Source organism: Aythya fuligula, chromosome Z (genome assembly GCF_009819795.1).
Source record: "Aythya fuligula isolate bAytFul2 chromosome Z, bAytFul2.pri, whole genome shotgun sequence".
NCBI classification, from domain to species: Eukaryota; Metazoa; Chordata; class Aves; order Anseriformes; family Anatidae; genus Aythya; species Aythya fuligula.
The window spans coordinates 55,241,617-55,356,691 of record NC_045593.1 but is presented as its reverse complement, the minus strand read 5'-3'; the positions used below and the strand labels follow the sequence as shown (position 1 = coordinate 55,356,691).

Below are 115,075 nucleotides of genomic sequence, written 5' to 3'. Positions count from 1 at the left end.
CTGAACTGCTGATGTGAAGAGGAGCAGGCTGCTCCTCCACCTCAGGGTTTGTCATACCCTCGCAGCGTGCTGTAGAGGCGCTGTAGTACTGCTAACAGCAGAGACAGGTAGTTCACACAAATACTTAGCTTGCACCATCAGCTGTTTGTACTGCTTCTGCTAATATCACAGTTTGTCTTTAGAAAAAAAAAAAAAAAATTCTGGGCATGGGTGTATGCTGACCTAATTACCACCATAGCCGAAGTTATACTGTGATACACCTTTATTAAGGGTGCATAACTGAGCTATTGTTCACATTCAGTGCCTAGAAGAAAACTAGATTACTTGAGAGGTTTAGTGGGAATGGCACCCCAAAAGATGCTAGGCAAAACATTAACAAGCCGAAAGATCTCTTATAGTACTTTCTGCCTGGGTAAGTTTCCCTCATGTACACACTCTGAGATCCTATTTCAGGAGCTCTCAGATTTATTAACATGTGATGGACAGTACTGATATGATTTAGTTTGCTATAACATGTTCCTTTAATAAAAGAGATGATTTAATTGAGAGCATCCCCCCTGGAGAAAGGGCATAACACAGCACACCTGCAGGGAGAAATGATGGAAACTTCACTCTGCCTCACCCGGTCCATTCTGCCTTATCTCTGTTTTAAAGAGTGACCTGCTCTCATTTCTGTTCAGAAATAAAAATAAAATAAAATAAAATAAAATAAAATAAAATAAAATAAAATAAAATAAAATAAAATAAAATAAAATAAAATAAAATAAAAAAATAAAATAAAATAAAATAAAATAAAATAAAATAAAATAAAATAAAATAAAATAAAATAAAATAAAATAAAATATACAACCTCTCCCTGTTCCCTTCCCTAGCTCTTCTTCTGAGCTAAAACCCTCCTTGGTCCCTTTGGCATCGCTTCCTTCTAAGAAGAAGTCTGGGCAGATGCACTTCAAATCACCAAGCTCTATTTCAGCCTTCCTCTTGCCACTACCACCACTACTGTGTGACCCAAACTTTTAGGGTGCCTGTTGTTTGCAGATTGCAGATGGTGCCAAATGGATCTAACAGCTGACATACTACACGTCCTACCGTGGGTGTCTGGTTCACCATGCGTGTGAAGCTTTCTAGGGCATTTTTAGGTGGTTGGGGTCTGAGCCCTAAGGAGTGTCAGGAACAGAGAAGGCTTCCTCTCCCTGTCTGGGGACAGAGGCAATGGCATAAAAACGTCAGGCACGAGTGAAGAAATTTTGAAGAGAAAAAACAAGCCCATTAAAGTCCTGACCTCTCTTCTCAAAGAGCTTGAGTCTCATCAACCTCCTCTCTGTGACTAGGAGCCACCCAGGACCATAGCCAGCCATGCTGAAAAGATGGTATCGGCTATGTCATACTCATAAATCATCGAGCACAGTGTCAACAGGATGGGAAATGAAGAAAGAATAAAGAATATTGCATAGAAATTAATCACTAACAAGAAATGTGTTGTTAAGGAAAAGATACTCAGTTCCCCAGCTGACGGATGAATATGCATGTACTCAGGAGTAACGTTTGGTTTGGGTTCATTGACTGGCTCCTTCTTTCACAGATCTCCGTGCCTCTTCTGTTTGGAGGTGGCTGCACAACATGTGCTCCACAAAGAATGGGAAATCAGATGGCCTCTGCAGGAGAGCAGGAAACCCAGGCTGGACAGGGTTTGGACAGGATGAGAGAAAGGTGTTGGAGGATCTTGAGGTAGTTAAGGAACCAGTGAGAGTTTTGAAGAGATTTTATTGTTCTTTAGGGATGCTGAGATAGAACTGGGAGGTGTTTGGAAGTCCTGAAGCAAGTTTGGAGCTGTTTGAGCTTGAGTTTCAGGAGTGTTTTGGGGCCCTGGGGGTGGGCAGATGTCACTCAGCAGCCAAGAGCAGGTTTGGGCATCTCTGAAGGTACCTGTGCATGGTCTGGGACCTTTGCAGACCCTGGGTGATGGTTTTGGCAGGTCTGGGGAAGTTTTATGGGGCCGGGAGGATTTGCTTATGTGGGGCTTTAGCACAGGTGTGGGGTGTTTGGTGTCTCTCATTTTGCCAATGTTTGGGGACCCAGGGGCAGCGTTTGGCAGTAGGGGACCCTTGGGACAGATCACTGGGTGTTTGGGGACCTGTGGGGCAGGGTTTGGAGCTCTTTGGCGGCAGCTGAGCAAGGTATAAGGGCTGATGACTTTGAGGTCTTTGAGGGCTGAAGCAGATTATAAGGGTGCCTCAGGATCCTAGCAATTTTCTGACAGGTTTTAATGAAGCATTTTGGCATGATTTGGGAGTTTGGGGGGGGTACCAGAATATGATTAGGGGCTGGGAAACGTCCTTCAGAGACCTTTTGATCAGGATTTGTGGTCCTTAGCTGGCTATGGACATCCGCTTGGAGGGGTTGGTTGAAACTATTGGGTTCCCAGGGCACACTTTGGGTGTTTTGGGCAAAAAGCAGGTTTGGGGGCTTCAGGAGCACTTGGACAGGGTGTGTGGCTTTCCGTGTTTCTGGGAGCTTTTGTGGCAGGGTTCAGGGCCATGTGGTAGGATTCTGGGGAGGTCTCTAGGAATCCTGAAGTAAGTTGTTTGTGTGGGGAGGGGGAAAGGGGGGGGGGGGGGGGAGGCTGGAATGGATTTGGGGCTCTTTGAGGAAAACTGCTCAGGATACAGAGTCTCTCTGAGCCAGTAAGTATGGCACAGAGTTTGAGGATATTTAAAGTTTGTTGAAAGATTTGGGGAAGTGTATTTAGCCCCCATGGCATGGTCTGGGAGGTGTATGGGCCCCTGGGCAGGATTGGGGAACGCTAGAGATACTTCTGCTCTGTGTGTGGGGTAAATGGGGCCTTGCGGCAAGTTTTAGGGTTTTTTTGGCCCCTGGCATAGAGACTGATGTGTTTGGGGGCATTTATGCAGGGTATGGCTCAGTGTGCGGAAGCCACGGAGTGTCAGAGAACATTTCAGGTGCTCTGAAGTGAGGTTTGGGAGCGTTGAGGCCCACAAAGCAAGGGGGCACTGACAGCGGCACGGGGCCTGCGCTGCAGCCTGCGCCTGGTGCTGCGGGGTGAGGGGCACTGCGCATGCGCCTGGCGCTGCTTGGGGTGAGCGCTGAGGGCAGGGTGCATGCGCTTGCACTTGACATGAGTTAGCCTGAGGGCATGGAGCCAGTACACGTGAGTCTGGCTGAGCCCACAGGATGCGCAGAGAGGCCCATGCTGCTGCTCTTGCACAGAGCCAAGCCTTGCTGCGTCTCCTCTCTCATCTCCAGACCCCGTGGCGTAGCAGCATCCTCGTCAGGTCTTCCCCTGCATCCCGACCCCTAGCCCTCTAGCCCAGGGGTATCACACCGCCAGGCTCGTAGCGGAGAACAGCTTTGTACTGCCTCAGCTTTTTCTTGGCCTGCCTGGAGCTGCACTTTCACTTTTCTTGGTGCTTTTGCTGCAGATCAGGTGGCTGTGGCTCTTCTGTTTTGCTTATCCTGGTAGGGTACAGCCATAGCAGACAGCACAGAGGTGCATACAGATGGCTGTAAGCACTCATTATTCTGTATGGAGAAGATATTTAGGATGCTACCACAAAGCTGGTACAAAGAGCAAAGGGCAAGGCAGACCCTTTGAAGGGATCCAGCCCTTTCTCCTTGCTAAGATGTTAAGTGTGACTGTGGCCAAGAGTGCTGTGTGACACCCAGCCTCAGGTGCTGAGCTTCAGAGCATTGTGTGTGCTTCTCACAGGACCTCAGCCTGAAGAGTTTGGCTTTATTGTCTCTCAGACGTTTACAGTGGCAGCCCAGGAGAGAGTAGAAGCAATGAAAGGGAGGAGTAGCAGTGCAGGACAAGCTCCCTCCCTTTATTTCCTTCCTTGTTAGCAGCTTGTGAGCAGGGAACCCCTTATCCAGGCCCTGCTCTGATGACCAAGCCCCATGTGAGGAAGGAAGAGGAACCAGACTCTGTCTAAGAGGTGGAAGAAGACACCTGCACCTTGTAGCACCAGTGCCCTGCCTGGGTTTTGAAAGAGAAAGCAGGGTTGTGCTTTATCCTTAGTCCCTCGTGGCCTGGCCTGCCAGGATCCCTGTGCTGAAGCTGGTCATCACTGCCCACAGCTTGACTTGGTGGCATCAGGCCTGCTCACCAGATTGCCTCTCCCCACACACGTGATACAAAAATCCCTCATACATACCTGTCCACCATTGCCTCCCAGGACCACGATCCGAAACTGGGGTTTTCAGGATGGCTTCTAGCTCCAGGCTGTGTATGTGGTAACAAGACAATACTCACTTCTGCCACCTGATATTCACAGAATCATAGGACCATAGAGCTGCTTTGGGTTGGAGGGGATCTTAAAGATCCCCTGGTTCCAACCCCCTGCCATGGGCAGGGACACCTCCCACCAGACCAGGTTGCCCAAAGCCCCATCCAGCCTGGCCTTGAACACCTCCAGGGATGGGGCATCCACAGCTTCTCTGGGCAGCCTGTGCCAGGGCCTCACCACCCTCTGAATAAAGACTTTCTAACATCTAATCCAAATCTCCCTTCTTTTAGTTTAAAACCATTCCCCCTTAGAGTCATAGAAGGGACCCACCAGGATCATCAAGTCCATCTGCCTTTGTCCAGGCACTGCCTGCCTGAGCATAAAGTTGCTCTCAATCTTTTTTAAAAGCCCCCTTTAAGAACTGAAAAGCTGCAATAAAGTCACCCCTGAGCATTCTCTTCTCCGGGTTCAACATCCCCCGCTCCCTCAGCCTTTCTTTACAATAGAGGTGCTCCAGCTCTTTGATCATCCTCATGGCTCTTCTTTGGAGACGGTCTAACAGACCTGTGTCCTTCTTGTGCTGTGCGCTCCAGACCTGGATGCAGCACTCCCAGTGAGGCCTCACAAAGGCAGAGCAGAGGGGGGCAATCCCCTCCCTCCCCTGCTGACCACTATGCTTTTGATGTAGCCCAGGAGGCAGCTGGTCTTCTGGGCTGCAAGCATGCACTGCTGGCTCAGGTCGAGCTGCTCATCCAACAGAACCCCCAAATCCCTCTCCACAGGAGAGGAGTCTGTCAAGGAGTTCCTCTCGTGCCTGGTATTGCTCCGACACAGGTGCAGCACCTGGTGCTTGGACTTGTTGAACCCAGGCACCCCCTGGCACCAAACCTCCCGCTGGGAGCAGCTGCAGAGCTGCAGGCCTGCGGCTGGGCAGCACGCGCTGTCAGGGGGAGCACAGCAGTGGGGCCGGGCACCTGGGGAGGGGAGGGGAGGGGAGGGGAAGGGAGTGCCGAGACGAACACCCCAGCCCTCCTGGCCAAGGGCGGCATCGCCGTGCCCCAACCCCACCAGACCTCACAGCGGGAACGCAAGGAGGCGGTGGGCACAGCAGCAGGAAGAGGCCGAAATGGCAGGAGGGCTGGGGATGGCGACACCAAATAAATTGTTAGCTACACTGAGACTTTATATATATATGATTTATTTCCTACATTGTATAGTTTTATGTCCTGAGGGCCTTCCATGTGCCCCATCCGCTGGCCCGGCCCTGTTGTGGCCAGCTCCTGGGGCGCTGCCCTAGTGTTGCCGGCGGGGTGGCCTCTTCTTGGCTGCTGGAGAAGAGGCCTGGGACGTGGGGGCCCTCCTCTTCGGGGCTCGCCGGGGCCCCCTTTCGGGATGGTCCCTGCCCTGGTCTGCTGTGGAGGCTCCAGGCACAGCCTCCGGTGTCTCCTCCTGGGGCGCTTCTTGCGCCAGGCTGGAGGGGGGGAGGCCGGGACCCCCTTGAAGGGCAGCACTGGAGCTGCCCGCAAGTTCCTCTGCGCTGGCTCCAGCAGCGTTGTTGGAGGGCTCTGCACCAGGACCAGGAGGCCCCTCTCGGGAGGCAGAAGGCCTGGGGGCAGCTGCGGGGCTGCCTGCCTGTCCCATGGCAGCACGGGAGCCCTCCAGGCCCAGCAGGCGGTGGGCCACCCAGCTGCACCGCTGCACGGTGATGCTGATGAGCCGGTGCACAAAGGTGGCTGCGTGCTCCGGCATGGAAAGCTGCAGCAGCTGCACCAGGCGATCTTCATCCAGCCCCAGGAGGCCCATGGCGGAGGTGAGGAGCTCTTCCACCATTTGCGCCTCCGCGTGGTCAGCCCCATGGATGCGCCTCAGCTCCTGGCGAAGCCAGGGCAGCACGGGACGGATGAGAGTTGGGTGGTCTCGCAAAAGGGAGGCCCAAACTTCAGGCTGGAGGCCTCCCACAAGAGCCGGCCCTGCAGCTGATGGTGGAGATGCTGCAGGGTGGTGACGGGGGTCGGTGGTGGCTGCGCGGCCACGAGCTCTCCCAGCCGGCTGGGTGATGAGAGACGCTTCTGCCGGCGCTGGGATGATGAGCTCCTTAAATTTGTTGTCTGCTCGCACCGAGTGCACGATGGAGCTGACCCTCCTCTTGCAGAGGGGGCACTCGGGCTTGCTCTCCACCCACTGCTGGATGCATCGGAAGCAAAACCGGTGGAGACATGGCATCACGTAGCCCGCGTTGTCCCAGGTGTCAAGGCAAATGGGGCAGCGGCTCTCCAGCGCCGTGGCCATGCTCTCCAGCTGCTGCAGTGGGCTGCGTGGAGCAGGCGATGAGGGGCTGCTCCTCCTCACTGCTGCTGCACCAGCAGCTGTCACGCTGCAAAAGGCAGAGAAGAGGCCACGGTTATCGGCTGGTGTGGGGGCAGCCGGAAGAGCTGTGCAGGTCCCCAGAGGAGGAAACCCTTCCAGCTGCCCAGGGCCCAGGGGGAGGTGTCCCCACCGCGCTCACCTCTGCTGCTGCGAGCGCTCCTCCTGGGTCTCCCGACGGCCCGAACGAGGCAGGGCCGTGGAAGAAGCTCTGATGGCTCTGGGAAGGGCACTGAGAGCTGCTGCAGCAACTCCCAGGGCACGACACCAGCACCAAGGCCAACCTCGCTCCTCACTCCAGACCTCACGTAAACGCTCAGCCGGAGTGCGGGCACTAGCCGGCGCGGTGGGACTCTGCGCCCGCATATGAGCAGCGAGGGCCACGCAGTCACAATGCATTGCCCACAGACGTCACAGTCCATCGCTTGGAGACGCCACCAGCCACCCGTAGGAGATATGCCAAGGGCCCATCCTCACCTCGGCAGCTCTCTGGCCCCAGATTCTGAGGCCTCCCGCAATGCTTGTGTCCACTCCATGCCCCCCAACTTTTGTCTTGTCCTTGGCACTGGTGTTTCCCAGCAGTGCGGGGTCCCTGGCTGTGCCTTCCCAGGGCCCCGTCCAGGTCACCTTGGCTACGTCATGTGTCTTCAAGCACATACAGCGGGAGGGTCCGTTCGATCACAGCTCGGGCCTGCCTTTGAGGCTGCACCACACAGTCCCTCCAGTCCTGCCCATCTCCAGCACTGCTGGCTTGCTCTCTGGGCTCCCGTGCTTCCTCTCACGCTGGGTGGAAGTCAGCCCTCTGCTTGCTCCCAGGGACTTTCTCCCATCTGTCTTTACTCACTGGGGAGAGCGGGGCTGATGGTGCCCTCTGCTCAGCACCCATCAGGCCTCACCCAGGCACTGCGTCCTTTGTAGGGTGCTGGGCAGGAGACACACGGGGAAGCTGCAGGGGCCCTGCCAGGAAGGTCTGTGCAACCAGGGCTGGGTCAGCATGGCTCCGAAGAGGTTTAGGGGCACCTAACAGCACGCTCTGGTGCCTTTGGGGAAGGCATCAAGGAAAGGGGGCCTGGCTCCCCACAGCAGTGCCTGGTGAGAGAGGGAGGAGCAGTGGCATCAGATGGAACTGGTCAGGTTCAGGCTGGATACAAGGGAAACAAAAGCACAATCATTAATCATAAAAAAAGCACAAGGATCATTAATCATAGAATCATAGAATGGCTTGGGTTGGGAGGGACCTTAATGTTCATCTAGTTCCAACCCCCCTGACACAGGCAGGGATGCCACCCAGTAGATCCCATTTGCCAGAGCCCCATCCAGCCTGGTCTTGAACAGCTCCAGGGATGGGGCATCCACAGCTTCTCTGGGCAGCCTGTTCCAGTGCCTCACCACCTTCGGAGTGAAGAATTTCCTCCTAACATCTAATCTAAATCTCCCCTCTTTCAGTTTAAAACCAATACCCCTTGTCCTATCATTACACGAGTAAAGAGTCCCTCTCCATTCTTTTTAATAAGAAAATTATAATTTATATTGTCCTTTGTGAAGCTGTGCTGGCTGTCTCGGATCACCTCCATGTCCTGCATGTGTCTTAACATTGCTTCCAGGAGGATCTGTTCCATGATCTTACCAGGCACAGAGCTGAGGCTCACCGGTTTGTAGTTCCCCTGGTGCTCCTTTCTACCCTTGTTAACAATGGGAGTGGTGTTTCGCTTTTTTCATTCACTTCCAGGGACTTCACCTTACTGACAGGACTTCCCAAATACAATGGAGAGAGGCTTGGCAGCTCCATCTGCCTGTTCCCTCAGGCCCCTGGGGTGCATGGCACCAGGCCCCACAGACCCTGTACCTGTCCAGTTTCATCAGGAGGTCTCCAACCTGCTCTTTGCTTACAGCGGGAGGGAATTTGCTCCCCCAGCCCTTGCCTAGAGGGCACTGGAGAGATGTGGGAACTGCCTGGCAGTGAAGGCTGAGGCAGAGAAGTTGCTGAGTACCTCAGCCTTCTCCATGTCTGTCATTACCAGTCCTCCCTCGTCATCCGTCAGAGGGGGTATGCACTCTTTGTCCTTTCTTTTCTGGCCCATGTACCCATAAAATCCCTCCTTCTTGTTCTTGCCAGGCGCAGCTCCATCTGTGCCTTGGCTTTCCTGATCCCATCCCTGCACATCCAAGCAGCATCCCTGTCCTCTTCAGCCAGCCTGGTTCCCTGCCCTCCCTGCTTGCTTTCTTACGCAGGGGGAGGGAGAGCTCTAGTGCTCTAAGAAAAGCATCCTTAAGAGTTGCCATCCCTGTTCAGCTCCTTTGTCCCTAAGGACAGTGTTCCAGGGGATCTTATCCACTAAGTCTTTAAATAGTTCCAATTTTGAGTAGTGTTAAATGGCAGACCAGAAAAGCAATGTGAGTTGAGCACTGTTGCCCTGAGAGGAATCAGAATTAGGGACCAGCCCTGGGGAGGGGTGACAGCTTAGTTAGCATCTTCCCGTGGAGCAGCATGAGAGACTACAGTTACCCCAGGGAGCATATGTGCCTGTAACCATGATTCTGTGAATTTTGGCTTGGTTTAGGTAGCACTTTACCCTGTCACTGCTACACAGACAGCCCTGGTAAAGGAGGGGCTTTGAAGGGTTGTGTTTGTGACCAGGCATGTGCCAGTTTACAACATCTCCAAGTGGTCAACACTCAAGGACCAGGCTGGTATCTTTATGCACAAGGAAGACCTCTCATTTCACAGTGGTTGTCCCCAGAATGTGTATTGTCTAAGGCTGCTTGATAAATGCATGGTTTTCTGTCCTGGAATATAGAGTCACTGGAAAAAAGAATAGATGAAGAAACCCAGGATGAAAACGGGTGAAATCAATCATCTAAGAGTAGCTCATAGCACAGCTTTTTGCCAATGTATTGCTTGGCTTCAAGTGCTAAAATAAGCCACATATTCATGTCACCATCAGGAAACACCTCCCAGCCTCCTTGGGAGGCGATGTGCTGCACATTTGCACCATTCACCCCATTCAGTAATGCAAAGATCAGTTACAACCTTGTGAGGAAGGAAATTTGTCTTTTTCCAAAGTAATAGTTAGAAGCCAAATACTCTTCTGGAGTCCCAGCTAGATCAATAGTGCCGGTTGTCTCTATTTGAGTAGCAAAAATCCTTTTCTTCCACCTGCATGAGCAGAATTGGGATTGCTCAGTGTGTTGCATTGCAAAGGAATGCCTTCGCTCCAGTTGCTGATGCAGGGAAAAAATGTACTGTGATCTGTTCAGCATTCAGTCATTGGGCTAGCTATATATATATATATATATATATATATATATATATATATATATATCCCAATATATATATATATATAATGTCATGGTTCAAAAAACTGTCTTGTTACTCAGCAGTCTGATGGAAGTGGACTTGGTTTTCATCTCTCTCTGGATCTGACTCCTAGACATGCTGTTTTGTTCCCCTTTTGGGGGGTTGCTGTAAACAACCAGGCAAGAGCATTGTCCAGAGTGCATGGTTACTCCTGCTGTGGCACTATTGTGTAACTGGAGAGTCCGTGACATGCTGAAACTTGGTTTTAAATAGTCTTATGAAAAATCAAGGCTGCCCATCTGGTACATTTGCCTGCAGGCAGAGCGAATGTCCTCCTCTGTCATGACTCTTGCAGTTTATAGGCATTTTGAGTTCAGCTGGTGCTGGATGTACGTAGAAGTAGTGACTTAAACTGAACAGGGTCTGTCAAAGCAAGTGATTATTCTTCAAAGGAGGCAAGTAAACCACAGGCATCAGTCAAATTACAATCTTCTAATTAAGACTTTTGAGAATGTTTGTATGGAAAACTGCCTTTCAGTGGCTCCATCAGCCCTCCGTTTTTATTTGTCTTCCACCTTGCAGTTCACAGATGATCCAGGTTGGTACAGGTTCTTAGAACCAAGAAGTGGGACACTCTAAAATGTCTTGTAAAGGAAAAGGGGAAATGGCAGGATATCTCTGAACCAAATTCAGTGGAGGAGGAGGAAGTTTCTGAAGTTTCTGATCATAAGGTGTTTTACAACAAACAATATCCTCCCCGTGTTTGTATGAAAAATCTCCAGAGGAAGTAGAACCTGAATCTACAATGAGTAAAATACCTGAGGCTGAGCTAACAGGAGGCAATTCGTGACCCCCAGCTTTACTGATGTGGCTTCTTGGGTTTGCTTTACAATGGAATGTGAGAGGATCAGCAGTGACTTTAGTGTCAATGGGTATTGCCTTCACCTTTTATTTATTTTATTTTATTTTATTTTATTTTATTTTATTTTATTTTATTTTATTTTATTTTATTTTATTTTATTTTATTTTATTTTATTTTATTTTATTTTATTTTATTTTATTTTATTTATGACAATATTCTGTATGCATAGCACCAAACTGCTAATATTGCAGTTGGCCTACTGGATAAAACTAGATAAAGCTGCTTATTAACACATTGCATTTAGTTTCAAAGTAGGCATTATGAATATCCTTGTGGCAAGGTCTTCCTGTTCTAGGGGAGTTTACTAGTCAGTTTGGATGTGATTTGGATGCGAGCAGCACTCACGGCCTGCTCGCTGCTGGTGTGGCTGGCCCCGCTGTGGGAGCAGCACCCATGGGTGCGCAGCTGCCAGTGCACCACAGAAGTCACGGCTCTGAGCAGCAGCGGGTGGTGAAACACCGTGGTTTCTTCTTTCTCTGGGACTGTATTGCTACACAGTCACATTTAAAGCACCTCATACATGTACGTGGGGAAAGAGGTGGTGGTTTGCTTAGGCTGAAGACACACATACAGGCCTGGGGTCTCACATGGAGCAGTAGCAGCGCACCGTGTGCTCAGTTCAGCCCTGTGGCTGCTCCCGTGTGGGTCCTTTCCATGGAGAGCAGTCCTTCAGGAACGGACTGCTCCAGTGTGGGACCCCACGGGACACCGTTCCTGCCACGAGCCTGCTCCAGGGAGGGCTCTCTGTGGGCTGCAGCTTCCTTCAGGCCACATCCACCTGCCCCAGTGAGGGGTTCTTCGTGGGCTGCAGTGTGGAAATCTGCTCAAAGAGTGTCCTCCGCGGCCCACAAGGGGGAGATCTGCTCAAAGACAGTCCTCCATTGTCCACAAGGGGATAACCTGCTCAGCCATGGCCTTCTCCACAGGCTACAGGGGAGTCTTTGCTGTGATGCCTGGAGCGCTTCCTGCCCTCCTTCTTCTCTGACCTTGGTGTCTGCAAAGTTGTTTCTCTCACATTTTTCTCAGTCCTCTGCCACAGAAGCTGTACAGTGTTCTTTTCCCTCTCTTAACTGTTATCACATAGTTAATAATGTGATTAACTATGATATTAACTTATATTAACTATGTTATCACATATGCTATCACATAGTTAATATAAGGGACACGATTTAGTGGGTGATGGTGGTGGTAGGGCGATGGTTGGACCAGATGATCTTGGAGCTCTTTTCAAAGAAGAATGATTCTGTGAATCTGTGGTCACATAGGTGCCAGCAGTGTCGCTGATGCACTTGACTTTGGCCAGTGGCAGGTCCATTTTGGAGCTGGGTGGAACCGGCTCTTGTCCAACACAGGGGCAGACACATGTCTCTTGTCACAGAGGCCACCTCTTTAGCTCCCCATGCTATCAAAATTTTGCCACATAAACTCAGTACAGCATGCTGGCTTTGCTGCTCATGAAGAACCACTTGTGCCAACTCCAAATCTCATACCTCTAACGTAGCATCTTGTTAGCAGTCCTGATTCATCAGAGTCTCCTCCAGTCACTCGTAGTTGTCTGAAACAGGGACAATGACACTTTCAAATGTAAGAATATCCACTGCCGGGACCCTGGTGTCTCTGGGCTAAGAGGGACTAACATGTATGTGGATTAAGAAAACACAGGACCTTTGAGGAAATCTTACATGTCTTCAGGTAGGGCAGAAGTTTGTGTCAGAACAGAGATGGGGATGAGAGCAGTGGAGTGATGTGATGAACTGGAACAGCTAGAACTGAAGTGTCTACCCAGCTATTCTGGTTACTAATATATATATTTTAGATTTATGTTTCTAATATACATATAAGAAACCAGAATAGCTGGCTATATATATATTTATATATTTTCCCCTGCACAGTAGGAATCTCAAGTAATTTTGAAGTGCATAACTAAGTGCAGCCAGAGAAGAAACAGCAATGAGGTGTGTACCCCGATGGACATCCTGAGAAAGGATCAAGATCTTCCCTGACTGTGCACCCTTGAGGTTAAAAAGGAACAGAGCACATCTACATCTGCCCTTGTCTTGCTGACAGGGCCTGCCTGTAAGTTTTCCTCTCTTTTCCAAAGACACTTGCCCTCAGGCAAGCATTCAAAGATGCTTTCATTATTACCTGAAAGACTGCAGGGTGTACTTTGCCAAACCTGTGTCTCAGCAGCACTGCCAATGTAAGCAGCCCTTTGCCTTCATCCTACAACTACTCTGTCTTCCTCCGCAGAAACTTTCTGCTGCTAATCAATTTGAATAAATAAATAAATAAATACAAAGCAACTATGTGTGTTTCAGCCAGTCTCCCCACAAGGTGCAATGCCAGAGGTTCCACTTCTGGCACTGCCAAATGACATGACTGCTTCTCTCTTTACTGCTTTCCTCCTCCGCCATCACAAAGGTTCAGGCTTCTTTCCTACTTGTTTTCAATCCGACTCCTTGTTTGTGTCAAAAGTGTTTTTGTGAATCCTCACTTGCTGTTTAATCCAGCTAGTGGTCATCTGCCTCTTTATCACTGTCACTCTGGGGCCTCTCAGCACCTGGGGGGCTTCTCAGCACAGTTTTGCATGTCCCATTCACACACACATTATTCAAATTACAACCCTTTCTAATCAGGTTGGTTCCACACCATTTTGCAAAAAGATATGCGTATGCATCCTCACAGCTCTCTGTTCCTCTTGCAGAGCATCTAATCCTTAATGGCACCTTCTTCAGTACTGACATATGTTTCCTCCCCACACACTCCTCAAAGTGCATGCCATCAGCTTCCCCACTTGTAGCACTGAAAGTCTACAAGATCACACTTCATGCTGTTTCGTTACCAGCTGTAATCTGTTAGACTTTTTTGATTTGAAGTTTATCTCCTAACAGCAACAGCAACTTTTTTTTGCAGACTGCATTGCATTACTTGACATAATGCATTTGAAGACTCCTTGTCCATACCATTACAAAATTGTATTTACCTTTTCTTTACCCTATTTTAGTTCCCTAACTGGATTGCCTGTTTAATCCCTTCCTTAGAACAAAATGTGCTCTATCATTCCCCCTTTTTATTTTTTATTTTTAAATTATTATTATTTTATTATTATTATTTTTATTTATCATTTTAGTACAGTTTTGAGTCTGTAAAAAATGTCTGAGTTTCATCTTCTCTCTCTGGGAAAAGTGTACTCTGTTCTGGGAAAGCATGCTTTGATTCATTTCAGAAGAATTTCTCAGCAATTTTTGTGGGTTATTATTAGGAACATATCAGATTATTTTGTTTAATCTATTTTGTCTCTTTTTCAGAGCACAGTTCATTATTTTTGAACTATCAACTGTTTGTCCCCTCAATTTTCTGTCCATATTAAAATGTGAAGGTTGCAATTTTTGTACTTCTCTGCATCAAATTTCCTCCTGCAAAACTTCCTTCGTACAACACCAGTCAGCATTATGGCATTACCAGCTCAACCATCCCCATATATGACCTTTAGGTTCAGCCTTATCTATGGCATTACAAAAAGGACTGGAATGACCAAAAAGCAGCTGTTTTGATTCCTGAGGCCTGACAGGAGCTTTCCTATCCCCTGCAAAATTCTGCCTTTAGTCTGGGTCTAGCCAGGTCACACATGGTGCCAGTTGCATTAGGATTCACCAGTGGGGACATCTCAGAGGCTCAGATTTTAAGTACAGTTCACATGATGAACTCAAATCAAGTTAAAGCCAATATACTTTGGATTCTCTAAAATGTGGTGGAGGCAACAGCCTGTCTTCCTTATCTGTGAAGCTGTTCAGAAGAAAAGGATCTCAGAACCAATTGTGCTGAGAAAGAAGAACATTTCATCTTCAGAATTTCCTCCCCTTTAGTTGAACAACAGCTTTGGTTCTTGTTCCACAAGACTGTTTACAATGCCACTTCCAAAAATGCAACCTCTTTCATACTGATCCAGCATTAATGTTGGGCTCTTAGACAAGCACTGCCAAGGATGAGACATCCTTCCCAGGGCTTTCTACAGATGCTCAACAATTTTTTCTAGATGTAGGAGACAATCCCACATGTTAGCTTTATCTATGCATGCAAATGGCCTGGATTTACAGGCTGAGATCTTTTGCTGATTGCAAACTCCATCGAAGTAAGAGTGTATGACTGCACATTAAACCATCTGACATTGGTCCATTTTTCCTCTTGGGAAACACAAAGACAACTGTCCACGGAGAGAAGACACCCTTTCAAGCACAAGGAAGCTGTTTACATCCTCGGGCTTTTCACTGCCCTTTCTCTTCCTCTTCATTTCTCATCCCTGGCTACATGAGAGCTTTTTCCAGGGAGGACGCAGTCATACCTTTCCATTGACATTGTAGTATCAAAAGTTGCTGCCAGAAACATCACTGTGAGGCCTGAATATGTTTTGAACACAATCTTTAGTCCCACCCTCAGGAGACCTCTTGCCTGGGAGTGTTGTTCTCAGGATATTTTCCTGCTACAGGTGTCTGTTTGCACACTTACTTGCAGGCTCAGGAAAGGCTGGTCTGGCTAGCTTTGGGCCTCACTAGTGGACAGGCGTGATCAGACAGCCTGTTCTTCACTCTGACATTTGTCAAGCCCCAGGGCATTAGACAATAACAGCGAGAGGAATTTTTGTAAATAAAGAGCTAAAGTCTGACTTTAAGGAGAAATTGCATGACCTGGAGAGCAGTCTGGTGACAGCCAATGAGATACCTCTGTGGTTGGTGCAGGCCGCACACAGACGTACAGGCACTGACAGAATGAGAGCAGGATGCAGACATCGCCCTGGCCATACAGTCACAGCATCCTGCTGGCTGGTAGGGACCTCTGAAGGTCAACAAACCCAATGCTTTGCTCAGAGTGCCCACAGAACTGTTGAGCTGTGGAGAATGACCTCTTTTCAAAACTATTTCTCAGAGCAGTACAAAGTCCTACATCAGGGGGGGAAAAAACACATGAACTAGTATTTGTCAGGGCCACCCAGCTAAAAGATGTCTTTGCAGAAAAGGAGGCAGGTATCCTGCTGGATAAGAAGTTGTACATGATCCAGCGATGCGACCTTGCTCTAATGAAGTCTGGTGGTATTCTGGGCTGCACTAGTAAGCATGTTGCCAGCAGGTTGAAGGAGGTGATGCTTCCCCTCTCCTCAGCACTGCTGAAGCCATACCTGGAGTACTGTGTCCAGTTCTGGAGTGCCCAGTACAAGAGAGACCTAAACATCCTGGAGAGAGTCCAATGTGGAGCCATCAAGATGGTCAAGGGACTTCTTCAAGAGCACCTCTTCTGCGAAGAGAGGCTGAGAGCTGGGACTGTTCAGCCCGGAGGAGGCTCAAGGGGCATCATATCAATGGCAATAAATGCCACAGAAGGTGAGGAGGTGAAACTGGTGCTGCTGTCCAGGGAACGTGAAGCATGGGCACTGCTCAGCCTGGGGTCTGTATTTCTGTGGGCTGACACTGTTGGAGGAATTGGGCAATAGGGTGCATCCTCTTTCCTGTCCCAAAAAGGCACTGCCTTGGTCTCCCAAATCAAACAGGCTGGACAGGGAAAAGGCTGCACTTTCTTCCCAAGTGCTGCTCTGATTGCTGAGGGCAGGCAGAGACCCCGGGGCTGAGCAGAACTGTGTGACCCCATCACCCTGCAGACATCGACCAGGGGGTGCTGAGCCCCGCTCAGCCCCACAGCTGAGCTGGGACCCAAGCACTACATCCATCCCAGTCCAAGGGGCCACAGGAACTGAACACAAAAAGTTCCTAGGAAAAGTGACTGTGTCCTGTGGTGTCTCCATGGTGGCATCTGGGTGCAACCCCTTTCACCAAATGGAGACCCAAAACTTGGGGCTGCCCCCAACTCCCTCAGCCTGTCTTTGCAGAAAAGGTACTCCGGATCCTTCATCATCTCTGTGGCCTCCTCTGGACTCATTTGAATGCGTCCATGTCCTTCTTTTCCTGGGGGGCCCCAGAGCTGAACGCAGTGCTCCAGGTGGGGTCTCAGGAGAGCAGAGCAGAGGGGGACAATCACCTCCCCAGCCCTGCTGGCCACGCTGCTTTTGGTGCAGCCAGGATACGGTTGGCTTTCTGGGCTGCAAGCACACAGTGCTGCCTCATGGTGAGCTTCTCGTCAACCACCACCCCCAGGTCCTTCTCCTCTGGGCTGCTCCCAATCCATTCTCTGCCCAAGCTCTCTTTATCCTTGGCATTGCCCCAGCTCGGATGCAGGACCTCGCACTTAGCCTTGTGGAACCCCATGATGTTCACACAGGCCCACCCCTCCTGCCTGTCCAGCTCCCTCTGGATGGCATGCTTTTTCCTACAGCGTGTCATCCCTTCCCACACAGCTCGGTGGCATTGGCAAACTAGCCGAGGGTGCACTCGATCCCACTGTCCGTGTCACCAACACAGATGTTAAACAGCGCCGGTGCCATATTTGCAAGCAGCACAAAGTGTATTTCCTCCTGGTCTGGACGGTATCACACAGGAGGCCTAAGCTTTGGAGGTCACTTCAGATCTCCTGGATTGGCCTTAGGTGGAAGACTCTGAGCTGGTTGACAGATGTGCCTTTTCTACACTTGGCAACCTGCCTGTGCTTGTGGTCATCAGACAATATTTCTGCTTCACTGGCAGTTTTTCCATCTCCTTGGCTGGGTCACCGGTTGCTCCAGCATGTGGCTTCTAGTCAGCAACAGGCCTCAGTTTTCCTTTTTTTGTTGTCTTTTAGACTTTTTGTTGATCCTTGTGCTTTTGTTTCCCTTGTATCCAGCCTGAACCTGACCAGTTCCATCTGATGCCACTGCTCCTCCCTCTCTCACCAGGCACTGCTGTGGGGAGCCAGGCCCCCTTTCCTTGATGCCTTCCCCAAAGGCACCAGAGCGTGCTGTTAGGTGCCCCTAAACCTCTTCGGAGCCATGCTGACCCAGCCCTGGTTGCACAGACCTTCCTGGCAGGGCCCCTGCAGCTTCCCCGTGTGTCTCCTGCCCAGCACCCTACAAAGGATGCAGTGCCTGGGTGAGGCCTGATGGGTGCTGAGCAGAGGGCACCATCAGCCCCGCTCTCCCCAGTGAGTAAAGACAGATGGGAGAAAGTCCCTGGGAGCAAGCAGAGGGCTGACTTCCACCCAGCATGGGAGGAAGCACAGGAGCCCAGAGGGCAGGCCAGCAGTGCTGGAGATGGGCAGGACTGGAGGGACTGTGTGGTGCAGCCTCAGAGGCAGGCCCGAGCTGTGATTGAACGGACCCTCCCGCTGTATGTGCTTGAAGACACATGACGTAGCCAAGGTGACCTGGATGGAGCCCTGGGAAGGCACAGCCAGGGACCCCGCACTGCTGGGAAACACCAGTGCCACGGACAAGACAAAAGTTGGGGGGCATGGAGTGGACACGAGCACTGCGGGAGGCCTCAGAATCTGGGGCCAGAGAGCTGCCGAGGTGAGGATGGGCCCTTGGCATATCTCCTACGGGTGGCTGGTGGCGTCTCCAAGTGATGGACTGTGACGTCTGTGAGCAATGCATTGTGACTGCGTGGCCCTCGCTGCTCATATGCGGGCGCAGAGTCCCACCGCGCCGGCTAGTGCCCGCACTCCGGCTGAGCGTTTACGTGAGGTCTGGAGTGAGGAGCAAGGTTGGCCTCGGTGCTGGTGTTGTGCCCTGGGAGTTGCTGCAGCAGCTCTCAGTGCCCTTCCCAGAGCCATCAGAGCTTCTTCCACGGCCCTGCCTCGTTCGGGCCGTCGGGAGACCCAGGAGGAGCGCTCGCAGCAGCAGAGGTGAGCGCGGTGGGGACACCTCCCCCTGGGCCCTGGGCAGCTGGAAGGGTTTCCTCCTCTGGGGACCTGCACAGCTCTTCCAGCTGCCCCCACACCAGCCGATAACCGTGGCCTCTTCTCTGCCTTTTGCAGCGTGACAGCTGCTGGTGCAGCAGCAGTGAGGAGGAGCAGCCCCTCATCGCCTGCTCCACGCAGCCCACTGCAGCAGCTGGAGAGCATGGCCACGGCGCTGGAGAGCCGCTGCCCCATTTGCCTTGACACCTGGGACAACGCGGGCTACGTGATGCCATGTCTCCACCAGTTTTGCTTCCGATGCATCCAGCAGTGGGTGGAGAGCAAGCCCGAGTGCCCCCTCTGCAAGAGGAGGGTCAGCTCCATCGTGCACTCGGTGCGAGCAGACAACAAATTTAAGGAGCTCATCATCCCAGCGCCGGCAGAAGCGTCTCTCATCACCCAGCCGGCTGGGAGAGCTCGTGGCCGCGCAGCCACCACCGACCCCCGTCACCACCCTGCAGCATCTCCACCATCAGCTGCAGGGCCGGCTCTTGTGGGAGGCCTCCAGCCTGAAGTTTGGGCCTCCCTTTTGCGAGACCACCCAACTCTCATCCGTCCTGTGCTGCCCTGGCTTCGCCAGGAGCTGAGGCGCATCCATGGGGCTGACCACGCGGAGGCGCAAATGGTGGAAGAGCTCCTCACCTCCGCCATGGGCCTCCTGGGGCTGGATGAAGATCGCCTGGTGCAGCTGCTGCAGCTTTCCATGCCGGAGCACGCAGCCACCTTTGTGCACCGGCTCATCAGCATCACCGTGCAGCGGTGCAGCTGGGTGGCCCACCGCCTGCTGGGCCTGGAGGGCTCCCGTGCTGCCATGGGACAGGCAGGCAGCCCCGCAGCTGCCCCCAGGCCTTCTGCCTCCCGAGAGGGGCCTCCTGGTCCTGGTGCAGAGCCCTCCAACAACGCTGCTGGAGCCAGCGCAGAGGAACTTGCGGGCAGCTCCAGTGCTGCCCTTCAAGGGGGTCCCGGCCTCCCCCCCTCCAGCCTGGCGCAAGAAGCACCCCAGGAGGAGACACCGGAGGCTGTGCCTGGAGCCTCCACAGCAGACCAGGGCAGGGACCATCCCGAAAGGGGGCCCCGGCGAGCCCCGAAGAGGAGGGCCCCCACGTCCCAGGCCTCTTCTCCAGCAGCCAAGAAGAGGCCACCCCGCCGGCAACACTAGGGCAGCGCCCCAGGAGCTGGCCACAACAGGGCCGGGCCAGCGGATGGGGCACATGGAAGGCCCTCAGGACATAAAACTATACAATGTAGGAAATAAATCATATATATATCAAGTCTCAGTGTAGCTAACAATTTATTTGGTGTCGCCATCCCCAGCCCTCCTGCCATTTCGGCCTCTTCCTGCTGCTGTGCCCACCGCCTCCTTGCGTTCCCGCTGTGAGGTCTGGTGGGGTTGGGGCACGGCGATGCCGCCCTTGGCCAGGAGGGCTGGGGTGTTCGTCTCGGCGCTCCCCTCCCCTCCCCTCCCCAGGTGCCCGGCCCCACTGCTGTGCTCCCCCTGACAGCGCGTGCTGCCCAGCCGCAGGCCTGCAGCTCTGCAGCTGCTCCCAGCGGGAGGTTTGGTGCCAGGGAATGCCTGGGGCCAGCCTGTGCCCATCCCCATCGCCCCAGGCCTCCCTCCTGCTCACTGCAACTGTGGTACTCAGCGACATGGTCTAGGTGGCCCTGATTGGGCAGGGAGCTTTTACCTGATGACTTCCAGAGATCCCTTCCAACCTCAATCATTCTTTGATCCTTTGATTCTCTGACAAATCCCATCTTAGCTACAGGTGCAGCACTAAGGGGTAGCCTGTGTTTTGTATAAGTCATTCAGTACCAGCATAGAGCTTAGTGAGTAGGTGAGGCATGCCCTGGAGGCTCCTGTTATCTGTCTTTATGGGTGAGTAGTCCAAATCTGCCCAATGGAAATCTCTACATCTACATGTCCCTGCCATGTCTTTCTCTAGGATACGAGAGAACTGTATTGCTTTGAGGTGTCAGTGTGGGGTTTTCTTAGGAGGTTTGCTTGACAGAATAAAAGGGGATGGAGTGCTAACAGACAGCTACATGCATGGAAGATGTAACCCTCTTCCTTTCCATCTGCATCCCAAACCTAACACAATTCAGGTGTGGGCAGAGACAAGCAGGGTCTGGGTGTGCATTCAGGAGAGACTCGTCATCCCAGTTCAGAACTGAGGACAGGGGGAGGGTGCACAAATTTCAATCCCAGCCACAATGTCCAGCTGGTACTGGTTAAAATGGACAGAAAAGTGCAAGACATCCTTCCTACCCCCAAGCAAGCCAGGATGAAGACAGTGACTGTTGAAATCCAGCACAGACCACAGGCTGGCAAAATTGCCCAAGAACTACAAGATTTTTCTGCGTCTTGACCAAGTGAATTGGAGAAGCAGAGGAACTGTCCTGGGGGAGCCACGGTGTGTGTAAAACTCCTCAGCGCAGAGCCAGGAGCAGTGGGCAGCTCGGGAAGGGGCACAGAGAGCAGCTGCCTGCCTTCAATGGATGTGAAGATAGGAAAGGGGAAAATTGAAGAGGGCGTGAGACTGTCCAGGGTCACTATCCCCACCTTCTGCACCTGGACCATTTCTCCCGTGAGAAAGGGCAGGTGGATCGCAGGGAGACCATGCCACAGGTGCATGCTGCAAGTCACACTGGCAGCTGAGAGAGAGCAGAGAGGGACACAAACTCATTTTTCTGGGAAGCAGCTCTAGAGGCACTCGAGTGCAAGCACTGGAAGCGCTGCAGACGTGCTGTCTCGAGTAAGGTACAATCTGGGGATGTGGAAAGCATCTCCCAGGCAGCACAGCTCCCCCTCCTTGCAACACACACACAGCTGTGTGCGGGGATTGCTGGCATTTGCTTCTGACCAAGGAAAGGCTCAGAGTGCCTGGGATTGTGAGTCCCAAGCAAAGTAGCCAGCTCCTTTGTTTTTGGATTGACTGACCCAGCACTGAGCTGATTTGGCTCCTGGGGACTGGAGAAGCACACAGGCAGGTGCTCTTCTCTCTCCTGGTAGGAAGCTTTTTGTTTGGTGCCTTTTTACTGTAATTGCCAAATCCATCAGTCGTTGCAGGCTCTCTCCAAGACTTGATCCTATTTCACCTTCTGCTCAGGAGGGATAGCCAGCCAGTTTCGACAATGCTCACAGAAAAGTGCTTGGGATTTTTTTATTCTGGACTATGTCTCTGGGCATCCTTGTTCCTGTCTTTCTTTAAAGGTAAGTTCATCTGTGGTTGTCTGTTTTTTGTTTTTTGTTTTTTAATAATTTCTTTCATAAACACCAGTCACACTCACCCCAGCTCTTTTTCAGGACTTTTTTTCTGCATGTAGTTTAAACTTCATCAGGGTGCAGTACTGAAGTTAGGAAAAGTTTTGTAATAAGTTTGATTAAGTCTGTATATCTTACACTACTGTGCACCTTTTCTTAAGAAAGGAAAAGGTGTGCTTTTTAAATGAAACCTGAGCCATTTTCACTTTCAGAAATTAAATGATTGCATTTGGAGTGGAAAATGTTCTTGCTCTCCTTTATAATTTTATTCTATCAGTGTTTATTTTGGGAATGAGAAGTTATAACTCCAGACTGGACAGGATGGCTGTGAGAACCCTGTAGGTGTGATGCTGAAATTATGTTGTTCTACAAAGAAAATATAACCAGAAGAAAATTAGTAACTGTTTACTTTCTGTGCATTATTTGGTAAGATACGCAGCTGCATAAACGTATGACTTCGCTATTTGTGGTTTAACGTTTTTCTCTTCTACCTTTGAGTTCGTTTAAAAAGAGTCCTTTCAGGCAGTGACGGGTGTAAGTTGGAAATACCTAATAAAAATAATAATGGGTTGCTGTAGTCTAAGCTGTCTAACCTGTGATCAGGCTATCATCTGAAGTTTTGTCATGTTACAAACAAAAGTAGTATCTGTGTGACTCTTTCTAAGCATAGAGGAATGCAACGCTAATGACAAAGATTTTTTAAATGGGAGGGGAGATTGAAATAGCCATAGTCCTGAAAGATGTTCTGGGTTTTACACAAAACACACTTTTATTGCTCTCTGACAGCTTTTTTGGTGAAACATTCCTGCCTGCAGCAAATACAAATTTTAAAATTGAGCATTGCAGGTGTGCTGGACCGTGTTTTGTTACCCATGGTTTCTACATAGAGAAAGGAGGATTGCCTTTTAAAACAGGGAAGGTAGTCCACATACTTCAGACAGGCAGGTGCACTGGAAAGTTACATATTCGTGTTGTTGCACTGGACTATACAAGTCACCCTAATTCCTCATTAGTTTATCTGAACCCTCAGAACAACTATGCATGTCATTATTATAGCTCCACATTTCAGTTGCCTGATGTAGCAGTGGTATTGCAGAAAATGTTGCCCCCCCCTTGCTTGATTAAGAACCTTGTTATCTTTGTTGGTAAGACATTTCCATGCTACTTCAGAGCTGAACTAACATCGAAGTGATGGCTGCTGGTTATTGATATAACTCAGCTTACGTGCAGTCCTATTTCAAACACTTAAAATATGGCCTTTTGAATACTGAGTAATCACTAATTCACCAAGGAGGATGTTCAGTTTCTCTGAGCAGCACATGAAGACTCAAACAGCTTTTATAAATAATTCAGGGGATTTTTTGTTAGGTGCTTTTACCAGAAGTTTACAAGTATATGCTTTTACAGACAACTGCTAATACAGAATAAAATGAACCTGTAATGAAGGTGCTCCCTATTTACCCTCTGCTCTATGGGTATTTATATATTTTATTTCTAGAAAAGAGAAAATCCACAGAAATTGGACAGTTGGGGCAGAACAGAAGAAAAATCAAGATGCTATTAACATGTTGTCAATAGTGGAGCCTTCTTAGTAGTAAGCTTCAAATGAACTCCCACAAGACTACTCGTGGAATTCACAGCAAGCCTGTCATAACTAACATCACTCGCAGGTAGTGCTGGGTTGTTTCAACAGAATTCGTAGCAGTTCCTCAACTACTGAAAATTCCTGCAGGGCTGATTGACAGGGAAGTGGTTAAAAGGACTAGGAAAACAAAAAACGAACAAACAAACAAACAAAAAACACAAGATTTATTTTATTTTATTTTATTTTCCCCATGAATTTTCATTTCAGCAACCTCATCCCAGCTCTGCTTGTGCTACTGCTGGGAGCTGTGCCCTTCTTCTTAGGTCACTGCATCTGTCCTTCCCAAAGCACCTGGAGCTAGTAATGCTTTCTTGGGATATATGCCTTAGTGAAATTAGGCAAACTCGTCATCAGCTTCCTGAAGGAGCATCCAGAGGATGGAAGTCCCCTGTGAGTCCATCAGATTCATAGTAACCTCAAGCAGAGGCATGGCACAGCTGCAAATGACTTTGTAAGGGAGTTCTCCTCCCAAGAAATATACCTCACTGACCATACAGGCACCTAGCCTCCCCAAGGAGCATTACCTTTAGCCCAGTGCTTGGGCACCTGCTGGGTTTGAACAACCCAGGAGTTAGACACTCTGCTAAATATTGAGCTGAACAGCTAACCGATGTATTTTAATTACTGTACTTTTATGTCCTTTTTTTTTTTTTTTTTCTTTTTTTTTAAGTGAAGTCATAAAAGTGCCATACACACCACACAGAGCAGAGTCAGACCTCTTAGTTTCTTTGCTCCTTGTAGGCTGACATCAGGGCCCTACTCCGGCTGTGTGTTTTGAAAAGCTCAGCCAAGGCAAAGGCAAAGTAAGGATCGAGCTCATACCCTGCAATCCTGTGGGAATGGAGGGCTAAGCTGGGTTGGACAAAACCCATGGCAGAGGATGCTGCAAACAAGACTACCACCTAGAAGATGTAAATGATGAAGTAATTTAACCTGACTTGGCTTACTGAGCTGGTGCAAAAAAAAAAAAAAAGATCTTTTCTTTGTCTCACAGTACAGAGTTGAATTCTTGTGCTGTACCCCTCTTTTGGTTTCTCATGGCTCTGCTGGTTTAGATGAGCTCTGGTGATCACATCAGAAAACAGCTGGTGATCTCTAGGAGCAAATCCTCACTAGGATACTGGCTTTGGTTCACTTCCATGTAAGCAGGTGCTCTTTCTGCAGCAGCAAAATCATTGGCAAGACAGTCTCAAAAGGCCAGATTCTGCTGCCAAGCTACAATTTTGTTAATGTGAACTAGTTAAAATGGAAGTGAAGGGAGTTTAGAGATCTCTGTAGTAGGAGGAATGAAGGATGGTATTTAAATGTCTATATCTGAAGTCTAAACTTTGGGCCTCAGTTGCATAGGACTGACAGAACCACAGTGAGCTGTGAATATCAGACTGGTTTAGTCCAAGGAGACATTGCTGAATAGATGCTAGAATTCCTGTGCCTTAACAGAATATAGTGTGTTTTCATGGTAGCTTGGGTGGTCAATGGAAGAGCTTCAACTTTAGATCTCATAATTTCCCTGACTAGAACCAGATATGAAAGTCATATTATTTAGAGCTTTTCATGCTCTTAATTTGAAGTCTGAAGGTCACATTCAGCCCAGTTCCCCACATCTTCTGAGCTGATCCTCTCTTGGTTGCATCATTCCAGCAGCTGGTACAGTGCACAGGAAGGTATCTTCCAAGTCGTCTTTGGGAGAATGGCCGATGGTGCCTCAGGAGCATTCAGCCTTGCTCCAGCACAGGAGGCCATCTGACAACCTCAGAGCAGAAATTCCCATTTCAGGCACAAGATTCAGGTTCTAAAGAGAGCTCCAGACCTTTTTGCTCCCTCTGGTTTGTTCTCCAAAGAGAGGTGGAGGAGAGGATGAGTTAGTGATGGCAGTAACCTATTGGATGTTGTAGGTGGTAATTAAGCAGGGAGAAAGAAAGTTTCTCCAGCTCTAAGAAGTGATTAAAGTAGATCAAAACCTTTGCATCACTCCTGGCATGGTTGTTCAAGGATACCTACTGCCTGCATAATCTAATAAAAGAAGAGAGCAGAGCCACCCTAGACAGGTAGAGCTAGCAGTGGCAATCAGCAGCACCCAAGGGAGTGAGCCAGGTAGGCAGGAGTTTATTGCTGAGCAAATATAGCTTGAAGAAAATGTGTTGCTTATCAAGTACTTTCTGTGTTGAGCAAAGCAGCTGGTAACAAGGCAGAGACCCGAACCAGATGATGTAAGTGGAAATAACAGTCTTTCTGCCTACGGCTCACAATTAAGTCAGTGAATTGCAATAGAAAAATAAGATAATGAGCATGAGTACTTATGCTCATCAAACACAAGATGCAGGTGACCCTGCCCTGCCCTGCTATCTACTGGCCTTTCCCAGCTAAGAGAAACTGTGGTTACCAGAGAACTAAAATGGATGTCTGCAGTACTTACTGACTTCCAGAATTAGATGTCTACAGGCCTTGTTGTCTTCCAGGATGTTGCATGAGGACAGATCAGTTAACAGAAAGCCAAAGTCCCTATTTATCTCTTTGATGTGGCATAGATTTGGACAAAGGACTTAGGGGAAAGGTACAGGCTTGAGATCTCATTTCACATTGAGGATAGGGAGGAGTTCATCCTTCCTCCTTCCTTCTTTGAGACACATTAAGCCTTCTGTCTTATGCCACCACTTAGGACAAGAGGGACTGTGTTCCCCTCCCTTTGACCAAAGACAGGGCACCATGATATTCTTATTAGCAGGTGATTTGAAGACCACATAATAGTAGGTGGGAAGTCTGTTGCTGCTTAAACAACCTAAAGCCATAATTTGCAGGTTGGTTTGACAAAACCACGTCCTGTGTTCCCATAACTTCAACTGTGATTATGTAAAAAAGAGTGTCTAGGGCACTTTGATCTCCACAATGGCAAGGGAAAAAATATAAGATAATGTAGACTTGTAGATTATAGACTTATAGAATAATTCAGCTGAAATGGACCTCCAAATGTTGCCCAGTCCAATACCCTTTCTCAGAGGAGCTCGATTAAGTTGACCCTAGTGCAGTCAGTCTGGGAAGATCCTCAGGAGTGGTGGTCTCCTTTATGCTGAACATCCTTCAGAGAAAGTAGGTTGCACTGATCTCCTGGAAAAGCCCCAAGATGTGACTTTTGTCTAATTGGTGCTGTGCCTGAGCACCTCTCAGGACTGTCTGACTTCATCACCATCAGCCCTCCCTTGCGAGAGATGAGGCAGCCAGAAGAGCTCCCCTTTGATTTCTCATCACCAAGCCAATTTCACTCCACCTCTCACTAGATGTGCTGTGCTCCAGCAGCCCTTCCTCTCAGGGACACCCACTGGACTCACTCCATAGGGTCAGTGTCCTCAGTTGCTCTAGGGAGGCTTCATTAGGCACAAAGCTAATTGTGTGTCATGCAGCGGGCCTTGCTGATGCTGAATATATGCTGGCTGTGGAGTAGGATGCTACTTATTGTTTTAATCTCTGAGTCAGTAGGTTTAGGGGGAAAAAAAGCAAATTGTTGTTGTTTTTATATAATGATGTGGAAAATACATTTAACATTTCTTAGCCATCCTTCTCTCTTTTTGAAGAACTTTTTTTGCCCTGAGCCTGAAGAGTGGCAGAGCAGGTCAAGACAAATGAAGTATATGCCCTGAATATTGTTCCACTTTAGAAAAGACATCAGCACACTAGCTTGAGAAGGAGCAGCTGTAAGAATAGGAATAGAGAAAAAATAATAATAATAAAAAACGTTTGTTATATGGTTTTCTGTTGTCAGTGCTTCAGCTGTCACCCAGGCAGTGACTTTGAATTGTATCCATTCTTGTTTAGGCTTTATCCTCAAGTTATAGAGGAGACCAAGAATTTAGGAGGTCAGAGACTTCACAGGCAACCCTCCATGCTGGAGAGGAAGGATCCCCTCACACATGCATTGCTAAGACAGACATGAATGATATGGGGCAAATTACTGGATGTCTGTTTTTGTAATAATTGTAATGATAATTTGTTACAATGGCTTATTTCCACAGCTGTCAGCTAGAAAGCTAATTAAAAAACACTCTCCGAAGTCAACCTACTTATGGATTCCCAACAAAACAAACACCTGGTTTGCTCACGGATTCCAGTAAACAGGGATAGTCAAACCACAGAGCTAAAATAATCTCTCAGAGCTACAGATTCACTCCACCTCAGCAGGCACTGGGTTGAAGGAACAGTACATTGAGGTTACCAAGGCTTTAAAATCAGCAGATAAAAACATGTCAAAATCAGGCTCCCATGCCATCGTTGCCTGGGAGTACCTCATTTTCACTGCAGTTCATTTCTCTTAGTTAGGGTTAGTCAGCTGATACAGTTTTGGTTGGCAGAAGGCAGCAATGAAAACAACATATTTCATCTCCCTGTTGATCCCCTAAAAAACAGGACAGGAGAGAAAGACAAAAGCATTTACCATCCCAGAAATGGAGACAGAACAAAGCTAATAAACACACGTGTGCCACTGAGACCTTGTGACATTCAGCGTGTGGAAGAAAACAGCTGTATCCTTCATGATACAGCCTGAGTTCAGCCACTTGATATAAGCAAAGGCAAATCTGTGCTGAAATGAGCCAAATCAAAGCACATCTTACATTTCAAGTGTCCTGGGTCAGATCTCCACAGACCCTTGTTTGATTGGTCACAAGTCTAATTTGCTAAGAATCAGCCATTTCCCTCATCATCTTGAGACGCTCCTAGAAGCAGCTTTTGTCTTCAGTGCAAAATAGATTCAGACTCCCTGCTAGGAATATTCATGCCTGTATTTACAGTTCCCTTTGCCTTTGAAGACCTGGACCACCAAAGACTAAGACTTCTTTCCCTCAGCAAAGCTGCTTGATAGCAGCCTCTTTGGCTGCCAAAACTTCCGAACTATCACCAGCTATCTATCAATGCAGCATCTTTCACATAGATGGGCTGCAAGTGTAGCCTGGCCTAGTGAAACCTGAGCACTGCAGCTTCAAACAGGGGTGATTCTCATCCATAGATGTTTTATGTAAGTTTTGGTTCCCTCGCAGTAACCTATTTTGGATCTTGAGAAGATGTATATTCATATTTCCCGGTTCAGGTGTGCAGCACAGAAAAGGATGAGAAATGAGCAGCTGTTCAAGGTGCTGTCAAAATTCCCAGCAGGGAAGCTCACACCCCCTTCATGGGGCCCTGACACCCACCATTTCTTGCCATTCACCATTTGAGTTTCTAACACAGAATCCTTGCAACTTTCTCTACATTCCCAGGTCCATGTTGACTGCCCTTGCCCATGCCTTGCAGGCAGTGCAGCCCTCCCACTTTGCTCCAAGGCCACAGCAGAGTCTTGAACAATGCAGGACGAAGGCAGAAGAAGCCATCACTGAATTTGGCTTTTGAATCCTCAGTGCCTTTGCTGGTTATAATTGCTGTGCAAGTACGGTTTACAGGCTGGAAGGGCAAAAGTTCATCATTTGTTGCTCAGATCTGGGAAAACCTAGGTGGACAGGCAGGCGTAATATGATTTCAGAAAAGGAAACAAATAGGTAAATCTGCTGGGGGCTGAGGAGATGATAGGAAGAGATTTTTTTATCTCTCTATATATAAACCCATTGTAGATAATAATAGTGGTGGCGGCCGGAATGACATATACAGTTTATTGTGCAAACCAGTTGTTCAGTCTCCACTTTCTACCCTGAAAATATCACAATATAAATAGAAAAAAAATAGAAATAAAAATAAAAATAAAAAAATCCAGGATCAGCAGGACCCTGGAAGAAGAAGAGAAAAATAGTTGATCTCCCAGGATGATAAAAAGTTCCCAAGATGTGAAGAAAGCAAAGATGAAAATCAGACATCGCTCTCCCAGGTGCTCTTGCTTAGTCACAAACTTGCCTCTGCTAGGCAGAGAAAGCTGTTCTTTTTTTCACAGCTCAGGGGTGATGGAGGGACCTTGCCTCAAAACAACTGCCTTGATGTGATGTTGCTGAAGCTACACTGGCAGTCGAACTGCTCTGGATGACGCAGAGGACAGGTCAGAGTGAAAATGTTGCACACAACCATCTTGTTGTGGAAATGAAGCACGATGCAGTGTGACCAAACATGTCGCAGAGGTTATGGTCAGTAGCAATGGTATTTCGTGGGCTTGAGTGGGCTCCTTTTTAGAGACATCTGTGAATGTGGTGCAGATCACCATGGCTGCCTAATTAGCAGCACTCGATTAGTGAGGTTCATAGTGCTCTTTTGATGAGGGCTTTCCCTTCATTTACTGGCTTGGGTACTGAACTGTGTAGAGGTGAAAGGATGTGGAAGGATGCTGCTCTGCGAGCCAGTGTGAGTGGGGAATTCAGCACCCTGCTCCAGCATGCTGATGGCCGTGTCCCCAGTGCCTCACTTTTACCGTGTAGTTTTATTTGTTTCCACTGGTGTCCATCACTGCTCGTCCCCAGTGATCTCTGGAAGGCCAGCAGGAGTCACCTCTGCACAACCACAGCTCCCTGTAATATGTCTTGGCAAGGAGAGTCCCAGTCTTCACCCCTGCTCCGACTCCCTCCTCCTGCGCTCCTCCACCTCTATGATTGCATTAACTACACTTATGTTGCATGGAGATGATGTAAACTAGCATAATACAAAAAAAAATACAGTTTTTTTTTTCCCCTTTGTTTTTTTTTTTTTTTTTTTTTTCTCCTAACTGCCATGAATTTGAGAGGTATCCCACTGTTAATATCCTAATGCATGTCTCTTCACCTTACACACATATCTCAGCCTTTAAAACATCTGCACCAAGCCATCAGGACCACTGAAAAAAAAAAATAATCCTGTCCTTTCATTATATAATGGCCTATATACTCTTTTTAGCATGTTGTCATGTGCCTAAAGTCTTTGAGTTGAAACCTTTCCTCACATACCCTTTAATACCCATCTCTGCTGGGAGCTCTTTATCTGGTATAAAAGAGCAGAGATGACCAATATCAGGAAGATTAGGTCCTTTTTTTTTTTTTTTTTTTTTTTTTTTTGAGTAGGAAAAGCAGGCATTTCTCACATTCCTCTGGGTAACTAATGAGTTTTGAGTGTAAGATGCAAAAACAATCTGCGTAGTGAGAGCTGAAGATAAGAGTCAAATATTACCCAGAAGGAAAGCAGATTAAAAAGAGATTTTAAATGACAGACGTATTCAAATACACAGTACTCACACACACACAAATACACAGGCTTGAGGCAGCTGATATGATTCCATTGTCTTGTATGTGAGTACTCTTCCCCGAAGGTGCGATGGTGTGCATTTTAAACCAAAGGGCAAAGAAAGAAATAATGCCTTTGCAGACACAGACAAAAGTGAAAATGCTGCACATAAGAACAAAAGCAGATGGGACACATCTGTGTCTCTGGGGATTAAGTGACATATGGCAGTGGCATGCTTTACATTCTCAGAAATCTGCAAAATATACAAAATTAGGCAGATGCTTTTTTATAGCTACCAAAGCAGTAGAACATACCACATTTTAGCAAGTGCTGTTGTCATTCCAATTATTTATTTCAGTTACGTTGCATGTGAAACAACTTGTTTTTTCTCTGATATTACTTCTGTTACTTGTCCCACAATTCATAATCGTGTACGGTATGCATCTGCCTGTGATCATTATATTTGTGTTCACTCAGAGATAGCTAAAACCCCTATAACCCTGCAATGATAAACTAAAGAGAAAATAACTAGTAGAATATAAGGTACTCCAGAACAGTTTGCAGGTTGTTAGGAAAGTACGTGAAAGTTCTGGGAGTTAGGTTTGCTGCACAAATGTTTTCCTAATGTCTTTTGCTGTGTAAATGTTTCAGTCACACCGAGATTGTAGGCAATTGTGATATAATGAAATGTAAGAATACCTATCAGTATAATGACACTGATTTTCAAAAAAGACCAGAACTCCACGCAATTTCTTTTGCAAAATAGTACAAACCAAACCAAACAAACATAAACACCCAAAAAAGAAACAAGGAATGTGGGGGGAAAACAAACAAACAAACAAAAAACAACAACAAAAAAAAAAAACACACCACAGTATACAAAGAAACAAAGAGGAAAAAAAAGGCAAAAATTCGGGTTAAATACCTGCAGAAAGTGCAAGGAGATTGAATAAACACCACAACCACAATATTGTTGCAGTTTTGGACGCTTTCTGAAAGTAGCAGGGAACAAAACACATGAAAGAAATAAAGTGATGAATGAGAAATATGCTGTTGACAATACGCTGTTGACTTTAACCTACTGTGCTGTTTGTATGCAAATAGTTCTATGAACTGTTTTTGAAGAAGGAAGAAAAAAAGGCATGTTTTAATTCAGAGGCATATTAGCATGCGTATGTGTCAAGAAAAGTGATGGAAAAATATTTCCGTATAGGAAAAATACGACATTTGAACTGAAATTATTTAGGTACAAATAACTACTATAAACTTCTATGAATAAAGTAATAGCTTGTGTGTAAGACTCATGCCTGTGCCAAAAGAAATTAGCAACAACTAGAAAGCATTCAGCTAGAAGCTGGCACAATATAGACAAAAAAAGTCAAGAGATTATCAAAATAAATCCAGGGAACAACATTAAGAATAGGAAGAGTGATCACTAAACACGAAAAATATGTCTCAGACCAGCTTTGAAATCTCCGTTAGTCCACTTACTCTCTTGTTTATATTTACGATTTAATATTTATTCTTTACTGTACATAGCAAGCCAACCTATCACCCACACTGGGGTTGCTTGGTCAAGAAGCTGGCCGCTTTTGGAGCAAACCTGGGAAGCTGGCAAGGCTGGGCTCTTGCCTTGGAGCTCAGGGAGCTCTGCATGCAAAACAGAGCAGTGGGATCTATCAGCCAAGATATGACAGCACTACTCTTAGGAAAGGAAGGAGCATCTGGCCTTCCTGGGGATAGCATATGGACAGTCTGGCCAGAGATAGCTGCAATTTTGACAGCCATACTTACCAGACAACACTGAACAGCCTCCAGACCCAACAAACTCTTAACCAGATCTGAACCCAAACCCACAGAAGGTGCAAGGAGAATTACGGTGACACGCTGGGGGACTTCAGGCTGCCACTCAAGCACAGAAGAGGCAAGTCAAGCCCAGAGGAACCCAGACAGACAGAAAGTAGAAGAGGTCTGTGGTCAGCCCACAGCCACATGTCAGGACACACATCTCTGTTTCTTCAGCAGGCCAAGCAAAACATGAAAGGAGGAAACCAGTGCAATGCCACAAACCACATGCAGCACACAGGTCAGGGGAAATGGCTTCACTAGTTTTAGTCAGGTTTATGTCTTTTTCTTTCTTTATTTATTTTTAAATATATTTTTCCTCTCTTTGCAGTGCTTTGGGGTTGTTTAAACATTTATCATTAGTTTTGCAGCATGCACAGATATCTGAGTCACAGTAAGATCAGCACGTCTGAAGTCACCATCACACACGCATGCCTACTGAGGCAGCTCTCTTTGCCATCATTGGCAAGAAGACACGAGGAGTTCATTCTGAGCTTGAGCTTAAGCATGCAGAGTTGCTGGCTTGGAGCTGACATCATCCAGCACCAGCATGATCTAATTTAATTGCAACGTCTCAGAGAATTCGAAACCCTTTATATATGATACCTTACAGTCAGTATGAGACACCATCTGTGCTAGCCCCATCAAACGTGCCTCTCCCCCTGTAGCTGTTAAGCCACGTGTTATCCAAATACCTGGATGTTCTTGCTTCTAGATTTGCCCTGAAGAGATCTCTGCTGTTTAGCTACTAAAGCTCTGCAGATGTTTATTTGATATCCAATTATCCCACGTTTCACCCTTAGTGTCTCTGCCTAGCCTATTTGGGCATTACAACATGTCTGCACTTAACAATGATGAAATCTTACACACAGACTCTGTGTGTGCAAAGAAAGACAGAGCCCAGACTGTGAAATAACACCAAGGCGTCTTGCTTTATCTCCAGCAGAAATAATTCAAGGCGAGCATGTTGTAAGGGAATGAAGGAGGAGAATGGCAGCTGTTCAGAGGCATTTCAGAAATGAGCCCATAGGGAGGCTTCCATCTTCTGTTTCCTTGGTACAGGCTCTTCCTTCACATCACAGGACCCACTGATCCAGCAGAGAGGACACCATACCTCCACGGGGGCTTTACCAGATCTCTTGGTAATGCATTACAAGAGACCTATATATTCTCACACCTCCTGCTGGAGGAGATGGTAGCATACTGTAATAGAGAAATAGTTCCTGGGCAAGTTACCTTGCAGTGCAGTTCTCAGCAACTCCGTCCTAGAAAGAAAGATGCAGTCCCATTATAACATGTATTCCCAAGAGGTTTGGTTGCAGTTTATAGATCATGTTGATCAATCAGTGGGTATCACAATAAGGGCTTTTTGCAGACTTCTTTCCACATGCAGCTGTATAGGAGGAGATTCAGAGAGGTACTGAAGAGATGAATATAGTCCATGAATACCCCTGCTATCCATAAAGCTTTTCAGAAAACCATAAAGGGACTCTATCTCTTCCATGGGTTAATTGTCTTCTGCTTTTCCAGATGCAAACAAACAAACAAACAAACAAAAACAAACAAACAAACAAACAAAAAAACCACAACAGTTTAGAGAACCAATTTAGGTTACTCAGAGAGTAAAACTTAGGCAATAACAATCTCCAAAACTCTGCCTACCTCAAACATTGCATTTCACTTCACAACCCCAAACCCATGCTTTTTGGTTTAAGCATATTTTGAAGAGAGACATCCAGCATATTTTGAAGACAGATATTCAGCAGTCCTGATTAGGATACTGAGGCGTAGTAGCTTTTGTTCTAGAGGCTTACTACATTCCATACTGAAAATCATGTTCCCTTACCCTTGCCCTAAGCCTTCCTCTTCCCTTTCCCTGATTCCCTTTTCTTTACTTCTGCCCATCAGGTAGCCACTGGTAAGACCCCACCTCAATCTTCTTTTCTCTGGGCTGAACAGAAGAATACTCTCTCAGCTTTTCCTCATTGGAGAGGCGTTCCAGTCTTTTCATCACCTTTATAGCCTGTTGGTGGACTTGTTCTAGTAAGCCCATGTCTCCTTTGTCCTGGGAAGGCCAGAACCAGAACCACCACTCCAGGTTTGTCTCACCGGTGCTGAATAGAGAGTAAGAATAACCTCCTCTGACCTGCTGGTGAGGCTTTGCTTGATGCAGCTCAGGGTGCTGGTGGCCTTCTTCACTGCAAGGGTGGATTTCTGGCTCATCTGGGTCACTTGGTGTCCACAAAGCCCCCCAAGGCTTTTCTGCCAACCTGCTCTCCAGCCAGTGGGCTTCCAGCCTGAGGTTGTTCATCTGCAGATGCAGAACTTTGCATCTCCTTTAACTGAACTTCATGAAGTCTCTGAAGTTTCTGTCAGCCAATTCTCCAATCTGTCCCTGTGAAAGGCAGCACAAATATGTGGTGCATCAGCTATTCTGTTTTGTGTCACCTGGAAACTTGCTGAGTGTGCAGACATTAACATAAACAATGTTAATTAGCTAGTATCCCTAGCATCCACCCCTGGGGTACTCCGATGCTGACTGGCCTTCAGCTGGACCTCATGTTGCTGATTACAGCCCTCTGAACCTGACAGTCCACCTCACCGTTCACTTATCTAGCATCTGATTGTCTCTGAGGATGTTGTGAGAAATAGTGCCAGAAGCCTTGCTGAACTCAAGATAAACATCATCCACTGGGCATGCTTCCCTCAAATTTTAGTGAAGACAGTGTGTTTTGCTACTACTTCAGAGATAATTGAGCAGCACAGGGGACACTGGCTGAGGCAGTGTGACACACGAATCTCTCTTTTATTTAAAGATGCTGCATCTAGCAAGCATCTTCCTTAATGACCATTGCTTGTACTTTCCCTGTAACATATGTGTATGGCATTGCTTTTGGGAGACTGACCTGGTAAGCTGAAGTTTTGACGCTCAGCTTCCAGCCTAGTTTAAAAGATGAAACTTTGTATTAGGGACCAGTGAGCTCACAGTGACACTGCTTTTGGTGAGATTTCTGCAGCTGAGGGGTAGGCAATGGTAAAGCTTATTCTACCATTATTCCTGAGAGATGCAGATTTCCCCATCTCCAGCAAACACTCCATTTAGCACTCAGAGTTGTAGTGTCACAATGCATTAGCACAAGCATCAGAGGGGAAAAAAGCAGCAATCTCTCTGGAGTAGGAAACATTAAGTATTTGAAAATTACAATTTAAAGAAAAAGCCTATGAAAACACAACCCTGACTTCTCAGCCTACTCAGTTTCTTCTCCAAAATACAGCAGAGAGACAGTGGTTTGATTAGATGTACCAGGTCTTTGTGATACCGATAGCTGCCAAGGCTACATGCCAGGAGAACCCAGAAGCTCTGCTGCTTCTGAATCTGTGTAATTTTGTAAACACAACCAGGCAGCACACAAACGTGGCTACTCTTGTTGACTCAGCAGGCTAAGTATAGATCAGCGAAGGTTATGTTAACAACTTTGGATACAAGAGGTTGCAAAGCAATAGGACCCCATTGCAGAGGGGAGAATTGAAGACAGGGTGGAAAACCAGGTACAAAAAGTGCACTGGTGGGTTAATTGAGCTGATGGTGCAAAGACATTTTCATGGAGCGCACTGCAAAGGGTTGTGCTGAGATTTCTCCAATCCAGGCCTCCCTCAGTGAGCTGTTTTAATGCACCATGACAGTGACGGTACCGGGGCACTCCTGCAGCCCAGCCAACTTCCCAAGCCTGGTGAAGGGCACTTCTCTGCTGCAAAAAGCTGAGGTAGACAGTTTAAAAGGGATGTTAAAGGCAAAAATTACATAATGCCTCTCAGAATGAGGGCAATAGTGCTGGCAGTCATTCCTTCCCTAAAGCACAGGGACAGGAGAGGGGAGCAGGGGGAGTGTGTTAGGTGAGTCAAAGGACAGCAGATTTGCTCAAAACACAGAGCCTCTTTGCATAGGATGATGTCTTGTGGTTTTCACTGGTTTCCTTCCCATGGAAGAATCTTAAAAGGTAATTGGAGCCTGCTGAGGCACTGGAAATTAATATATTAGGAGGACCTTAATCACTGCCTTGCAAGGAAGCTTGCTTAAGCTGCTGAAGTGAGAAACTGGCCAGAGCTTGTCAATGCAGATGGTAATGCACAGTGTCCAGTGTGTCAGCAAGGGCTACTGGAGCAGCCCTACAGCATCTGCTTCCCTGGGCCCCCATGAACATGCTATGTATTATTCAAGAGAAGAGAGGGTCCACGAAGATGATGCATCAGTGTAACTCACCAAAATAAACAAAAACACTCTTTCTCCTTGTTCACGAGACACTGCCATACTGGTAAGCCACAAAACTCCCCTCAGTATCAGGAAAATGGGAACAAATCTGAATTAAACATATTTTTTAACTGAGCAACATCATCAGCTTTAAAAGGCATGGCTGCTGTGTTGGAGATACCTGTTCCAGGCTTGCAGGGCTTGCTGAGCACAGCAAAATGTTGGGGAAAGAAGAATTAGTTGTTAGAGTTTGCCTGGACTGTCAAAAAGGTGTTCATCACAGCCACTGTGAGAGGATTCCTGGTCTCAGTGTGAAGACCTCTGCTCAAGAGTTGAAAAGAGTCACAGTGTATTAAAAATGCCTCAGCCCCAAGTGTGTAGATTCACTGCCAGAGGTTGCATTTCTACAGTGTAAGGGATGTACAGTCGAGCAGACAGGACTGGTTTGGCCTGAGAGAACCTGCAGCCCATGGCCCACACTCTGTTTGATGATCTCTGAGTTGAGCTCAGGCTGCCACCAGGCAGAGCACCAAAACCTGCATGGTCCTATGGGACCCAAGCTCCTGGAAAGCAAACCCCAGTGAGCTGCTGGTGTTCCCACAGGAAGAAACTGGAGCAATCACTGCTACATGGCCTCATCCATGCTTGCTATGGCCTGAAAACACTGCAACACCAGGTACATGACCATGCTCCTTGCCCATCACAAAAGCAGGGTGACAGGACACAGAAGAATGGTGCAATTTAAGCACAGACTGAAATCCCACTAGTCTCTCACAGGCTTTTTTTTGTCTGCATGACAGCGGCTGTGTTGAGACCATTCCCACAGGAAACCCAGTTAAGCATCTAACAGCATGAGCTCAATACCACTGTTACACATACCTGCCGCACATGCTGGCCTCCAAACCACTGCCTCATTTGGTGCCAGCAAAGTGTGCTGCCATCTGAAGGAAAAATGTCAACCCAAAGCCTGTAGAGGCTTCCACACAAAACCAAAGAGGGTATTTAGAAGGCTTTTTCCTGCTTCCTGAGCACACTCAGAGAAGGGCTGATACATCAGCCCTGAGTTACAAGCATACCTGTTATACATGCTGAGTAAACATGCTGTTTGTCCAGGTAATACCAGCACTGGCACACAGCAGCCCATCTCTATAAAATAAGCACAAGGAAATGAAAGTGCTCTCACTGCCTTCCAGAAAGCTGTCAGGCAGTTCTGGAGTCCTGATCATCATCAGGAGGGGGCCGAGCAGTGGGGGACTTTTACTCTGAGTCCAAAAGGATGTTTGGTAGTTTTTGAGTGTTAGTAACCAGTTAAAGTGTTAATAGTTTTTGTTGTTGTTGTTGTTGTAGTTGTTGTTGTTTGTTTGTTTTCTGTTTTCTTTTTATTTTCTTTTTATTTAGGAGCTCACCAGTCACCTATGTAGAAAAACCGTGTCTGTCACACCTACGCACAGAGTTTGGGGGAAGTTAGTTTTTGGAAAACAGCTTTCAAATTACCAACATATTAAGAGGGATTTTTCAGCTAAATAGCCAAGCGATGGGGACAATGGGACCAGCCTCAGTGACAGCTGCCTTCTTTCTTTTCCCCTAGTCTCTCTGCAGGGTGAAAGCCAGAGGCGCTTGTACAGAGAGCTGCTGAGAAACTACAATCGTCTTGAGCGACCGGTCATGAACGACTCCCAGCCCCTTGTAGTCGAGCTTCAGCTTTCTTTGCTGCAGATAATTGACGTGGTAAGTCACTGGCTGCTCCGTTCTCCATGGCACCCGTCCAGCATAACTAATCTTATCTCTCATGTAGGTACTACACCTTTCCTCTTAATCAGGCTATCAGAGATGAAAGCGTACTGTCTTTGGCTCAGCACCCTCAAAAAATTGTTGGAGTACATGCTTTTACACTTTAAAAGAGTGAATATCATCCTAGAATCACAGTCATCTCTGATACAACATGAGCTGCAAGACTATGCAGTTTTTCTATTTGTTTTAGAGAGAGAAAATAATTCTGTTTTAAACAGAAAAAATAATTAAATAGTTCAGAAGCCATGTGTCACTACAAATTATTAATGACATCTTCTTCTCAGCACCATGCAGGATGCAATAACTGAAGACAATGTGAAGCATTAGGAGCTAGCATCACTGCATTTACACTTTTTCTTTAGACATTATAATGGTGTCGACCTCTTCTCCAACCACATCTTTAGCAGACAGTTGAAAGAGCCTGTCTTGCAACTAGGTTAGGAATACATAAAAATAATAAAATACATAAAAACTTGGAGGCATAGCCCTCTAATTGTCTTTACCAATCTCTCTGAAACATACTTTTCCAGAACTGGAGATTTGAGCCATGGAAAAATTTTAATATAATAATCTAAACCCGAATCTCTTTTTCACCCCAACGATGATTCTCTACAGTAAGCCATGCTGTATGGGGAGAATTTCCTTCATGTGCATGGAAAAACAAAACAAAACAAAACAAAAAACAGACAACAAAGAATTTTTGACCACCATCACTTAGGCCAGTGCAACAAACAGCTGAATACATCAGTGCTTCTCCCTTCATCCTGCCATTTCCATAAGCAGTAGTATGGGCTGGTTTCCCACATGCGGTCATTGTTGTGGAGAGAATGAGGAGGAGAGGGAGAAACTTGCAAATATTGGTGCAATTGCAGAGCAATTTGACAGAGGTCTCAAATATTTAAAATTCTTACAGTACCCATAATTTTTATGGAAATGCATGGTGCACCACGTGCCCCTTCTGAAGGGACAAGCGAGCCCCTGGAGGCCTAGCCCCCCAGCACAGTGCAGCACCAGCGGCAGGACCAGCCAGTTGTGGTTCCCCCGGGGCAGGCAGCAGCCACTCAGGCAGGATAAGCAGCTTTCTCCTTTGACACATTAGTGACTGCACTGAGCTGGAAGAGAGAGGAGATCAGTACCCTTAGCTGAAGTCACTCGTTCACAGCAGGGGCTCACAGTCCTCTTCATGAACGAAAGAGCAGAGAAATCCTCCAGCTACTTTCAAGTAAATTTCAGCGAGCAATTCCAGGTTTAGCAGAGGAATCTTAGCTCCAAAGATCTTGCTTCAAACCTTCCTTTTCCGCTGGTATTTCATGCAGTAATTTGAAGGTTGAGGGTAGAAGAGAGGACTTTTTAGCCTTCCGGCTGTGACTGTACATTTTCAAAGTCACTCAGTCAGGAGGAGGGAAGAGTTACATAAAACCTTTTTTTCAGCTGGGTTTCACATTTGCATGTGAAATATATCCTTTCAGCAGACCTTTCTTTAAGTGCTCTGTCTACCTTATGTGTATGTCCATTGCAACACATTTAATTCCTCTTTCTTTTGGGTTTTCAGCAATAAGAAAGAGGTCATTTAAATGGTCATGCCTACATAGAATCACAGCTTTGCTTCCCTCTGCCTCAGCACACACTACAGATGCTAGAAGCTAAGCTCAGAGCATTATTGACTTATCCCGGGCTCATGGTATTGCAACCTTTGATTATGGTGTTTTTAAAAAAATATCTGTACTAACCTGAAATGTATATCTTACACAATGTAAAATAGGTGCCTGTCTCCTCCAGGGAAGAACAGAAAATCAAGTCTAAACTCAAAAAAAAAAAATAAAAAAATAAAAAAAATCTAAATTAATCTTCTGCAGCCAGGCTTCTAATAGCAGCATTGATGACAATTTGCTGCACAGAGAGGAAAGACAGCTCTGAGATCCCTATAGTTTGCCAAATAATAATGACTTAAAGTATCACCTCCTCTTCTCTCATCCATTCAAAGAAAACTTTATAGCATGACTTCCATAGACTGTATTTTCTGTAGCCACCAACTTTTGTTTGCCTTTATTTTGTTTATTTATTTTTTTTTTAGCACTCAAAGCCCAAAGCCAGCTGCCATACTCAAAGCCTTGAAGAACATGTTCTTTGTTTTTCACAGTTGTACAAATAGACAACAAATAGACCAGTAGACAAATGCATGATGTGAAGAACAGCTTATCATTAGCATTAGGATTTTTCCAAAATGGTCTTAATTCACATCTACAGCCGAGCCAGACCTCTCACACCCAGGAAACAAAGGAGTAGGAAGGGGACCTGTTTAGCATCAGGACTTAGTTTAGATTGCCATGTCCTAAACATGTGAGGACAACATCTTGGGGTCACTTTTTTCCTGGGGCCTGTCCCCCACCCTTCCCTGGAGGAAGTGGGCACTTCCCTGGCACAGCCAGTGGGGATTTGGGTGCTGAACTTCCCCAGGAGCACAGGGAGCACTGACACACCCTGACAGCTCAACAAGCATACAGCATAGCCAAGAGTACCTGTAGTGAGATTCCTCTTTTTAATTTGCCTGAAAGCCCAGCTTGTTAGTCAGGCTAGACAAATTAAAAAATAAGGCATTTTTCACAGCAAGGAAGTGCAGGCATTTTCCCTTTGGCTCACTGTGATGGTAGCCTGCTAAGTAGAAAATATTTGTCATCATGAATGGTGATTTTGATTGCTCCTGCTGGCATCTGCAGGAGACCTTATCTGAGGGGGTCTACATCCTTTATGATGAAGAAATGGTGAGACATTTTTAAAAAATACAGTATTTTTTTAAGCTTTCCTTCTGTTAGTGATGCTATTTATCGTTATCTTTGGGTCAGTGCATCAATGCCACTGCAACAATAGACACTGCTTTTGGTGCAAGAAAAGCTTGTTTGATTAGCTTTCTAGGCCACGTTTCTCCAAACTGCAAGTTTAGATGTTGTGGTGGTTTTACTCAGGTGGGCAGCCGAGCTCCACCACAACCGCTCTCTCACTCCCCCTCTCCTCAAAGAGGAAGGGGGAGAAAAATACAACACAGAGAACTCGAGGTTTGAGATAAGAAAGGTTTAATTAAAGGGAAAGGGAATGGGAGGAAAAAAAACAGAGACAAAAGAAGCAATCAGTCCGCGCGGAAGCACAGAGAGGGGAAAAATTATTCTCTACTTCCCATCAGCGGGCGGTGTTCGGCCACGTCCTGGGAAGCAGGGCCCCAAACGCGTAGTGGTTGTTCAGGAGGAACAGCCCCCTCCCCCATGAGAGCCCCCCCTTTTATTGCTGAGTGTGACATCAGGTGTTATGGAATATCCCTTTGGTTGGTTTAGGTCAGCTGCCCCAGCAATGTCCCCTCCCCATCACTTGCCCACCCCCAGCCTGCTGGCTCTTGGGGGCTTGGAAGGAGTCCTGATGCTGTGCCAGCACCACGCAGCAATAGACACAACACTGGAGTGATATCAGTGCTGTTCCAGCCACGAGTGCAGAGTACAGCACTGTGTAGGCTGCTGTAGGGAAAAGGTGACTCCAGCTCAGACAGACCCAACACAACTTCCACCCCTTATTCCATAACATTTGTGTCACAATCAGGTACAGTTTAGTATATAGATGTTCTCATCACCATTGTTTTCTGTCCATTGAAGCATTTTTATGTCTGTACTTCTCTTTATTCTATAGGTCTTTTCCCAAAATGCTCATAAAAACTGTTGATGGTTTCGCCTTCATCTGTCAAAGTGGTCACTCAGGGCAGGCGAAGTTGGTTTTCTTGACACCAGCACCAGCTTAGCTCACATCAGTGTTGCACTTGCCCGGTGCAACAAAGAGAAAAAGAAACCAGCCAGACAAATAATAGAAGTGTATCATGACTAAAACTGCAGCAATTCTCACAGATTTAATAAAAAAAAATATTTAAAGAGCCACATTCTACGAAGAGTGCTGCAAGGTGGCACAAAGCTGCAGAGGTAATAAATGACTCAAAAGTCCTTTCTAAAAGCAAACACAGCTCTGAGGTTTCCAGTAAGTGCATTGTTTCCTTTCAGAGGCTACACAATGCCAAGCACACTCATTAGCCTCATGCAAGAAAGGGGGAGGGCCTGTCCATCACTCTGACATTGTCGTCTTCTGCAGAGCCACCCTGAAGGTCTGGTTGTTGATCCAGAAAACCATGCCAGGAGTAGCAAGGTTGCCCAAGTTTGTAGCACCACACTCTTGTTAGTGCTTCAGTGGCAACAGCCCCCCTGTTTCAGAGGAAATGCAATAAGAAAAATTATAAGAAAAAGGGATGGCAAACCCCCAATAGGAAGGCATAAAAATATTAAAACAAAACCAATCTTGCCACCCAAGAGCAACTTGGCACTTCTGGAAGTGAAAAAATCCATCATTTTGCTGTAGCTATAAACCCCAAACAAATATTATATATGGAAAATTTACTGTACGCTGTTTTGATTTGATTGAACAGCGTGTAGAGTGATTGTCCATTCCACAGATTGCAGGATCATCCCAAACCGGATCATATGCTTGCAAACAGTCCCACTTAAACCGCAGATTTAGGTGCTTCTCGAAGCTCTGGATTGGTGTGCAAAGTAGCAAGACAAGGTCACAGACAAGTTTAATGGAGCAATAAAGAGCCAATATGCAGTTTGTCTCTTGAAAACTGGAACTGTGCATATTGTGCTTTTCCGGGCAGGGAAATTATGGTGAAAATATGCGCATGCTTTCCCTGAGTACTCAGATGCAGTTATTACTGCTATAAGCAGTGTGCTAGCTTGGCAACACAGAAGTTTTAACTTTATCTACCAGAAACTCATCAGAATTCCAGATTCAAGCTTTAGTTCATGTCATTTTTCCTCTAAATCGGATTGCAGCCCCGAAAAGTGTTTTTTTTTTTTTTTTTTTTTTTTTTTTTTTGTTTGTTTGTTTGTTTGTTTGTTTGTTTTTTAAGGAAGTGTTTGGTGAGATAACAATTTTTCCTTGCAGGCAGCTTTTATAGTAGGGATATCCTCATCTGCCAGCTCAGTTCCTGGGTGATCTGCTCCTCAGTTAGCAGGGCCCTTGAATTCAGCCAACAAGAGCTGGTATAGAAAAAGCATTTTGCTGGCTCTTACTCCATTTGCCTAAAAATTGCCGAAGCACAAGGTTGCCTGTAAGTAGACTGTGCCACAAGGTGAAGGTAAAGGGCAGGAGGAAGGTGATGTAGGCCAGCTGTGTGGCACCTGCCATCTGATGCAGACTTCCTAGTGTCAGTGTACTTGCAAAATCTCTGTCAGATCTAAACATCTTTAGCAGTCATCCCCTTGTTTTCAAGTGCTTCATAAGCTGTAAACTCAGATGATTTATGAAACAAGCTCTGCTTTCTAATCTGAAAATTTCCTTCCAGAAAATATTAACATGGTGAAGGTACTACTTTCCCCTTTTGCAAAGCTGGCTAAGGACAAGAGGTGCTGGTGGTGGTGCTGGTGGTGGTGCTGGTCCTGCCAGAGGTGCTGAGGAGGGTGGCAGCCAGGCACACTGGTTTTGCAAGTGAACCAAACAATCAGAAAATTCAAATATTGTCTTTCTAGCTCTAATTCTCCTCTCCATTCCTAAATTGACTTTACAGTGGCTAAGTCGTCCCCTCCCACCCTACATCCTGACACTGCCACGTGTCCAAATATCTGCACAGCAAACCTGGGTCAATTCACAAATGATTCAAGGAAATAAATATAAATACGTCAAACACATAAGCACCCATTCACATATTATTCCCAATATAGCATCAGTATTCACTGATTAAACTATTCATAGATTAAACCGTAATCCTGATAGTACATCCTGTACAAATCTTTTCAGAGTAGATAACTTAAAAAGTGTAAGCTTGACCACTCAAGACTGAAACACAGAGCATATAAAAGAAAGAGATACCATAAGGAAATATTTATTAAGCAGACATTCTGTATTTTATTTATTCACAAAACATTGACAAAAGGTAGGAAGAAAAACTCTTTCAGCCCTTCAGTTCTTCTGCATTTATATATCCTTTTTTGTTTTTGTTACTGTTCCCTATTCAAGCCTTTGCATTTATAGATGTAGAGCTTAGGGATATGGTTTAGTGGGGACTGTTAGTGTTAGGTCAGAGGTTGGACTCGATGATCTTGAGGTCTCTTCCAACCTAGAAATTCTGTGATTCTGTGATTATTTATCAGCAGGCTTCCAACATAGTCGTTGTGAGCTACATCTGCTCTGTTTCTCCTTCTACAGCCCTACTTTCCAAAACCCCATCTCCTTCCTGAAAGGTTTTTCTCCACCAGAAACTGTATTCTCATCTTGCAACAGCAAATTCATGGAGACCAGTGCAGTGAGACTGATTCAGAACTGTGTAACTGAGAAGCAAATCAGACTGGACATCATTATAAAAGCTGAAAATCAGTAATTAGTGATCATGAAAAGTATTCATTAAAATTCCAAGCAGAAAATTATGGAACGGTTGATAGACCAATAGATTCATTAAAGTTAAATCCCAACAACTCTCTCCTGGTCATAAAGCTCACTTACTGTGACCAATTTTGAACTCTGGGAAGAAAAATTAAATAAATTGGCCTCTTCATTAGTGTGGTTGAAGCTTCAACAGTGGGAATGCCAGGGCTAATTGAGTCATGAATTAGTAGTTTGGCTTCCTCTTAAGTGTCAGGCATTATCAAAATGTCAGTCTTACTAAGCCAATTAAACATGCAACACTTGAGTTTGCTAGCACAATGAAGTTGGGCATCATGGGAATTATGGCTTCCTGGCTGATACATCTTTGCCCACACACTTACATTAACCATTGTCATGAAGTCTTAATTACCCGCCTCTTAACCTAAAACCTAAAGCTTTTCTTCACTGGCTTCTGCCTGGCTCAGGGTAAGGAGTGGATGGGGTTCACCTAGTAAGCACCAATCCAACAGCTTGTTTGCTCTGTTATTTGGCATGGGTCTCCAAGCTGTGCTTGGTGGCTGTGGTTCTAACAAGAAATACACTGATTTTCCTTTTTTTTTAGTTCACAATAACTACCCAGTCTTCTGTCTATGTGGCAAAAAGGCCTGTACTATCCCATTTGAAGAAGGGGAATTTAGATTCTGAACCCATGGATAGTCCCTAATCTTGTGTAACTAATTTGAGGCACCTAGGATTTTTAAGAGTCCCTAGCACTTGTTACTTCAGCTAGACAAGGTACAAAGGAGCAAAAATTATTTAAGGTGAGATCTGCCCGATTATCACTCAAGAGCCTGGTAGCAGTGACAGGGAAAGAAACTTGTCCTTTGGAGAAGCACTCACCTGCTTGAAATGCATGACACTTTCCACATCCCCCTCCAGTAAAGGCAGTAGAGTCCCCACAAACCAGACTTCTGGCCATTGCCCAGGGGAAAATGTGGAAAATGGCATGAGACAGGAGTACTGCAAATGGTCATGTTTCTAAATCCACAAGCTGCAATAAAGCATTTAAACCAAAGCTGTCAGTGTGTCCTTGTCCATTTCTTAGTTTGTCAGTGTTTAGAAGATTTATATCTTAGTGCTGCTGTATTCTCTGAGTGTACCTCCTGAGAGTCACTTCAGTTCTTAAGTAAAATCCTCTTCCCCCATTTCCCATCCCTCACAAAAGACTCTAAGTGCTTGCTTGTGTTTCAGAACAGACTCATGTCCTGTCATGGTAGCGTGTAGATACAGGAGGAAATGCAGAGGCACCCTTGCAGGTGTCCTGGGAGTGAGACTTTGGTGAGTGCTTGGGGTTGGCCTGTTTGTGACCTTTCTCTGCCCCTCTCCCACTGCTTTTCCTGTGATTTCAAATGCTGAAAAAGGCAATGAATAATGAATGCGCTGGAATAACATTATTTTTTGTCGAGTCCTGTTTATCAGAACACCTGCCAACTGTGCACAAAACACACAGAGGGCTATTTCGGGATGAGGAACCCACCCTGGAGAATACACAAACCACCTACATGCTCCATGTGGATGGCTTGGTATTTCAGCGGAGGGCTGGCTGATTTTAGGCTGTGACATAACATCCTTTCCCTCAGGAACTGGGCAGGCATGTCAGTTCATCCAAGCAGTCATCAGAGAGCAGCCCTGTGCTGGAAAGCCATGTGAGGCCTGTTGTCCCAGCTCCTGGGGCTGCCCAGGGAAATGTATGTGAAGTGGCAGGACAAAGCAGGCACCCTCACTCCTCCCAGCACCCTGCCACAGTGTGGGGATGGGGTCCCTTGAATGTGCAGGTCTCTGCTGAAGGGATTGAGTCTAAATAGCCATCAAACCAGCTCTAGAGTCTCTAATGTGGCACTCTTTCCAGCAGTCCAAGTCTTCAGGCTCTGGTGAGTGGCTGCATTTTAGCAAAAATTTGAAGAGTTTAAGCAGTAATGCACCTACAGCCACAGTCTGTAGTTGAATGCCATGCACTATGAAAGGTGTGAGACTAAGTCTGCATCCCATGGATGTTAAAGAAAACACCTTTAACATAGGAGTAAAGGCCTGAGGTGGTAAAATGAGACAAGCAAGAGGGAGAGGATATTCATCTATGAGCTCTTAACTATATCTTGGCTTGACAAACTTTACCATGTCTCCATCCTGATGTGCACAGAAATGCTTAGCAGACATCAGTAGATGTTTGGTCCTCTTTGTTGTTCCAGTGTATATTGGTGTCCTTCGTCATCCCTTCCTCTTGACCCCAGGCCATCTCCCCAGTTCCCATTTCCTCCTGAAAGTGCCTTCTTGAAAGTACGGAGATGAAGTACTTAAACATCAGTTATCTTCTCAATTTTGACGTTTCTATGGCAACGTTCATTCCAACATTTTAAACGCTCTTTCAGAAGGCAAATTGTAGATGTACAAGTACTTATGGTTAACAAACACTGGAAAAAAGTATAAAGGCTGTCCAGCTATGCTTAATGACTGTTGCCAGGGCAACCCAGGCTTTCCCCAAGCCGTCTGGTTTTGTGGGGCTTCATTCATACAGTGCATTAAAGCTGTTTTACTTAATCATTGCAAGGTAGTGGGTAGAAGGGTGTTTCAGCAGTGGAAAGGACTGCCTGCTGCAGACATAGACGGAGCCTAAGAGCATTTGAAAGCCTTTCCATTTCCTTTTGATTCTCTTGAAAAATTCAGTGTGGAGAATGATGCCTCCGCTAACAAAGCTGAGTCTCAAGGTCAATGGTGTTCTCTCTTGGCCATACCCCTCCTACACATTCAGGCATGAAAGCAGCATAAAAAAAAAAAAGAAAAGAAATCAACCAAAGTAGCCCCATATGGCCTTTAGTCACTGCTGAGAGTTACCTGTGCAATTTAGGACTTTTTAGCTTTGTATCTTGTGATAAATCAATGGCAGAATTAACTCCCTCTGCAAAAGGACAAAGATTAATGAGGTCAGTCAGTCACCAGGTAGCAAATGCCTTGTTAGAGAGATGACACATCACCATAGGATGTGGCTACTAAACCAGGAAGACCTTTGCATTTGTTCTTCCATGACCCAGATAATTGCGTGGCATAGTTTGCCTGGCAAGGGAGAGTCTACTGATAGGCATTGGTGCAAAAGAAAGGCATATTGTGAGCTTTGAGTTGGCAGTGGGGAAAAATAAATAAATAAAAATAAAACTCACATATGTCCTAGCACATGCACTGGAGGAAACATCCATGGGTCAAAGGCTAAAGGAATAATCAGATGTCCAAGAGAGAGGATTAACTGGGGTGAGTCTGAAGATAGAAAGGGGAGAATGTGACCCAGATAAAGAAAGAAAGGATTTCGAGGGCAACTGTTGCACTGGCTACTGACCACAGAAATAGCTTTCCCAGCATTTTTAAATAACCAGAAGCAAACCGATTTGTTTGAGCTGAACATTTTCAGCCCAGGGGAACAGCCTGAGGAATGTTGAAAAAGCATCTCTGGGGGCTTGTCTTCTCCATTCTCACCTGGGATTTTGGCTAGGCTGCTTTGGTTGCTTTGCTGTAGGGAGAGCTGAGAGAGTGAAAAGCAGAGGGAAGGTCATCCCCAGGGCTGACAGTGCTAAGTGAGGAATAGACCTTGCAAATTGACCAAAAAAAAATAGAAGTGCTGGGTTATTCAAGTTTTCTCCTATCTTTCCAGAGCTCTGGAAAGGCCAGAAAACCAGACCACTCCAAAGGCTATTTAGTCCACTATTTCCTTACAGGTTACAAAGCTACACAGCCCAGTAAAACAACAAACTTTCAAAGATGGAAAGCTCCATAAACATCTCAGGCCTTAAAAGCCCCTTGCACAAACATGGTATGATAGACTCAGACTTCCAGACTTCTACCACCCTCACCTCCTGGGCAGCCTCAGGATGCACTCTTGGAAGGCCTGGCTCCTCAGGGTCCTTCTGAGGAGGGGTCTTCTGAGGGATGCCATCCAAAGGGACCTGAGGCTGGAGAAGTGGGCCCATGTGAACCTAATGAGGTTCAACAAGTCCAAGTGCAAGGTGCTGCACCCAGGTCAGGGCAATCCCAGACATGAGGACAGACTGGGAGAAGAATTCATTGAGAGCAGCCCTGCCGAGAAGGATTTGGGGGTGCTGGTGGATGAGAAGCTCAACCTGAGCCAGCAGTGTGTGTTTCCAGCCCAGAAGGTCAACTGAGGCCTGGGCTGCATCAACAGAGGGGTGGCCAGCAGGGGAGGAAGGGGATTGTGCCCCTCTGCTTCCCCAGAACAGCCTTTTATTTTTTCTTCCCAAACTCAGATCCTTGTTTAGGAAACTTTCTGTTCCATCCTGTGATAAGAAGGACCCGTCAGGTTGCATCTTTTGATCAGTGCTGAATACGGAAATAGCATTTGCTGTCTATAAAGCCTTTGAAAGCTCGGCAGCCTGGAGGCGAGGATGAGAATAGACAGACTCTGAATGGCCATGAAAAGAGCCTGAAGTGACATTTTTTCCCCCAAGGCTAAAAGAGTCATAAGCAGCCCAAAGCTCTGGTTAGACTTTGTGCTCTTTCTGACTGTGCTTATCAAAAAGCAAGGCAGGAAGACCATGCAGGGTGTGCTTATGTTCCAGGTGAATGTGTGACAACTCGAATAGAAAAGTCCAACCTTGACTGCAAAACAAAACTGAGGAGCAGAACAAACACAGTGAACACTGTGGCCTTGTGACAAGAAGTCAAATTGTACCCAAGGTAATGTGTTTAGTGCTACATGAAATATCCACATGCTGTGCGGTGGCTGATGAATTTTTTGAAGACAAAGCTGATTGCCAAGGTCATTAGCACCTGACTCTGAATAAGGACCTCATAAAGATATGATGGGTGAGCAGCTAAGCACAACAGGCAGTTCTGTGAAGTACAGAGGTCTGCCCTAGGTGATTTTCTTTGCAATCATGGAGTTTATTGAGAATAAACTTACTACATCAAGTTAAAGGAAGTTTGTTTGTAAATCAGAGTCAAGAGTTAAAGGCCCCTGAACAGAGACATCTCCACATGGAGTAAACTTACAGGCCTTCCAGATCCGTGCTACCCTTTACTGCATCCCACTCTGGCTTTAGGGTAGCCAACAGAAAGGGGAAGCTACCCTCCCCACTTTCGCCATGAGGTAAAATGTATGCTTGGAAAACCTTCGTTTTGCACAGGCTGGGGAAAGGAGCAGGCTAGCTGTTACAGCCCCTCTTTAGATCACTCTGTTCAGCTGTCTTCAGCAGTACACAGAAAGTCTTTGCACTGAGGATGTATGCAGCTTAGAAGTATAAAGCACTTATTGTTTGCCAAGCAGCACAAAACGTAGCCAAGATTTAATGAGTAACTCAGACAAGCATTATGCCCACCATGCCAGATGCCACCTGGGGAATCATGGCAGGCCAGACAGGCATCAGTCAGGTAGGGAAGGCCTGTGAGAACTCCTGGGACACTTCCTTGGTATTGTAGGGTTGCTGTTTTTCCAGATCTATTGGCACAAATAACTCTAATGACTCTATCAATTACCAGTATAGCAGGATCTAAAATCTCGTCTGATTTCTGTGTAGTACCTTCCAGCAGCATAAGTCATTTAGGCTGATCCCAAGGGGATGCAAGGTGAGAAAGACGAGGTGGTGTGATAGACAAATTTGCATAGAGGACTATGGCAAAGACCTGTGTCATGCTTTTCCTGGAGAAAGGTGCCTGGCAACAGAGAATATCTCTGCCACATTGCCAAAGCAATCATGAATCCTCCAGATCAATGATTTCCTCCTCTCTATAATGGGATGTTTCTGCAGCTCCAACAAGCCAAGTGGGAGAGGAGAGGGAAGCACGACACAAACAAGTTTTATGCTAGGGGTAAAGCAGTGCCAGTGATTCAGTATCTTCTGTGCCAGAGAGGCTTAGAGGAGGCTTCCTGAGGCAGCTCTTCCTCAGGCATTAGCCTGGGAGTCTGCAGTTGTGCAGTGGTTTCTGCATGGGACACAAAAGAGGTAAACTCAAGAGGCCTCATTGAAGAAACCATCCAGTAGTATGTAATTGCAGTGTCTCCCACCCCAAACACCAGAAAGGAACAGATGCTTCGTAGGGCATCCACACACACACAGACTCATTAATTGGTAGCTTGGGAGTCCAGAGCACTGGCACCACGTGACTGTCACCATGAGCCTGGGAAGTAACTTGATTAGGTGACAGCCAGGACCAACTGGCAAATTTCTACTCAGAAACTTGGTAGGACAACACATCATCTTGCATCTTGGTGAAGTTCTCTGTCTGTCTGCTCTTACTGCACACTCTCCATGAGTATTTGTTGCTTTGTTGGGCCCTGAGGTTTTATCACTGCAGTGCAGTCACAGGGTTTTCTGCAGAGTTTTACAGTGGCTTTGTCTGATGATAAAACATCTGTCTCTCCTTCAGAGATCTCCACATCTTCCTTGTAATGTCACTAATCACTCTGGTCTCTGCATGAGTTCTGTATCTGATGTTTCTCTTTGGCTATGGAAGAATAGGAAAGAACACAATCATAAAATCTGTTAAAGAAGAGTAATGTCTCCGGAGCCCAAATTGTACTTTATATTAACTTACCTGGAGTAAGGGTAGGCAAGTCAATGCATGATGGGGTGTGATGGTCTGGGAGAACACTGGTTGAAAGCATTCCCAGTTTGCTGTGGGCAAGTGAGTCACATTGTCCAGGCCATGGCTTTTCCTTCCAAGAGATCTGAGCTGAAGCAGAGAAGACAACTGCTGCTTTCTGGCATGCCTTTTGGCCAAGAGTGTGATTTTCTTGGAAAGTGGCTACATTGGTCAGACCTACCCTCAGGCACAACATCAAACCCAAGCCTAAGTATCCATCTCAGTTCAAGCTGGACAGGACTGTGCATACAGTGAGCCAGCACCATGGAGTACCCAGCCTTAGTTCCCTGTAAGTGCAGGGCACACATATGGTGGTATCTGAAGCTATGCAAAGCATGGGTGTGGATCTGGGGTTCTGCAGACTCGAAAAGAAGAGTGCTTCCAGTGCCATTTCCCTACTGTTTTGCAGTGGCAGCAGAGATGACATAAACCTGCTCCAATTATCACATACTTCATGGTATTAGAAATAACTTGTTTTGCCCAACTAGATGAAAGGAAAAGCTTGTGCATTTGGTAAGCTCTTCAATTGTCTCCAGCAAAATAACAGCTGTTGTCTATTATTTTCGCTTCTGATAGTGATTTGTTATGATAAATTCAGGAGGTCTGTAGTTTTAAAGGATAGAAAGAGCCAGTATTGTCTGAGCCATGCAAAGCAGCTGGGTGGCACTGTGCTGAACTCACAGTCTACGCCGTAGCATTTGTGTTTGCTTACTCCAAAAGCATGGGTTTTCAAAGAAACAGAAAAGGAACTCTTCCACCTGTAATTTATTTGTACTTTGAGGCTCATCCCTTTTTCTCTTCCCTTTTCCCTTATCTCTTATCCCTTATCCCTTTCCCTTTCCCTTGTCCCTTTTGTTTAAAGGATGAGAAGAACCAGGTGTTGATCACAAATGCTTGGCTACAGATGGTGAGTAACCCATGTCAATAAACAACCCGCCTCTTCCTAATACCAAACTGCTGTTGGATGCATTTTCTTACCTGGAAAGCAAGATCGCTGCCTTTTAACTTGTCTGCAGTGTGAAACTAGTGCATGTTCTGAGTCCTTTGATTTTTTTCCAATGTTCCTTTCAGCATTTGAAACAAAGCAAAGGAGATTGAGTTAATCCATTGGGCAGACCTGGTGGCTTCAGGAGGTGATACCAGCCTATACTGTTAGGCCACTGGGCATAGGGATCTTGCAATGGAGAGCCCAAAGGTAGACTCCCACCACAAGTGAAGGACTCTTCAAGGGGCTCAGGGCCCCTCCAAGGGCAGAGATGAGGACCTGTGGTGAAGTAAGTCACAGTAAGACCTGGGTGCCCTGCTCTCATGGCTTGTACAAAACCCCCCCAGCATGCACTCCTAAATGCAGAGAACCACGTGGAGCCCTGTGCTACACTGCTGTCAGCAGTGCCCAGGCTCATTGGTGGCACAGCTTCCTAGGAGCTTCCCTCCCAGTTTAAAAACCTCACCCATAAATGCTCCTCCTCCCTTTCCTGCAAACCTCTCCAGCTGAGCAGTGACCAGTGCTGGCCATGCAGGATAAGCAAAACTGATCTTCGCTTAGGGCTGTGGTGGAGGGAGCTTCCCACCATGTCTGCTGCTGGTGGCGTATGGTGAGAGATATGATCTATTCTTATGGAGCATAAACCGATCTCCTTAATGGTTTGTGCTCAGCAAAGATGCAGCTCTGCAGGGAAAAGCCTGTGGGAGACTTGAATGATTGAGCTAATTCTGCTTTGACTTAAGCAGCCGAACACTATGTCAAGTTAATGGGTGCAACTGAACAGGCTGCTTCTTCTGCAGCTACCTGCTGCTGTTTGCAGAAAGAATGGGTTTAGCTCTATTGGAAAAACTAAAGCAGACCAACTCATGGGACTACGGGACTGTCAGGGCACAGCCTACATGTATCCTGTCCTTTGCAGAGGGTGTCTTCAGCTATAGCACGCGTAACACCCTTTTAGCCATACTGTCAGACTACTGCTATTGCTATTGGCAACACCCATTCTGTTCCTTAAATATTCCAGGTACCTTAAAAGATTTTTGCTAGCTTGTATAACGTAATGTATGTATTTTCCAACAGTACTGGGTTGATATTTACTTGTCTTGGGATCAGTACGAATACCCAGGGGTGCAGAACTTACGATTTCCCGCTGACCAGATTTGGGTACCAGACATTCTTCTGTATAACAGGTAAGCAAGGTGCACAATATCCAGCGAGAGCCTAACACTAGAACACTAGGTGCTGGAAAACAGCATTGCTGCATTTATATTCCAGGGCTTTTGCCATCCAGGACTTTGTCTCCTACACTTGAAAAAAAAAAATAAAAAAAAAAAAAAAATTAAATGAGCACCAGCTAACATATTTAAATATTAAATCTTGCTATTGTTTTGCAGGTGTCTTATTTCCCTTATCCTAATGAATGTGCAGAGCAAACAATCCGTACTCTCCTTATAATTACCACACCTGTGCTAGAAAATTGCTGCTGCCACAGTCTTCCTGCCTGAACTGAACAATCTGTTTCTTTGCACATTACCCATCACCAACATTTTCTAAATTTCTTTTCATCATTCCTTGTCTCCTCTTAACACTCCAGATTATTTTTTTCTTTTCCGTGAGAGTCCAGTACTCTGGACAGTACTTCTGCCATTTTGGTTGCAGTGAAAGTGCTCTTGACACTTCTCTTTAATTCTTTCCAGGAGGGGGGAATTTGACACTGATTTGTCTTTTTTTTTTTTTTTTTTTGTCTTTTTTTTTTTTTTCTATCAGTTTTATGCATAATATTTTCTAATTATCTGGGATGAGTTTCATTCTGCTGGTTTCTACTGTCTACCAAGATCCATTTTTCATTCCAAGTCCCCGCAATATCTGAAGGAAGCTTGGAGTGACCTGGAAATTTTTAAAGTATAATTCTTTACTCTAGCTTTACTACTTTGCAGTCTCTTTACTCATTTTCTGTCACCAAAAATGAGTAATACAGTATGGTCCATATTACTCTAGTTTATTTATAAGAAAGGAATGGAAAATGCTTTCTGAAGTTCAGATATATCTTCTACCTCCTCTTATTCAGTAAGTCAGTAAGAAAATTAGATTGATTTGATCCAGTTGGCCCTTGACAAATCTGTGCCAGCTGTTTTCACCTCATTATCTTTGAAGTTAGACTGATGTGTCTGTAATTTCACCTTATTTAAAAAAAAAAAAAAAAAAAAAAAGTCAGAATTCTGTTTGATCTTCTCTAATTCACTGAGCCCTTCCCTGTTCTCCCCGAGCTCTCACAGATAATTGTTAATGCTTCAGAGGGCATTTCGGCCAGTCCCTTCAGTACTCGAGAGTAAATTTCATCAGCGCTGCCAACTGGAAAGTCTCTTATCTACACTTCTTTAACCTATTCCTCCCCTCTCCTGCCCTGGGCTCCTGTCACTGTGTGAGAATTAATTAGGGTGAGCCACAATTTGTGAAGAGTGAGGTGCAGAGGGTACAAGATACTGCATCTCCTTGTACCATGGCAAGCAGTGGGTCTATCCTGTCTGACTTTTCCAGTTTGACTTTTTCTTGTTTTCTTCTATTAATGAAAGCCTTTCTTGCTGCCTTTTATGTCATCACTCGTCCTGCACCTTAGTCTTTTCAATTTCATCCCCATTGGTTTGTTCTGTTTCATTAATCTTATCCTGAGGCATATGGTCTTGCTCCCACGTTTTCAATGCTCAGCCCTTGATTTCCAGGCCCTGATGCAGAGGATCCTGAAGCAGTGGACACTGTGATTTACTTTTTCCCATCAGAGTAGGCTGTCTGTGTGTCCTGTATGGAGTCTCCTTCTCCAGCATGTTTTGCCCGAGGACTCCTCAGACAGGAACAGAGAGCAGGTCATAAGAGGAACAGGGGACCTGAATTTTACTTGTTTGGTTGTAAGACAGGGTGTGTAAGACGGTGGAGGCCTGCAACAAAGACCTGCACATAGCTATGACAGGCAAGGGTCTGTAGCACCATTGTGAGGAACCTTCTTTATTAAACCTGGAGCAGGTCCCCATGCCTGCTCCCTTGAAGAATGCTTGCCCTTGCTTGGCACACCATTCCCTTTGTATTCTCAGAACCTCTGGAACCTTAAATAAATTTACTTTTCCTGGTCCCTTTTGCTTGGTTTCTGCTCTTACAGCCTCAATCACTAATGTCCTATGATTCCCAGATCTGAAACAGGTTCTCTCCAGTGTCGTCTTCCATTGTCTGAAGCAAACCTTTGACCCCCATGTATCCTAAGAGACTGCAGAACTGTAGCCTCAGGAAACCTTTGCTCTCATAACAAATATCTAGGTAAAAAATAACTTGATTTACACTGTGAGCTGCCTGATTCTGACAGCAGCCCCTGAAAAAAAACTCTTCCTACAGTCCAATCTTTGAAAACCACTCAGAAACTTCAAAAACTATGATACTTCTGCTCCTTTCTCTTCTGCCTTTGCCCTGAGACATCTGATGTTGAGACTGAAGAAGAGAAGGCTTTGGGAAGACCTCACTTCAGCTTTTCAATACTTGAAGGAGGTTTATTAAAAAAGATGGAAATCAAATTTTGCTTGGGTAGATAATGCTAGGACAAGGGGGAATGGTTTTATACTGAAAGAGGGGAGATCTGGATTCGATGTTAGGAGGAAATTCTTTAGGAGGGTGGTGAGGCACTGCCGCAGGCTGCCCAGAGAAGCTGTGGATGCCCCATCCCTGGAGGTGTTCAAGGCCAGGCTGGATGGGACTTTGGGCAACCTGGTCTGGTAGAAAGTGTCCCTGCCCATAGCAGGGGGTTTGGAATTAGATGGTTTTAAGGCCCCTTCCAACTCAAGTCATTCTATAATATGATTCCCAGACTCTCCAAGGACATTAAGAAAGTCACCAGCATGTCTGGGTGCAGGCCAATGGTGTCTGTCAGAAGACCAGCTACTACTGAAGGGTGTGCTCTTTGCTGAGGTGTAAGCCAGACCTTGATTCTGTGCATTGAACTCTCACAAAAGATTGTTTTTATTCTCTTGGAAGTTGCTTCATCTTAACTCAAAATCAGCCTACATTTTCTTTCTTTTCTTTTGTTTTCTTTATATCGTGTTATAGCGCGGATGAAAGATTTGATGCAACATTTCACACAAATGTGCTGGTGAACTACTCTGGATCCTGCCAATATATTCCTCCAGGTAGGATGCAGTGTGTTTGTTTGCTTTAAGTGAATGCGTAGCTTTGAATAACTACAAGCAGTTTTCCTTCATAAATGAATTCAAAGTGTTTAGAAGCAGTCTGCAGAAATTTTGCAATCTGTGTAATTTAATTATTAGACAGACCCACTGAAGTAATTTAGGTCCATCATTACTAACATATTTCCACTTCATAAATCAGTAAATCTCTCTTCTGAGCAGTTTGATCATTCAGAGGCCCAGCTGAGGTATTGCCCAAAGCAAGGTGATACGCACCACAGGTCACATTATCACAGAGGGAAGTTTCTCATGTAAACCAACTAGCTCTTTCCTGAGAGTGAGAAGAGCTGTGTACCAGAGGAGGCACCCACAAGCAGCAGTCCCTCTGCAGCCAAATCCACCTCATGAGGCTGAGCCTGCAGATCCAGGAGAAAAGATGAACTGAGTCCAGTGCTGGCCAGCCAGACCCAAAACACATCCTGCTTTCTGTCTGTATTCATGATTCAGTGCCCAGAGGGCCCAGCAGCCAGCACCTGCCAGAAAACACATGGGCTATCTCCACAGCCCCTCCATTTGGTGGGCAAGAAATGTCCAAACCTTGTGTCAAATCTGCTGGCATACTGATGCCAGGACATCCACAGGGACACCAGGAAACAAATTGGTCTTCCCTGGTGGCTGGTCCACAACAGATCCTTACCTCTGAGACTTCTTTAAAAACATACAAAACAAAACAAACAGGCAAATGGAGAAGAAAAAAAAAAAGTTTTTGTTTTGTTTTGTTTTTCCTGAGGCAGACCACGGGAACGGTTGCTCTCCAGGGAGAAACAGGTGACAGGAATAAAATCAGGATGCACCAGAGCAGAGCCTTCTTCATTCCTCTGGGGTCTGTACGAGTAGGTGATGGAAAAGGTGCCTGGGTGGGCAGATCTGATGCTCTGCTAGTCTCTTTTCACCTAACAGAGGAGAAGGCATACCACACAAGCAGAGTACATCTATGGTGAGCTACAAACACTGTGGTTACTTAAGACCGCAAGGAAATAGAAAAGAGAGAATAAGGAGTAATAGAAATGTCTCATGAAAAGCACAGGAAATAATTTCTTAAATGAGTTTAACTGCTGCTAAACTGCTTTGCCCAATCCAATTTAGAAGGTAAATGTTGATAATCAGCCTACTTAATGCAGCAAGTGCTCACAGAAGCAGCTAGATTAATCAAGAGACTGGAAAACATGGAAAGGAGGAAAAGATGTTGTTTCCAAGGCTTCATGAAAGTTTTATTTCCCATGACTGAGAGCAGACTGTACTCACCACTGCTCTCCATTAGAGAAACAAGCTCTGGTACATATGGCTTGGTGGAGGAGTGGAGAGAGAGGACAAGCAGGAGACAGCTGTCTGTTGAGAAGGAAGGGAGCAGAGCCAAAATTTGGGAAAACTAGGAGAAAACACCCATGAAACCAACCCCACAGTGGCTGTGGCAGTGGGAGGCAGACCTACCAGAAGGTGATGGAGCAAAAGGAGGGAATCTAGCCTCTGAAGAACATCAGTGTTTGTGCAGGGAAATAAATAATCCTGCACATAATATACAGTTATGCCAGAATGCCCTGAGCCTCTGCAGCAGCAGGCAGAAACAGCAACACAGTAACTCTATTTTGGGGATTTTATCTTCAAAATCACAGCCTGAGTACTTACAGCAAAGCATCAGACTCTGTTCAGGTGATTCACGTCTAGAGTTCATATTAGCTGGTGTCATAGGGAGCACACAGAAACAACTACTGCAAACAGGTCACCTCGGCACAGCATTGGAGATAACTATCTAATGAAGCAGGAGCTGCTTCTCCATCGCACAGCACCTCTGAGATGGCTGCTGGCCCGGGGAGGTGGGGAGATAAGGTGAAGGCTGCAGAGCTACAAGCCTGCAGGAGTGAGGGTTTGCAGGGATGGCATCTGTGCTTTGCCACCAGCTGCTGGTGGCACGGGCTGCACCGGTCATCTTCTCTGCTCTTCCTTGGTGCCCAGGAAGGGATGATATTCCACACAGACCAACATCTTCCACCTGTGATAGTTGTTTGATTAACCCACGACTACATCACACAGGCTTTTGCAGAGGAAAGTTGCTCACACTCAACTGGACAGATAAGGGTGGAGGAGAACTGCTCCCTGCATGCTATTGACTCTGGTTTATGTCTATCCACAGGCATCTTGAAGAGCACCTGCTACATTGATGTCCGCTGGTTCCCCTTTGATGTGCAGAAGTGTGATTTGAAGTTTGGCTCCTGGACTCACAGTGGCTGGCTGATTGACCTGCAGATGCTTGATGCTGATATTTCCAACTACATCTCAAATGGAGAGTGGGATTTAGTGGGTAAATTATCTGGCTTAAATTATTTTTCAGTAGTTTAATTTTCAAAGGCAAAACCCAAATATATAGAAATGATCAATCTTATTGAGACATTTGAAATACAGATACTAAGATTTTCCATGAAAACAACAGCATGAAAAAAAAAAAGTTCAGAAAAAACTTTTCAAATACATTCTTTGAAATGTGTCTGAAAACACTGTGTTCTGAAGCAATTGCCTAAAACTAAGTGCATAGATGAAATCTACTGGTGCTGATGCATCTGAGCAGTGTGCCAGTACTATACTTAGATGTGCCTCATGTAGACACACTGAACACTACTGTCACATCTACTCTAACACATCAGCCAAAAAATGATTGGTGCAAAAACCACTATTTCAGCAAAACTGGAAAGAGCTTTTGCAAAGAATCCCTCTCAGCCAGAAAACCATCAAAGTGTCCTCCAGTCTGTAAAATCTGCAAATAACTGCACCTCACTATGTCTCTCTTCTCTTCTGTGCTTCAGAAGATACCTGCATTTTTAAAAGAGGAACCCATGTCCAGAATTGGTTATTCATAGCTTGATCTCAGTGAGATATTCTGAACTCATTTAAGAAGTTGTAAATCAGAAGTAATGCTGTAGAAATGGACAGGTTTTAGACCACTTTAATGAGAACTTGCAACAAGGATGTTTCATCTTCTAATCCAGATATGTAGCCAAGGAAAAACTGACCCAGAACAACTGATTACAGTATTTCTACCAGCCAGGGCATCTGAGAAACAATAAAATAAGAAACATGAAATAAGAAACATTTCGTTCATAAGAATATGAAATAAGAAAGCTGGATCTGCTTGTGGCTGTGGGACAGACTAGAGGGTCTCTGGAGATCCTTTTGGTAACAGTGAGAGGCCCTTACGAGCCAGACATTGGCTCATAAGCCATTGGTGCTTGGCTCCTTCCAAGGGGATGGATGCTGGGCAGTCCTGCACCTCTCCCTGCTGCTCTGACCTCCCTTTCTGTAGGTGTCCCAGGAAAGAGGAACGAGATGTACTATGAGTGCTGTAAAGAACCCTACCCAGATGTGACGTACACCATCACCATGCGCCGACGCACCCTCTACTATGGCTTGAACTTACTGATTCCCTGTGTCCTCATATCTGGCTTGGCTCTGCTTGTTTTCCTTTTGCCAGCTGATTCAGGAGAGAAGATTTCTTTAGGTAAGTGGTCAAGAATTCATTTATTTCATTAGGGATTCCCATAAAATGGCAAATAATGCCTCATGGTGCTTGATGAATAAAGATTTCCCTGGAGGAACAATAGAAGCATTTGTTTGGTTGCAGAAACTGGGGTAACAGCTTTCTGTATAGCATTCACACATGCTGTACTAAGTACTTCCACTTACATCATCCTTGGGATTTTACCCTGGGATGAGGCAGAACTCATCTCTGGCAGAGGCAGCAGTGATAGCACTCTGTCTTCCCTGTCGTCCTGTTCCTTAGCATGTCTCACTGGATTTCACAGCTGATTAACTCTCTTTCAGATAGGACTTGCTGAGATATAGAGAGTGAAGGGTCATGAGCAGCAGCAGCTGGGTACTTTATTTTTGCCTTCCAAGTACAGCTCCCAAACCTCCAAACCATGAGTTCCCAAGGAATGCAAAGTAGCAACAGCAAAGGAATAGCTAAACAAGCTTTACTGTCATGCATACCAATACAGACAGGATGGTGATTCTAAGAAAAGACAGGGGAAGCTGTAAATATGTAAGAGTGACCCAGCTGAGACCTTTAGAGTCAATTGTGCACAAATACAATCAGGATAGAGACCTTTAAATCATACAAATGCACTTGGTTGTTAAAACCATCGGGGATCTACTGAGCAGCCGGTCTTACAAGAAGCAAAACACGGGCTGTGAGGGATAAGACTGCTGCCTGTGAAAAACAGTGTGCAGGCAGGGAAAAGGACTATCTGAGCTAAAGTACAATATTGTCATAAAAATGGGATATAATGTTCATACATTAAACATGCGAAATAAAAAGCAATTTCTCAGCTTAGGGCAGTTAGGATTTGCAAACAGCCTTTCCAGAGAGAACAAGATGACAATGAGCTCCTTTTGAAACAGGCATGCATCTCTGTGGAGGGTGTTATATAACGTGCAATAGCCAAAACTCTTTAAGTGTCTCCTAGCCCTTAATAAGTGTCTGTTTTTTTTATGAGCTCTGTTTTGCAAGAACGGTGTATTTCATGAGCTCTGCAAGCTCCATTTTAGTGACCTGCAAAGATTTATCTATTATTTTGAGAGCAGCAAAGGTTTGGGTGCAATTGAGAAGTGGAAAGGGAGCAGATAAATGTATATCGAAAGATGTTCTCACTTGGTAGAAGCTCTCACCTGCCCTAAGAAGCCCTAAGTCATGGTTTTGGCTTAGCCATAGATCAAGACAAAGTTGTTTTTAACAGCAAAGACATCAGAGGAGGAGCTGCATCGATCATGTTCCTCATCTTTCCCCTACATGTTCACTCCCTGCAGGTATCACTGTTCTGCTTTCCCTGACTGTGTTCATGCTGCTTGTGGCTGAGATCATGCCTGCAACTTCTGACTCAGTCCCACTAATAGGTAGGTTGATTTTCTCTTCTCTGTGCATAAAGCACAACACTTTCCAAGAGTTCTTCAATGCCCGTTGGAGGTTTGACTCTTTGTCTTACCAGAGTTTCACATTTCAGCGACACCAGGAGTAAATCTCTGTCTGGGTTTAACTGTTTGAGTAGATGCAGAGAGAGCCTGTATGAGGGATAGAGGGCTCTGGAAGTATCATATAAGCTGGTAATTGGAGTGATTCATGGGACAAAGACTCAATACACAATGTGGAGGTTTGGGTAGGCAAAGTACAATGGACAGCACCACCAGTACATGAGTGTGTGTGGGATACAGGAATATTGCTCATCCCTGGTGCTAGGATCATTGGGTCTGCTGGTACAGTTACTCTGACAGCTCTCTGGATGAAGCTGGGCCCATTTGAAGATGTCAGTGCTGCTGGCTGAAGAAAATTCTTTCCTCTTCCACATCACCTGCAATCCATCCTGTTGTGCACTGTTGGGAACTACCTGATGAAAATTAAACTCATCTTTTTGCTTAAATATAAAAAAAGACTAATGAACATTGGACAGAGTCCTGCCACCATATGCAGATCTACAGGGAGTCTGCAAAGGTGTGTCATGAGCCTTTAAACCTCACTGAAGTCTCAGTTTCTCTTTGTGGTCATCCCCCCAAGCTAGACACAGAACTCCCCATAGGTGTACCATGAGTTGCTCTTTTGAAATAACCAGTGTGGGTTAAATTGCTATGCTGTTGCAGGGGAGCTTGTCCTTACCAAGGAATTAAGGTAAGAACAGAGTGGTGAGGCTTGCACAAATGACTCAAGAAATTACCACCACCATCCGAACAGCAAGACTCAACCTACAGATAGAGAAGTTAACACAGACACAAAATGGATAAGAGATCACCCTCTGGGGGAAATACTTGTAGGACTGCACAGCCTACACTGAGAGCAAAAAACCCACAATCATAACTGGCTTAAAATCTCTAAGGCTAGATATAGCCCTGTAAAATCCAAACCAGGAACCTTCTAGTCAATTCTCTTTCTGGCATTGACCAATGTCAAATACCTCTGAAGACAATACAAGAAATAGAAACTTATACTAGATATACATTCTTATTATGAGCTAGAAAATAGCTATGGAAACCTCTAAAAAAAATCTTATGTGGAGTTAGCATAGATTTTTACTCACATTGTCACTGTAGTGGTATCAGAAGGCTCCATATCAGTAGGTTGAGCACACAGAGCACACAATGGATGGGAATTAAAAAGAAACAGCTGGAAGGAATGACATTTTCCCATTTTTTTCAGACAAGGAGTGAAAACACTATGAAGGACTAAATGATTTGCCCAAAGTCATATAAGAAAGACAGAGGGTTGTAATTATTTTTATTTATTTATTATTTTTTATTTCTGGAGTGTCAAATAACAAGTCAGGTGAGGGATTCACTTTTGTTCTCCAAGGTAAATTGGTGTGGGAGGAGAGATGGCTTGTTTGTTACAGGGCTGTCATATCAAGGTACTAGCACACAAAGACAATGACTGGATATTATGAATCTTAACAGAAAAAGTGAGAAAGACAGACTTGATGGCATCTTGTTTCTGAGGCTGCACGTGACATAAACTACAGGAAGGGAAAATCACCTCCGTGTGCTGCACATTCCTCAGCCAGCTGCATTGTCACTGGCAGCAGCATGAGAGGGAGATGCAGCAAGAAGCTCCCTTCTGCCTTCAGAGAAGCAGAGGCAGAAGGGACTGCCTTGAGGCTGGTCAGACAGCCAGCAGATTCAGGTGCCTCTCCATCTTTCTTGGGCTGAGGAGGAAGAAACCCAGCAGAGCTGTGATGGCTAAACTGGATGGCAGAGGTAGAAGGATGGGTGGCAAGTAGTGATCAATGAAGGCACAGGTTTTCATGTTGTCTTTCTGTTGGATGCACGTGTATCTGGCTGCAGAGCCTGAGTTACTACCAGCACCTGCTGAAGGAGAAGCTGATGACAGTCATCCTGTGGGCACAGGCAAAGCAGCCAGTAGTTGCTTTTTTCACTGGGACTAAGAGTGCAGTGAAGTCCTTTATCTCCTTATCCTCCTTTTGCTTAATTTGGACCTGGCTTTAAAAAGGAGAAAATGAGGCTGGAACTCTGCTGTTCTGCAGGACCCAGCTAACAACACCTGCTGTATGGCTATTTGAGTCATTTCCATCCTGAAGTTGATTTGAGTGATCCAGACAGGTATTATTACTTTTATTTCCATAGGATCATCACTCTATCTTGATCTCACGAGGACTCAGTTTCTCTCCGATAAACTGGGTAAAGCATAGCTTCCTGACCTCATAGCAGGGTAGGAAAAATAAAACTGTTCTGGTTTGCAAAAGAAAGAAGTATGAACATGTCAGAAAAACTCAGAAATTGTTAAATTATCCTCTCCTGTGAGCTAAGGTCAATATTTGCATATAAATCATGACTAAGGTACACATTCCAGGCAGTTGAAATAAACAAAACATTCAACAATATATCTAAGTGCTGACAGAAGGTGCACTTCATCATTGTAAAATTAAAGCCTAGTATGAATTGTATCATAAAAATACCAAAATAACATTTACTCAGACATCTCATTATCTAACTTCAAGGAGAAAAAAATTAGATCTACCTGTGGAGAAGGAGGGTGACTATGCAACAGTCTGTTTCTCCAGGTAAATGTTGTCTCAGTTATATTAGGACCTCCCACACCTTTTCATCCTTTTTAGATCACAAAGACAGGGAGGTGATAAAGAGGTCTCTTCTCACAACTAGTATACTAAATTTGCCTCATTGGCTGCGCATATTGTTACAAGTTTTTCCTAATGCCTAAATAATTAGAGCATATTAAATATATTGGAATCTCAAAGTTGTCATGTAGGTCAAATGCAGTCTGTTTCTTTCATCTGTTCATTAGACAAATGTTGCATTGTGAAACATTATAATATAATTATGCTAACAAACAAATACTTTGTAAGGTACTGGAGACTGACTTTGGGTATCCAGATGAGGGGTGCCTAAAACAATCCCATGGCTACTCTCATCTGATGCTCCCCTGTAACAGCCTAAAAGCAAACCAACCCTCCACATGGTGGGGTCCACTCAGGCATCATTGTCTGAAAGTCTGCCGTCATCCGCCCTGTCCAGGGCCCCAGAAAGGAGCACCTAGATGAGGACTGGCTGCTGCTGAAGGGAGGGATCCCCCCCAGGCCTCCTGGATCCTCATCCCATGCCCACTCTGCCCCAGCACATGGCTGGCCCCTGTGTAGCCCCATGCAGCCTGTGCCATCTCCCAGAGCTGCCCTCTGGACCCCTGATGGGCTCTGCGTGCCTAGGGCCAGAGCTGCCAATATCTCTGGCCTGAATTGCCTGCTGGCTCAGTCAGCCCTTCCTCCAAATAGTTCAGCCTTGTAGGTATTCACTTGTTTCCCCAGTCTGGGAGACCTCATCAGTCCCTACAACTACCCAAAAGGAGGTTGTAGCGAGGTGGGTGTTGGTCTCCTTTCTCGGGTGACAAGTGGTAGGACTCAAAGAAACAGCATCAAGTTGTGCCAGGGGAGGTTTAGTTTGGATGTCTGGAAGAATTTCTTCATGAAGGGGTGTTGAAGCATTGGAAAAGGGTGCCCAGTGAAGTGGTGGAGTCACCATCCCTGGAGATGTTTAAGAGATATGAGCACAAGGCACTTGGGGACATGGTTTAGTAGTGGCAGTGTTAGGTTGATGTTATCAACCTAACTTGATCATCTTAAGGGTCTTGTCCAACCTAAATGACTCCATAAAGAGCACACCTTCTATCCTCTTCTCAAGGTCACTGACAGCTGAAAAAATCCATTGCTAGTCTACAGAAAAGCCACTGTTGCTGGTCTTTATGTGGGAAACCCCACGTGCTTTGGAAAATCTGCATTATATTCCTAGGATTTTTTTTTTATTTTTATTTTTTAAACAGCCATTCATTCACTGCTACCTGGACATGGCCGAACACTTCTGGCCTTCCCTAGCGTAAAAACACTAAACCCAAACATGCTGTACATCTTACTTTTCCCCACCATCTGACCACAGCTTTAACTACTTAAATAATAGTAGGTAATAATGCTGGAAATTATCATGGCTGCTGTTCAGAGTGTCTGTGTTGAGGAGACAAAGGAATGCTGCTCTAATACAACACTTAGAATAGTACTAGCTTCTTAGGGTTGTTCTATTTGAAAGGAAATGTGGAAATTACAGCCTGATTCTTCTTAGCTGAGGCCACTTCCCTTGTGTCCTCAACTTATATTTACAGTGAATAAAGCACTAAATAGACACAGCGAGACAGGCAGGGCAAGACATTTGCTTTTTCCTACCTCTGCACGAAGCTGCTCCCTGGTTCCTTGGTGTGTGTGCCCTTTCTTTCTCTGCTTATAAAGCTGCTCTTACTTCGTCATGTTCAACTTCCCCTCACAATGGACGCCCTCTATACAGCCCTCTAAATGCTGTGTTAATACACATTAAAAACAAGAAAATTTATTTTCTGCAAAGAGGAAGCAGCAAATCTTGGCCTAGGGATAAGCAGCAGGCTGTTCAGCACTTCCCAACACCAGAATCCTGATGCTCCATGGCACTGCAGGGTTGTGTTTACTGGAACTTTCTTTCCCACAATGATTCAGTCTATTTCCCTGCCAAATGTTCTATCTGGGTAGTCTGGATGATGACATTTGGTCCCTGCTCTCTCCCAGCCTTCCTGGGGGTTTGCATTCATATCAGAAGCTAGTTACTCCTTGAATAGAAACACATCTGCTCCCATCCTTCTCCAGGAGAGCATCCATGTTTGGGGGAAAAAAAGTACTTCCAAAACCCAATTTTCAGCAGCATGAGTATGTGCCAAGCAAGGCACAGAAACCATTCAAAAGTTGAATGCTGCCCTTCTGCAAAGTCATCTGTGATGCCAAAGAAAGAAGCCTGGGAACCAGAGCAAGGATGCCTCTGTTTCTGTTTAAAAAATTAACTACCCCTAGCAACAGAAACCAGCTCAGCCATTTGGATGAAGAACATTTTAGTCCCAGGACATCTACAAACACAATGGTTTGGCCAGAGCCCAACACAAGTCAACTCTATACACAAGGCTTGTTTCGCTTCTGGGTCCTGGAGGTCCCTCCTGGCACTCAAAGCTCTGGAGTGTAGCTCCTTAAAAGACTTTCAGACCGCGTCCACACAGCAGCAGCTGTGTCCTAAACTTACCCTCCCTGGTGTAGCTTAATCATTCCTCATGGGCACTGCGTCTGGCTGCACACATGGTTTGACTTTTGATTTCTCTCTTTGGAAATATTTATGAAGAATCTGTGTAAGTAGAGAGACGGATGCCATTACTTCAGGAAGGAACATAAAGAAATGCAAAGTACTCCAGATGTGTTGCACGTCTGAAATGGCTGGTCTGAGTGTACTGATCCCTGGCTAAAATCCTAAAGCCTGTGTGGTACAGCTCACGTATACAACTGTTCTTTCTGCTTCTCAAAACCTATGCAGTTATGCATAGATTTGTCTCACACAATAAAAGCTGGTAATTTCAAAGGGATTTCATGCCCCTACCATCGCACCCAGCCTACTGCATTATATAAGAAGGGATATCTACATGGATGTGCATCCCACTGTGCTGATTTCCCAGTTCACTGACCACACTGAAATTAAGCAAATACGCTTATTTAAATTAGAGCTTTTGTACTAGCTTAGGTCCTATCCACTGAAAGTAAAGGCTTAGGTAATTCATCTGAGAACTACATTTGAGTCGTTCAGATGTAAACTGGGAGTGTTTTTTTTTTTTTTTTTATCTCTACAAAGTTATTCAGGTAAACAGGGCTGGATAATCAAGTCCATTTTTGATAATATTTTATGACTATCTCTGAAGATAGGATCAGTTCCTTCCTCTGGCAATAGACATATGCCTGAATTCTCTTTTTTAAAGAGCTCTTTGCCTCCCTGCTTACGGTCTCTATATCTCTGTTCTGTTTCATTAGGCTGTGTTTCCCATTTGGAAGCAACCTTGTAATTAATACTAGTAAATCATGCATTAAGAAGTCACTGAGGAACAAGTCCCCCTGTGTCAAGACTTATGGCAAGTTAGATTCCTGACTGTAACTGTGTCCCTTCATGACTCTCCTTTGAGTAGAGCCTCCTTAAGATGTCACAGCTGTTGACCATGCCTACACACATCCAGCAGTACCTGGTAAAGCTGTGACCAGAATCTCATTAATCTTGTGCTGCTGTAGGCATGTCTTCAAAAATCAGTGTCTCAGTTTAAGCTTCTGGTTTGGACTTGTAAACTAAACACCATAGAAATTTTTAGCTTCTAATGTAATGTTTAGTTACCACGAATACTAACCAGTCTTTCAGAAAGACAGATGTCTGCAATGTAGTGGAGAAACATACCCTAAAATGATCACTTTGCAATTAATCTGGCAGTTTACTCTCCTGTTGGTCCACAGCTCACAGCAGACCAAGAGTCCCTGAGGTCAGGTCCTGGGTGGCAGAGCAGGACAGTTATGCAGAGCACTCACAGCACTAGAGGCACTCACAGTAGGACAGCTTTAGCTTGAGTCCAAATCTGCAAGAAACTGTGAGACTGCTGCTCTTCCTCCAGCCTAGCCACTGCTCTGAGGATGTCAGATCAGGTTGCCCAAAAGCGAAATCCTCAGGTGAAATGTTCTGAAACCAGTCAGAGAACATCCTGTTGTGGAGAAGTCCTCGATCATGTCAGATTTTTTTCCCCCACAGCCAAATGTCTCCAAAACACTGCAAATCACTATTTCTACCTCCAGAATAACACAACCAAATTTGTGTTTTCTCTACAAGGATTCTTACACATGAAACACCTGAAAGATAACATGTGCAGAGCGCATTTGGAAGTGGACAGTGGGGCTTGTAAATGTAAGGAACTGTCACTTCCTACGATCAACCTTGTGGTGGTTTTACCGTGCTGGGCAGCTAAACCCCACAACCGCTCTCTCACTCCCCCTCCTTTAGATGAGGAGGGGGAGAAGTAAAGCAAAGAACAACTCACGGGTTGAGATAAGGATAATTTAATTAAAGGGAAATAATTATAATAATTAAATAAAGACTACCATGAACTAAACAATTTAACTAAGGGGAAGTAAAAGGGAAAAGGGGAAAAAGGGAGGAAAACAAACAAACAAAATAAATGAAAGCTATATGGAAGTGCAGAGGAAAGAAATTACTCTCTACTTCCCACAAATGAGCGATGATTGACCACGTCCTTGAAGCAAGGCCTCAACGCACGCAGCCGGTGTTCGAGAGGAGGACCGACGTCTTCTCAACGAGAGCCCACCCCTCCCCTCTTCTTCCTGTTTCCACCTTTTATTGCTGAGTGTGACACCACATGGTATGGAATATCCCTTTGATTGGTTTAGGTCAGCTGCCCTAGTGATGTTTCTCTCCTCACTTTTTTGCCCACCCCCTAGGAGGGTTAGAGAAAGGCCCAATGCTGTGCCACTGCTGCTCAGCAGTAGACACAACACTGGTGTGATAACACTGCTGTTCCAGCTACAAGTACAGAGTACGGCACTGAATGGGCTGCTGCCGGGAAAGTTAACATCCCAGCCAGACCCAGTACAAACCTCCACATGATGCCTGACACCTTGGCTGGATGTGTCAAATGCTGCACAAAACCCCTCAAGTTACCCTTGTCTCCAGACAGCATAACTGGATTTTCCTCTGTCTTCTTCATCTGCTTGCTTATTCTAAATCCACAGCACTTAAATTTGCAGCTCAGGGCTCTACTGTGCTGACCTGTTTTCAGCCTCCTCTGCTCCTTGCCGTTCATTATCTTACCAATGTTATCTCAGTACAAATCAAGGTTGTAAGCTGTGGGTAAGTATGTGTGCAGCAGATGCTTAGGGTGATTTCTTGCAGTTAGTCATACAGCAAATGAGACTGCAAATTGCTAAGACAAGGAAGCAGTGTGGTGCTTTGCCACCTCCAGGAGTTACAGATTGTTTAAGCTATGAGCATAAAATGTTATTAATGGTACTGACTAGAGAGAGAAAATGAGATTAATCTATTGCATCTTCTCTTACCTGCCTGCATGTCTTCAGCTGCTGCCCTTTCATTTTTCTCTGTCTCTTTCCAGTTTTGTGGAATACTTTTCTCCTTCCCTTTTCATGGTCCTTCCTGGTGACCTGCTGATGCCAGGTCTCCTCCCAACCTCTTCCACCCTACAGAAATTCTTATTTGCAGCATTTTTTTATGGTGATCAATGGTGCTTTGCAGAAATCCATGAGTCTTGGATGCACATTGTTTAAAAGAGAAAAAAAAAAAAAAAAAAAAAAAAGAAAGAACAGTTTTATTCCTCAAACACTTGCTTCTATTATTCAGCAGCACGTGGGAGGAAAAAGAGATAGAAAATCCATGCCCTCTACAAATACCATAATCAGAAGGTCAAGATGGGGTCTAATCCTGAAGTCTCTCAGTCCTTTAATACATTTCATGTTTGTGAGGCACCAGTAACAATTTTTTTTTGCCTTCTACTGCCAGTGAGACCTAATGGATTAACACAAGGTGTCCCAGCTACAGCAAATGGTAATGACAGACAACTTTTTCTTGCTCTTGTCATCTTCCTTGTCTCTTTACCGTCCGTGTGCAACAGTAAGTCAGGCAGCAAGGCAGTCGGTCCTCCACCTTCTGATTTCCCTTGTCTCCAAGAAGCTCTGCCCATGTACAGCCATCACCTGCTGCAGACTGCGACAGTCCAGACCTGCACCAGTCCTGCTCCATGACATAAGGAGGACGGCTGGAAGTCCTTGTGTTGGCATCTGGGGTTTCCTGCACCCTCCACAGGCGTCAGTTTATTAACCTGGAGCCATTCCAGAGGGAAGAGCAGCGTGTATCTCATTCTGTGCATACTTTCTGGGATTTTTCTGCCATTTTGTGAGAGTTCACCAGAAGTGCTCAGTGCTAAATGATTGAAATGACCTGACTTACAGAAGCTCTGAACCAGTCCTGCACTTCAGATGCACAAACTGGTGCTTGCAGCAAAGAAGGAACATGAACAGGAAAGGCAGTGGCAGGTATCCAACCTCATCATTGTAAATACTTGATCATGACACTCTTTTTTTGTTCCCCCTCTTCCATAGTAACAGCAAGACTGTAACTGGCCACAATGGAGAAGCTCTGCCTTTCCTATGATTAGCTGTGTTAATAAATCTGGGTAATATACTGCTTTCTGAATCAGTGTTCAGTGATAAAATCAACAAAGTGAAGCATCCATCTGGAATCATTTCACCCCTCAGGGTTTCTGTTTTATTTACCCTGCTCCTAATCAGCCCTTAAACTTAATCCAGTTCCACTCAAGCATCAGATCCAAATAATTTCTGAAATAATCCTAAGGTGCTTTCCTGACATCAAATAAGGGCACAGAGGGTCCATAAATCATGCTGGAAGCTCCTTGAGTTATGAATTGCAAGTCAGTGCCATCCTTTTGATATAGGCAATGTCAGAGGATGTCTGTAAGAACAAATAGCTGTTGTCACTGATATTTTAGAGAGCTTCTGGGTCTCTGTGGCTATATTAGATCTGTATTTGCTATGACAGCAGCACCTGATCTTCTTCTGACTGTGCTGAGATGGAGGCTGACAACTCCCAGATGTTAGAACAGCTGTCCAGGTAGCGTGTTACATCACGCCTCCTTTGGCAAAGGGAATAATATCAGCTGTAGGAGAGCAAATATTTCATGCTTGGAAGACATCAGCCAACAATCTTAAACAGCTTTCCTTTTCACATGTAATTGCTAAAGAGAGTGGCATGCAGCTCTGAAATCAATGGAGAGCATCTAGCAGGCGTTGGTATTCCTGGGCGATGTTGCTGTATAAGGCAGGTATCTGGTGGGGCTGGAAATGCGGATCTCTCCCTTTCCTGGACTGTGGCAGCTGTCCAGGGCAGGGAGTGTAGATGAAGCAGTTGCCTTCTAGAACGGGTCAGTCATTTCCCAGATGTGCCTCAGAGCAGCTGATGCACAGCACTTGGTCCCATGCTCTTGCTAATGCACCCTGGTCTGGGGTTGCTCTTTGTTCATCCAAGGGCTGACACTACCCACTGGGAGGTGATTTGTTAAAGCCCCTAGCATGACCCATTTTTATGAGGGAAGATCTCAGTAAGCAGGAGCTCTTAAGAAGGATACAGAGAGATGCTTAGTGAGAGAGATTGAGCACTTCCCTTCTGCTGTTTCAGTGAGAGGGGATGAGCTTTTGTGAAATCAGATTCAGATTTAGTCCTGCCAACAGGCACACATGAGGGTAGGGCTTGGTGAAAGCAGCAGCTTCAAAGCCCTAAGCCCGTAAGTGTCACTTGTTTCCTGTGCCGCATTTCATGGGAGAGAATCTCTGTTTTGGTGGCAGTGCTCAGCAACATCAGTGGTGCCCCAGGAGTAGAGTTCATTAATTTGGGCTAATTTGGGCCAAGTGTGGGGCAGCTGCAGCCTGCTCCTCTCCTCATAGGGTGGCTTAAGAAAAGTGAGAAAGTCACAGTCAAAGCAGAGGGTGTGCTAGGTGTGAAATGGGACATCAGTCCTTGTTGCTTTCACCAGGTGATGGGGTTGATCCATCTGTTGTGACGGCTAAAACCTGCCAGGGGCAGAGATGCCAAGTCAGCAGGCTGGAGAATTCTCAAACCATTAAGCAATGCTTTTGGGGAGGTGCATGGGAGATGGCATGGGAGTCTTACTCACCAGTTTTCCTGACTATTGCAGAAGGACCACATTTTTCAGCAGGGAAATAGAAGGCTGTAAGATCAAACCCTGGAAGGGAAGATCAGGAAATGCTGAGTGGGTACACATGTTTTTACCAAGTCGGCATCTGTTTGCCTTGCAGAATTTAACACTGAGTCCTGGGGTCTTTCCTTCCCTTCTACGTGAACCGTCACTGAACCCAGGCCCAGCTTGGTCCTGGTCATCTCTACCTGCATCTCTGTCCCAGTACAAGATTTGGATTGTAGTTGAAATCTTATTTTGATCAAAGATAGACGTGGGGATCTAGCAATTTCTTTGTGAACAATGACTCTTAGGTCTACCTTGCCTTGCCACAGAAGAGCAGGAGACATCATTTATCATGTTGCATACTGGAGCTGTGAAAGGCTAACATGCAAAGCGTGCCACCCACTGCTACTTCCTTTGACCCCTTTCACTGCTGGTTCTTTCGGGCTGGCAAAATTCAAGTCTGGGCTTCTCCATGGATTTGGGGCTTTCTTCCCCTGAGATGAACTCAGCACCTGGAGTGCATGGGTTTACCCATGCCAATTTTGCCAATTTTCATCTCACAGATTCTCTTGTGACTTTTCATTGCCTGACCCTGGTAACTGGGCTGAAGTACAATTCCCTATTCCCTCCATCCTTACTTTCCAACTGAAAACTTAACTGTGCCTTGAATTGAACCTACCTGACAAATACTGGATGGTGCTCACCCAGCCATTTCTTATCTATTTTCTTTTGTCTATCATTAGGCAAAAGCAAAAAACACCTTTCTTTATGGTTCCATGAGTCCCCTACAATTCCCAATCTGTTCCTGAAAAAACAGCTTTCCTTGTTTACTAGTAGATATCTACAGCAAGTTCCTGACCTCAGTTGCTGGGTTTACAGCACACAAAGTTAAGACTGATTTCCTATCCTAATCATTGGCTTGGACCTTGATAGTGTCAGGTAATACCAAGTACTTTTCAAATTCAACAGGGCAGGTAATTTTGTAAGATTCTGTGAAAAAAATCCAAGCCAAAGCCCTTTAAGTGGATCACTTCAGGCCACACAGTCTTATTGAAGGCACCAAATTTTATGGAATTTACTGTAGTATTTAGTGATTTATGGCAGTAATTAAAACAGTGATACCAACACTTCTCTTGTAAGGGGCAAGCTGGAATCAAATCAGACATCTCCTTTCAACCCTGAGTTTGGGGTCTTTCATGCTGAAGGCTCGTAGTCTTCCTCTCCCCCTTTCTACTTACTTGGCATCATGCCAAGTTTATAGAACATTCTCTTCAAGTCTTGTCTCCCAGCCATCCTTCAGCTTCTTTCTCCTTCCTCTTTATCTCTCGGCCCCCCCTAACCAGATACCAAAGATCCGCATAGTATCCCATAACAGTCACTAGTTGTTATCAGTTGTTCTGAAACTCCCAGACATCAAACACAAACAGCTTTCTTATTTGATGCTTCACGAGTAATTAAAACATTCTTCCCCAGCCATTCACAGACACATCTATAGCAGTGTTAAGTTAATCTCGAAGAAGACAGGAAAAAAAAAACTGTAACTGTTAGAAATAGAAGTCCAGAATAACAAAAGCAAACAGGTTCATAAATGTAAGGAGTATTTTCTGAAGACTTGATAAATTGACTAGAATGAGGGGGAGACTGGGACACACTGCATCTGTGGTTCAAGAATTAAATTGCCAGTGCAGGGCCCAGAGGCAGACAGGATTCAAACAGAATTGTTCTTTATGGACACAAATTGTTAAAACATTCCTCACACTGTTCTTCTGCCTGGCTGTTGGGTCTGTTCTCTTACGAGTAGGTGCAGCAAAGACCTCTCAATTCACCTCACTCTCAGGAGCATACAGCTGTGAAATTCATCTTGTCTCAGAAACCCACAACTGCCTCTTGAAGCAAGAGCAGCGTTGGTTTCAGAAAGGTTTCAGAACCTCATTATTATGAACAAGATTTTTTTTAAATTTGTTTTTCCTGCTGAGGCAGTGGGATGCAGCATTAAGAAATCGAGATAGAAAAACTTGCCTCAGAGTCTTAATTAGATTCTAATTTTTTTTCTGCAAGCTGCAGGAGGGAGGGCTGATGATGGAAGGAGGCTGCAGCCTGTGGTGGTGGTGTCACATTCTCTCCCACATCTCTCCCTGTCACCCAGCTATAATGGTCCCTGGTGTTTTGACACAGATGCCTTCAAATGTCATTAGCCCTGTGGATAATTCTTCTGTATGCTCTGGTGCATCAACCCCACTGCTGGAATGAGGAGGCTCTACTGACACTGAGGAGACTCAGTTTCAGGTCCCAGTTCTGGCTTTCAAGATCTTTTCTTTCCTGCATGGAAGGTTTAAATTTAGCACTTAGAAGGTGGCCCTAAGGGCTGAGGAGGATGTTGAAAAAATGCACCTAACCCCTTGTGAGCAATGATGGCATGAAGGTGTTCCGGTCAGCTCTGCAGGCACCTTGCTGTCCTGGCAGCAGACAGGGAGCAGGTCCCTGGCATAGAGCTGTACATTCCTCTCTGGGAACAAAAACTCACCAACACAAGCCTTTCACTGGTTCTGGCCTTTCTTGGTGGAGAGGAGGGAACTGAGCAGGTAGACTGAAAACCTCAGAGGCCTCAGATGCTCCAATGTTGAAGATCAGAGAAGAGGGTGTTTGGATAAGATGCAGTGCTTCTCAAATGTAGCTCTCAGGGCCTGGGCAAGGAATATTTTTTTATTTTATTTTATTTTTTTTTCCTCCTAACCAAATCCTCCTTCTACTTGCAGCTCAGTATTTCGCTAGCATCATGGTCATCGTTGGTCTGTCTGTGGTTGTAACGGTGCTGGTTCTGCAGTTTCACCATCATGACCCACAAGCCGGAAAGATGCCCAGATGGGTAAGTACCTCTGGTGGTAAATATTCAACAACCTACTGATGGAAAAATTTAAATGTTGTGGCAAACTGATGAGGGGCAGACGTTGTTCCTCATTAACCCTAAGTGTCAATATGGACACTGTTTTACACTGTTACTTTTGCTGTTGGGGTGGAAGAACAAACATACTAAATTGGGGTTTCCATTAAAAATAGCATCTGTTATTTATTTATTTATTTATTTTTAATTTAAACTTTAAACAGGGGTAGGTAAGAGTAATCTCTCTCAGCACCTGCTTTGTAAGCACCAACCCCATGGGCAGCACCTTTGATTTCTTATGCAGCAGACACCAATAAAATGTGGCATTACAAAGCACCAGCAAACACTGACTGGTCTCTGCTGGGCAGTTTGTCTGCTCTGCTCCCTCACAGATTCTCACTGAATTTAACATCAGAGCTGTAATCCCCCAGAACAAAGGCAGGAGGTGAGGCCAATTTGCTTATCTTCTCTTGCAACTGCCCCAGTTATGAGCTGGCTCCCAGAGCTGCTGGAAAACCTGGAACACCAACAACTCATTACTGAACACAGAGCACAGCAATGCTTCTCACAGCTTGGATATGGCTCCTAATGCACCATCAGCAAAAACAGAAAGGCTGGGCTCGCTCTGGCATCAAGGAGATCCCTGGACATCACTGGCTCAGTTATCTGCCCTTTGCTGAAGCATGTCTACTGCTCCAAGTGGAAAATTAATTCTGTCTGTTTCCATCTGATCACTTCTCAGTTCAGCTCACATGTGGACCCTCTTTTCTCTGCAGCAGAAGACTCTGTTTTCCCACTGAGGTCAGGCACCTGTCCCAGATGCCTTTCAGGAGGAATGACTTTATTTTAGATTTTCCAGTTAAAACAAAAGTATGTTGTTTTTTTTTTCCTCTCTCATTTCCCTTAGAATAGGTTTCAGAATAAGAAAGTTATGCTTTGCTATTGCAAAAAGAAAAGCAATGAAGGCATAAGCAGATACAAATAGTCATCTGCCTACCTTGGTTTTGCAAACGTCTGCTCCTACAGCATCCTCTAGTACCTCATTCACCACATTTGTCATGCTAGACAATTATCCTGACACAATGTTAAATGTCATAAGCCTACCAATGTCAGCCTGAGAACAGAAATGTTTTCTAATTTGACTTCTCTAAAAATAAACTGCAACATCAGTGCAAATTAAAAAATAAATAAATGAAAGGAAGTCCAAGAGTAATAAGTCTACTAATAATTATTTCTTAAGGTGCCATATCTTTGAAGATCATTTTACTTTCAAGACACCAGAGCATGTGAATTGTGGATAAACCTCCATGCAAGCAAGACTTGAGGGCAAAAATTTGGGTAAACATGTTTCAGATACCTGCCTAGACAGAGTATGTAGCAGCTTAACAGCTCCCACGAGCAATTTTATTATTCCTCTTGCTTTTTGAGGAGCCTGGACAAAATGGCTCATATTAAATATGCTCACAAGGCCTTCCAAGTCAGTTCTTTCTCTCTTTCACAGAATGGCAGGAGATCCTCTCAGGCCTCCTCAGTTATTTTGCTGAGGAAACTGTCATATGGTGCTCAGATTTTGGAGGAAATGATGATTCAGGACTCTTCTGAGAGGTTCTCATGAGAGAGCACAAACCTTAGAGAACAGTGCTGCAAAGTCCCATGGCAACCTCCTGTGCTAACACAGCTGACGAAGACGGGAGCTTCTACTAATTTGGCCAGTTTGGGCATTAGGCCTGGCCATTTTGGCATTAGACCTAACCAGACTCTTGAAACCAGTCTGGGAATACAGGGGCTGGGATGTGAGAAGAGAGGGAATGGAGGACTCTAGATCTATGTTTTGAAGCATGTTGTGTGGGACTCATGAGCCCACCAGAGACCTGCTGCTAAGCTTTGTGACTACCACCTGGTCTGTGCCTGACAACATCTGGACCAAAGGATGAAAGAATCAAAACTGCAGATAAAAGAAGACCTGGTTGAGTAGTCTGGGGTCTTGCCACAGAGCTGCTGAGGTCCACCCTCTCATCTGGAAACACTGAGTATAAAGAATTAACACTCCTGATGAACATGGTTCAGTGCCCTGACTGCTGAACTGGTGAACTGGCATGCATTAAAACAAACAAACAAACAAACAAAACAAACAAACAAACAAACAAACAAACAAAATAGAAACAATAAAACCAACCAAACAAAAAACAATTATGAAGCAAAAACTCTTTAATGGACCGCTGCAAAGAGCAGATGATAAGACTATGGAATATGCAGAACAGGCAAGTTGACAGGGCTAAGGGATCTCAAGAGAAAAAAAATGACAGGTATGCGGGGAAGAGCCTAATTCCACAAAATTGGGCATTAGTCCTCTGCAATACATGCCCAAGTCTCAGTTACTAGGATTCATGGCATATTCTCCATTTTTCATTTTTTCCTGTCCCCCCTCTTTCAAGGCATGTTACATTTTTCTGTCCCAGACAGCTTTACAGACTTTTGCTCAGTGAAAAAAAATGGGATATAATACATCTGTCTGCAGAAAGTAGGAAATACTGTTTTTTTTCCTCTGCAATTCCAGTTTCATCAGATTCCCCTACCAGCTACTTTCTCCCCACACTCTCCTCCTCCTCACAAAGCCAGACACCAGTGTACTGCAGAGCTCTCGCCCTAGTTGACTGGATAACATTACACAATTATTTTCACCTCCTGCTCCGATGCAATTAGTGCTGGGGTAAGTTCCAGGGGAAGGCACTGGGTTTGTGTGGAAGCAGCGTCAAACCTAGCCAACTGCACTGCTGAAACATCTGCTTTCTAAACTTTTCACAACTGAGCAGTTTCTTTTCCCTGCCTGTCTCTCAAGGGCTTGGTGTTTGGCCTTTGGGCCAGAGGAGGGAGGAGATATGAGTGTTAGTTTTTAAGCTCTCTGCAAGTTCTTGCTTTTTCCCTTACTCCACAGTTGAGAATTGTGCCATTCTGTCTATTAATCTTAGATGATTTACTAGAGCCTGCATCTTTCCGAGAGAGAAGCTTAAATCCGAGGTGTTCAGTCGTGGTATTTGCTGGTTACTCAGCTCAGAAGTGGGATCTCATGGCAACGTGGCACTTTTTAAAACATCTGCTGAAATAGCGTGAGGCAAAGTCCAGCTTGCTGACAATCTGAGAGTGGATAATATCAAGTGTGAGGTTCAGCTCCACCAACCCACCTCTGCTGGCAAGCAAAACGATTGGATAGGTGAGAGGTATAGGACAGAGAGCACAGAGAGCAGAAAGGGTGTGGTGGTGGCAAGGTTGCAACAGTGGCAGGCTGCTAACTACTGAAGGTGGCATACCTGTGCCATTCCTCCACAGACACCCATAAATGACAGTGCAGATGAGAATGTAGGCTCATACCATCAAATCCTGGCTGTTTTCTGATAGTTCCTGTGCCGTGTCTGTCTCCTGAGTTAATTGGCATGACAGACCATTTTGATGCCTGAGCATCTCTGTTTTCAAAGAAATATTGCATTTTGAAGTTCAAGCAAATTAAAAGCTGTGTTGCTTTCTTGCACATATTTATTTTTCTATGGGAAATGGGCTTGGCTATATTTATAAATCTAATTTCCCTAGGGAGCAAACACTTTGTCTTGAAAGGAAAAGTAACATTCACATAGAAAAAAGCTTTTTACCTCACGTCTCCTTCCAGAGCTAAGAGACTTATTAACATTTTCTAATAAGAAAGTTCGCCTGGTGCAGTATTCTGGAATTTCATGGTACTGAAGAATAAATTTGTCTTTCTCCCCCTTGCCACAAACACTGTTAAAATACTGTTAGTAATTAAGACCTTATTTTATTCAATGATGTTTCATTTTCTGTCTAAAGGCTGTCAGAGGACGTTATAATTAAGTAAGTTCAATTAAATTGAGGACAGATTTTTTTAAGCTGCTACATTACTGTTTTCTGTTTGTCTGTGCTGACCACGGAGGAAATAAATGAAACAGTTAAAGCCCTTGGGAAAAACAGACAAACAAACAAACAAACAAACAAACAAAAAAAACAGTAATTTGAAACACAGGAAATATTCTTCATGATGAAGAGTAAATGATTCATTAATAGGAGAGAAGCAGGAAGGATCACAGAAAACAGTACGAGACTGCAAACCACAAGAACACTTACTGTAGAATTTCAAAGTTGTGTAACCATCTTCCACTTTCTATTGCTTGGGGGTTTTATTAGCATTATTCCCAACTGTGGTAATTAATGCTTTCTCCTTTCTGAAATTATGCTTGTAATTACAGCAGCAACTTGACGTGCTTGCTGCAATTTCCGCATCCCTGTATCTTCACTGTGCAAAACGTAGGAGACAACTCAGCCTCTATCTAAAACAACCACGGTGGCAAAGGGTGGTGCTGAGCTATGTGTGGCTGACATGACTGCAACTAGAAATGCAGAAAGAGTCCTGTTCTTCCCAAAACCAGTGATCACTTTTGTTTTTTCCCAAACAGCAGATTATTGGACTTGCAGCCAGAATGACAAAGTCATTACAGAGGTCCTCTCTCTCCCTGGAGTAACTCATGAGCACCATGCAAATGTCCATTTTGTATACATACTGCTTGCAGGACTTCACAATTACAAGATCTACTGATTTAGTTCACAACAAATGATGTCGAATACAGGAATTATAGGAGGCTCAGATTTCAGGCAGGACACCAGAAGATCGTTTCACAAAGAAAAAGAGATGGATGCACTCTCCGCATTTGTCTCAACTGATGACCTTTACAAGAAATGTACACTCCACAGTCTGCCATGTGCAGGTTAGAGCATTCTCACAATGCTTCAAGCAATTGTACACATGATTATGGGGAGACAACAGCAGCCAACAAAAGCATTAGGACTTGAACTGCCCAGTCTAACTTATTTTCTGTTTTTCTTTAGAAACAGCAGCCAGTCATTCTAGCAGAACATACAGACTGACTATAACAGTCACTGAGTGTTTCAAAACCTGTTAAATTGCACTAAATTTCCATTTATTTATATCATGACCACTTTCTTTCAGGTCCGTGTCATTCTGCTGAATTGGTGTGCGTGGTTTTTACGTATGAAAAAACCTGGAGAAAACCTAAAGCCCCTCTCTTGCAAATATAGCTACCCCAAGCACCATCCAAGCGTGAAGAGCGTGGAGATGAACACCCTGCCTGGGCACCAGTCCAGCAATGGCAACATGATCTACAGCTACCATGCAATGGAGAATCCATGCTGCCCCCAGAACAATGACCTCGGTAGCAAGAGTGGAAAGATCTCTTGCCCCTTGCCAGAAGACAATGAGCTTGTTCAAAAGAAAGCTTTAATGGATACTATCCCAGTGATTGTGAAGATCCTGGAGGAAGTTCAGTTCATAGCAACACGCTTCAGGAAGCAAGACGAGGGTGAAGAAATCTGCAGCGAGTGGAAGTTTGCAGCTGCAGTTATAGACAGATTATGCCTGGTTGCATTTACCCTTTTTGCCATCATTTGCACATTTACAATACTCATGTCTGCTCCAAACTTCATAGAAGCTGTTTCAAAGGATTTTACATAAGGATTTCAAAGATAAACACAAAGAGCAGAAAGGTAACTTAAAAGTGAATATTACCAGTAATTCTGCTAAGTAATTTAACTCAAAAGAGAGAAGTGTACTTTTATGTGCTAACATACACTGATGGGGATAAAATTAATTTTAGGAGATAATTATTACTGATGTTAGTAATTGTAGCTACTGAATAGTATACATATTGAGCTCTGTTACTTATTTCCTAGACTAATTCCACGCGTAATTCTGTCATCATCTGCTACAAATAATAGACAAGAATTCAAGTGCACAATGCATTTATTACAAGTTAACAGTAGTGTCAATGTGTTACTATGTATTTGTGAACTTTTAAATATTGTTAATAAGTTAAATGATACATTCATGACTGTAAGATTTACAGCATTTTATTGTTTTCAATCTCTTTATGGTTTATCATTTTTGTTTAGTGCGGTTGTGAAATTTACTTCTCAGATTTGACAGACATCTCTCTGCAGTTTTATGATCCTGAATATTGCATATAAGAAAATAAACTATCATCTTCTTAGCTCTTACCAGTGCAGTGGCTGGAATGTTTTATCAGTAAATATGTTAACAGACTTTATTATTATTATTGTTATTGTTTTTTGCCAGAATATCACCTTTCTGTTAACTTGTTTCTAATGTATGAAATGTTGGCTGTTGAGGATGGAAAGAAAATTCATGCTGACAGTCACACATATCATTAACAGAACACCTCCAGTGCTCTTGCCGCTTAACTGTAGCTGTCATCTTCACTTAATCTGAAATATCTCTGATTTCTTGGGTCACAGTTGCCAACATAGAGTGATTAACTCTGTGTGATTAGGGCAATAATGTTGGCTTTGCATAATCCGTAGCAAATTTGCCAATGATTTCATTGGTGTCAGATTCCATATTTATTGTCCATGGTCTACACCACATTTAAGCAACATTTTTTGCAAATCTTTTAGTACAGTCCACTTTCAAGCTAGGTGTATATGACTTTGTTAAAAAGATTGTGTAAAAGGTTATTTTTATTTTGCTAAATTCTCATGCAGCAATGTTTCAATTAAAGTATCAAAGTATCAATTAATAAAAATATATATATATTTATATCATGACATTTGGCTGGAAGATATTGGCAATACGGCACTCTTCTCAATAGCTTCTTTCCATTCACTGATGTCGTGGCGATGACACCTTTCTTGGTATGATTTTATTTTGCCAACTGATCACCACAGACCTGCAAAAGGATATGATCTGATCCAGGCACCTCCCCTCTTTGGGGTAACACAGCACTTTTCTAAGTGTTCGTTAAAAGAAAACATCAACTTATTGTTTTCTCTGGCTGGCCCACACCTTCCTTTTCTTCCAAGTCTTAGTGCACCAGAATTAATATTTCCCATACCTGCTTGTTGAATCCTTCTCACCATCAGTATTGGAGAGAAAAAGAAAATTAGCAAGAGAACTATTACTCAAGAGAAAACGTTTCAATTTAAAAGGTGATGGTGAAGCTGATAGCTATACAGTCTTCAGGAACAAGAAACTATTTCTTTTAGGATCAGGTTCTTGAGCTTCTCCTCTAGTGCTCCTTATTACGGGTGTGATGGCTCCCTTCAGACAGAGACTTCACTGTTATGAATGCTACCTCTGTAGCTTTGAAATTAGACCATCACATCAATGGAGCTATCACACCACTTGGAGTTGTGTTCAAAAAAGCACCCTGGTGGTTCTGACTACAGCTGCCTGTTCAGTATTTCATGTAGCTTTTGTGCTCTGTACTTATGGCAGTTTCTTCAGCTCTGGGTGCAGATCAGAGGGGTAGCAATGATTTATGGTTAAAAACCTCCACTAAAAATTCAATCCATATTTCTGAGATCTTGTTCTCCTCCACAGGAGCTTTAGTGCTCTAAGTACTTCTTTCTGGGCCAGCAAGACAAAACTGCCATGATCTCTCATTCTTTCTCCTGCCCATTTTGTTGCTTCTGCTTACGAAATTGACCTTGCAGAATGCAATTCAAGAGTGGTTTGCCTATTAAAAATATCTTAACTGAACTGCAGTACTGGTATGGGGTTTTGGATTAGTCATATCAGGCTCTGTTCCTGGACTGCAGCTGAAGTGCTCACTGTATATTATTGCTTTAGTTACAGGGACAATAGATGAATAAAAAGCCTAAATATCATTTACTTCTGCAGTTGATGATGCAGGATGCTAAATGACCTTTGGAACACTTGCTCAAGGACCACTAATATTTTTGCTTGAAGATCTCCATTTTGAAAGTAATCTCCAGTGACAGGATAAAAAGATAAAAGCTAAAGTTAAAGCACACAGTCAGAATAGCTTAGTGTTCTAATGCAAAGCATGATTTTTCAAGAAACGTAGATTTGTTGTATAAGAGTCTTTTTAACTGAATGTGTATATGTTAGGATCGGAAAAAGGACAGAAACTGTCTGAAAAGAGCAACGGAATATTAATTTCAATCATTTTTGTTTTATTAATTCCAGTGCAAATAAAAATTTCAATTTACAGGTTACTATGTAATACTGTTACATAGCAGGGCTGGACTGTCTCTTACAGAAGTGTTCTAAAACTCAAATTATGTTAGCTCTATGCAGTTTACAAATCTTTATAACTAGACTGAAACTGCTTTCTGCTTACTTGTTAAGATGACAAAGTAAAGCAGATCCTTTTGATATTCAGTAGTCACTTAACCTTTTGGAAGGTAATAGCACCATCAGCACAGAAATTGTAGAGTGACCTAGTTTAAAATGGCCCAGAAAATAGTCACTGTACACACAGGACAATGCAGAATAAAGTGCCAATACATTTAATATTTTTCTGAGAATCACAGCACCCTTGGAGAGGATGATGCGTCATCTGTATTTACTGATAAACAGTCCTTCATGACATGGCTAAATAGTGTCACAGAGTATCTGTCAAAGTACTACATAATTCTAAGAGAAGGAAAAAAATCCCAAAATGACTACAAAGGGTAAAAGGCAAAAAGGAACTAGCCCACAATGTCTCTTACAAAGTCGAGGCACAAGTGATACATGAAGAGCATTGATCCTCTTACCCTTCCCAGGTAACACAGAAACATAACAGTAAAGGCCCTTATGCATTGTCTTTTGCTAAAGAGAGCCTTATTTCTTAGAAGGCATGGTAGGTTTCTGGTATGGTAGTATTCAGCATAAGAAGATGAGAATCAGCCCTGATTTGTTCATGAAGCATAAAAAACAATAGATACCATCAATGTCTAATTTTCACTTTGACTCGGGTTACAATGTTTTCTGAGGTGTCTTGACTCAAATACCTAGATACACCTGGAACAATATGTTTTTCAATCTTCTTACAACACTGGCAGTCACCCTTGAAAGTCTGCTGTTTTGCCTTCCACCATGGAAAGTGTGGCTGTATAACTTCTATCAGTGCATATCAGAAATGTATTTACTACAGTAAAACCATATAGTTCTTTAGAACTAACATTAACTTTTTCGTATTGATAATAATAAAGATGTAGAAGATTTTTGAGCCAAAAATATTTTCTTATACTAAGTTACCACACTCCCTGAGTAAGAGAGTTGTATAAATCAGCAGAATATTATTGAAGAACATGGCTAACTGTGGGGTTTATACTATAAGAGTTCCAAACGTTGTGAAACCACCATGGAAATAAATAGAGGTGAATCCATCTGACTAGGAAAGGGGGTACCTTTCCTATGCCTGTTGCTTGTAAACAGGGGGTGTCTTGTGGGTGAGGTGGCATTGGTAGCTGTCTTGGCCATAGAAGCCATGAGGTAGTAGAATTCAAAATATTTGGTCATAAAAGGAAAACACATGCCAAAACCTGGATTTGGGGAGAGCAGATTTCAGACTGCTCAGGGAACTAGTTAGAACCACTGCTGTAGTGGTTGGCAACCCTGCCCAGAGCAGGCGGGTTGAAACTAAATGATCTTTAAGGTCCTTTTCAACCCAGGCTATTCTATGCTTCTTGTGGGTCCCTTCCAACTCAGATATTCTATGATTCAATTAAAATCTCTTCCATCAATCTCCTCTTGCTGGAATTTGGAATATTTTCAACCTCTGTAAAGCATTCATTGAGAATACATGTATGTCTATGCTAAGGGCTCAGAAAAGAAAATTTGCCTGGAAGACCTCCCCTTACCAGAATTCCACATCCAGTTTGGAATTATTAGCAAAACAAGGGTTTCTTATATTTTTTCCTCCTGATTGCATGCAGAGCAAGGGAGAAAGGACCCAAAATATACAAAACTTCCCATTTCAATTTTTGTAAAAATGCGTATGCTCAGAAAGTTGGCTCCCTTTCTCTCATGTTGAACAGACTGAAGGCTGCTAGGGGTCTACTGTGCTTTCACACAGGTTTTGCACAGGAAAGAGTAGAAATGTCTCTTGGATTTATATTTGACACGGTAGCTTTTAAAGATAGACTCCATCACAACTGTTTTCCGTCACCATTTAAGATTCTCTTTGGATCTCTAGCTCTGACTCCTTATCAAATATCACGCAATTCATTCACACAATCTTTCTACTGACCAACATGGGATCAACAGCAGCTGTGTTTCAAGTGCTTCCAACATAACTAATCTTAAAACTCAAATAACAGAGGATTTATAGTTTTCCAGATGCATCCCAGACATATTTTACAACTGCTTGGGAATCACTAGCACCTAATTATATAGACTAGATTCCAATACTTTAAAATACACCTTCCATATGAGATCAGACAGAACAAGGTAATGACCTGAGATTGATGCTGTGCAATAGCTGGGAAGGCTCAAGCTGCAGCAATGCTGGATACACCATTTCAAATGTGCCAGAAGGGCCTTTCTGCAGCACATCCTTCCCATTGCTCTGAATTTTCATATGCCTCGAAGACTAGCAGCAGGCTGAAATCCCAGTGTCCAGAAACATACTCCACTACCATAATGGTAATGATGAACAGCAGAGTTCTCAGCAGCTGTGCTGTGTGAATTTTGTATTTCAATTCCAAATGGCTTTTGGAGAGAAGACTACACAGCAAACTTGGGTTGGCATCTTCTTTCATATGGGAGCTGAGCAGCTCCCATAGTTAAAGCTGAAAGACATCAAGTTCAGCATGAAATTCCCAAATCCTTAACTAAAAAAGTGAGATACTTGCATCTACTGCTGTCCTGAGATAAAATTTTGTACTCAGCTTCCTAAGGGCTTTGGAGAAGAATATTCTGCATTGGCCCAGAGAGCAGGAACTTTTTTTTTTTTTTTTTAAATAAAACTATTATAGATTTTTTTTCCACCTCTTCTGTCATCACCACAAAGCCAGCAATTATTTTTGAGTGTTTCCAGAGAGACTTCAAGTCATAATTTTAAAATGTTACAGAAACAGAAGTTAACCACATACCTCTTATTTAAGGCTCTGGGTTTTGTTGTTGTTGTTTGTTTATCTGTTTGCCTTTTTAATTGTTGCTTCTGCAGAGTAAGAATAACATCATATATATAAATATATAAAGTCTCAACTTTTTGTGTTTGGGTATCTGTGAGAGGATCAGTTTTCAGAGCAAGAAACAGCCAGGTTCTCACCACTGTTGAAAAAGATTGCCAAGTGAAAATCTGAGCTTTTGAAAATTAGTTGTTGATAGTAAGCATCTGCGTAGCATGGAAGATTCTTGTGAACTTGATAGAATTTGTTAGTGGGAGAGCGGAAGACCTATTTGTAAGGAGAACTCTCTGTTACACAATACCAGGGGATGCATGTCAGGGTCTGGACATGAGGAGTCACTTCCAAAACTGGTATGAAACAAAAAGTCAACCATGTTTCTGCCCATGTGTTTCCTCCAGAGCTGCTATAAAATGGAAGCTGTGGGTACTGTGGACATCTAATCAGCAACAACCTGATTTGTCATTTTAACAGGCTTTAATGCAGAAATAGTATAAAGTGACTTTTGTCATCACTTCTGTTATTAATATTGGACATGCCCAGTTCCATGAACACATTAAAAGAGCCTGTCTTTTATCTAATTGACTGAAGATCACATACTAGTTCCATGTTGTAATTCAGTGACCATATGTTTTCTACTACATGTTAGTAAAGTGTTCTTGGCAAAATAACAAAGTGTTTTGCTTGCAGACAGACCCTATGTTTCCCCTCAGTTGAGTTTTTTGTTTGTTTGTTTGTTTGTTTGTTGTTGTTGTTGTTGTTTTTTCCTGGATGGCACTGATGGAGTATGTCTAATGGAATTCCTGAACAGATAAATGTATCATAGAATCATAGAATATCCTGAGTTGGAAGGGACCATTAGGATCATCGAGTCCAACGCCTAAAAAAAAATAAAAAATAAAAAATGTTAAAGTGTAAAAAGTGAAAATGTTTTTTTGTCAAGTGGCAAAGCCAGCTGTTTGGGATTCAGTGTTCATCATGTGCAGAATCTTGTGGTATTATTCACCAGTTTAAATGGGCAGAGGACACATAACTAATTTCATCTTTTCAGGCATGCACTATGTTAACTCCCTTTCAGGTTGTAACTCACTGGTGTACTTCTAACATCTTCCTTGTGTTAGGAGAAAATCTCACTCAGAGCTTTGTATTATCTTGAGCTCAGAGATAACATTATGGCAGGTGCCTGGCATGGGAGTCTTAATTTGCTGCAGAGAGGGCATCCTAAGGGCATCCTAAGGACAGGACATATATACTGAACATTTAGCAGTAAATGTTGGATTGAGCATTTCACTTTCCTTACAAAACACTGCACCTGTCAAGGGAGAGACAAGTTCCCTTGGCTGATATCAGCTTTTTCATAACCAGGCTCAACATCAGTATCGTCATGTATCTGTAAACCTTTTAAGGAGTAAAGGTGAACACTTCCTGACAGGAGACTCCATTAACAAATTACACATCTCTGAAAATCATGAGCTGTGATTAAGTCCATTTTACCTTTCAGTCTTCCTTCCTAAACCTTCTATGAGTTTATAGAATAGTCTCAGGAGTGAGGCTAACAAAATCCTGGTATGGACTGTATGAGAAAAAAAAAAAAAAAAAAAAAAAAAAAAAAAAAAAAAAAACACCTTTCTATACTGTGATAGACGTTTGTAAGCTAAGAAATTTGCAAAACCCAACATATACTGGATGGTCAAAAATCAGTCACATATTTTAGGTCCAATCAATCTTTTTCCAAGCTGAAGTAACTGATACTGAAGGAAGGACCATTTGTGGGTTCTTTTGAATGTATTGCCCCAGAGAAGGGGGGGCATGGATGAAGTTCAGTCTCCAGATCATGTGTAGTCACTGCAGGCCTGAAAGGAACCTGACAAAGCAAGCACATGTCACCAGTATGGCTTCAAGTCTCACAAAAATGTCTCCTGCCACTGGTTTATGTTTACATTGAGCACAAAAGCAAAAATCCTTGTGGAACAAGTAAGGTAACTTCAAGTTGCTCAGCTTTCTGAATAAGATCTTCTCTGAATACTGGGTGAGACAGAACCTGTACCTAAACCTATTTTCTTCATCTCTGTCTCTCTTAACAAAGGGAGCCAAAGATTTCAGTGCTGTATTTGCTGACATTCAGAAAGCACAGTCCACAGCCACGCCTCATTCAGTGGTTTTACATGGAAGAGAGCCACTACGTGTGCAGAATGTATGTAGTGTTTTTGGCTGACCCTGTCCTTGTGGAGAATGTAAATTCCAGCTAACACCAGGCAGATATGAGAGACTGTACTGTCTATATTTGAGGTAGAATTAGACCTTGTTTCACAAAAAACGTTATATTGTCAACTTACTCTTTTCTTATTGACTGAAGTAAAGATTAATGAATGACTTGCACAGTGAGAAACACCTAAACTCCAGTTTATTCCTGTACTTTTCAATTCTAGGAAACATTAATGACACAGACTCTCTGTGATTCCAACTGATTTCATAGACATAAAGAAATCTCATTGTTTTTGTTGTTCACAAGCGGTATACCTGAAAGGTGGCAAGGATGTCAGAAGTGATTTCAAATAAGACTTGCAGCTGGGGTTCTATGTTCACACCTCAGTATCTAAGTGCAGGTTACTTTTATTTTGAATGGTCTTCAGAGACTTTGCTTTTCACAGATTATCTAAACTAAGGGCTCAACTATGTAGGCCTCCAAAAAATGTGCAGAGATGGGTTCTCCTGTGTAGTGGTTTTACTCATCTATGCAGCTGGGCTGCACCACAGCCTGCTCTCTCACTCCCTCTCCTCAAAGGGAAAGTGCAGAAAATATGATGTAAAAGGCTTAAGGGTTGAGATAAGGACAGGGCACTGTTGCCCATTTCCATCATCTTTGCACCCTCCTCTCAGATGTTTATTGCCACTTATAAGACCTTCCCTGAGCTTCCTCTTCTCCAGGCTGAACAGTCCCAACTCTTTAGTCTCTCCTTGTAGGAGAGGTGCTCCTGTCACTTGACCATCTTGATGACCCTACACTGGACTCTTTCTAGTATGTGTAGGTCTCTCTTACATTGGGTGCCTCAGAACTGGACACAGTACGCCAGGTATGGCTTCAGCAGTGCTGAGGAGAGGGGAAGGATCACCTCACTTGACCTGCTGGCCATACCTTGCTAATGCAGCCACATCATATATAGTTAGACAAAAAACTACCCAAACGAGATATCTCAGGCTGTGTCATCCATGGCAAATGCCATACCTCTTCAATACATGTGTAAATCTAAGCAGGGAAAGCATTTCAGTAGCACAGTTGTGGCTGCTTAGTAACCATGTAAACTGCTGTGAGATTTATGCATTTCAGGTGATGTAAGTGTTAAAATTTTCTTTTAGCAAATAGATGAAATTAAGAGCTAAGGGAATATTTAAAAAATTGGTGTTGGAAAAGGATGTTATTTTCACTAATGGAACAAAAGATATCTATTTTTGCTATGACATCTCATCATGAACATCTATTTGAATAGATGATTTTTCTAATTGCCTAAGACTTCCAACTCCATTTAGAGATCCTTCCTTCTTTTCCACTTATGTGCAGACAATACACAAACAAGTCAGACACAGTCATTCTTATACCATGTTTTTCTCATGGACACCTGTGCCTGTTGCAGATAGGAATACAATTACTGACCACCATAATTTTGAAGGTGTTTAATTAGTTTCTGTTTTGTGACAGGTTTAAAAGAGTTTAATCTTAATTGAACTATTATTCAAGGTTTTCTACTTAAAACATAATGAAAAGCATTGATTTAAAAACACCTGTAGGAAATTTTACTCCCACATGGTTATCTTTTATTTTGAGAGGAATGGTTTTATGCCAGGTATCTAATCACTGTGTAACATGCAATCTAAGAGTAGCCAAATCCTCAGTTAAAATAACTAGGTATGATCCCATGAAATGCTATTTTGTCTATTCCATACAGCCAGATAACATTTGCATCACTGGCCCGGGGAGGGATGGGGGGGAGGAAGGTATTCTGAAAGAGGCTTTCAACACTGTAATTTGTCCCAGTAACACACTTATAATCTGCCTTGTAAACACCAATTGCCATTCAGATCTCTTACTTCTTGAAGTGTTTGGATTGTTACTCCTAAGTGTTTATGCTGTGTTGCAGTTGTTAACATTTAGCAGATAAATATATTTAATATTAAAAAATCTGTTTTGATTAATCTTACATGCTTTATATTCACTAGTCATCATACCTTTTTGAAGATATTCACATGCATAAATGAGAATTTACTGCCTAATTATGCTTTATGCAACAATTTTCATGCACTAACAGTGGATTATGATCGTTTTTTTTTTTTTCCTCCTTTTAACATTCAAAGTACAGCAATTTTTCACGGGTATTAGAAGTTTGGCTTTTTATATGCTATATGCATATTTACTATTTTGTTATGTGAAACTGGCATTATGACAAGTGCACTTTTATTAGAAACATAGAATCATTCAGGTTGGAAAAGACCTCAAAGGTCATCTAGTCCAACCTTTAACCTAGTACTACAGTCCACCACTAAACCATGCTACTAAGTTCTAAACCTACGTGTTTCTTGAAGAACTCCAGGGATGGTGGCTCAACCACATCCCTCTGCAGAGCCTTCCTACCCTTGAGTAGATCAACACTCATGCCTAACTTGGTGGCATCTGTAAACTTAACTGAGGGTGCACTCGTCAAGATCACTGGTAAAGATATTGAAGAGAACTGGCCCCAGTATGGAGCCCTGGGGACACCACTAATGACCATTCTCCACCTACGTTTAACTCCATGCACCACTACCCTCTAGGCCTGCCTACCCAGACAGTGTTTAACCCAATGAACTGTACACCCATCCAAACCTTGAGCAGACAGATTCTTCAGGAGAATGCTGTAAGAAATTGTGTCAGAAGTCTTACTGAAATCCAGGTAGACCACATCCACAGCCTTTACCTCATCCACTGAGCATGTCAACTTGTTGTAGAAGGAGATAAGGTTCATAAGGCAGGACCTGCCTTTGATAAACCCATGATGACTGGGCCTAATCACCTGGTTATAACGTATGTGCTGTGTGATGGCACTCACAATAATCTGCTCCATGAGCTCCCCTGACACTGAGGTCAGACTGATAGGCCTATAGTTTCCCGGATCCTCCTGATGCTTCTTGTAGATGGTGTCACATTTGAAAGCCGCCAGTCAATTGGGACCTCACTTGGTAGCCAGGACTGCTGAGAAATAACGGAAAGAGGCTTGACAAGCACTTCCACCAGCTCCCTCAGTACTCTTGAGTAAATCCCATCTTGTCCCATAGACTTATTCACATCTAAGAGGAGTAGCAGTTCACTCACTATTTCCTCATGGATTATGAGTGCTTTGTTCTGCTCCCTGTCCCTATCTATCCACTCAGGGGGCTGAGTACCCGGAGGACTACTGGTCTTGTTGTGAAAGACTGAGGAAAAAAGGCACTAAATACCTCAGCCTTTTCCTCATTTCCTGTCACTATGTTTACTCCCACATCCAATAAAGGACGGAAATTCTCCTTAGTCCTTCTTTTCTTGTACTTATAATATTTATTTATTTATTTATTTATTTATTTATTTATTTTTAATTGTTTTTAACAGGACTAGCCAGACTGAGCTCCAACTGGGCTTTGGCCCTCCACTTTTTCCCTGCACAGCCTCACAACATCTTTGTAGTCCTCTTGAGTGGCCACCTTTTCTTCCAAAGGTCATAAACCCTCTTTTTCTTCCTAAGCTCTAGCCCTAGCTCTCTGTTCAGCCAGTCCAGTCCTCTTTTGCACCAACTCATCTTTTGGCATGTGTGGATGGCCTGCTCTTGTGCCTTTAGGATTTCTTTCTTGAAGAGTGTCCAACCTTCCTGGACTCCTTTGCCCTTCAGAACTGCCTCCCAAGGGACTCTGCCAACCAGCCTCCTTAATTGGCCAAAGGCTGTCCTCTGGAAGTCCAGGGTGGCAGTTCTGCTAAACCCTCTCTTTACTTTTCCAAGAATTGAAAACTCTATTAAGTCACTTGCCCAAGGCAGCTTCCAACCTTCACATCACCCACAATTCCTTCTCTATATTTTGCCCTTCAAAAGGCCTAGCAGAGTGCCATCGCTAGTTGTCTTAGACTGTTTATTCTCATCTATGTTGTATGTCCAGCAGACATCTGGTATATTGAAATCCTCCATGGGAACAAGGGCTAACAATTTTGAGACTTCCCCCAGCTGCTTGTGGAGTATTTCATCTGCCTCTTCGGCCTGGTTAGGTGGTTTATAACAAACGCCCACCAGGACATCTGCCTCATTGGCCTTCCCCCTAATTCTCATGCATTAACATTCAATCCTGTCATCACCATTATTGATCTCAGGACAATCCAAACACTCCCTAATGTACAGGGCTACCTATCCCTTCTGTAGAGTTTGTAGCCGTCCATTGTAGTGCTTCCAGTGAGAAGTGAATTTATTAAACAGTGGACCAATTTTCACTGGTTTTAACAACCAGACTTTATAATACAGAATATCAGCACTGAGAAAGATATGTGACACTGAAATATCATAGAGCTTGGACAAGATATTGTTAATGAGCCCTAGAAAATTTCCTCACTGATTTTCCCTCATCCTTGTGCTGTTGACCATGGCTGCAACTCAGATATTATTGTAATTAAAATATCGGTCTCTTTATATAGGACAGAGGATAGATAATAGAAAAACAGGAATCCTTCAGAGCACTTTCCAACTGAAGTCTCATGTTTACTACTCTTTCCTTCCTCTTTATTTATTTATATATATTTTTTTTTCCATGGGAAATGCTTCCATGCAGTATTTGGAATGATGGTCTTATTTAAGTTGCTCCATTCAAAATTTAAAATTGCTGTTCTACACCAAATGTCTACTTGTTCTCAGCTATTTAGTAAAAGAACAACTGCACAGGAAAAATATTCCAAGGAATTGGGAAAAAATATATTTTTTAATTTTACACAGCATCTATTCCTTTGCACTAAATTGTAGACCATGAATACTACTTAAATCAAAGATAAATGTTCCAAGTTGGTTTCAAGTGTTTATTAATACTTTGTGCTGATCATTCTAAGGACAATTTTCACTGTTTCCTTCATAAAGAGGTTTATTCTCCTCAGCATGTTCCTAATTTTGCCAGTAAAATCCTTAGGTGTATTACTGAATGAGGTCTTAAACATAAGAAAACGTATTCAAATTTTAATACTTTGACTTAATTATCTTAGGACTAGATGTTATTAAATTCTCATTTCAAGCCTGGCGGAACAAAGTTTATTAAATATCATGTCCTTTATCTTCCTTATTTTCTAGGAGGTACAACCTCCATCTTTATTGTGCTAGGATTTCAGTTTATTGCTGTAGAAGTCTAGTTTTTATAATTAATATTGCACTGTAGACATAAATTGACATTTCTTCTCCCTAACAGAGGGCTATGATGTAAGTAAACTGTTTCTGTTCAAAACCGCATCTAAAATCTCAAGTTGATATATTTGCAAAAGGACTGATATGTGTATTGATGCTTGATAAATTTGGAATAGAAATGTAAAGAATTAGAAATCTTGTAGCAACTGGTAGCTAAGTGGTAAAAGTGTGATTTGCATATCAGGTTATTAAAAATGATACAGGGAATATTAACATATATGTATTTCTAAAGTCATGCAATGTCATTATTTTGTACTCAGAAGCACTAATAAAACTACCAAAATTATTTTCATATGTTGTTGGCTGTGTACAGTCAATCCAAACTGCTTTCAGATTAGATAAACAAGGTATAGGAAGATAAACAAGAAATATTACATTTTTTTTCTGCTGACAGGAAGCAAAAATATAAAGAGATCAAATGACTTACTCCAGTCTACTCTGGGTATTTGTGGTGCAGTCAGCAGCTGTACAAAATTACTGCAGTTCTACCCCAAAACCTTAACCATAAACAAATACATTTTTTTCCTTCATGTTTATATTTTAGCTTGTATGGAAAGTCTTAAACTTCCTTATATTAAGTGCTTGTAAACATATCACATTATCAGTTGTTGTAAAAGTCTCACTTAAGCAGATTTTAGAGGATTACTGGAGTCCCTCTAGGAAAGATAAAAAAGATTTAACTAATTTAATATTGAGAACCTGGATATGAACAGCTTCTTAGTCTTCCTTTGGTGTATTTCTTTGTGAAATTGGACAGTGTAAAACCACTAGCACAAGAAAACTGATTGATTTGTGCAAAACCATGGATAACATATAACATAGAATATAATAATAATAAGTAATTTGATAAGACGTGTTGAAGAAAACATCCAAGAATTTTCTGTTTCATGCCAATGTGGAAAAAGCCAAATCTAATGAGCTGCGCAGCCACTCCTTGTTATTTCTGCTTAACAAACTGTGATTGTTAAATCAAATTTGCCCTTTAAGCTACAAGGTATAATTCATTTAACATATTTGTTTAGAAATGTTTTTAAGAAAAACCTACAAACCTGAAACACTAAATTGGCATCTTCATGCATTCTAAAGATTTCTGGATCATCAGTCAGAGCAAGTTTTTCGATATATTCTTAAAATCTTGGAAAGTTCATCCAAATGAACAAAGCATACACCAGTTACAAAAACATGTATATATATAATGTATTTCATATGACTTACATATTAAAATGGTTTTGTGTGAACAATCAATAGGTGTCAGTCTATATATAATACATATTACCAATATAAAACAAGGATTGGCTTTAAGGTATCTGAAGATGTATGCAACTCAACATAAGGAAACATGTGCAGGAAGATGCAAATGGATGGCAAAGTTTTTCAAGAGTAGTGGCAGATTCCCACAGGATTCTCCTGGAGAAACTGTCTGATCATGGTTTGAACAGGTCACAGTTTTCTGACTGAAGAAATGTCTGGATGGCTAATCAGAGTCACAGTAAATGGAGTTAAATCCAGCTGGTGGCTGGTCACCAGTAGTGCTCCCCAGGGCTGTCCCAGGGACAGTTTTGTTTAATGTTGTTATCAGTGATCTGGATGAAAGGATTGAGTGCACCCTCAGTGAGTTTGCAGACAATATTATGTATTGGGTTTATGAGGCAAGGGTTTTGATATGAGGGGATCTGTAGGGGTGGCCTCTGTGAGCAGAGCCCAGCAGCTGCCCCATGTCAGAACAGAGCCAGCTCCAGATGGCTCCAAAGGGACTCACTGCTGGCCAGAACCAAGTCAGGGAGCGATGCTGGGTGGGCCTCTGGGAAAGAAGAGTTAAGACAGGGGAAAAAACTGCTGCACTCCAGCAGCTGGGAGAGAGGAGTGAGAAACAGCCCTGCAGCCCCCAGGTGAGTGCCGCAGGAGGGCAGGAGGTGCTGCAGGCAGGCAGCATCAGTTCCCCTATGGCCTGTGCAGGGAGAGGCCCCTGGTGGAGCAGGCTGTCCCCCTGCAGCCCATGGGTCCCACGGCAGAGCTGTGGATTAGCATTTCTGTACATAAAAAAAAAAAAAACAAAAAAAAAAAAACATGAAAGTAAATGATAATTCACATTCATAGAAGAGAAATACAACACCAGACATTGAATTCGTGCTTCTACTCAGATTTTTAACCAACTGAAACATTTTCATCCTTTTCTTGGAATATGTTTACGTAACTCTATGCTCTACATGTACTATTAGTAATCATCTTTGAATGTGTCAGAAAAAAAAAAAAAAAAAAAGCTCTTTATGGCTGTTCAAAAACATCTGTGACCCTAGCTACCAGTAACTTGCCTTCCACAGGTAATTCAGTTACAATATTGACAGATTCCTACTGAACATTAAAATGTACAAAGAAATAGTATTTTTTTATTTCCAAACCTGTTTTTCAGAATGTAGGAGCAATTGACTTTTGTTGTCATGTGCACAGTATTGGGAGTGTTAATATATAATAATTAGTTCCTTTCAGTTGCTAAATTTAAAAAAAAAAAAAAAAAAAAAAAAAAGTGATACTAGAAAATATCTATCTTATGTAAAAATCACGAAAATATTGAGTCTTTAACATTGTCCATAAAAAGCTGCATACTGATTTCACTACAGTCATTGCTGCACCTGCCTATGTATACTTTTTATCCTTTCATTGCTTAATTAGCCATCTGAATGGACACCTAATTTTACCCCGTCTATACACACAACTGCTCTGTTTCCTGTATAAACAGAATCACCGCAGAAGCAAAACAAATGCTTGTCTTTGCATTTTTCACTTGTAACCTAAAACTTTGGTCTTCAGCATGATCACCAGAACTGTTGAATTAATTTTGTCTTAACATCAGATAATGACTGTATAAAAAATAATTTCAAATTCTATGCATGAAAAAGAGTTTTTTACTAGGAAATGAATAAAACTTAGTAGACATAGAAAGATTCTAAAACTGATGCTATATCCATAATTGCAAATTACAAGGGTGTTTGCAAAAGGATGCTATCAAAAAAACCCCACACATTTGGCTTAAGAAATTAAAGGAAGAGATGTTTTAAAGGGAAAGGCTAAAACAAAGACAATTATTATGCTATGCTCTGACCTTTGCTTCAGAGTTTTCACTGAATATATACGTCACATACAAATATAAATGTATGTGACACGATAAACGAGAAGGAATAGTGATAAAGAAGTGATTATAAGAAGACTAAATGGATGTCACAGCTCCTAAATTTGATGGAATTAATCAGTTTTCATTCCACTAGAAGCTGAATGAAAACAAGCCAACAAACCTTTATATGGCTTATGGTGAATGAATATACAGATATTTTGTAGAGTTTGTCTCCAGGGTCTAATGTACATGCTTTGTAGGAGATAATTCTATGTTACCTTGTAGGTTTGCTTTACCACACAATCATTGATTTTTCTGGTATTAGTAACTTTTACTTTTTTTTTCAGGGCCTGGCATTTACCGTAAAAGCAAGCTAATAGAATTGATATTCTCATAGATGGAGCATCTCTTTGAATTCCTTTTGTAATACATAAGAACCAATGCTCTCCTTTTTCTCTAGTAGAGTCTCAGAGATGGGACTGCAAAACCCTAAAGCAAATATGACTCTCTAGTCATATTTCAAAAGGAAAAGGAAACAAACAAACAAACAAAAAACATCAAAAAAGCTAAATTTTAAGATTTGAACTGAGGCAGCAATTCATTCTCCATAGCAAATATAAGAAGAGTCAAATATTCACACATATAACCTCTCTAACATAGTAATAAAGATTGTCAGAGGAACTGTAATGTTGATGTTAAAATGAAATTAATTATCTGTAAACAAGAACTTACTCTGTGATGCAGAATGAACAAATCTTTATAACTCATATTGGGATATGTTTTGCAAAATAAGAAGGATTTTACTTAGGAGGAATGCTCAAAAGCACTTCTCTTCATTTAAAAACATAGAATCATAGAATTATTAGGGTTGGAAAAGACCTCCAAGATCTTCTGGTGCATCCATCATCCTACTACCAATGTCACTCACTAAGCCATGTCCCTAAGCACCAGGTCCAACCTTTCTTTAAAGAATCTCATGCTAAAAATTAGGAGATATTACTTCTCAGAAATAGTAGTCTGGCATTGAAATGGGTTGCCCAGGGAAGTTGTGGAGTCACCATCCCTGGGGTGTTTAAGGAAAGGTTGGATGTGGTGCTTAGGGAAATGGTTTAGTGGGTGACATTCGTGATAGAGGGATTGTTGGACCAGGTGATCTTGGAGGGCTTTTCCAACCTTAATGATCTGTGACTCTATGATTCCATCTTTTAAAATATTTGCTCTACAAAAATAAAATAAAATAAAATAAAATAAAATAAAATAAAATAAAATAAAATAAAACAACAACAACAAAAAACATTAAGTATAATGGAATATTACAGACAAGTTACAGGGCTTCTAATAAATAGAAGATCATATAAAAACATATAAAACGTAACAAAGTGTGTTTGGAAACTATATTTTCATTTGTCAAGAAATCTAGGAGATGTGTTTGAATAGAACATTTGCCTCAACATATAAATGTGCCTTGTCCTAAATCATTGCAGCGGGTTTTGTCAACACTAGTACATTCCTTTATAACACATGCCACTTTCCTTTTATTATCACAAGTTTCCATATTTGCTTCCTGTGTATATAACAATGCAAAGCAAGATGCATTTATTAATCACAATTAATCAGTATGGTAAAAACTTTTTTATTTTCAAAACTAAAAAAAAAAAAAGATAATCAATTAAAAACATAATTAAACTAAAATCTAGGAAAAAGGGGTGGTTTATCTGTAACTGTAATTCCTCAGTTTCAGCCTGTAATGACTATAAGATTAGTATAGATATTCAGAGGCAATTCAGAATTCTATGAATTACTAAAAACTTTTCATAACTAGAAAGAATATCCCTGCAAAGCTGATTTAATGGCATACTTGATATTTTGTAAGTTAACAATTAGTAGTTATTTGAAAAGATTGACTATTTTCAGCATTAAGGAAGAGCTTGAAAACCTTTATTACAATATACAAACCTTTATCTCAATATACATCAGTGTATAAGTTTATGCCAAAGGAAATACAGCGTTTACTAACAATGCACTCTGCAGTGAATTTTATAATGACATGAATGTAATGAATTTTAATGACAAAGGAGATAAGATACTTTTACACTCTCTTCAAGGCTTCACAGTGAAGGAAAAGGAAATTCAAAACATTCCTGCTAGAAAAAAAAAAAAAAAAAAAAAAAAGCCACATTACTCAATCTAACGATTAATCAATAAATAACATCAAGAGATATCATTCTGAATGAATGTTAAATAAAGATAGCTAGGAGAGAAAATCAGAATAAAATGTGCTGAAAAGCAGAATAATATATTCCTGAAAAGAAAAAAAAAAAAAAAAAAAAGAATTTGAAGGAACACATGAAATTTAAAAAAAAATAAAAATAAAAACCAAAACAGGCTTTGGCAATGTAACATGTCAGGTGCAGAAGATTGTGGAAGAAAGACTGTCAAGTGTCTTACAAATTTTACAACATTTTTCAGTTGGGAAAAATGAGGAATGACCTGGGTGAGGGCCTTGAAATATCTGTTTTTACACATATGCAAAATATCATAATGAACATTACTTATCATTCAGGGAAAGAATAATCTTAGACTATTCAGAAATTACTAAAAATATTCTCAGTGGAATTAATGCAAATTGAAATGGACAAAGTGTTTCACTCTGAGCAATCAGCACCTTATATACACTCTGCAATCCTGGTGAGAACATTCACAGACTGGATACAACTGGTTAGTGCTGTGGAGGAACCTGTTAAACACATACAGATTTGAACTTACACAGATGGAGAAATATAAAGGAATTATAAATCCCTCTTAGCTAATTGTAAGTAAGAAAAAAATAAGTAATGGCCAAATCAAAAGTATATGGGGCTAGAGTAGAAAACATTGAGTAAATGATGATACGTACTTAAGTCAACCCTGAGTCCTTTTAGAGCTGTGGTGAGTGTATTAAGAGGGAAAACATAGTTACTGTTGACTATGTGGTTCACTTTTCATTAGTCCTGTAGGCAGAGGTTTTGACTCCAGTGGAATTTTGGACAGTAACAATACAGCCTTGAGTAGCCTGAATTTGGCATGAATGTTGGCAGGTAGGAAAACTATGATAACTGAAGTGAATACTATCCACTAATTATAAAGCAGAAAGTAGGAAAGGTGACTAGAAGAGTGAAGAACTGTTAACAAACTTGCAGAAATGACTGTGAGTGCCTTCTGCAGTAACGTGTGGTACTCCATCACTGTGTGGGTACAGAGGTGGAACATAGATTATGGCTCCAGAGTGAAAACATTGTGAAATAAATTGTGCAAATCTGTGCATGGACTACCTCAATATGTGGAACAGATGCCTAGTCAGCCACAAGGGAAAAAACTTCAGTCACACTGGTAAGCAGATGGTATTTTATTGCCAAGCAAATGCAGTGAAGGTATAAAGTTGAGTAATTGTGGGTTGCTCCTGCCACAGAGGGTGAGAGCATACTGCTATTTGTTCTGCAAAGACATTAATGTTCTAGTGTATGATGGCTCTTTCAGTGACAGCAGAAAAAAAGGGGGGATAATTATCTGGGAGGTGGCTAACAGGGTTCATGGACAAGATAATAGGGGAGTTCAAGTAGGGCAGCAGCTTAGACTATGACTGAAAGATGTGGGCTATGAAAGCTATAGTCTATGAAAGCTACTTACTGTAAGAAAGAAAAGACTTCACATTTTTTGCTAGAAGGCAAAAATTAGAAAATTGCTTTTTTTTTTTTTTTTTTTTGGTCTTGGAAAATGGATGCACATTGTAGAATCTGAACAAACACTACCTATTAAAGTGTAAAATTAATCATTTTTTGTATACTTATTTTGGGATAGGGGACTTCAAGATGAGTACCTATGAGCTTGCAGGCAGCAAGAGCCTTGAACTGCTGTACTACGTAAGAGGACTATATGTCTACCTTGACGGTAGTCTTTGGATTAGAAAATTCTTCATCTTTCTGTGAATGCAAGGTTAAAGCAAACAAACAGACAAACAAACAAACAAAAACTAGGAAAACATTGCATCATATTAAGAATATATAAAAATACATAATCTTTGCTCATTAATCTCTACAACTGAGAATAAAAGTGATCACAGTCCCTAGTCTTCACATATTACATTCATAATTTCAGTAGGTGCTTCAGTTTTATAGAGTAGGTGAAATTCACCTCACATAATTTTAGCATCCAAAGTTAGGTGCTTTCTATTAGTTTGTTACCTTGAATCCTTCCTAGTCAATAGAGTGAGAAGGACACCTCACTAATATCATCATCTGATAAAACAAGTATCTAAGGCAGATGGAATAATATTATGCCTACAGAGTACTGTCTTTTCCTCATTACCAGTCTGTCCCTCCTCTTACAATGGTTCCTAGACACAGATCTCACAGACTGGATCTCAGAGGGCATCCCATGGCACCTTGCCTCCTTGAAGATAATGGTTTAAATTCAGTGAGGTATCCTCTCTATCACTGTCATTAAATTCATGGCAGATGTTCCAAGCAAGAGGTGCAGATGTCCTTCTCTTCATCACCAGCTGGTATAAAAGCAGTAAGTTCTGTGGATTTGTTTCCTTGAAGTTCTAAAAACATATACTGGTGGAAGGCTAGATCATGCCTTGTTCCCTAAGGCAGAAAGTGGTATATCTGATGGTCTCTTTATGTGTGCAGTCTGAAAACATTATTGCTCAGAAAAATTCCTGAGTTGCAGTTCTACATTTACTCTTGAGAAAGCTCAAACTAATGGGTCAGCACTAGCAAAATTGCTTAAAAGGGACAATGAACTCTAGTAAATGCAAGTGATCATGCAAACATTCATGAATAATCTGAAAGCAGTAACTTTCTGAAGAAAACACTAGAAAAATTCAGAAAGAAAACGAGTTTTTGCTTCAAGCTTCAAAAGCCTTCAGTGTGCAGTGAGATAAGCAACAGGAAATCTTTTGAAAGAAGGATTAAAGCTGAAACAAATATTTATTTTTAGTATTCATTTCCTGTCTTAGAAAACATATTTTAGTTTAACAAACTTTGTTACATTTACAAGAATTATATTGTGACTATGAGAATTAATAAGAGGGCTATTCCTGCCAGTATGGAATGAAGCCATGTATAATTGCACGTTACTCTTTTATAGGTAAACTCTTTCCAGTTTTAGTGGAAATTGGTCTAAGTAGTGAATTATGGCAAAATCAGTAAAACGACATTAGTGATATTGCTATTTGAACAATGCTTTCAAGAATCTGGATGAAAATAAATTAATTATAGAAGCATGTAAAAACGTCTCTACTCACAGTAAGTTTTAAACTTCAAATATACAGTTATTTATCATCATTCATTTTCTTTCTTACATTGTTACTTCAATTGTACTGTGTATTTAAAAGTCAGCTTTAAGTTGGAAAAAGGTTTGCACAGACCTCTCTGATAAATCTTATTTAATCCAAATGATGAAAGGCTTTGCAATAACAAATAAATACTGCACTCATTCATTTAAGATAATAGCTGACTTTGCAGAAATAAATGTTATTTTGATTGTGAAATACTTATTAACTTAAACCCTAAGTATCTAAGAGAGGTAGAACAACTACTTTTTATAATTGCATCGTCAAATATGCTCCAATACCGTCAGACATACTTATATAATAGCATGAAAAAAATGTCAAAAATTGTTTTTCTCTGTGTTTTGCCAAGGATACTTTCTTCAAAAGATGTAGCTATCATTGCTGCTCACATGGTATTTGCGTGAAGTCCTTCTGGATGTTTATTGGTATCTGAATTAAAAGAAAAAGAATGCTGATTATGTACTTAGTTTTGCTTTCTGTTTTTTATTGCAGTGTTGCGAAGTTAACAGATGGGCTCTAGCAGCATGGAAACTATATTTTCTACATGAAGGAGATTAATCTACAATAGATTTTAGTGTTTAGTCAGATGAACATGTTGATTATATAACAAATAAATGTAACGAAATGAAGTATTTGTGAAACTTGAATATTAAAAAGAAGATGTTGAGAGCAAGAAAAAGCATAAAAGAAATGGACTTGCAGAATGGCTCTAATTGTGCAACAAATTAGCTGAAATTTGACTTGAGTACACCCTATTGAAATTTAACTGTTCTGCTTAGCTATTATAATATGTTATTTTTGTGTGATCACAGAATCACTGAATTTCTAGGTTGGAAGAGACCTCAAGATCATCGAGTCCAACCTCTGACCTAACGCTAGCAGTCCCCACTAAACCATATCCCTAAGCTCTACATCTAAACGTCTTTTGAAGACTTCCAGGGATGGTGACTCCACCACTTCCCTGGGCAGCCTGTTCCAATGCCTCACAACCCTTTCAGTAAAGAAGTTCTTCCTAATATCCAACCTAAAACTCCCCTGGCTCAACTTAAGCCCATTCCCCCTTGTCCTGTCACCAGGCACGTGGGAGAACAAACCAACCCCCACCTCGCTACAGCCTCCTTTAAGGTACCTGTAGAGAGCAATAAGGTCGCCCCTGAGCCTCCTCTTCTCCAGGCTGAACAAGCCCAGCTCCCTCAGCTGCTCCTCGTAGGACTTGTTCTCCAGGCCCCTCACCAGCTTCGTCGCCCTTCTCTGGACCCGCTCAAGCACCTCGATGTCCTTCTTGTAGTGAGGGGCCCAAAACTGAACACAGTACTCGAGGTGTGGCCTCACCAGAGCTGAGTACAGGGGGACGATCACCTCCCTAGCCCTGCTGGCCACACTGTTTCTTATGCAAGCCAGGGTGCCGTTGGCCTTCTTGGCCACCTGAGCACACTGCTGGCTCATATTCAGCCGACTATCCACCATCACTCCCAGGTCCTTCTCTGCCTGGCAGCTCTCCAACCATTCCTCTCCCAGCCTATAGCTCTGCTTGGGGTTATTGCGCCCCAGGTGCAGGACCCGGCACTTGGCCTTGTTGAACTTCATGCAGTTGACCTCAGCCCATCGGTGCAGCCTATCCAGATCCTCCTGCAGAGCTTTCCTACCCTCAAGCAGATCGACACACGCACCTAACTTGGTGTCATCTGCAAACTTACTGAGGGTGCACTCAATGCCTTCGTCCAGATCATCAATGAAGATATTAAAGAGGACCAGCCCCAGCACCGAACCCTGGGGGACGCCACTAGTGACTGGCCTCCAACTGGACTTGGCTCCATTCACCACGACTCTTTGGGCCCGGCTATCCAGCCAGATTCTAACCCAACGAAGCATGCGCCAGTCCAAGCCAAGAGCAGCCAGTTTCTTGAGGAGAATGCTGTGGGAAACAGTGTCAAAAGCCTTGCTGAAGTCAAGGTAGACCACATCCACAGCCTTTAATGATGATTTATAAGATGTCTCTGCTATTTTTCAGAAAGAATGGTCATACATGAGAAAACAGTATCATGATTGAAATGATAAGGGTTACAAAAAGGAGAAAATGCTGTAAGTATGAAAACAGAGCATGTATTTATATATATATAACCTACTAACTGCTAGCTTAATTTTGATGCCTATACTCCATTTTTCTGTGGAAAAGTATTATTCATTTCAACTACTCCTCCATTTCTCTAGTAATTCTCAAGATTTTCTCATCAATAGTATCATAGAATGATTTTGATTGGAGTGGACCTTAAGGATTCCACCCCCTTTCATGGGCAGGACCACCCACTAGACCAGGTTGACCAAAGCCCCATCCAACTTGAACACTTCCGGGGATGGGCCATCCACAGCTTCACTGGACAACCTCTTCCAGTGCCTCACCATCCTCAGAGTAAAGAATTTCTTCCTGATATCTAATCTAAAAATACACTCTTCTAGTTTAAAAACAGTTTCTAACCCAGCAAAGAGTGTACCTGTTCAAGCCATGGGCTGCCAGCGTTCCCAGGAGAACACTATGGCAGACTGTGTCAAAGACCTTGCTGAAATCTAAGTGGACTAAGTCAACAGCCTTTCCCTCATCCACCAGGAGGGTCACCCAGTCATAGAAGGAGATGAGATTCTTCAGGCAGGACTTGTCTTTCATGAATTCATGCTGACTGGGCCTGATCCCCTGGTTATCCCACATAAATGTACTTGAGTGTGACTATCCAGGCAATTCCATACCCACCAAGTGGTACAACCATCAAATCCATGTCTCTCCAGTTTAGAGGCAAGGATTCAGGACATCATTGTCAAAAACTTTGCATGATCCAAGTAGATGACGCCAGTTTCTCTTCCCATATCCACCAATGTTGTAACCCCACAGTAGAAGACCACCAGATTTGTCAGGCACGATTTGCCCTTAGTGAAGCCATATTGGCTGTTACCAACAAAGACCTGTTATTTGTCTTCCACCCATCCCTTTTTCAGGATGAAGATGTCCTTACCTCTTCACTTGCTCCTTAAAAACCAAACCAAACCAAACCAAAACAGCAACAACAAAACTCTTTTTTGATTTTTTTGTTTGTTTGGTTTTTTGTTTGTTTGTTTGTCTGTTTTTATTTTTGTTGTTGTTGTTTTGTTTGTTTGTTTCAAAAAATGGCAATATTCTATATGCTGTAAAAGGTTTGCTGTATTTTAGTTGCCAGGCTTTAAAATGGGATAAGAGTTCTCAGTTTGTCAGTGGATTATCATTCATTCTTTGATAAAAAAGTCACTGGAAAAAGTAACATGGTATATCCATAAAAAAAAATAAAAATTAAAAATGATAAAGAGCTAAAGGTCACTACAGTGTGGGGTTACATTTTGTACAATAGGATAGAAAACAATAACAACTTTTTAGTCCTAAAATATCTTTCCATTGACCCCATACTGTAAGTGGCAACAACAAAAGCTCAATTCTGATCTGCCAAGAACTTCATACAAACATTTTGTACTACAGCATGAAAATTGCATACTGTTGCATATTTTAAAAGCTTTTACGGAACTAACATCCATGAAACTGCTACATGACATTTCCAGAAACCCCCAATTTCATAGTTTTATTACATCCTTTATCTTTTGTTTTTGCAATAGATACTTGACTTTACCCTAGTGAAATTGACCCCAGTCTGAAATAGAGAATAAATTTTATGTGTTCTTTCTAAGTACACTTTTGCAATAGTAGAAGCTTTGGGATTTGCTATTTTAAAAAATATTGCCACATTTTTGTGCTTGACTGTTGAACTCAGGGTTCTCAGTCTCATACTTAGACCCAAAATGAAAGTGATTTAATTTTCTGAAGAGCTACGTACAACCAAAATTATGATCCCATCACTTTGCTGGTAGTGGTTTAATGGCCAGAAACCACGTCATCATTAGGCACTGTATTGTTTTATGTGAATTTAAGCATATTCTTAGGAAACCTTTACCGTTCTTAGAAATATGGAGTACACGGCACACATAAACAGGAGTGGAAAGAATTACCTACAGTTTCATTATGCAGGGATTTCATATCCCAGCTTCATCAACGTCAACTGTAAAATGTCATCAATTGTTATGGGACTAGGACTTTGTGTACAGGCAATGTAGAATTATATACTTTAAGAGAACAAAGAAGAGACTGGTATTTCAATGGGGCCTGCAGGAATTGTTTTTCAAATAAACCTAAGGAATTAATTTCCCAAATATTACTAAAACAATTAGACATTTGATACTTAATGTTGATATCTGAAAATACCAGCCAGTTGGTATATACAATAAAACAGTGTAAACATTACCATTCTGAATATTTTCAACCTTCTGCAAACTCCTGAAAAGCCTCTGTTGTGTCAGAGTCCAAGCTTATGACAAACAGTCATGCAGTTAAGGCAGACAAGCCTTGATATAAATCAAAAATTCAAACCACTCAAGGTACTAATTTGAAAAACTATGATATCTAAAAACAACTATCTCAATGTACCCACAAGCAGAATGTACTCACAGATCTTTGCAAACTATGAACTCAAACAACATTAACTCTACACTAGAAATGTTTCAAGAAATTGTGAACAGACACTAGAAGCTGGAACTGTTCCTTAACACAGGGTCAAACTACAACAGAGCAGTCTTTCCAGGCAGTTTCACTGAAGCCACAATTCCTATTCCATTCATAGGGAAAGACTTTAAATGGCCTTCTAGTATGCGTTAGGTTGGAGGTTGGACTCGATGACCTTGAGGTCTCTTCCAACCTAGAAAATTCTGTGATTCTGTAATTCTATTTCAGTCTGCAAAAAGACTGATTATTCCTCTGTGCAGGAAGTGCAGGTAAGATCTTGCAGATGCATATTGCTCCTCAACAGCTCTAAAGAAACAAGTTAGTGTGGGTCTACCCTACATCAAGCTTGACATGACTTGTAGGGATTCCATGTCAGTTCACATCTCATGTTATCATTCCTCTCACAAACAATTATTGACTTTTTGGAGTAGGTAGAATTCTGCAAGAACCATAACTTTTTTTCCATAAAGCACTTCACCTCAATTAATTTCTGAAGCATGGTCAGTATCACGTTTTTCTCTTAATTTCAGATTTTCTTTCTCATGTTGCCCTGTACAAAATGGTTCAGAACTGTAGTCTCACCAGTTTTCTGGCTTAGTGCATATGAAACTGTCATTATTTGTATTAATATGTTGTGTCAATTATCCAACAGATGTATGACACAAATATGAGAAACATTTTTTGCCTTTAAGTCAAAAGCTTTGAACTTTCTCAAAGCAAGTGTACCTTTTTATTACATTCACTTGGAAGCACACTAAAATAGACTAAGTGATAAAATGATGTCATAAGCCTTTTTTTTTTTTTTTTTTTTTGCATAAATATCAGTAAATAAGTGTCATGAGCAAGGGATTTGAAATGAGTAACCTCCAGAGGCCTCTTCCAACCTCAGCAATTCTGTGATAACATATAGATCCTTTTCCCTGCAGTTAAGAAGGAGTGCTTGAAAGAGTGAGCTGAGTAGAAATGCTGTAAACAATATGATTGATATGATAGTCTGCCCCACTGGTCTAAGCAAGACATGAATTGCTGTATGATTGATGGACTTACCCAGGCCCCTGTTGTCGGAAATTTTGAGTGAGGACAGAATACTGCAACAGGCATAATCACTGATACGGACTGAGATCAGGAAAAAGACCGGGAAAGTGTGGGAATGAGGTATCAGGGTGGAAGTGCTCCCACTGTTCTTCCAGGGAGGCAGATCCAGTCAGATTCCAGTAGCAGACTACCCTGTGCAGAGGTATGACAAGAGCCTTTCACCTATGCAAGAGGAAATAGGAAATGACTTTTGAGAAGTCACCTACCAACAGAGCTGAGTCACTATTGTTGAAACTGTTCATAATAGTTCTATGAAACAAAGCAGTGTTAGTCAAAAAACAAACAAACAAACAAAACAAAACAAAAACACCTTGAAACAATGGATTGGTAACCATGAAACAATCTTTCCAATCTAATTTCTCTTGTAACTTAATTAAATTAAGATAGGTGTACAAATTATGTCCTTTTGAATTCCACTGAAATCTGGGAGTGCTTTTTTGTAACACATCTATCACATGGTATCTTCAGGTTGTGGAATACCAAGGTTAACTGCACAAAGCTGGCAAGTAGAGAGAAGAATCGGTGAAAATGAAATTATGAGAAGGTAAAGAAAAACTCAAGAATCATACAATGTTCAATGTACAAAATATAAATGCTATAAAACACCACTACTAATAGCATCCTATTTGAAAAGCCATGTATATATATTATTAAATTAACAGATAAACTGAAAATAGCATTTAAATATATCTATAAACATGTTCTTAAATTATACTCACTATTTTCCAGTTTAAAATGAAGATCTCATAGGTCTTCACAACTTCCCATTAACTTTCCCTACTTTCTCTATACGATAGGCAACTTGTAAGATGCCCAACTCATGTACCAAGATCTTCAGGTAGGCAAAACAACAAGAAAATTTGACTTGTTTTAAGATGAGAAAACTGCAAAGTTACATATTCTTATTTTTATTTTGATGGGGGTGACTGACTACCACAGCACAAATGCCATGAAATATCAGGTAAAATAAGAGCAGAATAACTGGTCCCTTTTGCAGAGTTTTGTATGACCTTGGAGAAAGCTGATTTAGCCAAACACTATTTGATACTTAGTTGCCTAAAGTCAGTCACCTCACAGTATAAGTGACCTGATTTTAAAAGGTGATGAATATTAATCAGGATGGCAATAGTTGGTGTAAAGAACTTGTAGAATTTCTGTCACTGAAGATAACTAATAACAGCTTAAGCAAATACCTGCAGGGAGAGACCCAGGCATCACCAGCCCTGCTTTGGAACAGGGGAGTTGCTCTCAATGTCCAAGAGTATTTTGTAAGATTTATTTAAGTATCATGACCTTAAAAAGAAAATTTACATATATATGTGTATAATATATATATATACGCACACACTTCGGAAATTACAGATTTTTTCTGTCACCTAAAATAAGGATTAATATATAATCTGCCTTTGTAATAAAGCACTTTTTTTAAGTTTACTGATTTTTTTGAACTTCTTACAATATATTTACAAATAGAATGAGAACTCTCATGAGATATAAAGCAATGAAATCTAGTCTACAAACAAATTTCAGGGTAAATTCAGAAGATCCATAGCAATGCCATATTTTGAGAAATACTATTAATATATTTTCTAGAAGAGCTAAATTTTAAATGCAAAGTTAATAAGATACTATTTTAGGATATTTTAGGTATGGATAAGGCCAAATGGTATTTTCTTAACAGATATATTGAACTAACCTGCTTAAAATACTTCAAAGAAAACTGACACACGGGATCTTTCTCTGACAGACTTGCAATTACAAAGTATATGACAGATTCTTGAGTAGCAACAGGCCAGTTTTTCTCATGAGCAGCACTTTTTTGGTTCCAGTGCTTCCACTTCTTGCAGATTTGTAGTAATGGCAGCTGGTATAAAGTAAAAGAAATACATTTTAAGCAGTGTTTCTGCACCTAGGAACTGAATACCAGGGACAACAAAGAAAGCCTCCTCTTCTAAAGGCACCAGTGGCTACAGGAAGACTTCCTTTGGTGACATGTAAATATATCTCATGCTGAAGGACACCTGGGTCCACTTCTAATGCTGTATAGCTCTCCTGTTTGCCGTAGACAGGGTGATCAAGACCAGGGGATACTTCTTTCATACATACTATGCACTTTTAGTAGAGAACAGCAATATAAGCTTAAAAACAAGGGAACTATACAGCATTTTGTGGCTTCAGATCCACTTAATCCCAAGAAAATGGAGAAGCATTTACTCTACAGATATTATCATTAAGACTGAGACTTGTTTGTTTGTTTGTTTGTACAGTCACCTGGACCCTATACAAACTGGGTCAAATTCTTATCAATCAGCACATGATAAAATCCTAACCTAGACCAAGGCTTTAACTGTAAGAATATGAGTCACTCAGTCTTCACAGGACAAAGGTGGCTGTATTCTGGCTCACTTTTAGCTCACTTGATCAAGTGAATCTCTTTTCTTCCAAACAATCCTTGATCATGATTCCTTGTTCCTTGATCAGGAACACCCCTTATACCTCCCCATTGTACACCCTGTGACCATTCTTCCCTGATCATTGTAGTCATATTTGATACTTTCCTGGTGATGTCTGGCAATATAATTGGTACCCATGTATAAGAGCAGCAGGAGATAATAGCCTTAGTACCACAGCAGCCTCAGCAGTCTTTCCTCCACGTCCTTAATCTGAGTTTCTGACAAGCAGCAAAGCTCCTTACGCAATAGGTGAGGTTGGCAGATGAGGGCCTCTGTACCCCACAGCAGGGAGTCATTCACCACCATCACTTGCCACTTCCACCTCATGTCGTTGCAGGGCTCCAGCTGAGCCAAACTTTCATTTCATTTGATAGAGCTCTCAGCTCTTGTCTGCTGCAGAAGCACTGAATATATTCAATAATAGTAAGTCCACAAATGAAGTGGGCACTGTCTTCATGTTGCCAGAAGTCATAAACTTCCACCCTTTGCCATAATGAAAGTATTTATTTCTCAGCCCAATAAGCACAGACTTCACCTGTGCCTAATTCAGAACACTTTAGGTTCTGACTTTTGAAGCAACAGCAGAAGACCTGCCCAATCTCTCTCATTATCTATGACTGCTGCAGTTTTCCAACCTGCTCCCACAGCTCCTTTACTTGGTAAAGATGTTTCTCAACAAGGACACATCTTCTGAAGTACAGAAAGCCATTTCCCTCTGCCCTAGCCTCAGCAAGGGGCCCCGGGCACTCCCTGGAGACCTGCATCCTCCATTCAGAGCTCTGACTGGATCAGTGGCTCTGATGCTCCAGGAACAGTTGCTCCAACAGCTGTTGGGACCATGCCCTGTGGCACACCATCACCGTCGCTGTGGATGTGTCTGCTGTTCTAAGCAGTCACTGACACACACTCCTTCACAGCAATCTGCTGTGCAGACTGCTGCAATTCTTGGCTGCCTCAACTGTGCCTCTGTTAGCTGGCCTCCTTCATGCATTGCTTGTAAAAACGTACGTCTGCTAAGCAACAGCCTGACAAGCAGCACCTAACTCTGTGAACTTCATATGCATATGAAGGGTGTCAATCATGCTAAAAAAGACATGACATGAACAATAAAATAATGCCAGCTAAAAATCCTTTAAAAATTAAAAATACACATCATTAACCATCATCCTTAGGAATGACATAGAAACAACCAATATGCAACTTTTCTTACAGTTACAAATTAAGAAGCTGTAGGCAATATTTAGACAAAAATGAGCTGTATCATCTTTCCTGTAGAGCTGACTTCAAAGACTGAATCTCATGATGAAAACTGTTTTATAGCAGGTCTTCATTTTCTGAGTAAAATATATTTGATGTCATAAACAGGGAATGAGAAAATGTCAATGTCTTTTACTCATTTGTTAAAGCTAGCTAATCAAACATAAATAAGATGCTTGAATTAGAACTTTCTGGATGTTTACAAAAACAGCCAAAATGATGATTTTGAAATTTTATAATATTTTAGCAAGTTTATTTTCATTTATTTTGCCAAACAGACTCTTCCCCTATGACATCACATATGTAAAGAACTTAAAGTAGTTGGCTTGTCCCAGGCTACGACATAACTCAGTTCTTGTTACGGACTTTGTAGTCACACCCTTTTTTATTAATTACATGTCTCAATTAAAAAGTTAGCAACTATCAAGACAAATTCTTCCAAGTACACAAATTGTTTCTTTCTGATTCAAAGTTCTCAGTCCAATAGAAAGTATCCATATATGACTGCTGACAAGAAAGGACAAAAGCTGTGGCAAATTATTATTCTTTTGGAGTCTCTGGAGACTATATTTTTGATTCCAGCAGTAATTTGGTAGGAAGTGCTTTTCTGCTATACCTTCATTGCTACAAAAGCTGCTAGGTAGGTAAGCACTGAGATCCTAATTTATACAACTTCAATCATCACAAGTTTAATGACTTCATTTTTCTAGGACTTCCAATATGCAGCGGCTGACTTATCAGCACAGAGACATACATTTAGTCTGGAAAGGGTGTTATGTGATATTCATGTTTCACTCTGCCTTTTCTGACTGAAGACTGCATATGGACGTTTCCTTTCTAGATGGACTTTCAGAACTTTCAAAAGAAAATATATTCCTTGCTGTGCTGTCACTCAGCAGAAGGAGTAGAAGGAGAAACAGAGTTATATGCTTCTCACTGTGGAGTTTTGTTTTGTCAGGGCAGGAGAAGTGTTTGCCTCACATTCTGTCTCTGCCAACACAGAAGATCTTTTTAGTCCAGAGAAAAAGATACTTTTTTTTTTTTTCCCTTAATTATTTTATTTTATTTTTTGAAATTGTTGTGGTACAATGCAAAGTCATGTAGTATACAGTCAAATGTTCAGTCACAAAATTGGTGCTATCTCTCAGGGAAAAAGGTGAAGACAAAGTGTTGGAGAGTACAGTTTCTTAGCTGAGATTTGAAAAATGAAACAAGGAATTAGATGTGATTCGTGTCCTCCTGATGCCACCTGCTGGGTAGGTAGTGAAGCAGTTAACTGCAGTCCTACAGACACCACCTCCGTGGGACTGCACGTCTCTTCATACATCAGTTCTACTCACTCCTTATTCAAAGTGTGTCTTTCTTTGGCTTTCATAAACCTGGCTTCTGTAATTTTTCTTTCTTGGCCTCTTTCTCCACCTTAGAATGTTTCAAGAGGCTTTGAGAACATCTTCATTCCCTCTAGTCTTCTCTGTGGATTGCCAACAGCAATATAACGTCAAATAGCACTGCTGGCCTATCATAAAATTCATCTCCATCCTCCAGGTCAATTTCCTTTGGTCTGAATCATAGTCTTAAGCTCTGGAATTTCCTCATGTTTGCCTCATCATCTCTTTGATAAAGCAGCAGTCTACCCTTTCCTTTCCCTCCCTCCCTCCTCCTCCTATCTCTACCCTACTACTTCCTTTGCTGCTCCATGTGAGTAATAACTTGCCATTGATCCGGACCTTAATCTGTATTTTCTCTTCAGCATTGGATTTTTTTATTATTTTTATTTTTAGACGCATATCTTATAAGGTATATTTATGTCTTTCTGATTCTTTTTCCTTAGGATCTTTGAAATGAAGTAATTTCTTTCTACCTACACATTTCATATCCTCTGGTACCTCAGCATTCTTTCTTTTCATGGGCTTGATGAATATTATCTCTGAGGACAGCAAAGAAAATTACTGCAACATTCCTATGCAAGACAAGGTATAATTATGAAGAAAAGGTGATAATAGAATTTTTAAAGGAAATAAGCTGTTTTCTGATTTTTTCAAAGCCAGCTTGTCCTACAAACTAAATTTCTTGCGCTTATTTCCCACACATATCATATTTCAAATGGAATACAATTTCCTGAAGGGAAAGCAAAACAGAACAAAAAGATATTACTGAGTCATGGTTCTATATGTTTTTAAAATCCCTCTCTATCTGTTAAGCCTCCTCAGATGATAATGTCTGCTTCTGCCTCAGTAAAATGTATAGCTTTTATCCAGTGATTTGGGATTTTCAGCTTTATGTTGCCTACACTTTCCTATTGTAGATCATCCAAACCAAATCACAAATCTAATGTGAAAAGAGAAATGGTTTGAGGGAAGTTCCAGTGGACTATGGTCTCCAAAGCTAACATGTTCTGGTAGCGGTCACATTGCGTGATGCAGTTCATTCTTCAATTAGACAGAAAAGAAATGGGAATCTGAACACTCCTTCTGGAATGATTTGTGCATTTGCACATAGTAGCCTTAGCAAAATCTTGTGCTCTTCTGTGCATCTGTTAGTTGTTTAGCTTCATCTATTCTTACCTTCATTTTAGAGGCCCTGTAGATAGAACCTTGAAGAGGTGCTGTAAAGCTATTTGGTGACAAAGACGTAATATTCCTCTTCTAGGGCAGAAATTTGATCCTAAGGCATTTACATTACCTGCAATTTGGAAAGATTGAAATGTAAAAATTACATAATAGAATGGTGTGTTTCTTGAGACACTTTTATCACTCACCTAATTTTAAAAAATATGGACCAGAAATTTCCACTGATATTAAGCTCTCTAGTCGAATTTGCTTCACTGTGATCTATTGCCATCAGAAGGCCATAAAGTGGATTAGCAAATGAAATGTTGGTTGCTTCACCACATTTCAGAGAAGATGGCTGTCTGAGACTGTATTAATAAGAACTGAGGCTGAGGATCCTTAGTCGGTAATGTTGAAGATCACACGTACAAACAATATAAGCAATTCAGAGCCCTCTGCTAAGTAAAGAAACTTGTCCAGTCAAATGGCTTTTATAATGAAAGTTTCTGTCCTGTCTTTAAAACCTACTGGTAGCCATCATTCCTATACCGATAGCCATCTTCTCTCGTATTTATATTTGTCAAACTTTTAATTTTCAAGATCTTATTGAAATTTGACATGGAGACATCCAGTCTCTTCTGGACCACAATGTTGAAAAAATTCATCTTAACATTACTCTGTCCCCTCGCCCCTGGAATAAAAAAGCTGGCAGTATCACTGCAAACACATGGGTGGGTCATGTTGGTGATCCTGCCTCAATAAAAAGGTCCTCTATGGCTCTTCATGCAGTTTCTTATGTGGTACAAATGAGATGCACAACATTTGCGCATGTAGGCTGGAGTAAATACTGTCAAATATAAACTTGCCAATAAGTTACATAATTGAATGCAATAACTCAGCTTTTCATGACTAAAATAAATTCTGGAAGAAATAAATCATGTAAGATAAAGTGAGTACTTGTGCAGCACTAATTTTTTATCTTGTTGGTTCA

At 43.0% G+C, this 115,075-nt stretch overlaps 1 protein-coding gene across 1 annotated transcript; it reads left to right on the top strand.

The window, feature by feature from the left end:
• The first annotated feature begins 21,627 nt into the window (after window positions 1-21,627).
• On the top strand, window positions 21,628-81,163 carry LOC116500796 (neuronal acetylcholine receptor subunit alpha-7-like). The gene is made up of 10 exons (XM_032206047.1): window positions 21,628-21,857; window positions 38,394-38,533; window positions 52,488-52,532; window positions 53,688-53,797; window positions 56,694-56,773; window positions 58,962-59,129; window positions 60,126-60,320; window positions 61,628-61,714; window positions 75,200-75,309; window positions 80,336-81,163. The coding sequence occupies exons 1-10, from the start codon at window positions 21,779-21,781 to the stop codon at window positions 80,855-80,857; spliced, it is 1,536 nt and encodes a 511-aa protein (XP_032061938.1). The 5' UTR covers window positions 21,628-21,778; the 3' UTR covers window positions 80,858-81,163.
• The last annotated feature ends 33,912 nt before the right edge of the window (window positions 81,164-115,075 follow it).

Bases quoted from the DNA above. Each gene is read 5' to 3' on its own strand.
- LOC116500796 (XM_032206047.1), top strand. From the start codon at position 21,779: ATGCTCACAGAAAAGTGCTTGGGATTTTTTTATTCTGGACTATGTCTC. The intron at 52,533-53,687 runs GTGAGTAACCCA...ATTTTCCAACAG, and splicing joins CAAATGCTTGGCTACAGATG to TACTGGGTTGATATTTACTT. The intron at 75,310-80,335 runs GTAAGTACCTCT...ACTTTCTTTCAG, and splicing joins CCGGAAAGATGCCCAGATGG to GTCCGTGTCATTCTGCTGAA.